Source organism: Cinclus cinclus, chromosome 12 (assembly GCF_963662255.1).
Source record: "Cinclus cinclus chromosome 12, bCinCin1.1, whole genome shotgun sequence".
NCBI lineage: Eukaryota > Metazoa > Chordata > Aves > Passeriformes > Cinclidae > Cinclus > Cinclus cinclus.
In genome coordinates, this window is record NC_085057.1 from 13,994,764 (window position 1) to 14,122,040 (window position 127,277).

The following is a 127,277-nucleotide window of genomic DNA, read 5'->3' on the forward strand; positions in this document are numbered from 1 at the left end:
GGGCAGAGCAGGAGCCCAGGGAAGGCGTGGAGTCTCCCTCCGTGCAAACATTCCAAACCCACCCTGAGCCGCCCCTGTGTCAGCGGCTCTGGGTGACCGTGCCTCGGCAGGGGGGGTGGACGGGGTGATCTCCAGAGCTCCTTTCCAGCCCTGCCGCCGCTGTGATTTCCCGAGCGGAGGCGAGAGAAAAGCGCGGCTGCCTCGCCCTCAGCGCGCTCCACGGAAATGGCGCCCGCGGGAGGAGCCGGGGCCGCCGCGGGGCCCGCGCAGCGCCCAGAGCGGGCCCGGCCCGGCCCGGCCCGCCCCGCCCGCGGGAGGGAGGACGGAGGATGGAGGACGGGAGGATGGAGGGAGCTGGCCGCTCCTCTCTCCGCCCCCTCGCCCCACTCCCCTCCCCCGCGCTCCTCTCTCCGCCCCAGCGCTCGGCCCCGGTGAGCCGCGCCGCCGCAGCCCTCCAAAGCCCATCCTCAGACCAGGTCCAGCCGCCGCCGCCCCAGACCCGCAGCCGCCGCGGCCCTCCCGCGTCGCCCACATGGAGGATTACCACAAGCCCGATCAGCAGACGCTGCAGGCGCTGAAGGACACGGCCAACAGGCTCCGCATCAGCTCCATCAAGGCCACGACCGCGGCCGGCTCCGGGTGAGCGAGGGAGGCGGGCGTGCAGCGACCCTGCCCCGGCCGCACACCGGAGCCACGCTCCCGCATCCCGGGGCTGCATCCGGCCTCGGGATGGTGCTGGGAGGGGCCGTGGCGGGCCCCCGGTGCCCGGAGACTCTCGGGTGCGCCGGGGGCAGAGCCCCCGGTCCCTCTGTCCGCTTCCCGCCCGAGGCGCGGGGATGCCGCGGGCCCGGGAGCGCCGGGGAGGCGTGCGCGGGGATGGGGAGCGGGCAGGGCAGGTCCCACCGGACCCCGGCACCGATGGATGCGGAGGTGGCACATGTGGAAATGGCGGCCGGGGGCTCCGCGGGCAGAGCCCGCCCGGGCCGGGACACGACGGTCGTCGGTGCCGGCGGGTGTTGTGACTGGGAGAGAGGCAGGGAATGCTAAGTTGGTGCAGGACTAGAAACCAAAGAATTTGTGCCCGAGGCGCAAGCGGCTTCTTTTTCATCGCGTGCCCGTCAGTTGGAACTAATTCTGCACAGAATTTCAAGTGAGCCCAAGTGGGATTATCTGTGCAATGCCCGCGGTCTCCAATGGGCAGTTTATTCAGGCCTCTGGACAGGATTTAGCGTGGGCTCTGATGTGTGCAGATTCCAGGGTTATCCTTTCTTTGATGGTGCTTTACCTATGGGAAAAAAAAATCTCAGCAAGCAATCCGCTTTTAGTCATGTAAAATTAAAGCCATTTTTTTGCTGCTTGAAAAATATATGAATGCTTCCATATTAAGTGCTTGGGTGTTTTGTTTTTTTGGGTTTTGGGTTTTTTTTACATATATCCTGTCTTGTTGCTATTTCCTCCTTTGGACCTCCTTGAAATTAGCTGCAGTGTTTAAAAAAAATCTGAAGGAATCCCTTGGATGCTGAGGTTCGTGTGAAGGAGGGTGATGTGTAAAATATTATAAAGCTTCTTTGAATTGCCTTACAGTCCCCACCCTGTGCCTGGCATGGGCTGCCTCACATGGCTCTCGAAGCTGAACTTTACTCGTTCTGTTTGCCGACAGCAAATGAAAGCGCTGCTGTGGTTCTTTCTGTGAAATGGGGTGTCGGACGCGGGAAACCTCTCAGCAAGTCAGAGCAGTGCTTTTTTACAAATCTGTGTCTTATTTGGTCCAGTCTGGAGAGAGAAGTATGGGATACCCAACAACTGCCCTTTTTGTTCTTCATTTGTTTTCAGAGCTGCAGTGTACAGTATTACACAAGTCCGTGTAAAAGTGTAAATTGAAAATTTGGGCTTTGTAGAGCTTGGGCTTCTTTGCTCAGTTTCCAGTATGCATTTTAAGCAGGCCACAGGGATGTATGTTATCAGTTGTCTTATTAACAGATAAAATAATTTCTCTGTTTTGTCTGATGAGCTGTTAAAGAATAAGGATCATAGTACAGCCTCTTTCTCTTCTGCAGTCCATGAAACTCAGCAGTAAAACCATGCTCACCATACTAATGAAAAAACAGTAAAAGCAGTTTTACTCAAGCTTTTTATTCCCTGGTTCATGTGTGCTACCATACTGAGTCCTCCTAGCACAAAGGCATTTCATTAATCCCTCTGGTTTATTCTGCCACTGGAGTTGTGTAGTCTGAAATTATTACACAACCTGATAACAAGCAGATTATGAAAGATGGGCTCTTGAGGGAAGATTCTGTTGACAAGTAATATATTTTCTTTATAGGATTTGGTTGCCAAGGTGATGGTGTAGTAATGTGCCCAAAAGACATTCAGTCTGTTGTGGAGTTAGGCAAAGCATGTACATTTTCAAAGAGGCTGTGCATTGTGAATATGTTTTTCAAAAACTGAGTCAGTGTGCTTTGCTTAAATTGCTGGTGTTCACTGAGGATAGGAAAAGTTGTCTGAAAGCAAGTTAAGTTTTAGAGAGAAGCTTATAGTTAATTAAAAATGTGAATTGTCATGGTGGTTTTGACTTTGTTAAGGAAATACCTGTTTGTTAAAGGTGTAGTTTATAAAAACTGAAGAAAATACTTGCAATAAAAGCACTTCAGAGAAAACAGGACCTGCCTACTACTTTCAAGGAAGTAATTTTGTGAACTGTGGCATGTATTGCAATACAAGTGGTAGTGTGGTAGATATGTCACACCAGTTCTTGCAGTCCTTACTTTTTTTACCTTCTGCTAAAGAAAGTACAGCCTTTGCCTGGACAAAAGCTAAGTCAGTCTGATCCTGAAGTTGCTCAAACACATCACTGAGTATTTCATCAGCTGGAGTGGAAAAATTCAGTGAACTGGAAGAAAAAAAGTTGTGTTCAAAATGGCTTACGTGGGGAAAAAATTGAATAAGTTAGTTGTAAAGATTGAACATACTTGCTTTGGGGTGTGGAAGAGCTTTTTCTTTTAGATAAGTAGTACACACATTTCTGTTGATATGGGTAGAGTCTCTGCTGCAGCTGATAAATTTCTGCAGTTTTGAAACAGCGTCTTGGCTTCCTTGAGAAGGATGGATACATTCTTAAAAGTGGAAGTTGCAAGAGTTTCTTAAGAGGCAGTTAAGTTTCATAATATGTGGTGTGATCACTTGTTGCAGATTACTTTTTCTTCAGTGTGTTTGGTTTGGACTCAGTGTTTCATTTTAGCTTTCTACCACTATCCTTTGTAGTTGAAACGTGTGGATACATGTAGATGGAACAAATATCAATTGATGCACAGCAATAAAAAATCCCCACAAAACTGACTAGGAGCAATCATTTTACCCTTGTTTTGTGTGGATCCAGGATCTTGGTGTTCTAGTGCACTTTGGTTTGGTTTCCTACTGAAGGACTGTATTTCAAACTTAAGGGGTTTTTGTTATTTCTGATAGTAGAAATTTATTTAATTAACCTTTAGTTTTATCAAGACTTTTTTCCAATTTTCAGGTAATTTATTAAATTTTTCTACTCTTTTTATTTCCACATGCTACCATTTCAGGTGGTTTAAAACTTTTTTAATCAAGACCAGGAGTTCATAGAAGTATGGTTAAGTATAAAGTTAATAAAATTAAAGGAATGAAAGCTTTAAACAAGCATGTAAGGCTTATTGATTAACTCAAATACATAAATATTTACTAATATGTTTGAACCATGGTTTAAAGCTAATTCTCTTGGTTCCCTGTGTGTGAGTACTTACTAAGGGATGGACACTAACCATATTTTGTATTTTGCTAGTGTTTTGCATGTTATTCTCTTGTTGCAGTTATGTTGGGTGGGAAGGTTTATTGCTATCAAAAGAAAATATTCTGACTAAAGTTCTAATGAAAGTGTTGTCTAATGCTAACGTGCATGGTAAATGTACATGTAGGAAACAAAAGTGACACTTTCATAGTCATTTTGTCCTGTTTTACAAGTAGGATCAAATATTTGAAGAATAGCCTGCTAAAGATGAAAAGTAAATGTTGATAGAAGAGGAAGTGAGATGAAACTGCATTTTCAACCTCCTTACTATTCATCATCCACTTTCCTGTACTTCAGTAGCAATGGCTGATGTCAAGAATGATGCTATTTACACCAGTAAAATCTGAAAAATGCTAGTTTTCACACTCAATAAAGGCTTGTAAAGGGCCTCCTTATGCCTTTTAAGCTTATGGCAAGTGAAAAGCCAAGGCTGGTACTCCCAAGTGGTCCCGTAATGCCACCCATTCCAGGTGCAAAAGAACTACAGTGATCATTATATAAATTACAGTAATGTAGAAAAATGAAAGTAATTCTGTGCCCTCCTATTGCACTTTGAATTAAATATATACCTTGTCATGGAATAACTCTGTATTTGCTACTTGCATAACCTCTTCACATAACTTCATATTCACTTGTTGGAACTTTATGGCACTGTTGCCTGTGAAATGGGCCCATGTATTCCTAAGGCAAGTTATAGATGAAGTATGAATTCATGCTGCTATTATCCCAGAAAGTTCCATGGGGGAAACTATACCAGATGTTTAAAGATGTTCGACAAAACAACTCGTACAATATTTCATACTTATAAAAATGTAGATGTAGAAAATGTTAGTTCCCCTCTTAACTAAAGATTAAGCAATTTAGTGTATAATAATGTGTATCTGGGTGTTTACTGGAGACAGGAAATTTCCATATCCATTTTTAGTAGAAGATGAAAACCAGAATTGCATTATTTAATGTCCTCTTTAGAAATCAGAATTATTATTCTGTCAGCTCTAATGTGGTACAATGAAATGGTTCCTAGGTTATACAATTATAAATGTTCCAGAACTTTCTGCAGAAGTTAATCTTGCATTACTGATGCCTGCATGTGCATCAGAGCCTGAACAAGTCCTGATGCCATGCTTTTAATTTCTCCACTCAGTGAGTGGCTCCAGTTCTGTGGAAAACTGTCCTTGTTTCCTCTGCATTGGTGTGAATTTCTGAGACCAGATAAATCAGTGGAGTCTGATTTCAGGCCCAGGCTGATACAGCCTTTATCTGACTGCCCTGTACTTCAGCCACCCCTTCAGGTGGTGGTCCTTGAAGAAGGGAGAGCTCTAAAAGACAAATCCTTGAGCTGTCAGCAGGGTCTAGATTGAACATCCACTTCAACCAAATCAGAGGCTCCCTTTGTCTCAAGGTACAACTGATTGGCTTTGGGGGAACAGCACGGGGTGGGTTATCAAACACTTCAGATTTGTTTATTTTATTGCTGAGGAGTTGGGGTCTGATAAAGTGATATTTAAAAGATGCAGTCCTGAGCAAACAATAACACAAGTGGTAATCTTGGGTCTTCTTGACTTGTAGCCACCCTACATCATGTTGCAGTGCAGCAGAGATTATGTCTGTGCTGTTCTTCCATACCATGAGGTACAAAGTTCAAGACCCCAGAAACGCCAGCAATGACCGCTTTGTTCTTTCAAAGGTAATTAAATAATTACTGGTTTGCTGTTCTGTTGCAGTCTGCTTGCAAAGGGCTGTCTGTCTGTAGATTAAATTGATTTGTCTTCTTGGACTTGTGCTTACATACATCTACATCTGCACAGAAGTCTGTTAGAAATATTTGAGGGCCTGGAATTTGTCTGCTTCAGAAAGAAAGAAGCGGGCTGAATTAAGTTGCAGCATAACTTAAAAAACATTTTAAAAGGGTCTTTGTAATGTGTCTTGATAAGTCTTAACTCCACTGTGTTAAGTTGTTCTCATGTTAAATTATAAATATTATATTGTCCATATAATCTAGCAGGATGCAATAAGGTCTGTTTTGTTTTTCTAATGAGGCAGTTTTGTGCTGTCTTGTTAAATGCAGCCCTGCTGTTCTGCCTGCAGCCACGTCACAGTGGGCACTAATTCCTGCCAGCTTCTCAGGGAGCATTACACAAAACAGGGCAGGTTAGTGAGTAGTTTGTAGTTTGCATTCCAACTATGCCAGTATGGTAGTAAAGTCACTGTTACATCTGACCCATCTGAAGTGGGTCAGAAAACACATAAACCCCAAACTGTGCTGGCTGTTAGTGTTTCTGTCCCCTTTTACATTGTGCCCTTGCAAATCACGGGGATATATTGTTCATATGACGTAAAGGCAGGTGAGGGGCCTTCAGAAAACATAAAACATGGCAAATGATGTAAAAAATGGCAGATGAAGTGCTCCAGTGATGCACATTCCATCTTTGAGTCAGAATTCCTCAAGTGGTGGCACACAGTAGTGCTGTGTAGCCCATGGTGAATGTCCTTGTGCTGGATGTAACTGTTGCCATTTCTGGTGGCCGCTCTGAAAGGAGTTAAGTGAGAAGCAAGCAGTTGGTGCTGAGGTGAAGCACTGAGAGAGTCACCTCCTCGTTTTCACTTTACCTCTCTCATTAATCAGTGTTTCTGTCCAGAGTGATAAATGGCTTCAAACCTCCGCGTGCTCTTTTGACTCCTGATGACTCCAGGAGTGGAAGATGACTGCTCCACTAAGGTCTGAGTGTACAAAGCTTAGAACGTTGCCTGTTGTCACTCATTGCATTCAACCCTGAGTACATTCGTATTGAAGAAGTTCTAGTGAGATAACACTGCTCATCCTGCTGGGGTGCTGTAAGCAGGGGCATGGGGAACTTGTAAACAAGCTTCAGTGTGGAATTGTGCATTGTAAAACTGTTTAATAACTCTCTGCCTTCCTAATGGGCACAAGAACCTGATTTCAGGGTTTGTCAGCTTTGTACAGTTTTGTCTTGATAGTCGGGAATTGTGAAACTTGCGTTTTGTTTACAATTTCTCTTTCTCTCTAGGGTCATGCAGCACCAATTTTATATTCTGTTTGGGCAGAGGCTGGCTTTCTACAAGAAGCAGAATTATTGAACTTGAGGAAAATTGATTCTGTCCTAGAAGGACACCCAGTGCCAGTGAGTGCTCATAATTTTTGATAAAAAACTATGTTTGCTGTAAAACAACAAGTGCATGTATTTCAGAAGAATTTTGGTTGCCAGATACAGGAAAGACAAAGACTTCTAGGAAGGATGGTGGCATTTATGGGTTCAATACTGAATTTGAATTTGAGCTGTGTTTGAATGAGCATGTAAAAATTACCTTTATTGTTAAAGTTCCCCTACACCCCTGCATGGCAGTATTTTCCATTGTATAAACGTTTAGGTAAGTTCCATCCAGGCTTCACTTGTCCTTTAAGCAGTTTTGAGGTATTTCAATAGTTTACAGTCATTCTGGCCACCTAATTAGTCCTTCCATTCCCAGCCAGTTCTTTCAATTGATTTTTTTTTTTTATACAAAATGATCAATTCTTAACTGTTGTCATCTGAAGCATAGCTGAGAAATTCCATTCCCTCTCAGAGAGCCCAGTTAGCTTGTGACAGTAATCATAAAGGAAACCTGCATAGCAGGGAAATCAGGGGTTCAAGGCAAGATTTAGAGGGACTTGCACATTGTTATGGCTGAGAAGCTGCATTTGATGTATGTTGAACCATCTTCTAGCACTGGAAATTACTTCGATTTCATAACTGTAAAATAATTGCTGTCTTTTTTATTCTCAGAGACAGGCCTTCACTGATGTGGCTACTGGATCCCTTGGGCAGGGTCTTGGTGCTGCTTGTGGAATGGCATACACTGGCAAATTCTTTGACAGAGCCAGGTAATTCCATTTTCATGCTTCATGATTATAGGCATATAATGGGAAAATGTTTTTAAAATAAATTAGATAGATTCATTCTCCTTTATTCCATACACCATGCCCAGATCTGATTTCAAATTCAGTTTTTAAATGATAGATAATTACAAAGCTGTTGCCAGTGAAACTACCAAGTGTTTAAAGATTAGCAACAATTAGTGCATTTGTGTGTTTCTTTTGTAATCTGACAGCATTGCAAGCTGATGTTCCTGAACAGGGAAAACAGGGAGTTGTTGGAAGAGCCTCTAACTTCTAGAGAGTAACTGATACCCATTTTGAGACTGGATGTGTCCCTTTAGAAGGAAAGTGCAAGCTAGAGATGTCTGTTCCAAGTCAAATAATGGAGAACGTTGGCTAAGGAACTGTTATGGTAAATAATAGCATAATTGAATCATAAAATAGGGCTCCAAAATGTTATCAGAAAGGTACTCAACTCCACAGAGGCAAAAATGACTGCTCCTGCCATTTGTTTTGTGCACAAGAAAAAAAGATGTCTAAAGGCAAATCTGTATGAGGAGGAAAATAGCCTCATGTGGTTGATATATTTTATTTGACAGTTCTAGTACATCTGAGCATAGGCTGCCCAGTTAATGTGTCCTACACTTCACTAGCTTGAAATCATTTCTATGAAAGATGACTTGCTGATTTTAATTGAGTTTAGCAGATGCTACGTGTGGAAAAAATCTAACTAGTGCTTACATGACAAAAGGAAAAGGTGGTCTTGTGTGCAGCACTGGGAAGCAGCTTAAGTGCAAGGAGTTCACATTTAGCTGAAGGCAGGTAGGAATCAGATCAAAAGTCTGTTATAGCTTCATTTTGAGTAAAAAAATAAAAACACTGACAGCCATCTTAATTATTTTGTTTTAAATATATATATTTGAAGGCTAATCTACTATTCCTTTTAAAATTTTAGTGGGTAATAAACATTTACAAAAGTTTTGTCATCCAGAAGAGTGACAGTAAAAGACAAATGCTGTGGCTGAATTTGGTAGAGATGAGGCAGTATTCCTGCTGAGTTTTACCTAAATAAAAGGCTTCAATGCTTGGAGAAATAATCTACAAAGTCATATCATGTTAGTTATCTTTTTCCTGAGCTCTGAATTTGTTATGCAGCATGCTTTAATCCATAGCTGAGCTCACCCACAATTTAGAGTTTCCTGAAATTAATTCCTGTTGGTTGTCCTTCCAGAGGGTATATAGGAGGAAGCAGAGGTACTGTCCCTGAATTGTTCAGGATCTTGCTGAGTCACAGTGACAGTGTTCAATGGGCCTGTCCAGTCAAGCCTTGCAGTGGGAGGCTTAAGACTTGATTTTTTTGAGACAAAGGTTTGGAAAGGAGTGCAGTATTTCTCATCTTATTTTTCTAACATGTAGCAGCTCAGAACTATTTTAATTTGATTTGTCTACGGTTACGTAACTTTAGCTGAGGTGAATGCAATGAACAATGGGAATTTAATTCAGGGTAGAAAAATGAAATTAATTACTATCAATTATTGGAGGAGTTTTGATTTAATAGTGCTAACACATCAAACCTAATTTATTTTCATTTTTAATTTCTCCTAGCTATCGAGTGTACTGTCTGCTTGGAGATGGAGAGTTATCTGAAGGCTCTGTTTGGGAGGCAATGGCCTTTGCTGGCTTTTACAAGCTTGATAATCTTGTTGCTATATTTGATATTAATCGTCTTGGACAAAGTGACCCTGCTCCTCTGCAGCATCACGTTGAAATCTACCAGAAACGCTGCGAGGCATTTGGGTATGTGAGTGGGAGAAGCTCAGGATCATCTCTCCTTTGAAAATGTGAATTTCATTTGCTTCTCAGAATTGTTCAAATGAGCTTTCAGCTCTAAAGGATTCCAGCAGCAAGGAAGATGGTCTTTCATAATGTCCAGTATTGCTGATTTTATGACTGCAGCAGGAGTATTAAAAGTGGCGGAATTTGTTGGTTTTGAGGAAAAATAAGGACTACTTGCATAGATAAATCTGTTAGGGGTCTTAAATTCATTAAATTCAGATTTTATAACTGTGACCTCATGTCCAATCATAGCAAGTAGCTCAGAAAAAAACAGGATGGAAAATAAGAGAATTTTTTGTGTATTGGCTTTCATTTAGTTTTGTATTTCTATGCAGATGCAAAGTCCATGCTAAAAATTGCCAGATACAATAGAAACCAAATTATGCCAGAGTGTTCTGGGGTTGTTTAATCAACATCTCTTTTCAGTGTTCATCTTATTTCTAGATATTTGATTTGTTCTTGTGATTAAAAATGGCCATTATGTCTGAAGAGAACTAGGATAACTTAGTTATCTGTGGGCTGTGAATTTTGCTCATAGCTGTTGAACCTCTTGTGACTCATTTTGCATTATAAAAAAGCAGCTGTGCTATTTTTTATGGTCTCAAATAGATGCTGGTTCATGTTTCTGGCATACTTTGGGTCTCTTAAAAAGACACTGCACTGGAATTAAGTTAGTATTTGTTATTGTTATTGCTGACTACCAGAGAGTGTCACATGCTAAAACCCTTTAGAAACAGTTGATCTGTTTGTGTTCTTAGCTGGCATGCCATCATCGTGGATGGACACAGTGTGGAGGAGCTTTGCAAAGCCTTTGGCCAGGCCAAACATCAGCCAACAGCCATCATTGCAAAGACTTTTAAAGGCAAAGGCATATCAGGTAATAAAACAATCATTGCTTTGCATACACACGTGGATATGATGTGTGGCTAGTGCTGCAGTAAAGGTAGCTGCACATCTGAGCACCAGCATGCAGAAGGTCTTTCACCCCCTGTTCCTCTCAGCAACATTATTGCTGAGAAAATTGGTTTGGTCCTATCTAGTGAGACATGCTAGGTATGGAGTGTTCTCTCCATGGGATGGAGCAAATGCACACTCACTGTGTCAAGGGTTGCCATGATTCCCTTTAGCCACAGCTTTTAGCAGCACTCAGTGATCTTGCCTTTCTGACCAGATAAATATTAATAACAGCAGTGAATATCTTCATTCCTTTTCACTGAGTAAGCAAGCAAAGTTCATTATTTGTAGTGACTGAGGGAAAAGCAGTCTATCAGCCAGAGAGGTGATTTGGCTGTTAGTTCCGGGTGCACAGATAAGTCATCAGAAGCTATTAAAATAAAGCTGTAAAACATCAGATCTTGTTTGAATTGGACACCTTGGTTAACTGTTGTTTCAAACTTTACTGAGCTTGTTTACATAGAACTAACTGTTGAAATTTCATGGGAAATGTTCACACTGATTTACTGGTTGCTTCCTGCCACAATTCCGTCTGTTAGGTGCAAATTTACAAATAATTTCAGTAGAAAATGCTAGGATTTTGTCACCAGTTTGGAATATATGTAATTTGATTATGTAAAATTCCTGCTATTTGTTTAAATATGTCTGTCTTAATGCAGTCGAATACTACTGTAATTGCTCAAGGAATTTCTTTCTTGGAAGACAATACTGGACTGTCATACTCCACTGCACTTTTATCTGGGTAAAATCTGCAGCTAAAAACCTAAATTGTTTTCACACTTTACTTACTTGTGATTTTAATGTGATTTTAAAAATACAGGTGTTGAAGATAAGGAAAGCTGGCATGGAAAGCCCCTTCCAAAAAATATGGCTGAGCAGGTCATTCAGGAAATAGATGACAGAATCCAAAACAAGAAAAAACTTTCTCCAGCCCTTCCTGAAGAAGATGCACCTATAGTAAATATTAGAAACATTAAGATGCCATCTCCACCAACTTACAAAGTGGGAGAAAAGGTATTCCCTTCTTTTTCACTGATGTCAGATATTTCAAAGAGTGAGACTGTTTAACTGGATGGCAGGAGGTTTTGTGTTATCTCTTGCCACAATAGCAACTACCCACCTCTTCTCAGTAGGCAGACACCTATTTCTGTGGTGTGGCACAGACAATCAACTTGCTGAGTATCAAAAGCATATATAAATATATTAAAATATGGAGATTCAAATCACTCTTCCTCATTTAATGATCATTATCAATTTTCTAAACTACTTTATGTGCCTTTGAAATTGAAGAAACTCCTTGAGGTTCCATGTGAACCATGTGAATCTCCATGATTGGAAACAAGGTTTTAAACATTTCCTAGCAGGATTGGTGGGGACTTGCCAATTTCAGCTCAGATGTATTTTCTAATGCTCTTTTGTGGGTTTGTTTACTCTTCTGTGTGTCACCATTCTCATACGTACTTTTGATACTGCTGTCATTTGGAAACAATAAAATAGGAACAACAACAACAAAAAAAAGCCTCTAGAAAGCAGCAAGTTACAGCAGCCCTGGTGTGTTTTTCTTTTGCAGTGGGCCACCCGCAAGGCTTACGGGGTTGCACTTGCAAAACTGGGCCACGCCAACGATCGAGTGATTGCTCTGGACGGTGACACAAAGAACTCCACCTTCTCAGAGCTCTTCAAGAAGGAACATCCCAGTCGCTACATTGAGTGCTACATTGCTGAGCAGAACATGGTAACAACTGCTCCCTCGGGTTTATTGAAAGATCAGTATGACCATTCAGTGTCAGTCCCCTTAGAGCAGGGGTCTAATACCTGCTTTTCAAATAAAAGTGAGGTAATTCCAGCAAAAACCTATTTAGGAATCTAGTTCTAAATTCTGTTTTGCTAAAGGGTCCTTTTAGTAAATACCAGTCCAAATAACACAGGCAAATCCATTCCCTTTTTGTAATGATGATTTTTGTCTGCTGGAGACAGCAAGACCGTGTCCATTGGACTGAGAACATAAGCCTTGGATCCAGGAGAAGAAAAAGGGGGATAAGTCTTAAAAATCTTCGAATGGCTGCTTTAAGCAGATAAAGAAGAGAAGCTGCCAGTAAAAGTCAACAATAACAGCTGGCAGTTGAAGCGTAGAGCAGAGGAGATGCAAGAGAAAAAATATTGGGAGGGTGAGTTGCCTCCTTTCCTTTCTGGAAACACCAGCAATTAGAAGCAGGACTAAATAGATTCTAAATCTGCGTTGAGAGCTTCTTGCTAAATTTTTAGGGCAAAAAGTCCCACAGATGATGTCCTGGAAACCACTGATAAACGAGGAATGCACTGTTCTTGTCCAATGTCCCTCTTTCAGGTGAGCATTGCAGTTGGTTGTGCCACTCGTGACAGGACCGTTGCTTTTGCCAGCACTTTTGCCACCTTCTTCACGCGGGCGTTCGACCAGATCCGCATGGCTGCCATCTCCGACAGCAACATCAACCTCTGCGGCTCCCACTGCGGGGTTTCCATCGGTAAGGGCACCCACGGCGTCCCACAGCAGTCCCCAGCACTCAGTGACAAGTGTCTGGCAGTCAGATGGATCCTAGCTGTATATAGCTGGGGTAGTGTAACAGTGGCAGCAGTGATAGGAGGAAGTTGTACTTGCAAATCCACTTCTGTTGTATTTAGAAAGAATGAGAAAAATTTTAAGCTGTCCTCGGCTTGTTTTTCCTCTTCGGCCCGATGAAAATAGGACTTTTCCCTACAAGCTTTTCTACCGTACAAGTAAAGACTGATATAAAGGGATTGTACTGAAACTGAGGAGTTTAAGCTCCATTTCATCTTTTCAGTTGATGTCTTCTGTGGAGAGAATAGTCGGGTGATTACTGTACCTTTGTTTGCCAGTGTCCTAAATGAGAAACTAATCATACTGTTCTTGCACAGATGCTCTTGTCCATCAATCTCAAAAACACTTTAGAGATCACACATTTGAAATAACTACTTCAACGTATCCCTGTACTTTTTACTACTGAAAATTTTAATATGGTGATTTAAAAAAAACCAAAACCTCTTACATAGTGATGAAACATGAACCATGAAGCTATTACATAACTGAAAATTGAATCATAAAAAAATTTGGGTTGGGAAGGATCTTAAAGGTCATCTTCCAACATCTCCCTAGAGATCTCACTAGACCAGCTTGCTCAAAGTCAGGCAGGACTTACCCTTGGCTGTCTTGAATCACCTCCCTCTCCCCATGTGCCTTAGTACAGCTTCTGGGAGGATCTGTTCCAGGATCTTCCCAGGCACAGAGTGGTAGTTGGAAGTTTCCAGGATTCTCTCTTCCCCTTTTTAAAACTGGGTGCACTGTTTCTCTTTTTCCAGTCACTGGGGACTCGACCTGGTACTGCTGTGACTTTTCATGGGGGGTGTGTTGGCAGCTACATTAGCCAATTCCCTTGAGACTCTGGGATGCATCTGGTCAGCTCCCATGGACTCCTGTATGTTGAGATTGCTCAGGAGGTCATGTGCCTGATGTGTGTCTGGTTCTTGTTGCTGGACACCAGATACCACCCAGCCATTCACACACACCCTGCCCCTTCAGAGAGACTGGGAGGAGAATCAGAGAAAAACTTGTGAGTTAAGGACAGTTTAATAAATTAAATTAAGTAAAACATACTACTACTAATAATTGTAATTATAAAAATAAACACAAAAAACAAGCACAATACAATTTCTCATTACCTCCTGACCAATGCCCAGCCTGCCACAGAGCTGTGATCAGCCCCTTCCAGCCCAACTCCCCCCCAGTTTATATGCTGAGCATGGTATTCTGTGGTATGGAATGTCCCTGTGGCCAGCTTGGGTCAGCTGTCTGGGCCATGGTCCCTCCCAGCTTTTTGTCCATCTCCTCACTAGCAGAACATGAGGACACTGAAAAGTCCTTGATTTAGGATAACACCACACAGCAACAACCAAAACATTGGTGTGTTATCAACAGCATTTTCATCCTAAATCCAAAACACACCACTGTACCAGCTAAGACAAAAACTAACTATCCCAGCCAAACCCAGGATATCTTACAGCAGAAAGAACTTTGCTCGCTCAGGCCCTGCCCTGCAGAACTTGCACCTGAGGTGTGGGGAATAGGGTTAGCCAGTGGAAACCAAGGCAGCAGAGCCAGCACTTCTCAGACCAGCTGGCTGAAGGCCCTCACCCAGCAGAGCCTTCTCTGGTCTTGGCTTCTCACCATAACTGTTTGAAACACATCAGATCATATTGGGGTTGACTTTGGTTTGAAGGAGGAAGAGTTGTTTTGTTTTTTTTTTATCTGAAATGCACAGACATGACCCATGAAAACAGGAACAGACTTGCATACCAAGAAGAAAAATACAAGTAGACATTCATGCTTAAAAAACTAGTAGGTATTTCTAGGGAAAGCAAAAGAGCTGACAGGGATATTAAATTAAGGCTCTCTGCATACATCAGTTTTTCAGTTGATTTAATAGCTTTGACTGGCAATAAGTTTTGAAGGAGAGTTGGATTTTTTTTTCCGTTTAAAACAAAATTAGTAAATTTGGTCTGTAATATTGGTAAAGATTTAAAGATTCTTCAGAAACACATGTAATCTCATCCCAAACCTCAAACTTAACTTGTAGCAGTATAGTTCTCTGGAGCAGAGACTGTATGTAGTGTGTATCAGATTATGGCTTCTGTGTGTAATTAAGGGAGAGATTTTATTACAAGCCTCTTACTAAAATCATTCCTTCCACCTTCAGTTTTTTAGCAAGCAGGGTGTTGGTACAAAAGCCAATTAGGTTTAGTCTTTGCTGATTTCAGAAGATAAAACTTCTTTGGGTTACCTGAATTGTCTCATAGAACTACACTTCCAGGTTTCAATTTTCAGCACATGAAATGTTCTGCTGGGAGCTGTGACTGTGAAGTGCAGACTTGGATTTATGAGGTTTGAGGTACAAATCCATTCAAGCCTCAACTTGGTTTTCAAAAAAGAATTTCAACCCAAAGTTTTGCAACTTCATATAAAGAGTTATATGATGTTAATGTAAGTTTTGCATAAAAGTTTTGCAACTTTTATGAAGAGTTACAAAGTTTTTCAGAGAAATGCTTTAGCAGTAAAAAAATTCAATTTTAAATGAAAGGGTATGAATGAAGCATAATTCGTATTAAAACTTTGGTCCTGCATGGAATTCAGAATCCCATCTGGATCTGTGGTGAAAATTGAAGTTTTATGTATTCAGCTCTAGGTAGACCTAGGCTTCTACTGCACTGAAATTCAAACCCATTACATTTATGAGAAATAGTTATCACAATGACCTGCTGTGAACTTGTACTAAGTTCACTTCTAGACCAATAGTTGCTGATGGACCGAAACATTAAATAAGTTTTAAGGTCATAAGAGAATAATGGAGTAATCTGTGTTTATCAAACTGAACATATAGGAAAATAAATCACAGTGTACATCTGTCAGAAACAGAAGTATCAGTTGTTTAGACTGTTTTATATCCTGGATATTTGCTATTGTTAATATTAAGCACTTCTTTTATTAAGCTCTAAATGTAAGTTTTGCACATGTAATTGAAAATTATATTCTCATTTGATCATTTGATCTGTGGTATTCCAAAACCATACAAATTGGGACTTTGATATAGACTTGGGTCAGACTCAACTCAGTGCTAGTCTGCAAGTTCCTTTGAATTGAATTGAGGAGCTTTGAATGTTGGTGGTATTGGCACCACCATAGCAAAAGCAGGACAAGTATGAGTAACTCTCTACCTTGGATAAGATTCAGATTCAGGATATTAAAATTATCCCCTGATATTTTTATTCTTCGTAACTTCATTTTCCTTCTATGTCTTCATTGTGTGGGTGTATTTTAGGAAAAGAAAATGCCCACTGGATCCCTCTCATTCAGAGTACACACATTTAGAAACTGTGATGTTGAGAGGGCTTTTTCATGTCCTTGAAAGCCGAGACACTTCCTTTTCCTGGTCTGTGCTTACTTTATTAGTAATGTGCAGTGACAGAGTTCAATGATTGATCTCTTTAACGTGTTTAAAGTTCTTCAGAATTTTGTGCTGCTCTTAGGAAAATATTCTCCTCCTTCCTCGTGAACTCGTCCTTCTTGAACAACAGGTAGCGGGTGCATGTGGGAAGGCTCTTTGCCCTGCTGCTGCAGGCTGTGACATGAGTGGATTCAGAGCTCTGTGCATGGCTGGTTTGGAGCAGTGCCATTCCCAAAGCTCTGTTACATAAGGTCACAGGGGGTGGGGGGTGTTGTGGTGGTTGTTTCTTTAACCATGGAAAATCATGGCACCCAGCACGGGCCCTGGCTAACGATCCTTTTTCATCGAGCTGCAGTTTATGCCATGAGGTGCTTAAGTTGTTAAATTAACAACACAGATGCCCTATTGCTCCTTAAAAGACCTTTTTACAATATTAAGAAATACAAACATACATACATACGTACATACCCTTCATTTAATTTTGAACTCAGCCTAAGAATTTGAGAATTAGTTGTACCAATTGCACTCTCAATTTCTGATGGGACACATACAATTCTCCTTTTACATTTCTAGCAGTTTAAATCTGGATGAACTCTTATGGAAAAGTATAAATTTTGCCTCAGCACATGTAAATCTGAAGATGTTGAGATATCCTGTGACCCTCTTTCTGTATCTGTACCCTTCCTATTTGGTTGCATTCCTTTTGTTTTGTTTTATTGTTGTACTTTATTTCCTATTTTTTCTTTTTAATCCCAGTTCTCTTTCTTTTTAGTCTCTTTCTATCCTTATTTACTGTTTAGATGGTTCCAAGTTTAAGGAGAAGATGATTCTTTTCTCAAGCAGGTAGACTTGCATGTCGTGTGTGTGCCTGATTTTATCCTTTTCTCCTTTTTTGCCTGGTTTACGTTGAACCTCACTTCTATATTGAGTGATTGTCAAAAGTGTGCACTTGCTCTTTTGTAACCCTGCTTTAATTCTTTCAGGTGAGGATGGACCATCTCAGATGGGACTGGAGGATCTGTGCATGTTCCGGGCCATTCCCAACTCCACTGTGTTTTACCCCAGTGATGCTGTAGCCACTGAAAAAGCAGTGGAAATATCTGCCAACACCAAGGTTTGCATCACAGTATTTCAGAGCCAGAGAATACTTCTGTCTTTTGTACCACTCTTGTTGCTTCTGGCATGTTTCTTGAATGTCTCTACCCACGTAAATTCTTCCGAGGCTCCAGTGGGGGAGTGGGATGTTTTCTTTTCAAGGAAAGGTTGCAGACATTCTGTACAGGCTAGTGTAGAATGAACAGTCTGGAATGCTGTGGGCCAGATTTGGGGAGATGTAAATGATTACATAACTGCAGTATGAATCTATATTGAATTAGAGTAAGTGTAACTCCCTTAGGTCCTTAGCAAACCTAAAAATGCTCTCCTAGTACCTTACTTCTCGGGTCAAACTTGAAGCTGGATATGGAAAGATAAATTTCTGAATTGAGGATTTTGATCATCTCCATGATCGGTATTTTTCTTGAGAAAGGAGAAAATGATCTGAAAGAATCCAATCTTGCTACTACAGGTTTTCAGTGGAGGAGTGTGGATATGTGGTGTGTAACAATTGTGATGAGTGGTTTGTGGGGAAAAAAGATGGGAGATGTGGAAAGGAGTGGGAAGAAGAGATTGAAGGACAAGTTTGCTGCTTCTTCTGGAACTTTAACTGATGGAAAACCTTTTTCCTTGCTTTCAACCCAGCATTCTTCTCTAATTTAAAACTGACTGTGTAAAAGTTGCACATGTATGGTAATTCAAGTGGGATTCTCCACTTCCAAAAGAGAACAAAAGAGAAATAGGTATCTTGGAATCAGAAAGGAAATTACAAGTTATCAGTGTGCTTTAAGAGAAGGTGAAATGTTTTGTAGAGAACCAGAGGCAACAAAGAAGGGTGAACATCAGACAAATAGAAAAAGTCGTCCTGCTGTATTTTTTTCAGAGGATTTATCAATTACAATGTCAATACTTTCCTGTTTTCCTAACTTCTAACATGTTTACCTCCAAAACAGGGCATTTGTTTCATCAGAACCAGTCGTCCTGAAAACCCTGTCATTTACAACAACAATGAGGACTTCCATATTGGACAGGCAAAGGTAAATACTGCACAGATAAATAGAATCAGAAAAAATATGCAGTGTTCCTTTTGTAAAAGCCCTTTTCCCTCTAAAGTATTGCAAAGATTAGATCTTTTCATTAAAATCTCTAGAAATGTTTAAAAAGCCCAGTAAGATTAAGTCTTTAAAACACATGGACACATTTTCTTGCAGGTCATTTTGAAGAGTAAGGATGACCAAGTGACTGTGATTGGAGCAGGAGTCACTCTGCATGAAGCACTGGCTGCAGCAGAGCAGCTGAGAAAAGGTGGGGCTTTTTTCCTTCTTGTCATGTAACACAGGAAAAAAATCAATACCAGTCAGCCTAACTGCTCACCCTTTGTACTGGTAAACATTAATTACACTGTTCAGACAGCTAGTCAGGCACCTGTTAGCTGATACAGTACAACACAGCATGCAGCTGCCAGTCTTCCCTAGTGGAAGCTTTAGTTGGCTTAGCAGCATTAGTAGCCATGAAAATTGACAACAGACCATATCCAGGTCTCTTTAGAACTGCTGATCTGCTGCCCTATGGGCAGAGGGACACTGTGTGAGAAGTAGGAGTGGCACCTGGTCTGCCTGGGTCAGGTACAGCACAGTTGACTGCAAACAGGCTGGGGCCAGGTCCCAGAGCACAGTTTGTCACCTGTGTGTGCCTGTGGGCACCTGGCCCTGGGCTGGGCTCACTGCTGGTCTGGGTTCCTTTGAATGCAGCTGCTCTGAACTAGTGTGGGAGGGGCAGTGGTCAAGTCACTGACATCTCCCGGCAATGGTAATCCTTCAGTGAAATATGAGAAGGGAACCATCAAAAACCCATCTGAGTCAGAGGTCTCTGCCCAGGAAGAGATTACAAATAGCAGGAGATAATACAGTAATGCTGCTTGTGGCTTATGGGGAGCTTTGTGTGCAGCATCTCAGTGGACTGATACTTTGTCATGACCTTGAGTCACCAGGCTTAGGACATCTTGAAAGTTGTATTTTCAGAACCATTGTTATTTTTCTACATTTACCATGCTTTGAATTTCACTGCTGATCTTGAAGTCTGAGTAATCACCTCTGGAGAGATGATCCCACAGTGCAGAGGCAGGGTCTAATACCCAAAATGTATTGGCCACTAAAGAGCCTTCAGTCACAACAGTGACAATAGGGCCTCTTCATGTTTAGGAGTCAGGCCAGTGTTCAGCCAGCCAGGATTAGAGACAACCTCACATAATTGCTATTCTTTATAAACAATTGCCATTTGTGTGCAATTTCAATGAGCCATTTGGGCCTGCCTTATGAGGGCAGGGCAGATCTGGGTTTGGTGCCAACCAACCTTAAGGGTGCCCTGGTAGGCCTGGGCAGCTCAGACAGGCACACCTGAGAGATGGCAGCCTGCAGTGAAGAAAGAACTCAGAATGCCTACATACCAAAGAATCAGGTGGAAATTGTACTTGGCTTGACAATAAAGGTAAAATAAAGGTCTGAGGAAAAAATTAGAATTGACAGTCTGAGTAAGGAGGATTTTCTGGTGACTGGATTCTCTCTTACCTGGGGAAAGCCCATTAGATGACTGTTTTGCTGATGGGTGTTCCTGGTAACCTTGAGTCACTCATCCAAGCCTCCTCCATCATGCCTGTGAATAACTGGATATCACTGTTCCACAAGGTGCATGGAGAAAGAATATATATAAAAATTAGGGTTGACTGGGTCCTGTGGTAGATGAGCCATAGGTACAGATACCTGGGAGTTCATTTGGGCAGTTCTCCTAATGGTCTAGGAGATCACAGCCATTGCCCGTACCACTGGCATTGTCTTGCATGTTGAAATTAATTGTTGCAAATTATTGTCATTTATTTATGCAGAAAAAATCTACATCCGTGTGATTGATCCCTTCACTATAAAGCCCCTGGATAAGAAGACAATACTTGAAAGTGCAAGAGCAACCAAGGGCAGAATCATCACTGTTGAGGACCACTACCACGAAGGTGAGCAGGGTCTGGGAGGTCATAGCCCTCAGAGGCTGGAAGCTCCCAGCTTCTGACCTGACAGAGGAGTATGGAACCTGATAATGTCATCCCATTAAAACAGAAGAGAGATTTCAGGTTTTTTTTAGTGCTGTTAAGATTATAAAGTGACACTGAGGGTTGAAAGGCTCCTAAGATATAAGGGGTTGTCAGGGCTGCCTTTCTGATTAATTTGGCCTTGTGTACCCTTTGTGTGATTGGTCTGAGTGAAGCCTGGATTCATTTGTGCCCAGTGAAATTGTTAATTCTTGCTGTGCTGCAGGGATTCTGCTCAGAGTGTTCTCTGAAAGGCTGTACAGCAGCTGCTCTGCAGGTGTGAAATTGCAAGAGAAACCATTGCTGTGAAGGCCTAAGTATTCCACGTATCCAAAAGCTTGGCTCCAGGTTGTTTGAAATCAGATGGTTTGGGCAGTTTCCACAGTTAATCTGGGATAAAATCCTCCCTTTTTCTTCTCCACCATCATAGATATCTAGAAATTAGTAGGTATAGTTATGGGAATATTATCCTAATTTAAGGTGAGCATCATTCTTACCAGGTACCTGAAATGAGCTGGTTCCACTGTAAATGTTGGATACACCATGATTTTGTCCCAGATTATGGATGGTAATGGATCACTGAACCTCATAATTTTCTATCTTAGTGTTCAGCTCTGGACAAATATTTTACTGCAGGTTTGCAAGACAGCAGAGTCTTAACTGTGAGGTGCTGAACAGGGGCTTAGTGCTGGCACAGCGCTCTGTGGTGCAGGCAGGGCAGGTGTCTGTGCATCAGAACCCTGAGTGCATTGCAGGCCCCATCACACTGATCTCACCAGCTGCAGCCACAGAGGTACCTTTGGCTGCAGACTCAGTTTAAATCCCACCATGCCTGGAGCTGTGGGCAGCCCTGTGATGTTGGATACATTGTGGCTGAAGGGTAGCGCTAAGGTGCCTCTTCTACCAGGTTTCACAACACGTTTTTGACACAAGTCCTGTTTTCTTCTTCCCTAGTACTTCTGTTTGCAGTCTCTCCTGCCTCCCTGCAGTTCCCGTTGTGTCCTTTGTCCCCGTGACTGATAGTGAGTCAGAGCTGAGCTCTGAGCAAAGGTTGTGAATGCATTACATAACCCAGAGAGGTGCCCAGCAGCACGTACAGGCACTGTGAAAAGATGGAGCTCTCAAGTGCTGCTGAGATTGGTTGGAATTTCAGCACGTTAAGTACGCTTGTAAATGCTCTTCGGTCAAAGTGTATTTTTAAATCTGTGGCTGGTGCCGAGGTGGTGAGAGCTTGCTGACGGTCCTGTGCCCTTGAGAGGCAGGTGTGTCTTGCTGCTGATGGCTGAGTACTCATGAAATGGCAACCTGCTTGTCCCCAGAACACCTTTGATACAGGACAGGGTTTTCATTTTGCAGTTGGCCCACTCAGACACGTGTGATTGGTGTTTTCCTGAGGCTGGGAGTGGAGGCTGTAAGTTGCTGGCCCCTGCGCTCAGACACACACCCAGTGTGGATGTCCCTGCTCGGATGCTCCATCGGTGCCGTGTCTGCCCTCTCTCCACAGGTGGCATTGGCGAAGCCGTGTGTGCCGCCGTCATGGGCGAGCCCAGTGTCACCGTCACTCGCCTGGCTGTGTCCCACGTGCCCCGCAGCGGGAAGCCAGCTGAGCTGCTGAGGATGTTTGGCATTGACAAGGATGCCATCATGCAGGCGGTGAGGGCAGCCGTGTCCAAATCCAGGAACGCCGAGTAGTGCAAAGCATCTCGTGCTGTGTAACGGAAGAGCTGCGTTCGGAGAGGTTAAGGCAGGCAAAGGTGCTTTATGTAGAGAGTTCTAATAAAAATACCAGCTTAAAAAACCTTCTGAGGTTTAATCCCTTCTTTTCTCTGGGGTTTGGTGCTGTGGGGCAATACCTGCATGTTGAGAGTCCCTCCTCTTTGCATTGCCCCCAGTCATTTAAAAACAAAGGCAAGGATGGAGTACCCAGTGTGCTGGTGATGCTCAAGTGGAATGAGATGTTCCAGATCCTGCGGAACCAATGGGAAGGTGAGGCCCCACAGAGCCCTGGGCTCAGGTAGAACATACTGAATGGTAGTGCAGACAGCACAAGTGAAGGAAGCTGAAATTCTTCACAGGAACGTGTAGTTTTGAGTGCTTGGCTGATGCTGCAGCAAGGGTGATGCTGAGGACTAAAGGATCTGGAAGAAGAGCAGGAAATTCCCAGGTACGCAAGAGGATGCAGCTCAATGTGTAAGTTGCTTAATTTTTTTTTTTTTTTTTTTGAGAACTGACTTTTCTCATGAGACCTGCTCTAAGTGGCTGAGCTGTTCATCTTGCATGGTGGGATGCACGTAGTGACTTTTTAAATGGTTTGCTGTTTTTAAATGCTTTGCTTATTTTACCCTTAAGCAGTTTCTGTTAAAATTAAAAATTTATGTTTACTTCAGAGTACCAAATTTACAACATTAAGTATTGAAATGTGTTTCTCATTTTGACTGTTCCACAAATAGCCTTTTGGAAAGACATTAGACGGCAGAGGACACTAAAAAAGCCCATTTCATCAGAGCAGAGTGACTCTGCGTAGTTTTCAGTTCACCCCAAAAGCCATTTGCCACCATGGCTACAGTGGTCTGAGTAAGAAGACTTTATTTGCAGACTAACACAGTAGTAGTTTGGGATGGTGGAATATTTCTACAGATGTATGTACATGAGAATATAAATACTACTAAATAACTTGTATTCATCCTCCTTGCACAATTTAGTCCTTGAGGCATTGGGTGGAAGCTGTGCTGCGTTGGTGCAGGCCTGAGTGCAACTGTTGGTGTTTCTGGCAGTGCAGCTGGAACTGCAGGCAAGAGGGACTGACACTGGTGCTTCAAATTACATACAACAAAAAGTAGCCTTTCTATTTTCCTGAGCAAGGCTTGAAATTGTTCCTGTCAAACTCAGCTGTTTGGGTTTACAGCTTTCAGATTTACATTTCCTTAAAAGTCCATGTTTAAGACTTTTTCTGTTCAGCTGGTTACCTTCATCATTCTGTGGGTATGAAGACTTTACATTTTTACTGAAAATTTAAAGATACCCCCTTTTGTTGCAGTCTTCCTATGATTGCAGTAGCCCTACATTCTCACACTGCGTAACATATCCTATAAAATGAAACCCATGTCAAAGTTCCATGTTTATTTTACTCAAAGAAAGAGAAAGGTTGGGGGATGCGTCAAATCAAGCACTTTGTTTTTCCCCTGAGAAAAGATGAAATCTGCTGTTGTTAATAATCTCATTACTGTTGCACTCTGTCAGTGCCTGTAACATCTCCCCGTCTCTCCTCGCGTGAAACCACTGCCCGCCCCCTGCTCTGAGTTCTGCCACAATCAATTCATCAGCCCCAGTGCCGGCACTGCCGGGGCTCAGCCGGGAGAGCAGCGCCGGCCTCTGCCTGCTCTGGGCAGCACCCGGGGGGAGGAGGAGGCCAAAATTCCTACAGAAACAGCCAGAGCTTAAGCCATAACCAGCACAGGATATTAGTGTGTTGATTTTGGTACACCACAGGCAGAGTGGTGTGATTTGTTAGGAATGAGAGATGCACCACCACATGGCTGCCTGCGGGAGGGAAGGTGAATGTGTTTATATTTAAATGGGATTGAACACAAAGCTACATCTCCATTGTCTTCCAAGCTCTGCAGAGCCCCAAACCGCTTGGGAATACAGACTGGGGCCCTGTACCCCAGTTTCAGGTTTATTTTGGAGGGAAAGAAGTGATGTTTTTCAGAGGTTTCACTATTTCACATTGGCCGTTTGGTTGTTAGGTTCACCTCATAAAGCAGTTCCTTTAGTACTGGAAATCTGGACAGCCAGGTTTTGGGAACTCTGCTGAAACACTCCTCCTAGGCAGCTTTTCTAATGCCTGTGGGATGAAGAAAAAGACAGCTGTCAGGACTGCTGTGTTCAGATTGTGCTGCATCCATGCAGCTTTTCAGTATTCGTTGTGTTTTGTGTCCATAAACATGGATCAACATGAACCAGGAGTCTGAAGACCCAACAAGTGAAGCCTCCTTCCACCCTCTGAGTTTTTATTTAAACTACAGAGTTCTTACGCAGATACTGCCAGGAAATAGTACCCTATACAGATTGGAGTATTAAAAATGTGAAAAAGTTCTGCCACAGGGAAAGAGTCAAGACTAATTCACTTTCAAACCCAAGCAGCTGTAATGAACTGTAGAAAATATTCCTTGTTTTCTAAGGCAGTAAGCTTGGAAATTGTTATTTAAACGAGTTTGTCTTAATTCTTGACCAAGGTACAGGGAAGACAGATGCTGTCAGTAAAAAGAGCAATATTACCTCTCAGCCTGAATCTGTCAATCAGAGGAACAAAGCTGTCAAGGACACTCCGAATTCGGTACACTGGGTGTGAAACAAGCATATAAGATAAGCAGCACAAAACATAAAAAATGGCAAAACCCAAACACTGACACTTGTTTAAACAAGCACATCTGCAATATCATTAATAACAAAGATCAGGCTGAGTCATGAGAAAACCATCCACAACCTCCCACCATGTTAATGAGATCACAGAGGAGACAAGCTCTTGGTTGGGGAACCATAACATGCTGTTGGTGGCAGCTCTCCTATACCATCCCAGGGATTGCCAAAATGCCCAGGTTTTAATATTTCCAGTAGCTGCTGCCATCCAAGTTCTGCCCCAAGCTCATCCCCTGTCCCAGGGGAATACATGGCAGCTGGGATGCATAGCATCTTTTGCAGTGGATCTGGGAAGACAGGCCCTGCTGCTAAAATTACACGTTGTCATGGCAATGCAGTATTCGGCCATTGCTGCAGAAAGAGGTGACTCAGGGTCTTGTGATCACTGAGAAGGAAAAATGAGTCAACCTCTCCCTTCAGTAGCATTAAGGCTGCTTGCTTGCAGCCGCTCTCTAACTGGGAGATGTCAGGAGTTAAGTGGTGGGTTTTGGAATCTTGGCCTCAGCAGGTTTATGGGCTTGTGGCAACAGTGTGACCTTGTCCTTAGTGCAGGGACACAGCTGCTGCTGTAGGGACACTTACCTAGACCAAAGTATATCCCAGTGGTTTCCAGGGAAGCAAAGGTGATTAAACCAATCCCAAGAGAAATAGTCCAATCTAAGGCAACAAAATAAAGGTTAGCTTTGTTCATTTTTCTACAGTGCAACAATATATCCTTCTATTGAATCTTGCCTTACCTTTGTGGTAGTAGTAGCAAACTAGTAAAGCTCCAATTGCAAAGCAAAGAATGACAAAATGAAAGAATTCATCTGAAATTGAGAGGGAAGATTAGGTCACAACTGCAGCCACTGACTCCAAATCCACCTTTAGGTACAGAGTATCACTCACAGAATTAAATCAATTTCCCTGAGATTTCTCAGGCACTAGGCTCAATATAATGACAAGCCTCTATGATTTTCATCATGAAGCCTTGATGCACTTCAACAAAGCACTCATGTTGGAAAAATAAAGGTTTTTTTGAACCAGAGATTTTATTCTTAGACTAAGGTTCAATAGGTTTGACATTAGTTTGATGTAATAAATCAATTACCATCTTTCCGTATGCCCATCCACCGTACTGTCCACTGAGGGGGGTGAGTGCTCTCCTTCTCATATGCTACAAAAAAAAGAAGACTTTTATTGCCATGGAACTGTGAAATTAAGGAGTTTAAAGTTTATTTCCATTTTTTCTATCTGAAATAGATTGTCAGAACAGAATATATGTAAAACTGTTTGTTGGTCTGTGAGCCTTTCAGAAAGATCAAATTAGCAATTTTAAAATCACTCCAAAGAGCATGGTTTTAAAAATGAATTGTAAAAAGTATAACCAGATGGCTGCACTAACAATACTGAATTGTTTTAAAGCACTCTGGGTCTTTTCTGCCTCTTCTGGGACAAGCCAGAGTCTCAGAATGACAGCAGGGGAGTAAAAGCATAGTACAAGGGAGCTTCAGTTTAATTCCTGGGTGCTTTGCAGAACCACAACTACAGTAAAAAGATCCCCTTCCTTACTGAGGCTGTGAGAACCATCCCTCTACTGACAGCTGACCTCAGGTACTTCTGCACCTACCAAAAGAAGACCTGCTGCTGAAATGAGTCTTCTGCAGCCACACTGGCATAGAGAAAAGACAACTAAGAACAAATGAGGTATTTCAGAGGTTTAAACACAGAGCAGTTTGCTCTTTGTCATGAGAAGAGTTGCCAAATTCTCTTTTTTCTCCAACTGTATTGCCAGAAAGAGCTGAGTATTTTGCCATCTCTCCAGTGGGTTCAAAGCAGCAGCTTTTTCCTTTTCTCTTTGTTGGTGGTTTGAGCAGCCCCTGAGGCACCTGCTGCACCCAAGCCTTTGGGAGTTGATTCAGCACAAGTTTCAGATGCTGACTTCCCCTACATTGGGCAACCCCTGCCTGGCAGTGAATTTTCTCTAAAAATGTAACAGCTGAGTACTGGAAGGGTCCTCTACATGAGCTGTAGAGTTTTGCTGTGGTGCTTTTGAACCACAGAGCAACTAAACCTTGCCAAGGAATTCTGTTTTGGGTCATTTGACGCAGGCATCACACTTTTACCTCTTTGAGCAGTCTGCATTGATCACATTCTGGTTTGGGAGCAACCTACGTTATTTTCTTATTAATAACATAGCATTACATTATTCTGACTCGCAGATACAACTCTGCAGTTGTATGAATGATCTATAGATAAAGAATTTAGCAGAACATCTATTCACACTTGGCAAGTGTCTGACCTGTATTACTCTAGTTCCTAAACGAAACAGTCCCACTGTAACTTGGCATCATGGAATGACTTGAACAGTATTTCTTCTGTTAAAGCATTCCATGTTATTACCTGTTTTCAACCTTCTACTTTTTGATTAGACAATCCCTAAAGCATCAAGAAGCTAGTATTGCCCTCAACACTAAGCAAAACTCAGTCCTGAAAGAGCATTCACAAAATAAACTTGTTTGGATGCTTGTACTCACCATCTGCATCTGAATCTTCTCTTCTGGCAATCTCTGAAAAGTAATATAGTTTTGTTACTTCTGATGGAAAAAGTACAAATATAGAGCTGCCCATAATAGTCAGCACCAAAAAGCACAGTGAGTAATCACCTATCTGCAACAAAACTGGGGTGAGTGGTAGAGAGGCCAGACCAAGTAGAAAAGTACTGTGACCCCTTCTGTACCTGGCAGTGTGGGGAGAACATGGCACTGCAATGAATCCCTCTGCCCTGGTGTTCTGTGTGCTTCCTTGGGGATAGGTAACTCAAAAACCTCCCCAAAGGATTATGCTGCAATTTATAACTTCTCTACTGCACAGAACAGAAATGGAGCAGATCCTCTCCAAAAGCTGCTCCACTGGGCTGTTTGACTCTCTTAACTCATCCTGTGGCCTTGGCCTGGGTGCAGCAGGGATGAGCTCAGTAAGGCAATTAAGCCACTGGCAATTTCCTGCTATTTACAGGACTTTCTACAAACATTCTGGGGCTGTGCAGCAGTGTCTTGTGGGAGGAAGTCTGCCTTCAGACTGCCTGTGCAAGCCTCTTGGTTGGCACTGTTGCTCCATTGCCTGACTTTCACCTGGCACCTCCTGCTGGGAATGCTGTGAGCTAAGGCGGGAATGCCTTTGGAGCCAAGCATCATTGCTTGCAGAAACCAGGTTCCAGGTCCCTCTCAGCCTTGCAGCCCTGTTCAGCAGGAGATAGAGGGCTTCAGGAAATGCTAAAAACTGCCTCCAGCGTTTTTGGCTAAGACTGAACAGCTGCCCAACAGAACTGCTGGATTTTCCCTCAAAGAATGACTGCTATGATCTGATCTTTTGAGAACCTGGCAGGCCTACAAAAACAGGTTGATCTGCCAGAACACCTTGTACAAATCACTCGCTGTCACTACCACAGCCTTGCAGCACAACATCTGCACCATGCCCAGGTCCAACACCAGGCTAACTGGAAACAAAGGGATTTCCAGCCTGAGAGTTATTTTTTAATGTCTCAGCAGGTCAGAAAGAAGACACTGCAGTTACAGCCATTCCAGCAGGATGAGGTGACCTGGGAGCACTTACCTGAATCTCTGTAGGGAACCACCTCTGCTGGTATTCCTAAAACATGACAGAGATGAGGTAGATGAATACCTGCAGCGTCTGCTGCCAGTGGCAGCCCATCAGCTGGGTGAAATCAGTGTGGGTGTGTTAACAGATAAGGAAGAGACCAACTCTTAACTCCTTAAAGAGGTTGGCTCTGCTGGGGGTTATGCAGTTAAAAAGTGGAAAATTATTGAATTCTTAACACACCCTCCCCTTCCCCCGTACTCCATCTCTCCAAGTATCTGGAGTCAGGTAGAATCAGACTCCTGTAAAACAGATTAGATCTCCTAATGCCAATTTAAATGAGCTGCTCTTACATTTGTGCTGAGCTCAGTTTAAGACCTTAATTAATTAAAATATTAATGCTTTACATTTTTATATCCACAGTTCTATAGATATTTCTGTGTATTGACACAATACATTTTCTTCATCTACATTGTACTTATTTTCCATTTTTCCTTTGGTAGGAAAGGAAAAGCCTCAGGAACGAGGTGGTCCTTGCTGATGATCTCCAGTCAGTGCTGTGGGCTGACTGCAGCCCCTGTAAGTAGTGGCTGTGACAGATGTTTTCAGAACCCTCTTGCTGCATTTCAGTGGCAGCTGTGCAGACCCAGGCAGCAGGATTCCTCCCACAACAGCAGATTTTGCTGCTTTTCTGGTTCAACTCTGAGCACAGGGCATGGCTGAGTGTCAGCATTAGTTAAGCCTCATCTTGTAGGAAATGTCTTTCCTACAGCCAAAATCTGACTTGTCTTTTTTTTTTTTTTTATATTTACACGTTAACATACCTTTGCTCAACAGCAAAATCAAAGAGTGCAAAAAATAATCATTTTTTTGGTTTATACTGGTTGCCTCTAGTAAAAGCCAATACTGTTGTCACTTTGTCCTACCTCCAAGTGACTGGCCTTCAGTCTTCTGTCTTCCTAAATCTTCTTCATCACTGTCTGGATAAGAGAAACTGTTTGTTCATCAGAGTGAAGAAAAATCTGCTAGCAGCATCAGAAACAACAGCACTGTAATTGTTTGCTCATAATATAACCATATGAAGGTAAAATTCAAGGCTTTGAAATGCAAAGATCACTATTGGCTGCTTTTGCCTCACAGCTCCCTTCAAAGCTGCCTGAATAGGTGAAACTCAGCAAAACCTGAAGTTGGATTATCCTGTATAAAGGGTTGTAGAGAAAAGTTAGGATCTTTTATTTGGTGAAGGACTCCTGCAGCAGATTTCAATTTTTCTGAAACCAACTTTCACAAGAGTGGGTGGCAGCCATTATTTTGCTGATCATGAATCAGGTACTGATGTTTTTCTGTGTTCTCTCTTTTGCATAATTTCTCACTTAATTCAGAGCTCTACGTAATTACCACATCCACATCTCTAATGTTAATCCTTACAAACATGCAGACAGGCTAAGTTATGTATCAGGGAAAATAAAATAAATCCTCTTTACCTTGTGTATCTTCATCCATGGACACATGGGATGAGTTTTCAGACTTTTTATCCTCTTCTGAATATACAAAATCCTTTTCCAATCTCTTCAGGAGTTTGAATTTTTCATCTTTTTTAATAAGGAGAGAAAAAAACATTATCAGCGATTAAATTTTCTATTTTACAATTACAGATCTCACAATGCTTTATTAGAAGTTGCCTGACAGGAAATCAGACCCTTTGTCTAATTTCAGCCCTGTTTTTAGCACACAAAGGGTAGTACAATGCATCAAATGAAAGCATCATACACACCACAGTTTAGGCTTTCTTAAATGGTTGTGGTAGACACCTAAAGTTTCATATTCTGGCGTTTAATCATTCATAATGCTACCTCTGTGCCAAATCCCACTCCCTGAAGCAGCAGCAGCTGAAGGATGCTTCAGCAGGAGAGGAGCTGCTCACCCTGCCCTAGGCTACTCCTGCCAGGGTTCCTTGTGCGGACTCCGCGGTTCCAGCTCCCTCTCGTGGCACACAGGCACAAGCCCTCCCAGCCAGGCCACCCCAGGACCCAACTGGTCCCGGCTCCTGTGGCCAGGGCTGACTCTGAACAGCTTCATACCCAGCTCTGTGCTCAGAGCCGAGGCTCTGAGCATCTCTTCATCAGGAGGTGCAGGATTTTGGCACAGACAGGTAGATGGGATTCCTTCTCCTCCAGCTCCTCGAGGCTGCTCACAGCCCAAGGGTCTTGTTACCAACATTCCTGCTCTGAGAGATGACCAAAGCTGGGCTGTGCTCCAGGCTGGGAAGTCTCTCGCCTTCGGGAACAAGTTTAATCAAGGCAGAAGCAGGAACAGGATGTCAATGAGGGTCTACAGTTAAATTTTGGGTCATCTTAAGTGAGTGGTCCTCTGTCATCTATTAAAGACAATTAATACTATGGACCCTGTGAAACTGCCCTTAGTTTCTTACAGCACAACCAGGCAAATAAGGCTCGTTTATTTTGTTGCCAGGTTCAGCACCCTGTGTGCCATCCCCTGTCCATTCCTTTTTGTTTTAAATATGCTGCTAAGGAATTATTTGTAAAAATATTTTCACTGGCTCATCTCTGGTTTCTTACCACCACTGTGAATGCTCAGAGGGGTCCTGGCTGGCTGGGTAAGAGTCTGTGCAAAAAAGTCAGGGAAAACTTTCTCAAGTCAGAGAAACTTCTTTGGAAGCATCATCCCAGGATGCGCTCTCTCCCTAAACACAGGGTTTTTTTTTTTCCCAGAAGAAGCCAAGTCTAACTGCAGTAAAATTCTAATTTTGGCTCCCATTACCACTACACCTAATTGCATTTCCTGAGCAGTACTTCCAGACAAATCAGTTGTTTACTAATAATCACTTTCAAGCACACAACAGTGTGTTCAAGTTGCCGCCAAGTGCCACTGGCCCTGCAGTAATTTTAACAAAAACAGTTGACAAGAAGACAGGTAGGACTCACCCTTTCCCTTGGAGCTGGGCAGCTGCTTGTACCCAGATGGGTTGGAAGTCTTCAGCAAAAGGTAAAGAAGAGCCATTGCCCTGACTCCTTTTTTTTCTATGGCTTTCAGGCAGGCAGCACAGCCTCCAGGAAGGACATCACAGCTGTTAAGGAGCTGAAAAGAAGTTAAGTAAATAGCAAATAGTCCTTCCAATAAAACACAGCCTGTAGAAGCACATGCTGATGGGCAAATGAGTGTATTTCACTCTGTGGGAAAGGTACCCCTTGCTCCTACTAAAAAGGGGAAACTGGGGACAAAGAGTAAGGTCAAAGATGGGAAGAGAATGTAAACTCCATTCAGTAACTCTGAGCAGAGCCTTCAGCTGGGAAAAACAGCATGGTGGGCAATAGTTAACTATTCAGAGAGCTAGAGAAATACAGCTATAGGGTCTGAAAATGACTGAGGAATTTCTGCAATATCTTACAGCAGAATGTCACTAACGATGGTCCTGCTTAGAGCACAGTGAGCTGAACTGATCCTGAGGAATTTATACAGAGCCAGTTATTTCTGCACATGGAGAGCAGTGAAGTAAAAAGCAGTTGCCTGAACCTCATCTAAGTGCCCTGTTATACCTTTTAATATATTTCAGCATATCAGATAGTGGGACTTCATGTTTGCTCTCCCCAGAGTATAGCAGAAAAGTAGTAGAATAAGGGTAACGGTTTCTTTGGTAGCTTACATTGTTCTTTTCTTCAGTATTCAGGATAGGTGGGTCAGTAGTGGCCAAGCATTTTACAAGTGATTCCCAGAAGGATTGGTTCATCTTCTCATGATTCTCCAAGTACTTAGCATCAGCAGCAAATACTCTCTGAAAAATGTCTGCAAAGAAGACAAACCTGTCACTGTGCAGGAGTAGAGGGGGTTTGCATGGCAGTGTTCTTGTGGTGCTCAGTGCAGGTGTGGAGAGAGACACCAAGCTCTAACACATTGCCCAAAATCAGCACACAGCAAAGAAAGTGGTGCTGTATTGTATAAAACATCTCAGTCTGCTACAAAACAGTGGACAAATGTCAGGAGTCCATTCAAATGACTGATGTCTCTGGGATGCTGTAGTCTCAGTTAGAGAAGCATGGCAAATGTTCCCCAAGCATTCCTAGCTATTTAACAAGTGTTATTCTGACCATGCTGTTTTACAGACAGGCACAAAGACCCCAAGGACTGGATACCAAGGTACTGAGGTTGCTCATCAGGCATTTAATGCACAGTAAAGTGTCCTTCCTGTATCTAAATTCTCACTTGCATGTGCACAAAACCTAACAGGAGCCTGTGGAAGAGCGGGGAATTGACTGCTGGTGTCTCTTTTAAAAGCAAGGAGAGGGATAGGGTGTGTTTTCAGAGGAAACAGATTCCATTAACTCATGCCCACCCTGGCAAACACTGCTGTGCAGTGTGCATGTGCCAAAGCTCTGATCTTTGTGTGCTTCCCTCACCTCGCTGTTCTTCAGTAAGATCTGAGATCAGGACATCCAAATTCTCCATTGCTGTGCCTGTTTGAAAGGGGAGAAAAATCACATATAGAATCAGGTCACTGACCTTCCTGGTTTTCTGTCTTTGATTTTCTGCAAACACAGTGTCTCTCTCTGGGCCTTTCAGTTTTGAAATCACTTCTCTGTTTCACATCATGATTCACTTACCCTCCTGGGACCCAGTTCTTGACTCCTCTGAGTGAGAGCCCTACCAGGCTTTGGTTATTAGGAAAGAACAAAAGTCTGATCATCATGAGTAAAACAAAAAGAAGTCAGACTTGATCATTCACATTGTTGTTTTGTAAAGCTACCGAGGTGTCTAATTAAATATTTACCACAGATGTGAGTAACCTAATAGGCCGGGTTCCATTCCTGAAACAGAACATTATCCTGTACCTTTGACATTCTAATACTTAAAACGTATCAGCCGGGAAAAAAATAGCAGAAATAGTTCCTAGGAAAGTCCAGCAAGGCTTTGAATTCTTGTCTCTCAGAAGACTTTGATGCTTCAACATCTGTTCTTCCCAAGTTGTCATGAAAAGGAAATTTCCATTAATTTTAGCTTTATGAATTACAAATTTTTAGGTGTTGATGCCAGATTAAATACTGGTATTTGCCACAGAAACAAACGTACCGACATCCCCAAAATTCAACATTTCCTTTGTTTAGATAAACTTGCCACGAAAGTTTTAGGCTGAGGCTGGAATATTCTGATGGTGCGCATTTTGTGGTGGCTGTGGTTGTGAACTGTTGCCTATTCCTAGTGCAGTCCAGGCATTCTGCACTGATGCATCTCCCGTCACACAACACTGCAACTAACCCACAGTTGTACTGAGAGATGGAAAAGGAGATTTTTTTTAGGAGCCTGAAGCACAGTTTCCACTATGCAGGATGCAAGAGGAAAACAGTTTGTATGTCCACACTTTTTCTTACAATATGACTTTTGGATCCATTCAACAAAACGCTTCCAATCAAGCAGTTTGAAAACTAAGTATATCCTTCAAATTTTAAAGAGAAAAACACACTTCTTTTCCTACTGGCACTTTCAGTTCTCTAAAGACCATCATATCAGTCCAAAAAATATTCTAATACAAAACCCAAAACAGGTCAGTTAATATCTTCAGAAGGATGATGTACCACATAAGCAAACACTCAAACAGAACAACTTTCTAGGGTGTCTGTTCTCAGACGGAGGAAATTAGACACAAATAGACTCCAAAAGACTTCTGGGAAAATTACAAGGCCACTTTCAAAGGTTCAGCTCAGAAAACCTGGCTTACCTGCCTCCAAAGTGTATTGTAAGAAAACAATATTTTAACAGCATTTTGGAATTATTTCCATTGATGAATCTATGCAAAAGATCTGCAGATATTCCCCTTTTCCCTGACTTACATCCAGCCTATGCTGCTGTAGCTGTGGCAGCAGGCCTGTGGGAGCTATGAGCCTGTGAGCACCCGATAGGGAATGCAGGAAATGCATCTGTCCCCTCTGTGGGTAAGCACCAACTGATGTGGAAATGCAGAAACCCAGCACACCACACCCTGGACAGACTTGCTCTTGGCCACTCTATCAAGAATGTTAGTTCATAGGCACTTGTATATCTCCAGGTATGGTTTTCTGCCTTTTCCAGTCTCTTTCTTGCCTTCCTATTTGCTCAACTTAGACCTTGCAACAGCTGCTTGTTTAAGCTAAATCCTTTAGGCCTCTATCTGGACTTCACAGTCAAAATACCAGAGCTAAAGGAACAAAAGTACTTTAAATATAAATTTTGTTTCTTCCAACTGATTTAAAAAAACAATTTGTAAGTATACTGATATTTTACTGTTGAGTGAAACTCAGGAGGTTTATCTTTGGGGTTTCTAATACCCTAGTGAAGGACACCTCCAATGGCATTTTAAGGCAGGTTGCTGTTCCCTGAGAGAAACCTGTCACAGCAGCTACCCTATCCCAGCTTTGCATCATCCCAAAGGCAAAGTGAGCAGGTGAGCACTACCTGACCTGTCCTGCCACGCACACAGAAGAGCAGATTCAACACTGAAGGCAGAGCAGACACTGTCAACATCATCTTCTGCTATCAGACTGATTTACTTCAAATTTGCTCATTTGCTGGTCCAAATGAGCTGACTGCTCAGCTGTTCCAGCAACAGAAACACAGTTGCCTAATGCACTTTTGCATCCTGCTGTGGTAAGACCTGGACACCACAAGAGGATCCAGGAGCAACCAGCATCTGCTCCCATCTCCCTTTCTGGGCCTCCAGTACAGCTCAGCCCAGACAGTCACCAAGATTTACACTAACCAAGGAAGTTGGGTACCTAATTTGTCTTAGGCTATGCACAATTAATTCCCTTGTGGCTCTTCTGGAAAGAAAATCAGATCTAAACAAAGGATAAGTATACGTGCTTAATTATTGTATGTTTTAAAAGTGACTTACTTGATTATACCTCATAATGAGAGAAGAATGATGATATACAGGCATTTCAGCCTGGCCATGAGCTCACTGGGGAATGACATGAACAACAAACTTCACCCTGCTTTCCTTGCAGTAAATCAGAACTTAATTGCAGTGAGGTCTTTTTAACATGTTAGAATAAAATTTGCGTGCAGAGTCAGATTTAGAAAGTGAGGTTAACAACTTCCATACACAAGGTTTTGCTTAGCTGATTAAATATATCTGAGAGAAATTGCTCAATAAGACAACAAAAAAAATTGCAAATAAAATAAAATAAGGTTGTTTTAATTTCAAGACAAAAATCAGACAATCCCAAACCTTTTCCCTTTGAAACTACTTTTACCTTTCATTTTAAGTTATATGCTGATGCCTAAACTCACTAAATTTTATTTTAAATAAAAAGTCCCTCAGTGCCCTGCTCTCAAGCCAAACCAAACCAACTTCTTAAAGCACACCTGCAAGTCTTAGGTTGGTCCTAGCAGTTGGTTCTACAGGAAGATATCCTGGCAGGCTGGGGCCGTGGTGAAAGCTGAGTTTCTTCCTGTGAGACAACAAAAACTGATCCACGCCAGCGGAGTTTGAAACCCTTCCTGCTCCAGTCTTCTCTGGCTGTGGTAATAATTCTGCTACCCTTCCTGTTGTCAAATGTAGCTGAAATGTGACACAGAAGTAGCAAAATTCAGACTTTTCATTCTCCTTGAATATAGGCATGTAAAGAGACCCAGCAAGTGCATGTCACTGCAGCAAGGGCAACTCCCAGGCTCACTCTGACCAGCTCCATGGGGTGAGCAAGGAGCAGGCACAGCCCATTCACTCCTTGCAGCTCCAGCATTTCCTTCCTCCCCTGGCTTTCACAGCAAGCCCAGACACGGTGGCTGCACTGCTGCCAGCCCCACACCTGTAAACCCTGCGGGGTTTGCTGCCCGTTCTCCAGCTCTGCCTTCAGGACCGACGTGCAACATTTGAAATTACCTGCTTTGTGTTTCTCCTTCACGCCGTGTGCCTCTCCGTGGTTGCTGCAAAGCTCTGAAGGAAGAGTTTAATTCATCAGAAGCCAGGAATGTTCACGCTTGTAATCTCAGTAAAATTAAGGCAAACAATTTTTTCTTTGCATAAAGTGTTGGGCTTGCTGTGAGGATTTTAGAGAAAAAAAGAACTATTTAAAAGACAGGGAAGTTGAGTCAAGAGAGTTTATAGGGAAGTCCTGCAATCCCCACAGCACCAGAATCCTTTTCCTGTACAGTGGCTTGATGCCTCAAGCAGCAACCAACAACCAGCAGCACAGCAAGAACCAGCAGACACCCTCAGGCTTGACCCCAAGACGCTGCTGAGCCCCTCCCCGGCGCTCACCTGCAAGGCTGCGCGGCGGCTCTGGATCCTGGGCCGGTTCTGTATCCTGGGCCGGCTCCCAGCCCGGCCCTGCCTTGTGCCGGTGCCGGGGGAAGGCCCCAGGGCCGGGCCCTCACGTGCCCTCCCCTGACTCACGGGGGGAAGGAGCGGCGGCTCCGGCACCTCTGGCTGCAGAGGTGACGCTCCAGGGGTGTGCTGCCTGTCCCTGAGCTCTGGGGAAGGAGGCCAAGGGCCATCCCTGCTGGCACGGAGAGAGGAGCTGTGCAGCTCCCAGCCTGCCTCAGGCACTAATGGCCTTCAGTAGCCCTGAGCAGCCAGGAGCCCTCAGCCCTGCCCACGGCCGCTCCAGCACAGCCCCTGCTCAGGCTGGAGTCTCAGGCCCACTTGTTTGGCCTCCCTGGCACATCAGGGCACGTAGAATCTGCTCTGCGGGGAGAAGCCCTGGGTTCTGGTAAAGCTAAGCAGGGACACCATGGTGGAGGTTTGGAAGCCCAGGCAAGCTGCCCTCCTGCTCAGGGCATCCCAGAGGCACAGGCGGAATGTCTGTGCGGCTGAGCCAGTGACAGCAAAGGGAAACGTGCCCTCCACCCCACTTGTCCCCAGCAGCCACAGAGGGTGCTGACAACACAAAGCCTCTGGCTCTGCTCATCCCATACCTGCTGTAAGGCCATTGGTGCTCCCCTCCAGCCCTTCTCAGGCACCTCTGACACCCATCTCTTCAGCACAAGTTACCTGGAGCTACCCCAGGGCTGCTTGCTATTCTGGGCAGCTGCTCCCTCACTGGCAGCTGATGCTTTCTGAGCCAGCCAGCCTTTTCCACAAGGAAACAAGAGGACAGGAGAGGTCAGATTCCTCCACAGCTGAAGGTGGCAGATGTTTGTTTGGTCATCTGAAGAGTGACAGCCAGTGTCAAAGCATACTCCTTGGGACACTCCAGTAGCACAGTAGCTATTGATTACACAAAGTGGGTCATGTAAGTCATTTGCCAAATTCAGCTAATGGCTTGACCCTGGTGCAGTTGGTACCCCAGGAAGGATTTTACTCCCTCCCTCTGCTCTCCTCACTTCTTCATCTCCTGATGCTTCTGGAGAGACTGAGACACAGGTAAATTAAGTTATACTTCCTGTAGCAGGTGTGCATTTATTTTTCTTTTCCAAGTTTGTTTGGCTGTTTGATGTAGTTTTCTAGAATGTCTGTAGAGGGGAAAAGGATTGGGGTTTGTGTTTGTTTAAGCAAGGTATTCCACTACTTTTCTACAGGTACCTATTCAAGTGCCTTGCCTCACCCCCCCAACATTTCTAATCACCTGTAACATTGAACACTTAAAGCAGCTAATACACTGCATCTACTGCTAGGAAGATTATCTAATGCATTAGAATGCTTTATCATGTACTACATGTGTTTATTTGGCCCTTATTAGGGAACTGTCCTCTGAGAGATTTAGAATGGTGATTTATTCTTTGTACACTGGGAAAATTGCTTCCAGGAGGGGTTTAGAGAGGTGACACAGGCAGAACAGCTCTTATGCTTGACACTAATTGGGTGCAGTGTGTGTGTGTAGATTTGTCACAGAGGCAGGTTGCATAAGAAACGCAGAAATACTCCTAAGTGAGTGTAGGAGAGGCCCAGAGATGGTACACAAGAGTAGTTATTGCTCATTAAGTCATCGCATTTCTGACAGATTTCAACATTCCCATGACTCCCTCTTGCCCTACCCTGACTTTCATCCAACGAATTGGTTACATTACTCCTTCCTGTACATTTACTGAGTTTGCTACTTATTTTCCTTTAAAGTCTTTTTCAATAATTGGTGTGAGCCTGTGAAGCACAGGTAAGTGCAGGGGGATTATGCCTCACTGCCAGCTGCATGCACTTTGCAGGCTACAGATAGTTTACAGCTACCTTTCTGCTTTTTCAACTATGAGACTGAGAGAGAAGAAAAAAAGCAACAAGCAGAGTGAATACACCCCTCTTCGTAACCTTCCTTCTAGACCATCACTGAACCAGTAACATCCTGTTATGCTGAAATAATATGCAAGTTATTTGCTTTTTTTGGCTGGGACAAAGCCTGGGGTTTAGCCATGAAAGCTTTTGTGGAATCATATGGGAGTAGATCATATAGTACCTTACTATGATATTTTGGAAGTTTTTTTCTCTTTCTGTACCCTTCTGTGGCTTTACTTGCCATAATAAATAATTCATTGTATTAGTATTTTAAATTAACACAGTAAAATTTTTCAGAAAGCCCATTAAATTTAAAAATTAGGCCTATTTGAGCAGGCTAAATCAAAGGCCAGGATGTATCACTCACTTCCTGGAGGATTAGTGACCTCCTCAGGTGCTCCTATCAACAGCTCATGAGGCAGAAGAGTGATTCCAGTACTGACAATCACAAGATCCTCCCCTTAGTGGCTACAGGTAATGATGGAAACTTTCCCTCATTGTGGGAGCTCCCCTTTATTATGATCAACACATTACAGGCTCACAAACGGGCTGAAGGATGTGGGGGAGAGGGTGTCTGGCCTCTGGGCCAATTAGCTACAAGGGCAGTTTTCCAATTACAGTCTGGAAGCCCAGGCCCATCAGTAGGATGGACAGTGCGGCCCCAACACGAAGCACAAATCCATAAAGGGCAGGCTGCTGGCTGAGACACAGGGAACAGTGAACTGCTCCCAGCCCCTGGCCTGGCTGAGCCAAGTGCTGCAGCAAGCACAGGGAAAAACACTGGGTCTGAGGATACTCTCCCCACCCACTGCCCTAACTGGAGGACTGCTTCCATGAGTGACCTGCAAAAAAATTTGCTCCAGTATCTGCTCCTCTCCTCTTCCTTGTTCTCCCAGTTCACTGGACTCCCCTTCCATCCTGTCTTCTGGTCTAGCAATAGGGCTGGAAGTGCCTCATGGAAGGAAAGCCAAAGGCAGGGTTGCACAGATGCTCCCTGGGAAGCACCAGGACCCCAAGGAATAATTCCCAGCTTCAGCTGACCCTCTCTCTTGATAAAGCTGTTTTCCTCACCACTTTCAAGCACACAGGCAACACCAAGGATTTTGATATTTAATCCTGATGTTTTATGGAATGGGTTTGGCCCTGGAATCCATTTTTTAACCCTGTCAGCAAGGCAGGTTGAGACCTGCCCCCCACTGCTTTGTCAGCAATGCACCTGCCAGGAGATGGCAAGGCCAGGAAGCAGAACAGCCTACAAAGGTAAGGAGGCGCGGGTTGGTTACCTGGTGGGGCTACCTGTTGGCACAGGGGCAGCACAGAGAGTCACAGCTGGGATGGGGCTGGGCCAGCAGCTCCGTGCAGCACTGACCAAACTGGCTGGGGCATCCCCCAGCCAAGGTGTACCTCGGACCTCCCACAGGCCCAACTCTGAAGTCAGCAGGATTTGAGAGTTTGATCTATCTATTATTTCCCCAGGATATTATTCTCAAAACTTCTGCTTCAGGATATACTCAACAATAATCTTCTCCTCCTCCAAAGAGAGGGCTCTGTCAACTACTGGCTTCACACTTCTGTGATATAAAGTGAAAAAACACAGGCTGTGTCAGACCGCACAGGGAAAGAGGGATGGGGAAGGTGAGTGGAAAGGTGAGTTCATGGTACAGCCACCCTAAACCTTTTATGTACTCTAAAGCCAAGTTCCCAGGTACCAGGACCTGCAGAGCTCAGAGCAGCACTGCTGGCAGCTTTTGGAAATTGGACACAAAATCTCAGTGAATCTGGAGACCTCCCATACTCCTGTGACCTTCCCGTCTCACTGACCTGGGGAGCAGCAGCAATCCCAGGCTGGCAGGGCCAATCTTCTCTTTGTGAGACTACTCCAGTGACATCCACTGCTGTTGGTGCCTTGGCACCAGGATGCAAATAGACACCATCTTCTGGGATCTTTGAAATTCAACCTTGCAGCCTCTTAGGACCAAAGTGCAGCTCTCCCTCAACAACTCAGCTGTGTCCTAAAACATTCCTCTCTTGAGATCACCTCAGCTCACTGAATTATGAGGTTCATTCACCTGCAACATAAAGGGGATGAAGGTACACTTGACTTTAAAAGTGTTTCCTAAAATCAAGGGTCTGCTTGCAGCAGGCACTGAGAGAGTCCCAAGGGTATTTACTAAAAGCTAGAACTATTTAAGAATAGTTCTGGTCCAATCCATTAATCTTAAAAGATGTACTCTGGATCAGAGACTACAACTTTTTTGGGCTATGCAATGCTTGAATCAAGCTCTAGATCCCTCTTCTGCTGACACCATGCAATGGGTGATGCCAATACACCTTGTCTTCCACCCAGATCAAAACATTACAGCTCATTCCCAACCCTCAGAGCCTCTAATGAGGACTGCTGGACTGGTGCAATCACTTCATGAGGCCTGGCTGCCTGTGCAGCAGGCAGCGAGTACCACAAACCCACTGTCTGTCATCTGAGAGTGCAAACCTTTCTCAAGCTGCAGATTGGCTCAGGCCCTCTAGATCAATTCTGTCACCTTCATAACAGGCTTCAAACCAGCTTCTCTGCAGTTCAGGCTCTGGGAGAAGGTCTCAGACCACCAACAAGTCTCTGTTGATCATAAGTAGAGTACCCAGCCCTCTCAGGAGCTGAGGACAGCATGATGTGAGCATACAGCCATCTCCTGCTACATTAATGTGTGGTGGGAGAAACAGCACCACTAACACGCCATGTAAATCAGTCATCTAAATTAGAATACACAAATCCACTCCAGAAAAGTTTAATATAGGTTCCTGGGGCATCATATTCTGAAAAAAAAAAAACCAACCAAAAACAACAAAAGAAAACAAAAAAAACCTCAAACCAAAGACCCCAAAATACAGTACAAAGAAAAAAGGCAAACAGAATTCCCCAGTATTTAAAATAATGAAATTTATCAAAGCTCCATCTATTACAAGGCTGCTGGAGGAAGCAGTATCAGCCTGAGGACCCCTAGGCTTCACCTCCCAGAGACAGCCTGGAATAAGCAGCACCCAACCAGAAAACCTGGTTCCTTAGGGAGCTAGTAAGACTCCTTTAAAGGAAAAGGGTAGAACTCTCTACTGCAGTGAGCTGCCCAGCATCCCTGCTGGGAGATGAACCAGACAGGCTGATCCCACAGTGCTGAAGCTCCATGAGAGCACATATCCTGGGAGGAGTGGTACCTTCCAGCAGATCCCACTAATTGTGTGGCAAAACCTACTCCTTTGAGAAATCCTGGTATCAGAGGAAAAGGAGCCATTACAACAGCCAGTCAGACCAGGAAGAGGTCTAAGACACACCATGCTACTATCTGGAACAGAAACAATCAATGGATCTTGAGTTAAGAGGTCAGCCCAGCACAGATCCAGTCCCAGGGATGTCTGTGGTACCATGTGTCTCTCATTCAGTCTTTGGATTGAAGAATCTTAGCATAATTTAGGCAAGAACTTCCATTGGTCTCTGCCTCAACCCCATCCCATTCAAAGCAGAGCCAACTTCCAACATCCAGTTAGTTCAGGGCCTTCTCCAGATAGTTATCTCCTGTGATGGAGATCTCAGGACTCCAGCACATCCACACCAAGCAATGCATGGGCCATGGCAGTACTTCTGATGTACTTCGGCTACGGAGCAGCCACCCTGGAGTCAAGAGCAAAGCCTGGAGTCAAAGCAGCCACCCTGCTTTCCTTCCATCTATCAATCTTCATATGACAACAGTCTAATTTGATCTAGCCCCTACACCTAAGGGCAGTGACCCATGGCTGTTCCACTCCACTGCAGGGCTGCTACAAAACATTCATTTGCAGATGTACTATGCTGAAAAAGCAGCCAAGCCTCCCTGATGTGCAGCCCAACCTGACAGTGACCGTGAGAGCTCAGGGAAAAGCTGGAGGAGCACTTATTCAAACAATGGAAAACAGAGATTCCCATTGAGAACAAAACTGTGAGCTCAGAGGCAACAAGGAACCAGCTGATGTCAGACAGCCTCATAAATATAACAAACATTAAGTAACCCAGGTACTCAGTAAACACTGCAGGTATGACAGTGCCATCATGAAAAAGCTAAGATTACAGCTGGAGAATACACCAAGACATTTAAAGCCTGCTGGGAAGCAATAAAACCTTTGCTGACACAAATTCCATGGACTCCCCAACAAACACTAAATATGAGCAGTGAATCTGCAGGTCTAGAAGCCCACTGAAAAACTGAGATAAACAGAGGAGTGGAGGGAAGGGCTGAGAGACTTCCTTCTCCTTGCCACTTGCCTCGCGGAGAGGAGAAACACCTCTTCCCGTGTGCTGGCAAAGGGCCCTCTCCTGTGGCACGTGCACTACGCCAGGTGAGCCTGTTGTCCCCACACTGCCCTGACATTTGCACACGTGAAGGCTGAGACACCCTCCAGACCACAGGGATGACCAGATTTTCTGCTGCGATCCCAGTAGGAGCACAGAGCACCCTAAAAGCAGGTCAGGTGCCTACAGGAACTGGCAACAGCCTGGCCCGCGGACCATGCGGCACAGCCCCCACGCGTGGGGAGGGATGTTTGCCCAAACCCCGTGGGTCAGGTGGATAGGAGGGCAGGCTCTGGACATCCAGGAGGTGGCAGGGAGCCGGGCATCCCGCGGCCCGGCCCCAGGCAGGCACGCAGAGAGCAGGCAGGGCAGGAGCACAGCGGTTTATTGGCAACACGAGCAGAGGCGGCGGCGGTGGTGGTGGCGGCGAGCCCCGAGCAGGGTGCGGGGCGGCGGTGCTCCGGCGGCGGGGGCCCGGGCCGCCCCGGGCCTATGTCAGCGTCTCCCCCTTGGTGACCTACGGGAAAAGGAAAAGCCTCAACCAGGGCCGGCCCGGGCCCGGCCCGCAGCCGGCCCACCGCCCCGCTGCTCACCCGGGCCTCGATGTACTCGATCCTCCGCTCCAGCGCCGTCAGCTTCTCGTTCAGGGTCGCCAGCCGGGACCGGCACGACATGTCTGCGGGGAGGCGGCAGTGAGACACCGCGGGCCGCACGGCCCGGCCCGGCCCGCCCCGGCCCGCCCGCAGCCCCCGCCCCGCGCCCTCACCGAAGGAGTTGAGGAAGTCCGCGATCTTCTTGATGGAGCTGGTGATCACCTCGATGTACTCCCGGTTGGCCCAGTCCTGGTGGATCTCCCGCTGCACCGGATCCTCCTGCACCGACATGGCCGCCGCCGCCGCGCCTGCGCGGGAGCCGCGCCCCGCCCGCTCCTCGCCGCCCTCAGGGCCTCGCTGCCGAGGGGCCCGGCCCGGCCCCGCCGCGCTCCTCGCTGCCGTCCGTGTCGCTGCCGCTCGGCTCCTGCGGGACGAGCCGCCGTCAGCGCCGGGGCTGCGCCCCCTCCCTCCCCCGCCTTGGAAAGGCACAGCCCGGCGGCCCCTGAAGTACCTCCTCAGCCGGGCCCTCTGCCGAGTCCTCCGAGTCCTCATCCGAGCCCCTCTCCTCCGAGGCCTGAGTCAAAATTTCTTCTCCCTAAATTGAACACAAGATCTGTACTGAGTGTATGTGAAGCGGCCAAAGTGTGCCAGGGTGGGATTGGAGAAAAGGGCACTTTGTTGCCTTCTTAAATAAAAAAGCATTAGAGCTAAAAAAAATCCAGTTTTGTTTAAATGTCCTGCTTCTACAGTGAAAGATGAAAAGCCGTTAAGTGGCTTCTTTTAAAGCCACGCATGAAAGTGTGTGAAGGTGTTCAGGTGACCTTTATCTCTTCCATCTCGTGCATGTAGTTCTTGCCACAGAACAGCCAAAAAATCCCTGTACCTGTTCATTACAATCAAATCTGACCCCTCAGTTCAAGAGCCCAGAGATGCAGACTCTGGATCTTGAAATAAAATGCTTCTTTCTCCTGCACTAGACATGACCATACTATAGTCATGCTGAATTTGGCCTTTTAGCTGTACCCACACACAGGGGGAAGTGAGAGTTGTCCTCTCCCAGATTTTAATTGCCCCAGGCAGGGCAGTGATTCTTACCTGAAGATCCCGATTTTTGAGGATCCCAACCCAGAAGGCCTCTTGGCAGTGGTTGAATGCCAGCATTGCCTTCACTCTGTACACAAATTGTTCCAGGGACTTCTTTAGCAAAGGCACATGGTTGGTTAGTCCAATGTCCTGGTGAATCTACACAACAGTAAAACGTGATGAGGATTGATTCTTGCCTAAATGTTCTGGCTGTTTAAAAGCCATTGGTTATCAGGTGGGATGGACATGACCCCCCACAAAGCTTTGCCCAGATGACATCACTTCTTGGCCAAATTATAGCTATTGTTAAAAAATAAAGCTTAGATCAGTATTTTGTGTAAAATGATCCCTTACAACAATCCAAATATCCACATTCACCTGGATTAAGATAAAAGAAGCCTGTTTTAGTCATAAATTCTAGAGAGAAGTTAGTAACTCCTATGCTGAATTTCCAAGCTCAGAAAAGCAAAAACAAGAAAGGTGTTAAATACACCACTTCTATCATAACCTTTTCTTGCTAGGTGCCTCATGCAATTCCTTTACATGGAATGTGTGTGCACTATAATCTCCAAAGCCAGCTTCTCTGGAGCAAAGAAGCACTGGCTTTTGGAGAACTAGGACAGGAGGAACAGATGGAGTTGTTTGAGTAAAAACCACCAGAGGAAGGGCAGCTATGCCAGGTATCCTATTAGATTCAGCTCTGGGGGAGCATCTCCTCCTGCTAGGCTTCAATCTACAGTATAGTCATTGCTAAACCAGAAAGCCTGTAACCTGCCAAAACCTGCACAATTATTTTGTACATAAGTATTTTCCTCTTTCATGAGAATACTTTGTAATCTTCTGGGATTAAGATGCCCTCATTAGCTGTACTCTGAATTCAGGTCACTTGCATTTCTTGGAAGAGTTCAACATGCCTGGGCAGAGTGACACTGCTTTGCTTCAAGTTCTGCCAACAGGGTATGGGTAACTGATTACCAACAGCAAGCTGTCTTCTAGCCTACGTAACAGGCAGGAGCTAGCAATCATCAGCACTAATCAGAACCAAATCAGCAGAACCCTTGCTAATGACACAATCAACACAGTGCTCCCTGGGCCCTGGAACCTGCCCAACTGTGTGCAGGCAGTTTGGAGACTCAACAAAGTACAGCACTGGTAAAAGTCTGTCTCCAGAAACTGTCCACTGTGCCCAGGGTTAGATATGTAAACAGAAAAGTGGCTTGGTGTGAAAGGGCAAATGACAAATACTTAGGAAATGACAGGTGAAACTGCAGCTGATTGCTACTGCCTGCTGTGTAATGCTCTTTAAAGACACATGTATTGACGGAGAGTGACAAATCTTAGGTTACCATGGGTTAGCAAGCATCCCTGAGGTTTGTACAGAAGTGAAATTAAGATTAATTTAACAAATGTTGGTGTCAACTCCTCTTCAAACAAGTATGGAGCATTCATTGCATACATTTACTTGCCCCAGATTCGGTTTTTGCCTTCTCATTCTTGCAAAATTATTTGGCACACAGACCTGTACCAGAGAAGTGGTAGAACACAGGTGTTCATTAATTGCAACTCTGTGCTAACAGGGACCATGAGACACAGCACTTGAAAAGTGCAAAGACAAACATAACCTGGAAAACTACAGGGCTGTTATCCTGCTTACAAGGTGAATGGTGACTTTAAAGCAGGAATTTCACTTTCAACGTGAGAAGGACTTTTTAGCATTGTCAGGGTTTGTGCCAGCTTCCAATTCTCACCCTGTGCTGAGAGCTGCAACAGCACGTTCTGATCTTCAGCTAAATATCTATGCTCCTGATGCCAGCTCTGGCCTAAATGGGTAGCAAGTCTGGCTTGGGAGCCATGCTGGTAGCTGGCTTTCTCCTTTCAACTACTTTGGCCAAGCTCCCTTCTTGGACAAGTGTTCATGAACCTTTTAGGAGTCAGGAACAAAGCACCACACAATAAAAGTTCTTTCTGTCTCCTCCTGTCTCATGCAACAAAAGCTGACTCTCCACACTGTAAGCAAAGTTCTAATCCTCTCCTTCCCTCCTTCCCCAAGTCTCCCACAGAGACAGACAGACTGTTACCACCATCCTTCTTCTCCCTTTGCCCTTACCAACATAACAACATAAAAGTCATCTCAAGAGGACTTTGAGCAGGGCTTTTCCTCATTCACCTCTTGATTCTTCTGACTCACAAGGCTGTTCATCTTTGGCAAAGCTTCTCTCCTATATTATCAATCTAGTATCTGTACTTTGTTCAAAGTCTTCAAGGTCCTAGTTTTTGTCCTCAGAAACAACCCCTTACAGATGCCAACAACCAAAAATGTCCAGAACCTCTGTGCTAAAAAATATTATGCCAAGATGACCTAACATCCAAGTCAGCCACTTCCAGAATAAATGCTTCAACTTTTGGGCCATTAAACAAGGCTATTTCACCTTCTCTCTGAGTTTTTGCTTGCACAGACACTGCTGGAAGCATGCAAATAGAACCTGCCAATGCTCTGGAAAAGCAGTGGAAGGGAAATAATACCATCCTTAGGAAAGGAGTTTGTGCTGCAGTTAGAACTTATCTTACCTTGGAGTGGCCACACATGTGATGAAGTTGTCTGGTACTCAGCTGTAAGGTTTTCAGCAAACTCTGCACATCGTCCTGCAATAAATAAGCAGACCAGAAAATAATTCTCAAAGGATTTTTCCATGGGGAAACAAGAATATTGAAACAGCCTTAGTCCTAGCAATCCTTTCAAAGGGTTATGGGATAGAGGTAAGATGCATGTATGCAGCAAGTATCAGTCATAATTCCCAACTGGTTGCAGCCAGTTCTGCCCCAGGATTACCGTGTGCTTTTTAAAGCTGTGGTCCAGGAGAGGCATGGCAAGCTTCAGAAATGCTTCTACAAAGAGGCGGCCATACTGTAAAAGACAGATAAATATATCAGAAAGCAAATTTAAACCTTCTCAAAGAACCATCACAAAGTCAGATATGATAATGATACAATCTTCCAAGCTAGCCCAGAGACCGTTCTTGCTTAGAAAGAGATTATATTAATGTGAAGGCTGTACTGGAATATACAGGATCAGTATAAGGGTCCCACTTTGATCACTACAAAGACAGGCTACAACTCATCATTGTACACATCCCTGGTTTTATCCACCAGGCATCTGGGAATAAAACTGAACTAAATGCAAAATGTTAGAATCACTGTACATACATATATATACACACACACACACATATATATATATCAAAGTGTAAGGAACACAGTATCTGCTTCTTCCAGAGAATCCAGTACCCACTCTACTACACTAGAGGCAATGATTCAAGAAAGCGGGTACTTAAACTGCTCTCTTCAGTTATTTTGAACTTTTGCTTACCTTCAGGCAGATGTTGAGTACAGGCCTGCTGTCAAATACCTACAAGGACAAGAGGAAAAAAAGAGTCACATCAGTCCACACATCTAAAGAAAACTATGTAAGCACAGGACCCAATTAAAAACGACTTCGTGTGGCTCACCCCTGTGAATGTGTGAACCCTGGTCTAAGGCAACATCCATTCTCAAGTTTCAGCAGGAACACGACATAAGCACGTGAACTGTAGCGGCTCTCAGGTGGAAGCCCTTGGCAGCCCTTGGCTGTTCAGTGATCTAAGGTGCACCTTTTGCAGATGGCACAAAATTATTTCAGCTAGTCTGAAGTTCTTAACAGTTTGGGGCCCAAGAGACCCAAGCCCAGACAATGGGTAAATAATCACATAATAGACAAAACAAAATTGAGATGGGAAAAATAATGTGAAGGTAACCCTGGTGCTGCTATGGACCAAAATGAACTATGGACAAAACTGAACTAACTGGTCCAGCTCTAGCCTTTATGCTCTCCAGAGGCATCTGGAGCTCAGGTAAGGTTCCAGTGAATGCTGCTGTATAGAAAAATCTGGGCTTGAAAAACCTGGGCTTGCCAATTACCACTTTATATATGTAAAAATAAACAGCAATGATCAACCTAAGCAAAGAGAAAAGTGGAGCTGTACCTATCACCTTCTAGCCCAAACAGCATCACACTCAGATATTGAATGAACCAGCTCCAAAACTGATGGAAGGGGATATTTCATCCAGTGGGACTGGGCACAGATTGTAACTGGCTTTAATTATCACCTCCAGGTTGTTCCACTAGTCAGTCACACTTCATGTTTTCCCCCAGGGCTCATGAGCCTGGGAACACCAGGCCTTACTGGGAATTTGGAGGTAAAGGCAGAAAAACGACCAGAACCTCACCTTGACCAAGTTAATGAGGATGTGAAAATTCCGCACAGTGATGTTCCAGCGAAGCAGCTTCTCCAGCTGCACCTATGGGAGGTAAGGGGACAATAACCTAAGAAGGTGCATTTCTTCTCACCTTCTTGGTTGTGCTTTTAGCATTTGCTGAACCCAAAGCACTGTAGTTGCTGAAGACAGAGGAACAAAGCTTCACCACAAGCGTATTTATTATAGCAGAAACACTCCATGGCAATTCCAGCCTGATCAGTGGCTTTAAGTGCTAGAAGTTAACTCACTTCCTTGCTCTCAGAGCAGCTCTTGGTTGTAAAATAACGTTGTGCTCCCACACAGGTGTGCAGACCACCTGCACAGTTCAGTATTTTGCTGATTAATGCCTATTTTCTGGTTGCAGCTTCTGCTGGATTTACTAGATTTCTGACATGGTGCAAATCAGGAAAAAAGGATGCTACTTATATATTACATATCAATGTTGAGATACACTGATGAATGAAGGTGTCTGACTGCATTTCCTTGACAAAGTTCAGAAGTAAATTCCTTTCCAATTTATGCATCTTTATTGTACTGTCCATTTTAGTTTAAGTTTTCTTCCCCTTAGAGAGTCCAGTGTATCCATTTTCCTACCTCACTTGAGTCTGATGGTTTCCCAGCTGGGATGCTTTTCGCTGAACTCTCCAGCTGAGCCATCATTACTCTGAAGAAAACAGGGAATGTCTGCCTATGGAGAAAATTAAAAAACTGAAAGTCAGTTCTGAGCGTTTTGATGGGCTGTTTGTCACCAAAAATAATGCAGAAAACTCAAAGGTTGCCCAGCTGGGCATCCTTCTCAGCAGGAAATCACAGGAGATTGGCCCTAGAACTCATAAACAGGTCTAGTCCAGCCCAATTGCCCAGACAGATGAAGAACCCCGGGAAGTCACTAGAACTTCCCCAGTGTGAATGACACTTAGACACCACCATTTCTTTGTAGCTGTAGTGATGCCTGGAAAGGCTGACCTGGAACAGAGACTAGATAGAACAAAAGGAATAAAATAGGTATTTATAGAAAGGATACACCTTGGGCAGTGCAAGAGCCCAGCCAGGGCTACACCCAAATCAAATCCAAGATGGATCCCGGTCACGAGTCTACACTTCCGTAAGTTTTGTTTCATAAACATTGTCAATTGTAGACAAGTGGGTCAATTGTCTAACCACAGCCCCAGATTACGAAGTCTCAACCCTCTGGCTTGCCCCCTTCCCTTCGACATTGTTTATGCTTTTTGGGTACCAGTTGTCCTTGATTCTCTAGCTGGGAAGGGTCTGTTTTGTCTAACTATCCTGTGAAGAGAACTTACTAACACCTAATATGAAGTTCCAGAGAGTTACACACTAAGCAACATAGAATCTGAAAAATATAAAAGCTAAAACACAAGGCATCAGTAGGGGTGCACAGTGAAAGGCTTGCAGCTCTCAGCATAAGATGATTTTGCAAGTTTCAGAGTGCAGGAACTTTCTTCATCCCTGCTTCCAAATTCCTATGCCAGGGCAGAAACACCCTGATACCAGCCCAGATTACCTACAGCCACCCCAGGCCTCTGAGGCTGACTTTAGGAGTGCTTTATACCACCACAGGGACAACACACCTGATGACAGACAGCAGTTCATTCTCCAGTTATAATGACTCACAGCAACAAACTCAACATCATGTTAAGCACAGGGCATTCCACTTTGGCATAAAACTACCACATGCTCCCTGTTGCATAGTACCAAAACAATGTTTATAAGTGTCCAGAGTAGCCACCACACTACCAACATGAAATCACAACAGACCGCAAAATAAGAAAACAAAATATTTAAAAGCAGAAATTATCATTGTGCATATCATAAAATTCAAAGTTTCGATTGCTACAATTACCTGCTTAGGGTAGGATAAGTAGAAGAACATCCATCTTTGGCAGAGTTCATCAGTTCAGGAACACCAACACTGGAGATTTCCTCTATGGCTTTCAGGATGTTATCTGTGTGCTCCAGGTAGACACTAAATCCAAAACCAACAGAGCTGATCAGTAGATACTATGCAGAATGACACAGCAAGGCCTTGAACACTGCCTTACCTTAAACACGTGGCCTAAAACTGTCAAGCTCTTCCTTGCCAAAGGCAATCACAGGTAGGAAACTCAAAGCACTTCTTAGAACTGCATAATGATGCCATTAAAAGCTACCATGATCTGAAACATGGATTCAGTATTTCCTCATTCTGGTATTTAGGAAGGACAGGCTGGGAAGAGGGCAAGATGGAACTGGCCTTTATGGGAGAGAGCACCCAATCAGGATGGGTGACACTGAAATGGCTGTCTGCTGTAGGCCACCTGGAACAGAACAAGCCAACAAAGCCTTCTACAGACAACCAAGAGTAGCTCCATGTTGCAGGCCCTGATCCTCATGGCAGACTAACCAGTGTGACACCTACTGGAAGGACAGCCAAGCAAGGCATAAGCAATCCAGGAGTCCCCTGGAGGGCACTGATGAGACCTTCCTGACATAAGTGACAGAGGACCTGATGAGGAAAGGTGGTCAAGCTGGACCTCACACTTCAAACCAAGAAAGAAACTGTGCTTTAGAAACAGTGTAGAAACAGGGCTTTAGGCCAAGCTGTGCAAGCATGAGGGTTATGATTCAGAGGGGCCATTCCTCTGCAGCAACACCAAACATTTAAAAAAAAAAAAAAAAAAAAAAAAAAAAAAAAAAAAAAAAAGAGTATCTTGGTGTGCCTAAGGGACTAGCTTGAGCCTTACCAGAGCAGGGTGTGCAGGGAACTGTTGAACTGGCTGCCCTTCTCTCGATCTCCACTGGGCTTCACCCAGGACTGGCAGAGGAACTGCTTTGCTAGAGAAGCTGGGAAACATAAGGGATAACTTAGTGAAATAAGAATTAAAAAAGATCACAACATCACTACCCCTCACGTGCCTGAACTTTCCAAGTCAGAATGTATCTTCCCTAAAAAGCTGCAAGGCCACAAGGACATATATCATGATAACAAAGTATTTGCACATCCAGCGTGTTCCTGGTGTGGAATACCTGTTCACATAAGAACCATGATCCACCTCTGGCCACTTCTGACAATTTTAAGTTAAACCTTATTTGTTTGGTAGCTCCTACTGTGTGCCATCATTTGCCATAATTTGCTTTTAATGAGGCCATATGCAACCCTTAGGATACTCATTTCTAGAAATGGAATTCCAATAACAAGTGACTTGGCCTTTTGGCCACAGCACTATAATAATAAATGTGAACAGACAAATTGGAAGTCTACAGATCTCTGAAATCAAAACTGCTAACAAACCTCCTTGTCTCTTGTAGAAATGTTTAAAACCAGGAAATGATTAGTTAAAATAGGTTACTGCCTGCCACATTCAGACAGTCATTCTCCCAACATGGGTCTGTTTAAAATAGTAAAATTGTCTTTAAGGAGGGAACCTACAATTCTGTGTGGCTATGGGGATTGAAGAGGGATAAATTCTAGAGCTGTACAACAAGGAATGGCTGAGAGAGAGAGCAGTCTGGAGTCTTTATTTCAGTGTGTGCTGAAGTGGAGATCAAGTAGTTTTCTTGTGTATTCCCTGCAACCTATCCTTTATCTGCTGTTGATCTTATTTATCTTAATGGGTCCTAATCCACAAGAGAAGCTTTCTTAACTGAAAACATTTGTTGCATGGGGTTAAGAATTTACAGGTTCTCCTCTCTCTGCCCTGGAGTAACAGCTGTATTTGCAGCTCATTTCCATAAATTTTGGAAACAAGCTGTCACATACGTCTGTACTTAGAGTAGGAAGTTACATCAGATCAAGTCTATGATCACTCACCTCCATAACCAGTGATTAAACTGGTACCAACACTGAACAGCAGGCTCATGCTTAGAACTCCTAACAGCTGTGAAGCTCTGATTTTTAAAAACACCAGCTGTAAGAGCTGGAGTCTGCCTGTCTGCATGTGACTGAGGCACAGCAGAACAAATACCAAAGACGGTCCAATATATTTATTGCTGTTCCCTTTATTAATGACTAGGACTGTTCTCCCAGTAAGATTGTTAGGATGTGAAAGGAAAATCTCTCCCTTGAAAGGCAAAAGACCACACAAAAACTCATCTGAGATAAGTGACTCTTCACACATTACCCATTTTCTCCTTCTTCCAGCCAGACATGGGTTTCTCAGCAATGGCAATCAGGAGCTGAGTGAGGATATAGGCACAGTGGAAACTGGGAACACTCTGCTGGAAATTCAGGAGGTACTGAAAACTCTCACTGGGGATGACAGGAAAGGGAAAAGGTAAAAACAGTGTGGACAGGGTTGTGTCCCAGACAAATAAAAAGGAAGCATTAGACCATCTCAGATCCAAGGTTTACCATGTCCCAGTGTTTTGTCTCTGGCAGGGATTCTTCTGAAGAAGGGGTGATAAACCACTAATACATAGGAATTCAGTCACTGAGAAAATTCTCTCAAGCCCCAGCCACTCTGAGTCTAGCAACAGCTTTATATACTGTTTTTTTCCTGGAGTACCTGTAAGCATTTTAACTCTGCAGAATACAGTCATTCCTTCTGTGACTCCTACTAATCTCCTTGTCTCAAATAGCATACAAACAAATTAGATCCACATATTCATGCAGATTTTACATTTTTTACTCTTTCAATGAGGTTTGACTACACTGCCATTTAATTAAGTACAAAGCTCTGTTTGGAGTGAGTGTAGCTTCTGTAAGAGCTCCCAAACACACATTTACCCATAATGCCCACACAGAACAGGGAAAGATCCCTGAAATTTCTTAATTTCAAACCTTGTGAAATGTAGATTCTACCTTATCAGTTCCTCAAGAAGAAGAAACTCTGTCTCTCCTGGCTTTAGCCTGTCTGCAAGCACCTGGAGAGCTGACCTCAGCAAGTCAGTATTTTCATGCTGAGAAAAACCATTCCTGAGGGGGAAAAATCCAATTCATCATCAGATTAGAAGAGGTATCAGATGCAAAACATATCTAAGACTATTTGGCAAGATGAGAAATACAGAAGCTGGATACTCAAGACAAGTTCTGCAATATCAAAGTTATAAAGGGACACAAAAAATTGAAAACTCAGCAGGATGGAAAGTGTTTGGCACAAACTTTTCAGTTAGACTGCAGATCTAGCTTGGTGAGGAGAGAACATTTCCCATAAGTGGAGGTCCATATATACTAAGCCAATTCTATGTAGACCTAAAACAAAGGATGTATAATGACAGATGCTATGAAAATGCAGTGATCATGGGTGGTCACCTCCTGAACAACAGGTAGGAGCCTAACAGGGGGGAAAACTCTAGAGATCTTCATTATTTCTCTGAACTCCCAGGGTCTGTGAGGATACGTATGCTAGAAATAATCAAATACATCCACATTCCAATTCTATAGACTGAACATTCTATAGGTGGTCTTGATAATGGTAATGCTCAAGGGCACCTCTACCACACAAGTTAATTAACTTGTAATTAAAGTAATCTAAGAGGCCTTGACTAAACAAATGTAAAAAGCTGTAATTTGGTTGTTGAATTTTAGTGGCTGGACAGCTCACCCCAATATATGACTGTATGACCTACAGCAAAATGGATTTTACACTGGACAGAACAACCGATCTTGAGGGGTCTGGTACAAAACTGGCCAGGTTCTTTGATTTACAAGATAGGTGGACTCAGGAACAACCAACATTCACACTGGTTAAAGAGGAAATGACAAATCTGGGAATAGTCAGGAGCTGATCAGGGGACCTGAGGCTCCAGTAGAGGTCAACAAGTGGCAGATCTTGGACCTCCCTTTTTATGCAGTTACTACTATTTATGAAGTACAACAAAGGTAACATGCTTTCCACATGCAAATCTAAATTAGGGTTTAGAAATAAACTTTTATGATACTATCCTGGATTATATTAGCAGATGCAGAAGTCTGCAGGCTGCACAAGCATTTCCAAGTTGGACATTTATGAATCCAGCTTGAATGCATCTACAGCATTGGCTTTTTGACAGTGAAATACACATTCATTCTTTCCCACTGGCAAAATAAATTCTTCCAATATTTAAGATTCAGGCAATGACAATTTAGCAAAGGATGAGGGGAAGGAAATGGGAAAGGATGGGTAAGAAATTCCAAGATCCCTAGGCAGATTGAAAATTGCACAGGTAGGTGTGCCAGGATGCCTCTTATGCTGATCTTGACCCAAAAGCCCATTGATTGAATTCTACCTACTCAGTTCAGTGCTTCATCACCTACAGCTTTAGCACAGCTCAGAATCAGGTAATGAAACCTGGCTTAACTAAGTGCTTAGAAGCCTCCACCCACTGCAGTGGGTTGTTTTTCATGGCTGACAGGCCTTTGGTAGGGTGCAAGGATTTTAAAGAAAATAAACAAGAAGAAGAAGCAATAAATGGGCACTTCTATGGACCTTTCTTTTAAACTCACCAAGCAAATAAGGAGCGAAAAGTCAGTAAGAGCAGTTGGTAGCAAGAGGACATCAGCTGGTGCTCCTGGATGTTCACTCCTGGTTGATCTTCTGCACCCTGATTTTGTACAGCTGCCTTTAATACAGAACAAATAATTCATTAAACATTATTCCAAACAAAGTGACACAAGAAGACCCGAGGAAAACAAAGTGACTTTTTCCCCCCAAACAAAATGAAAAGTATATTTTCAGGAGACAAAATTTGAGGGTTTTTTTGGTCAAAATTGCTGTCCACTGACCTGAAAGTAGTTATGCATGTTCTCCATGTGCTTACACAATGGCTTGAGTAAATCAATCACATACATAGCAACTTCCTTGGGAGATCTCTGACACAGATGGGAGAAGCCAATATCCTTGTTGCCTCTTTCCTACAGCAAACCCAAAACATTAAAGTTGCTTCATTAGCCTTTCTTGAAAATAACTTAAATTGCTACATCTTAATCTTAGACTGTTGCCAAGCAGTGGCCCTGATGCTATGCAGGGTCAGGAAGGGTCACAGGGTAGGAAAATTTGCTTCTACTGAACAAACACCACCAACTCAGACAAGTGGATAAAATTTAACTCTTAGGATAAAACGACACACAGCTCTCTTATAGAACCATTTATGTTGGAAAAAGCCTTTAAGATCAGAGAATCCAACAATTCACTCAAACAGTAAGAGAAGACAGTTTCTGCATGTGAGGATTAGGATAGGCAGAAAGACAAGGAGACATAACAATGAATATAAGAAGCCCATCCAGTTGCAGTGCATTTCTCAGTTTAATGCAGTGAGACATGCATTTACTTTCCTCCTGAAGGCACAGCAAGGAGTCCCTGCACTCCTTGAAAAAGCAGAAACATGGATGCAGCAGCTTCTGCTGGCTGCTGCAACCATCTGGCCTGGCTAACTTTGAAGAGCACAGCCTGTCTCCCCATGGGAGGGTAGGAAAAGGGCCACTAGAGTTTTGAGGCTGCAAGACTCCCTAAGCTAAATACCATTTCCTGAGACGTGCAGAGAAACAGATGCTGCAAACACTTCAGCAAGAGCAGTGCACACACGTCTTTTGAAAGAGCAAGTGCTGCTCTGGCACACAGCTGGGTGTCACACTTCCATGTAACTAACAAGTGAAAATAATCCTGAAAAACATTTCTTAGGAAAGGCCTGGAAGCCCCTGATGTGCCTCGGCCCAGGCTTGGACCCATCTCCTGCTGCTGTTCTTGCCTTTGGAAAGGGCACCCTCCTGGTGGAACCTGAGGGCAGCACATGTTCCAGCTTCCAGCACAGGTCATCCAGAAGGAAGCAAAGCTCAGCAGGCCCCAGCTGCACAACTTCACAAGCCTGCAATTAAAAAAACAGTCAATCCCAGGAACCAGATGTAGCTGTAGGGCCTTGAAGCCCAAGTTTACTCTCTCTCTGTTTCCAGTTAGGATTCCTGGACTAGTTAACCTCAGGAGGGACTTATTTGGTAGATGGTTTTATGCTCCCCAATGGCAAGTATGGGTCACTGGTTCTGGTTACTCAAAGCATGAAACCATCCTGATGCTCTAAACAGCTAAGGTGATGTCAGTACAACTTAACAACTGAGAAAGAACAGATTTATATACATTAACATTGAAAATAAGCTCCTAAAGATAAAAATATGTTTAAGCCCAGAGAGTCGCAAAATTCACTGAGTAACAGTCAAGAAGTATTTTGAAATAATGCCACACAACCCAAGAGACTTGTCAAACAGTTTTTCAGGTGGCCTGTGACCTGCATGCACAGAGACAGCTGTCTGCAAGGGCAGACCAGGCTGTGTTCCAGCCTGCCATGGCCTTTTCACATTTACTGTAGCCTGACAAAATGAGACTCCAGATGGAGTCAGCCTGCCCAGATAGAGGGCAACAAAATGAAGCAGTTCTGTTTTCCACAGCTAGAGCAATGCAGTTTTAACAAGCTCCCAGATGATGCACAGCACCCTGCTCACTGAGAGCACCTCCATGACCCCAGTCCCACATCTGTGCTGTTTATGATCTCCTGATGCCTTGAGACACTTGAGTTTTTGCAATACAGGCTTTACTTTATGTCATAGGCTCTTTCTGACAGGCAATACTTAGTGTATTTGCCATCCTGTATCTTACCTGTACTCAATATTAAAGCCCCTTCCTTTCCATTTGGTCTATACATGTTATACAGTATCTTTCATCTTTTGTGCAATATTTACATTAGTTTGTTTTTAACATTACTGTATGACATGTCTGCTCTTCTCAGGAAAGTCCCCTTTTGCTCAGTGCCTTGAATGCTTTCCTGAGACAAATGTTCCCCTGGTCCCCAGCTCACAGCCCTGGACCAACACATCTCAACACCAACCTGTTGTGCACTTCAGTGGAACAGAAAGGGCCAAGACCTCTGAGAGAGGCCATTACATAATCAGTGTGGGTTCAGGCTGTTCCCCTCACCTCTGTGTGCATCTCTGTGTTCAGGACAGACTTCGTGAGCAGCCCACAGTGCAGCACAGTGAACGCCTCGAGGTCCAGCTCTCGGAAGTAGAGGCGATAGCTCTGCAGCTGTGCCAGAGGATTTCCTGCCTCTCTCTCAGCAGCAGTCTGAAAAGGAAATTGCAGAAGAGTGCCCTCTGCAGGGACAATGTACAAAATTCCAATGGGAGGCAGGTGAAAGAAAGCAGAACTGAACCACTAATTGTGATTAACTTTGGAATGAACAACCCCTCTCTCAAAGCTTTTGTTTGTGCTTCTATGGCAGCTTCCCTGCTCTGTCTTACTTGCAATTCCCCAGGGCTGTACACCTACCTTGTCCAGCTCAGAGAACTCAGTATCAGGCTGGTTTCCCTCAGAACTGTCATCTGCTTGAGAACGACCTACAGAGCCAACTTTGCTGCCATCAGCCTTCTTTTTCCTTCCTTAAACAGAAAAGCAACTTCAGAATTAAAGGCTATGCACTGTGCTCAGCACTAGGCAGCACTTGCAGCCCGCACAGGCTGGACTTTCATCAGCACTAAGAAAGCATGGAAAACAGATTAAGTGCTCCTTCAAAATACAGTATCTAAAGTGATGGATTCTCCTCTTTTCTGCAGAACACAGTCAAAACTTTCCTTCTGTCTCCAACCCACTCCTACATGATAAGCCCAGACGCTGCACAATGAGTTTGGCACAGGAGGGAAAGGCATTCTGATCTGTGGCCTCCTCCAGTTGTTCTCATTGAATGGAATGTGAATTTTTGTGTATTTGGCTCAAGACAGACATGCTCGCAGGAAATGCTAATCTAAACTAGAAATACATCTAAGCTAGAAACAGAACCAGAGACAGGAGGAGCAAGGCAAATCTGATTCAGCTTGAAGACTGACAGGCAAGTTCTGTGTCTTCTCTGTGGGAGCTAGCAATGGGAAAAAAATGAAGGAAAGATTTCCTTGTGCAGCAGAGCCATGACAAGGTTCCCAGGACATTGGTTAGGTATAACTTAAAACTCAGGGGTTTGCAAGACAGCTCAAGCCACGGATTCAGTACTAGATGCCACAAACCCATCAAAGACAGAAGTTACAGCTGCAGGAAGGACTTTGTCAGGTGAAAGCAACCAATGAAAGCCTTGCATTCTCACTGTTACATGCTATGCATCAGCTTTCCCAAGGAGACAGACTATCCAACACCTGTTTGGAGTAGGATATTTTTCCATCTCCACTTCAGCTACAACGGAGTTGATGAGGTAAAATTTCCCACTAGAAAGACTTCGCCAAGAATTTAGTGCTTTAGGCACATACAAGTGCAAAGGCTGCAGTGCAATCTGCCAGTCAACCCCCATCACATCTGTTTGCTTAAACATTTTAAATTTTCTTTACCACTCCTTTTTCTGGCTGGACCAGCAGCATTAATGGATGGTATGACCTCCGGGGCCTCAGAGTCAAAAGTAGCTGGTGGTGGGACATAGCCAGGGGTTGCTGAAAGAGCCAAAATGTAAAAATTGGGTTAATTCAGCTCCTAAATGACAACATATAGCCCAGATATATATCTAAAGGAAGTAACATAATTTTCCTGATGAAAGTGTGAAGTCTGTGAGGTAAGTGTCAGAGTGTGTGTATCTGCTAACGAGCAATGAGCTGGAATAGCAGTGAGTAGGGGAGCAGTGGAGCAGATTAGAGTCTCTGGGATCCGGGCAGGCTACTGGGAGACTGACAAGGTGTGTCAGTACTTGGGGGATCTGCAAAAGTTTGTGTGCTTGTGACTCTAGAGTGTGTAATTTTTGTGCTCCTCACTGAGGAAGTGATTAAGAAGAGCAGTTTGGATTTGGACAAACTGAAAGTTATAGCTGTCCATGCACAAACTTTTAAAACTGTTAAACTGCCCACTGTAAAACTGCAGTGTGAGTTACCATTTGCTTCTTCCACTGATGTCTAAGGCAACCCTTTTCACTTGACAGCTGGCGCAGGCCCAGAATGTACAAATGTTTCATACTCACCTGCCAAGCATTTTCCCAGCACATTCTGTAGCTCTGTGATGTTCTGTAATCGAGTTAAAACTTTCCCTTTCATCTCAGCATCCTGCTGCTGGCAGAAGGCATTTACAACCTAGAGATACAAACCAAGCCCAGTGAATTAAGAGACATTTGTACCCACTTCGCTAGTTTTTCTCTTCTGAGTAACATTCTCAAATCCTGAATAAATACACAACACAGCACAAGTGGCCTGTGTGACCAGGTTCAGACTGCATGAACAAAGCTCTTCAGAAATCCGTAAGAACATGGATACAATTGGTGCAATCTATAAAAAGCAACAGGACAACACCTATAGATAAAATATTAATTGAACAAGAGGAATTAGCAGACAGCACATTGTCAGGTTCTGTCACACCTTTGGCTCTGAAGACCCCTTGGCACTTCCCAGGTCTGCCAGGAAAGGCAGTCCTGGGAGAAGAGCAGAAGGACTAGGAGGGAATGTGGAATTGCACCGAATCTGCCATTCTCATGTTATCAGAATAACCCCAGCAGGAAAACACCCCACAGACAATTGATGTTAGCCAATACATTTTCCAAATCTGCTTGAAGGCAATGCATTTTACTCCTGTGTTAGCTCACAGAGGTATGGAATAGAAAGTACAGAGCATCCCCAAGAAAGGAAATTCTATAACCTCTCTGGAAGTGGAGCACAATCTTTCTGTTAGGTAACAAAGACCACAGTAAAAGACCACAATATTTCCTCCCCTCCAGCTTCCCCTCTCCTGGCTAACCAACCTCTACTCTCCTAGGCTTCCCTCATCCCTCCACTCCAGAACCTGCAGACAAGGCTCTACTCACTTCACGAAACCAGTTGAGAGCATAGAACAGGAGTGAGCACAGAAATTCACGCTCCTGCTTGGATAGAGACTCCAGCTTCCCTTCAACCTCCAGGTCAGTCAGGTACAGGGGACAACCTGGCACAGAGCAAGGAAAGTGTAGGTTGGACTGTGTGCTACCTATGCTTTGGTCTTTGCATAGACGAAGTCTCTTACCAAAGCCTGCATCAATTCCAGTGGCTGTTTGGACTAAAGCCCATCAGCCACTCCATCCCCACACAGAGTAACTGTCTTCCTGGCCAACCTTTCACCTTGTGGGCACACAGCATCTCAGCCTCCTCACAAAATGCACAACTCCTCCTGCAGCTGGAGGAAATCTGTGCAGATATGGCACAGGAACGAGGCAGGCAGCCAGGCTCTATAAAAAGTCCATTTCCCATACCTAGTAAGGCATCAATCTCCTCCAAGCTTCCACTGTTTTGCTCTGCAGTGTAGAGCCTCAGCAACCGGAAACAGGGTGACAGACACATGGGTGACACTGCCCTGGGGAAAAAAAGAAACTGAGTTGCTCTTATGTATCTCCAGAATGCTCATCACTTTTCCATTATATCCTGTGCCTTTCCCAGGCCACCTTGCCTATGCCTTCTGTTTTGCTTCTTGCAAGACTCAGCAACAAAAAGCTAGAGCTAGAAAAAAGGGTTAGGAAAAAACCTCCCACAAATTAATAACTGGTGATTACCAGTTTTCTGGAAAAGCATGTAAGGGCAGAAAAATGGCTGCAATGAACAAATAATGAGGTCAAATTTACTTCTGGTGGAAACTGAAGTTGAGTAATTCATAAGGAACTGTAAGAAACTGTGCACAACACAGTTATAAACAGTGGAGAAACCTCCTCCAATGTTTCACAGTGTGCCACTGCTCCAATTCTGAATGACTAAAATTTACACTTTTCCACAGATGCATGCAAAGTAGCTATATTTTCTCTCATTTTAAAATGATTGTGTCTTTTTTAAAGAACAACTAAAATCTCAACAAAATCTTATGATAATAAATTACAAACGATGTGAAGGTGCAAATAAAAAAAAATAGAGCCTTTTATAACCTTAACCAGTCTATGACTCTTATGATTCTTTTAACTTCGGTGTCCTCCTGTTTACTTACACTTTTATATATCTTACAGGCTTCCTGTTCCATTTGCCAAAGACAACGTCCTGATTTTTCAGCTGAATTTCATTTTTGGCTGCATGTTTGTGCATTTAGTACTATCTACCATTATGACTCACCCAAGATCACCTAAACAGATCACCTTTACCTTTGCAGCTATCCCACAGATAAATGTCAAATACCTTTTACTTTGGTTACTCGCTCCAGCGGTGACCCTGCCAAGCTCACTCTGTGACACCAATGGCAGGAGGTTAATGGCAATTGCTTCCTGGCTTTGATCTTCATCCAGATTGTACAAGGACTTCACTGGGAACAAGAATGAACTGCAAGGAAAGACAGACAAGGTCTTGTTGGCAACCTTAGTTCTCAGTGACAGAAACACTGCTAATGCTTTACTTGTGGTTAGAATACCCATTCACTGTGGGGCTGAGATCCACCACGAAGTCACTGGGAAAATCCTCCACCAAACTCTTCCCAAACCTGTCCTATAAAGAGAAAAAAAAGTTGCTCAGCAAAGGGGCTCAATGAAGAAAGCTCCAGCAGCAGCAGTGGAAGATGCAGAAGATAAGGCCAAGCAAAAGTATTCTGAAACAGTAATGAAGACCCATGATCTGCAAGGAGAGCCAAGGGCTGCCTTTAGAGACAGAGCCCAGAAACATTGCTAAGCGTGCACAACCAATTTCTTCCCTGCTCTTTGGATGTGGACAAGACTATAAGTTCCAGAGAGATGCAGAGCAGCTATCTGGAAGAAGAAAGCAGCCCACAGGTAAAAAGAGTTCCCACCAGGAAGAAAGAGCTGTCCAGGGGCCTTCACAAACCTCTTCCTATCACCATAAATACCATTTATTTATTTATTACCATTTATGACCGCGGCTCTTCCAAGATCTTAGGGATCAGACAGTCTTAATAGTCTGACCCAGAAACCAATTTCAGTACTAAGTTTAAAGTTCTTTCAGATTCTACTTTTGTCGATGAATAGGAACAGCATGCTCTGAAATGTCACTCAATTCCCTTTAAAAGGCTTCCCTGATGTCATGTAAAATTCAAAAAAAAAAAGAAGCTGTTAAAGCACAAAGAGGAATCTGCCACAATCAAAAAAAGCCAAGAGAGCTGAAGGGGGATTTTATATCTGACCAATCTCTCACAGAACAAAGCAGTTCCCAGACTGGAGTGAAATCCTCACATTTACTCTATCTTGCCAATATTTGAAAAAGACTATTTTTTTCTGAAGAATTCGTGTAAATGATTAAGTTCAAATTGCTCTGCAACATACCAGGAGCTGCAAGTCCAAATTGCCCTTCTGTTTCTCAATCAAACTGGCAAATTCATCGTAGTACAGAGCCAACACCTCTGGTGTTTGCTCACAGCAAAAGCCCACAAGGTCCAGAAGAGTAGACAGCTGAAAGAGAGAAAACAGTGCACACATGGGTAAGGTAAATAGATTCAATTCAAGCTTTTACCTTCAGTCCTTTTTTCATTAATTTATTGTGAGGCATATTGAAAGCTTCATCTCTAGAGAAACAGCCCATAGTGAATATTCTTGAGTAGACACAGATTTAAGAAGGAACATGGACCTTTTAGTGTCCTCTGCCATGAAATAATACAAAGAGTCTGCCCAGGATCACCCTTAAATAGAATGCCAGAGAAGAATGCTAACAGAAACTAAGGAAAAAGGCTGCCAGGCCAATCCTGTGCAGCAGAAATACTTTGGATGGCCTGAAAGGCACAGCTACCAAAGGTGAGAGGATGGCCACGGTCACCTTTGGCTCACTGAAGCAGATTGTCCTGCTTCTTTCCATTGTATCTGAAATAACAACTGGACAGAAGACTTTAATTTAATGGCTGTAGTGCTGCTTGTTCTGGTGTAGCAGAGGCAACACCAGCAGGCACGTTTGTTTCCTAGGCTCAGGAAAGCCAACTCCCAGACTCACAGAGTACTTCAGTTAAGACTGCATTTCCAGTCACCCCTCCTTGCTGACCATATCCTCCCTGTGTCCTGCATTGCTCTGTTCTTGGTACTTACCTGCCCATCAGACTCACTGTTCAGCTCTGGTCTCTCCAGTGAAGCAGCATCTCCTTCATTCCTGGAAGCAATTGATAACCTTGTTGTTGTGGCACAAGACTGAAGAGACAGCAAAACCCATCACACACATGAAGTTCTCTCTCCAGAAATCAGGGAATTACAGATGAAAAAGATTTATTTAGAACACATTAGGAAAAGACCTGGTGCTGTTCTGGACCTCTTCTCTTTTAGACTTCCCTGGATTCAAACACAGAGCACTTCAGGTTACTCAGCCTAGAGTCAGAAGCTGATCTGTGGTGTGTTCAAGGGATCAACAAACAGGCATTGACAAGGAATTTGGGATGCCTTTGAGATCAGCAACAGGTGAGCAGCACTGCACAGGCTGAAATACCAAACACCGCAGTATGTAGAAGAGAAGTTTAAGTTCCTGGATTTGCCTAAGATGTGTATGAACTCAAAGGCAATGAATGCCCTCCTGTCTTTTGTTTCACTCCAGGCCTGAACTGAAAACCATGTTAAATTCATCTTTGCTACATTTTCTCTCACCTTTTTAATGCCACGCTGCCTATCATGGAAACAGCACCAATAATCCCCATTTGTTTGTGGTTGGGAACCGTGCTGGAGAGCCATTTCCTGATCACCATGTGCATATCATCCTGAAAAGAGACAGACCATGTCACTACAGAGGTACTTGTGTGCATCACTCACAGTTCTATTTGCATCTTCACTTAATGTCATCTCCAAGGGCTACAGAGGGATGATTTATTAGGATTACAGTTTTGCTTATGGAATGTACATTCTGATGTTTCATTTATTATGAAAATACTGGCCCAAACTCCAAGAAAGGTTGTAAACAGCACTGAAAGTGCTTTGGTTTGACTTTGCTCTAACTACTATACAGAACACATAGTTAGTCCAGGTTTCAGCTATGATTAATAGAAGAATATGTTAAAAACACAGCAGATGGTCTTGGAGTCTGTCACACCCAAACAGCAGCTGCAGAGCTGCACTTCAAAACACTGTCAACTTCAGGAGGCTGAGGGATGGAGCAGTCCGTGGTGAAGGTCCAAAGACAAACTGTGTAAGGAAAAATGCATAATCTACCTAAAGAGTTCTTCATGTCTAAGAAGCATCAACTTAGAAGAACATTTAGAGAAGGCAAAGAGGAAGTTGGCTCTCAGGATACTGATTTCTTTGCTGACCTAGTCTTGGAGTCCTCAGTATCACTGAGGATAAAAGTCAAATTGCCAACCTTGGATCTCCACCATTACAAACTCTCAGCTCAAAATAAATTCTAGACACTCCTCCCCTTCTTTTCTCAACTTCTGAGGGTGACAGGCAGAACATACTGATGGCAAATCCTCCTGGGCTGCAAAGTCCCACTGTGTGTTGCCAAGGCAATTTTCACAAGTCACACGTAAGACTTAAGGTGGGAGGTGGGGAAATCACTGAGGAAACTAGCTCAGAAAGGAGGTAAACCTGCCATACAACTGGGAATTTTGGCAGTGAAGAGTTCCAATTTAACACAGTGAGTGGGAAGGACAAAATGACTATAGACATGCCACAGACCAATCAGAAGGAGAGGAAAAGCAGTTTTCCTTGATAGTCTCAAGTTAGCATGTGCAAACATATCTATAACTACAAACTACATGGGGACTCAAAAAAAGACACAGTCCTAATTTCTAAGAGCTGAACTTTATGAATGGGAAGATTTTAAACCCTGATGTCTCTGCTGTGAAATAAATATATTTGAATTATTTCTTTATCTGCTACGCTCAAGGATTCAGAAATCCAGAGAAAGGTAACCAATGCCACTACTGTCATGCTGCAACTGAGTCACACAAGGTATCCTGTGCAAGATGAAGGTGGATTTAGACAGACCAGGTTTGACAGCTTCTGGTTTAAACCAGAGGCACAAGATGTATGAAATCTACCACTCCACAGCAGAGTACTCTGCTCTGTGAAGTTCAGTTCTTCTAACAAGAGAGTCTTTGATGTTTCTGGTGTGCAGAATTTAAGTGGCTGAATCAATACAAACATCTCAGGGAAGAAGCTGAATTGTACTTTCTGAAGGCTTCCAAATGATGGAGAAACAGAGCTGCTCAAGGAGGCTGCTGAATTTACACTTTTGCAAGTCTTCAAGGCTCAGCTAGACAAAGTAACAATCAACATGACACCATGCTGGTGACAGTCCCACTTTGACTAGGAGGTTAGATTAGGGACTACCATCAGTACCCTTCCAACAACATGTCTAACAACTCTGCCTTTCTTCGATGTGCAAGAGAAGGGGACCTTTCTGGGAAAGATGAGAGGCAGAGTCACTGTGATAACCCCTTGATATCAGGGTGGAAAGTCTAGAGTCACAAGCTGGTTTGCAGACACTTGGGGAGAAGAGAATTTTAAGCTCAAGAATATCCTGACATCAAACACTGTTCATAGATCACACCAGTATTTAGTTAACCTAGCAGAACCAAAGCACAGCCTAAACAACTTTCTGTTGTGTCTCTGCTTACCTGGATGTAGCTCCCTTCTTGCTTCTGGCTGAATGCTAAAGTGCTGAGGATGTAGAAAAGCTTCCGGATCTGGCATGGATTCAGTTTCTGTGTAGAGTCTAAAATGGTCTGTAAGAGAAGCCACAAACTAGCTCAGAATACCAAGAATCCCTTTCCACAGTCTCAAAAACACGTTCATCGTCAACCTCAGGGAAGACAATTAACTTTACCTTTTTAGTACACACATGAAAAAGCTACACTCAAATTAAACTAACACAAATGCCAGACTATTGCTGTGGCCTCAGTTATGGGAGTTCATTTTATCAGAGGCTGAACAGGAAGAATAATTTAGCTATCATAAGCATTTTGGGAGTACTCAGGACAAGTGACAGCTGTCTATTTTCTATCACAGGTTTGGTCACAGGATTCAAAGTATTTGACAAGCAAATAATTAAGCAAGTAATTTTAATTTAACAATCAACCAACTAAACAGCAAAAAGTATAGAGCTTTCCCACAACATATGATTAAATCACAGGGAGCACCAAAATATCAGAGAGGTGGGGGAATACCCACACCCACCCTCTTCAAGGGCTCTTAAATACAAGCTGCCCTTAAGCTACAAACCACCACAAATGGGGAAGTGTTCAAGGAAAGCACTGTTACATGTTTGCTCTGCTGTTTAGCTCTTCCCTCAGTCTCCACCTTTACTACTTTCAGAAACAGGCAACTGGGCAGGTCTGACCCTGCTTATCATTCTTAGAACTCAGCAGTCCCTTTTTTTTCTCCCCACTGAGTGCTTTCTTCTTTTAAATACTAGGATATGTCTTCTTCCATCTCTGCAAGCAATTTTGTTTTAGGATTCAAATACTGACTAAAGTACTGTCAGTCTTTCAATAGACAGAATGCCCAGTCTACAAAAGGGGCAGGTTTTTGCCAAGTTTTGAAATAGCTCATGTAAATAAAGACAGCATTTTCCTTCCATTATAGGCCTTCCATTCCATGCCTGCAATTTAAGCATTTTCCATCTAAAGGGAATTGTCTATCTCAAGTTCTCCTGTCTAAAAACAATACAGTTCTACCTTACAGCTCACACTTTGACAAGCAGACACCATTCACTTCTGACCACTGCCTTTCTCCAGACAGAAAAACTTTACAGGTACAAGTTTTTCCAATACCTCTATTTTGAAGAGGTACTGGCTTATTCTTGATCTGAGGCAAAGTGGTATAAGGGACCCAAAATCAAGTATAAACCCAGAAATGCACATACCTTCACAAAGGTGGCGTAGCGCATCAGCAGGGACGTGTGCAGCACCACCAAATCCGTCAGCACATCCAGAGAAATGTCCACTTCTGCCTCACTTCCACTGCACACATGAGTCACCAAAGCAGTCACAACCTCCTAAGGAAAAAGCCACCAAAAGAACCACAGTGAAATATCAAGAGAAAATATGCTCTGCTCATATGAACTATGTTGATCAAGTACAGGATAATCACAGCAGTCTTTGTGCTTGAAGTCACTAGCTACCAGTCTTGCTGTGGTTGTTTCCCATCTTCTCCTTGGCCCGCTCTGGCACAGAACTCTCTCCAAAGGCTTCCAACTGCCTGAAACTGTGTAACTGTGTCCCCTAAAGGATCATTACCTACAATCTAGAACAAAGTGCAAACCCAAATAAAACAGGAGCCATCCATCACTGTACCTGCTGGCAGTAGGAGTCGAAGGCTGCAAAAGCTTGTTTGTACATGCAGCTGCCAAAGGAGATGACGGCTGGATGTGCTGAGTGCAGAAATGTCTGAGCAAGGGCTAGGATTGAAGGGAAGAAGTCTTTGATAACCTGAAATACAGACACCATGAAAGAGGAGATTATTGTTGCTTTTCTTCAACATATCCTATGCTGAGGAAAGCTCAGCTCCAAAAAACCACACAACAGTTACAACAGAGGACTTGTGCCTTGGGACACCGATCTGGACTAAAAATTATACAAGAAAAGCACATGAACATTTCTGGAAAGGTATAAATAATGCAGCACAGCTCGAAATCATCATCTGACAAGATTTTTGAGAGATAAAATAGAGTCCTAAAGCAGGATCAGCACTGACCGTTGAATGGTTTTGGAAGGCATTCTGTGTCAGCTGTTCTGGCATGCAGCCCAATCGGATTTTGCTCCTCAAGACCTTCTCAGTTTGTTTCCTGTTCCTGGTATTTGTAGAATGGATTAGCAGCAAAACTATCAGATCCAGAACCTTTTAGAGGAAATAGCCATGACTCATTATGCTGAAATATTAAACTCTCCAGATAACTCCAAGTCAAAACTTGAAGTCTAAACTGAGAAGAAAAAAAGAATTCGAGAAGTCCCAAGAGTCACAAACTAAATAAAACCTTATGAGCCGAACAGGACAGAATTAAAGCAGGATAACTCTGTCCCTTAACATTAGGAAGGGATGAACCAAGAGTTACAAAGAAGATGAATGGTTGTTATACTTGGAACAAGTCCAATACCAAAAAGAACCACCCATGAAACATCACTGGTAAGTTTCTGCTCCAACTACAAAAATCTCTTAATCTACAACCATGAAGAAAGCCCTTGAGAAACCAGGAGAAGAGGACAAGTACAGAGCAGAACTATTACCTTATGGTCAGATACAGATGTGCTGCTCTCAATAGCCTGAGAGGAAAAAAGAAAAAAAAAAAAAAGCTATTAGGATACAGTACAATACTATATTCCAAAACCAAATCAAAAAAGGTAGACACCGAAAGTCTGTGACACCCTGCTCACAGATTTCTCTCCTCTACAGCAGGATACCTATCAAAGTCAGCAAACAGGATCTTGCCAACAACACAGAATCCAGAAGGCATTCAAAAAAATAGCTGAAAACTGCTTTTGAACAAGGATGTTCTCAACCATCAGGCTGGAGAAAGGAACTGGGGTACTGAGTAATGAGGACAAGAAGCAGCCTCATGGTTTACACTGTAAATTTAAAATTAGATTTAGCCTAATACCAGCTGATACTGATTTCCAGCAGACATTTTCAAGCACCTTAAGGCTACACATAGCTCAGTCTCAATATATGGGTATGTATTTTTCCTCCCTTGCAGAAGGAAATCTGTATCAGTAAAATGAAGGGCTAACATTTGTCTTTTAATACCATATTTGATTATAAGAAAGGCTCAGGCTCAATCAAGGAGCCAAAATAAGTAAGGAAACCAGGACTGAAGCACGTATCTTACCTTAATCCATGCTTCAGAGACATCTTTCTGAAATCTCACAGCTAACTTGATCACATCAAAAAGTAGCTTCACACAATTCTGGCTGGTGCTTACTTGGCTCAGGGAAGAACTGCAAATCATCAGAAAGGAGGAGACTCAGGCCCTGCATATAATGTCACAGAAGCAGCAAGGCAGCCCAGCAGTCACAGCAGTTACTTAAAGCAGCCATTGTCCAGAAGGAATGCTCTGGCAAGGACAGAGTTTCACAAGAGGGTGGAAACAGACCTGGCAGAATCAATGGAAAACATACTGGAGGGAACTTAAAACAGAAAAACTGGTAGCAACATTACTGTAAGTGAAGTTGCTTATCCCCATGCAGACATGGAGGCAGATGGCCCAAAAGGAACTACATCCATGACAGGGGAAGCTGGCTCAGCAAGGAGTGACAAATGTACTGCATTAGTACCAAGCAGGAAGGAATAAAGGTGCCCGTGCCTTTCCACAGATAAATCAGGCTCATGTATGTAGCCAGTTGTGCCAGAGAGACCAGAAGAGGAACAGTTTAAGTTCTCTTGTCTCATCCTACCCTTGGAGAATCAGGTAAACCTGTTTAAGTACCTGGCCTGGACTTGGCTTTTAATCTTCTTCTGGGAACTGTGAATCTGCAGGGGCAGAACACACGATGACAGATCCAAGCTCTTACGAAGATCAGAAATCACCTGTAAAGCACAAACCCATGCACAAATCACTGTGACAAACGAGGGAAGAACAGAAAAAGCTGAGGAAAATAGAACAATTTCGCATAACAACCCTAAAATTACAAATTAAAACTCATATATTTGTAAAAATTCACAAGTATTTAATCTTGTCCAAATTTAATTTTTTAAACTTAGATAAAGAACTAGCAAAACTTTTCATCTGTATGTCAAAAGATAGAATTTTTTAAGATCTACTCTCTGAAATTTCCACCTATATCTGCTTTATGTTGCTATGAACTGTTTTTATTCTGTTGCAGCTGAGCAAGATACACGACAGCCTCAGGAATTCTGAGACATGCAAGTTCACCAACCTGACTGCTGTTCAAATGCAGTGTACCAGCACAAACTGGCTAACATGTCATAGGCACACTTTTTTTTACAGGGGTCTTCCTGAACAGTTTGGGCAGATCACAAACCTCATTTGGCTTAGGCTGAGGCTTCCTCAACATATCAAACAAAGTGTGTTTGATAGCTCAGCAAGGCTGGCTTTGATCCCTGGCAATATTAGAATTTTACTTGAAAACATTAAAAACATACAACTCTGTGTGCGAAGCAACTTCCTTCTTTTCCACACTAGTGTGCAAAACACACAATTCATTATGAAAAAATACTGTACCTCTACTGCATCTGCTGCCTTGACATTTTGGAGGATGAATTTTACTACTACAGGCAAATCTTCCAGTTTCACAGAGGGCACAATTGTCATGGCAGACTGTCGCACCTGAGGAGAGAGCAACACTCCATCAGCTGGAAGACAAAACTTCACAGAAACATAGCTATGCTAGTGGGAAGGAGTCCTTGGAGATTTTCAGCCCAGCCTTCTGCTCAGAGCACTAATATTGTCAGTGCCAAATCAGATTCACCTTGCCTTTGCTGAGTCTTGAATGATGGAAGAAACCTCCTATCCCTGCCACCTCTTTAATAATTTATATCAATGCTGCAGACCCTTGTTTTTCCAAATGTCCAACTTAAACCTCCTGTTGTGGCCAGTGCACCTTCAACAAGAAGAGCTTGGCTCCATCATTTTTAACTGGCTTTCAAAAAGGAAAAGCATGGAAGATGTGTAGATTGCTATGCAGCACCAGCAAAACACCATGGACTCAAATGAACCAATTTTATTTTATTCATAAGAAGCCCAACTCCAAAAAGTACAGCAATGCAACATATCCAAAAGGCACGAGGCACATCATCATCTCTTCTGCTTTATCAGCACTCCGCAAAGAAAATCTATTTAATTATTTAAACACCAATCTGCCTTTCCTTATAATATAACATTCTAGTCTGGTCACTGTACTTAAAGAAGATGAAATATTGACAATTTAAGACAGGCAGTAAAAAATTACTGCAGCAGGACAAAGTGCTTTAGCATCTGCTAAAACAGCTGTAATTGAAATTCCTGGCTGTTACAGTATGCATTCAGAAAACTTCTCTCTGCTCTTCACTGAACCCCTCACACATTTCAAAAATCAGCTTTAGGTTCTGACCACTGCCCAACTTCAGGAGCTCAGGACTTTTGAAGGCCTACAGGAGCCAGACTTAGCAAAAATTCCAGCTCCTGTACTGCTAAGCAGGGGTTGGGGTTTGCTGAAGTGCTCAGTAAAACTCTCACCTCAGCCACAAGCTCTGCATCAAGATCCAGACGAGAAAGGGCATCCAGGATTGGCACTGTCAGCCGTCTGCCCTGCTTCAGCAAGCAGCTGATACACAGGGAAAAGAAAACAAATGGTCCTCTTAACAAAAACAAGAATGCATCTTTAGTGTATTGTATGATTCTAGGAGTTATTGTGGCTACTGCAAAAAAAAACCAAAAAAACTCTGAAACTCAGAACAACATATACCACTGGCATTATGGAAAACTTGTTCCCTAAATTATTACTCCTCATGTAAGAGCTGCACCTGTCTTTAACAGCCTCATGGACTTTCTCAATACTCATGTAATCATTCTTGGCTGACATCCTAGTTTCTTACAATCTTTCTCTAGCAAGAAGATGTATTTAAATTTTGGTAGTTGAAAAACACCTCATCTGCAGCACCCTGGTAATTCTGTCTATGCTCCCTAATTCATTTGAAGTAATGAGTTGTTTTCTGCTTCAGAAGTGGGTAGAGGCTATTGAGAATATGGAAATAACTATGCCTTGCTGGTACTGTTTGGATCTCAGCTTTCAAAATATACAAACAGAGAAAAGAGAAGTCCAAGGAGTTTGATTAGCATAGGAAAAATGTGTGGAGCTCTTTTTGTCTAGAAGCTGAGGCAATAAACTGAGAATGAAAACAAAGTCACAATTTGAGAGGGTACAAGGAACAGGATGCACTGCTTGCAGTAATAATCTGCAACAGTGATCACAGATTTGGAAAGGTAATTAACACCAGCATAAATATAAGTGACCTGTGCAATAACAAGAATTAGAAACAATTAGACTACTCAAATTATTGTGTAAAATGAATACAATATTAACAAAGACAGATGTTAAGACTAGCCAATGGCAGTGCTCCCTGGGAGGATAACTCTTGGCATTAGGTCTCCCAGTTGTTTGGATCAGTAAATATGCCTGAGAAAAGTATATAAAATAGCCAGAAAGTTCCGTTTCATGCACACATTTACTGTGTTGTGGGTCTGGTTTTTTTGTTACTAATAAAAACCATGTTGATCCTTACCACAACAGAATCCAAGACAAGTCAGAAGTTGTCAGTAGCAATACCCAAGTGACTGCTCATAAATTATCCAGCACAAGTAGTGAGTACTTAACTGGATGCTACCTGTACTGTATCTGGGTAGTCAAGTTTAGTAATAATTTAGAAGAAAGCAGTTTTGGAGCATTGTCTAAATGCAATGTCGTTTGCTGGATTGCCTGTGCTCTCTTTAAGAGCATAACAGTACAAATGGAATGTCCTAAGAGAGTGGTAGGTGTCCCCAAATGTTGCAGCTAACAGGAAAAATAGTACTGTCCTAATACTTCAGTCAGCCCCAGAACAATCTGCATTAATGCTTCTTGTCCTTTTCTGCTAAGTGCAAGGGAAAAAAACAAAACAAAACAAAACAAACCCTCTGAACCAAATCATCCATACCTGAGCTCTCTGGCAACCTCACTTTGCTGGGAATCCTCCAGGATCTCAGGTAAACTGGTAATAATATCATGCTGGATTGGTACTGGAGAGACACTGACCATCTGCATTAACTTCTTGACCAGATCCTGCAGACAAGAGGAGCACTGGTGAAATGCACAAATCTCTCAGCATAACAATAATATTATGCATCTAAGGTCCCTCAGTCCAACATCTGGCTGAGTTTATGCCAACTGTCCCTTAACTCATTGTCCTGCTGATGTCATGAAGCAGAGCACAGACTTTTGTGGAACAATGGTATTTTCCAGCTAGGATATAATGATCTTGGTGAGCAGAGGAAACTGGAAAACACAAGCTTCCCAGTGTTTAGTACTCCAGTAGAGAGTAACCCACAGAGACCAAATGACTTAGGGGAAAAAAGGAAAAGAGCAGGAACAGAGAATTCATCCCCACACACTTGCAAGTATCCAGTACCTTGTTAAAATTAAAAAAGAGGGGATTGTAACTTCCTGCCAGCAACATCTTTAAAATGGAGTCATCTGTCTGAATACATGTGCACAGACATAAATTTATGTAAAAGAAGACTTAGAGCAAGGAATGAAGAAAAATAGTAAGAGATGTTCAGAAGTCACTCAAGGCAATCATAATGAAACAGAAAAAAAATCTCTCCTTCAGCATGTGAATACAAAAACAGTATCAGTTCTCATCAGCACAAGAATTCAATTTAATCCCACCTGACAGGCATTCCAGAAGTTGTTTGGAAAAAGCATCCATGTGATTGCACCTCTGCTACCCACCTGGCTGTCAATGAGCTTGTCAAGCCACTTAAACTGACTGACGATGAGCCGGGGGAAATTTGTTCCAAATGTGCCCACACTGAAACAGCAGAAAAGGACACACAGGTTAGTCAGACCTGCAGGCTCAAAAGCTCTGCTGCTGGTCAGCAAGACTAACTAATCCCATTATTAACTGGTCATTAAAACATAGAAAGTACTTCACTCTTCTCACAGTTTGATAGGAGACAAGTGTAACAACATCCATTTTTCAGAATTCCCAAAGGATTCACAGCACAATTAACAGCTTATCACTTTTACATCCTAGATCCTTTAGAATTCTTGGGTGAAAACAGTTCAGACCTTGTGACTGTCTAAGTCAAACCCTCCTCAAACAAGACTTCAGTCTGAGACAATTTCTTGGACTCCAACTCTGTGCAGCATTTGCATCCTGTACTTCAGCAATGGAACAAAAACTGCAGCAGGAACAGCCTCAGCTTCTTTCTGCCCCTTGGCCTGACCCACTAACTCTGTAGTGAGCACCCAGGGCACAGGAATAACAGATGAAGTGGTCAAGTCTTGCCTGTGTTACACCTGAAGACCTTTCACTCCACTGTGGTGTTCTATGCTCAAAAACCAAGAGATGCTCATTCAATCTCCCTTGTTTGAACACAACTTGCAATTTTAAAAGGAGATCTGTTTGCATCTCTCAGCCTCCTAAAACTCTGCCAGCAGACACTTCCATCTTTTTTTTTTTTTATGATGAGACACTCTGTAGTCCCTCTGCTGAAATAATTCCTAAGTTTGTGTCAGCAGCTGCAAAAAGCACAATCAATCAATGCACAGTGTCTGCATTTCACCTTCTAGAAATCTATCTTCTGCTTTATGGACTCACAAATTTAAGGTCATGGTACCTCACAGATTATTTTACGTATTTATTTTATGTTTTGCACATCAGTCCAAACTGCCAGTCAGGTAAACTTGAAGTAACAGCTAAAGTCAAACAGCTGGTGGTTGTCCAGAAGAAATTCCATTTCAAGGCAGAGAGAAGCCAGTTTATACTCACATGTCAAAAAAGAACTCAGGGATCTTTTCCAACAACAGTGTTATGACAGCAGGCTTTAAAAAAAGGAAAAAGACAGTGTTAGGGCTACTGCTTGTGCTGTGGTACTGCCACCAAAACTGACCTTTCAGAAAAGATTAAATATACACAGAGAATAAAATACTTGATTCAATAGAAGTATTTTCTGCATAAGAAATCTCTTGCCTGGTGCCAGAAATGAGGCACACAGCCTAAGAAGTGAAAAACACTTTTCAGAGGGTGGTATAAACTACCCACATAATCCAACAGAATCAGAGCATATGGGCAGGATGTACAATTCCTCTGGTCCAATGAACCTTCCTCAGACCCTGAACTGCTCTTCACCACACAGAAAACCACAGCATCAGTTCTAGATAAGTTTGAAAACAGTGACCAGCTCTTGCACTTAAAAAAACATTCTCCACAGTGGAAATGATTATATCTTATCAGAATTTCCCATGGCTGACCAGAGTTATCATCTCTCATTCCGCCCCTGTTCACATCAGAAGAGTCTGGCTCTGTGTTCCATATGCCTTACTACCAGGTATTTGAAGACCATGAAATTTCCCTTAATCTTATTTTAAAACTGAACAAACCCAGTCCCCTCTGTCTCTGCTTGTCTGCCATGTGTCTCAGGTCCTAAGCATCTGTGTCCCTACAACAATAAACTGGACACTATTTCAGATGCAGCCTCACCTTCCTCAAAACCACTTCTATTAATCCTTTACTTAAGAAAGCAAAATGTTCCCTACAATCAAAACCATTGTAAAGAGCAAGCTAAGGTGCCCATACCTGTAAGATCCTAATCCCAAGAAGAAGTTTAACAAGGCTTTCACAATATGAGTGCACCAGATTCCTGCAAGATGAAAGATTCCAACACAGCTGTGTCAAAAACATGCTGGGAGAACAGGCTGTAGCTCTTCCCATGAGTGTTTTTTTCTCAAAAAGCTACGTACAATGACTTAATGTAACATATGGTAATCACAGAGACGTACAGTAAGATTTAAAAATGCACTTCAGCTCTGAACCAGCTCATTCTCTACAAGACTGGAAATGTGAAAGTCTGTGGTAAAGCTGTATCTCCTCGGAAAAAAAAAACCAAACTAACTAAAAAAGGAATTTACCTTCACAGCCTTGCCAAACTTTTTTTCACAGTATTTGGCTGTTGCCATAAAACACCATAGAATACAATGTGTGCCATGGGCAGACAGTAAATTCTGTGACTTAACACTCTAAACTCCCTGTTTTAAACAACAATGGACTACACCAGCCATCCTGCCTTGGTGTTCACCAGTCAGAGCCTTTAGCTGCAATCTGGTCAATGTTCCAGGACATAACAAGAGACTGGCTCTGACTGAAAGGCAAAATATATTTTCTCTACCTCGACCCCTCAGTCCGTACAGGAGTACAAGGCAAGAGGCAGTTCTTGAACTGGTTCCTGTCCTTGATGTGAGATTCCAAGCCACTGATGAACTCCTTCAAAACCTGTAAAGCAGAGAAAAGTTATTCACCCTGAAGGGACACCTCAGTCAACTGCTGTCCTTTAGGATGCATTTTGCAAGGATGAGAACCAGGGAACTGCAGACAGAAACTGTGATGGAAGGAACACTGCATAATAAATGAATACTAGTCTAGACTATTTCCAGAGGAAACACTGATTGTTCTGCAAAGTAACTCTAAAGCAAATGTCTCACATTTTACTTTGATTTAAAAAGGCTTTGCCTTTCTTCCTTTTCAGCTGAGATAACAAAATTTAATGTGACAAGGGCTGCACCCAAAAAACATTTGCAGTCAAGTCACTGGCCTCAGAACTTTCACCATTACTGGCTGGGGAGGAGCACCCCATCAAGGTAGTGTTAATGCTGACAGATCCCACCCAACACAAAACCAAACCCAGCTTCCACCAGAAAGCTATGCAAGTGATTTGTATGCTGTAAGAGTCTTTGTCTATCCAATAATATTGCCAATGAAAATTACTTTGAGGGTCAGAAAAAATGTGGGACTAAAAGGCTGGGAATCACAGTACTGAGAGAACTGGAAAATCTGAACCAGAGAAATCCAAGAGAAGCTGCTGTGTTGCACACTTTTGTATGAGACTAGCAGGGAGTGGCAGCTGCATTTGCCTATTTTCCTACACAAGAAACAGCTTTAAAGGTGGCTCCTGCCAAAGTTACTTACAGCTGGGTAGGTAGGGTGCTTCTCCAGGGCCAGGCAGAGCTTCTTCTGAAAAGTTATTTGATCAACAGCTAAGGAGATAGTTTAGAAGGGAAATAAAGAATGAGACACAGTCTGTCCATACATCACAACAGCTACACCAAGTACAAGCTCTCAAGCCCATCCACCATTTCTGCATTTTTACTATGGAGAAGTCCAGTTGGGAAAAGCCTGACTGGAATTAGCACTTGTCCTTTCTCGAGTCAGGGCTGAGAGTAGCATTGAAGACATTGAATACAGGACTTCCTGAAGGCCTTGTCTGAAATGAAAGGCAACAATGTCATGTTTGTTTCCCCATTTCAGAGCTCCTGCCTCTGCAATTCAGTACTGTAATCATAGGTACAGTCTAATATTTTTCCATATACCTCCAATAATCTTTCAGAAATCTTTAGCCTTAACAGGTATATACCCAAAGAGGTGGTATAAAGAGTTTAGGTGATGCAATGAATTCAGCAGGAGCTATATAACAAATAAGAGGCCAAATGAAGGTTTGCTTGCATTTTGAAACAAGCTAGCTCAAGAGCTTTTGTGCTGCAAGTAAAACACATCATTACTTTGTACTAGCTATCCTTGCAGGTTTTGATCTAAATCAGAAAGAGCAAATGTTAAATTCATACCTATTTCATTCTGTCCCTCCCCAGCTTTCAGCACAATTCCTGATGTCCTGAGAAGCTCTTCAAAGACTCCCTCATTCTCCAGTTCACAGAAGGCAGAGGCATTTTCCTTATCAGGAATCCGTGACTTCTTAGTTTCTGAGAAAACAAGACATGCTGCATAAACATATAAAAAAATCAAGTGTCATTAACAATCAGCAGAGGCTGTTGCCTCTACTCATGAGTGTCCACCCCACTAAGATGATACCCAAGCACCTACTTGGCAAGTCTGTCTTGCAGCGCTCTTCAGAAGCATCAACTTTCCACGATTTCCTTTTTGAAACCATGGTAACAAAACCTTTGTTGTTGCCTAAAAAGTGCAGGAAAAAGATAAGTGTTTAATTCATCTCTTTTTTTAAGCAGATCTGGAATGTACTAGTGAATAGCAAAAGGGAACGTGACAGAAATTGAGAGTGCTCAAAGACAGACTGACTGGGTAACCAGTATCACACCACACTTTTCTGCTGTGCAGGTTGAAATTTCAGAGCTTGTCATATTAAACAGCACAATACATCACTTTTTCTAAACTTCAGCTCCTCATAAAATAAGACTTGGCCTTTCATTCAGACACCAGACAAATTAAATGGCAAATTAAAGTGAGCATCTACAAGAACTCAGATTGCACCCACTGAACTAAACTCCAGACCCTCTCCACATGCCTGGACAAAGCAACACAGGATTCATAGATGAGTGTGAACCCCACATGAGCCCAACCACATTAAGGGACCCTGTTCATGTCCCTAACCACAAATCATAGCCAGTGAACTGTCAGCACAGACCTCCATCTAACCAATCTTTTTTTTTTTTTTTTTTTTTTTTGGGGGGGGCAGTCAAAACAATTAGAAAGGAAAAAAAAATACTCACTTTTAAAACTTAAAGGTTATTAAAAAAAGATGCATGTGCACCTCATACTAAGTTTCAACTGCTTTATAGAGGCTAATAAAATGACTTACTTAAAATACCAGCATGGAAGTAGAACAGTTAAAAAACAAAAGTGCAATGAGCCTTTCACAGCTGTTTCAGGTATATAAATATCTGAAAAACAGGTGCCAAGAGGATGGTGAAGGACTCCGTTCAGTGCTGCCCAGAAATAAGAGCAATGGCCAAAACTAAAATACAGGAAGTTTCACTTCGACAAGAGCAAAATCTTCTTTACGTTGAAGGGGCAGAGCAGGAGCCCAGGGAAGGCGTGGAGTCTCCCTCCGTGCAAACATTCCAAACCTATCCGGAGCCGTCCCTGTGTCAGCGGCTCTGGGTGACCGTGCCTCGGCAGGGGGGGTGGACGGGGTGATCTCCAAAGTTCCCTTCCAGCCCTGCCGCTGCTGATTCTGTTCTAGGGGCGAGGTGCAGCCCGACAGCCCAGCCAGGCGTCAGGCCGGCACCTCTCCATCGCACCTGCTGCCGAAGGCTGGGCGCTGCTGAGGCGGCCGTTTCACCTCAGCTCAGCTCAGCCCACCTCACCTGAGCCAAGCCGAGCCGAGCTCACGTCCCGTCCTCTCCCGTTCCCTCTGGACAGACAGGACAGGAACAGGACACCTCCCTGTCCCCTCACGCCGTTCCCGCCACACGACACCTCCCTGTCCCCTCACACCGTTCCGGCCCCTCGCGCTCGAGTTTCCCGCCAGCGGCGCGCGCTGACGCCATTCCGCCGCCGGCGGAAGAGCCGGTCCCGGAAGCGGAAGCGGGGCGTGCGGCGGCCGCCCGGTGTCGGCCGCAGCCGGGCCCGAGGCGGCACCGCCGCGATGAGCGAGCCCGAGCTGCTGCTGGACTCCAACATCCGGCTATGGGTGGTGCTGCCTATCGTCTTCATCACCTTCTTCGTGGGCATGATCCGGCACTACGTGTCCATCCTGCTCCAGAGCGACAAGCGCCTCACGCAGGAGCAGGTGTCCGACAGGTCAGGACCCGCCTCGCCCCTGCCCGCTCCCCCCGGCCCGGCCCGCTAACGCCGCCTGTCTCTTTTCCAGCCAAGTCCTGATCCGGAGCAGAGTCCTTCGGGAAAATGGAAAATACATTCCAAAGCAGGTACGGAGCTGCGCGGTCGGGCTTTCCAAAGAGGATGGCTGGGAGAGGAGCACAAAGCGCGGGGCTCTGTCCGGGCAGTGCCCACAAGGGCTGCCGGGTCACTCCTGCGCCAGGGCTGTGTCCGGGAGTGCAGATTTTTAGGAATCTTGGACACAGCACCGCTATAAATGTCTTTTCCTTGACGTGTATGTTAGCTGTCACTGCTCGATGTTTTAACTGCCTGCTGGCATGAGATCTGCCTCCAGACTGTCGTGTTTAATATCTGCCAGCAAGCACACAGGGATGTAATGCAAACTTGGGATAACGAGGTGGTCATACAATGTCAGCTGAAATGTTTGCTAAACTAAAAATGCATCGCTCATGTTGGCTCTGTTGGTACCAAATGTGTATTTTGTGAAATCCAGGGGTCAGTTGGGCAAGTGAAAATGTTCCATGTATCAGTATTGGTGCTCCACCAGCACAAAGAATTTGCACAAAACACCGAAAGCTTTTTAATTAACAAGGGTTTCTCTTCAGAGAATTCTTATAATTACATTAAGAATTTTAAAAAGCCAGAGATCTGGTATACTAGATGCAGAAAAATGTGAGGAGCTTTAGAACACATGGGCAGTAAGGCACCTATCCCAGGAAGGTGTGTTGTGAAAGAACTCATGAGGTGTCTGAATGCCTATGTGAGAACTAATGCTTCTGTTATTTTACTTCTTATGGTGTTGGCATTGTCTTTCTTTGTTTTCAGTCTTTCTTGTCCCGGAAATATTTTTTTAATAACCCCGAGGATGGATTTTTTAAGAAAACAAAAAGAAAGGTAGTGCCTCCTTCACCAATGACAGGTATGTTAAGGTACCCTAATTGCAGCCACATAGAAAAACTTATCAGTTCTGCTGAGGGTGGAAGGTAAATCAGCTTCGCAGGGAGCTCAGGCAGTGTAAGGGAGGGGGTGGGAGTGACATCCCTCTCTTGGATCACAAAAATAGTAGATTGCTTCATGTTGCTTAACTTCAGCCTCAAGCTGCTTGCAGCATCTCAGGAGACATGACCTCAGTGTAGCCAGAAGTGGGTCCTGCTCTTGTCTCCTTTTGCCAGTGTTTTGCTCCAGCTGCTGCAGGGTCTTCTCTAAAGTGATTTAATTTCATTAATGAATACAGCAAAATAGGAGCTTGTTGTCCTTCTTCTACAGGTTAGCTCACAGTGGGGTCAGGCAAGTTCAGAGATCTGGGGTGAGGGATGGGGTCAGACACAGCAGAGAACACACCACCTCTGTGGCAGCAGCCACCACGGCACTGGCTGCTCATCTCATTTTGCAAGGTATTGTCAGTAATGGAAAATTGTAGATACTGGGATAGGACTGGTGTCTTATGCAGTTTCTTCATTAAATAAGCTGGCATGTAATGACTTGTTCCTTTTTATTGTGATGTGCTGCTACTTCACATCCCATCTGTGATTTGCAGATCCTACCATGCTGACAGATATGATGAAAGGGAATGTAACCAATGTTCTGCCTATGATCCTCATTGGTGGTTGGATCAACATGACATTTTCAGGATTTGTCACAAGTAAGTGTCTGGAATAACATGGGTTTGCCTGTGTTTATGAAGATGACCTTGGGGGTCTGAGCTGCATCAGAGATTTGCTCCTTGACCTGAAAGCAGTCAGTTAGAAGCAGCATCAATTTGTCTTGTGGCACTGCTGTTCTTCACTCCATGACCTGCACAGATTTGCTTGTCCCATTGCAAAGGGTGGAAATTGTTTTCTGAATATTTGCCATGGTCTCAAACTAAGTAATTCATGTACTTGGGAACAACTGTAGTGACAAAACCAGTATTTTATTAAAACTGCCTAAACTTCAGGTTGATACAGTCAATTTTCCTCTGAATCTGTCCAAGGAATTGGTTACTGTGTGGAGTGTATACATCAAAATACTTAAATTCATAATTCTGGGGTTTTTTTCTTATTCTGTTAATGTGATAACTGTTTCTTTAACAAGGGACATTACCTTTCACAGTCACTGAAGTAATACCTGTGAGGGCTTGGTCATCTCATTAAGTTTCAGAAGGTCTTTTCATATTAAAATGCATACAGAACTTCTTCAAAAATCCCAGTTAACTTCTTATTGTCTATGTTGCACTCAGACTATGTTAGATGTAATAAAAGAATGACTTTCCCTGTGCTTTGCAATCGTGCAGTGTCACTTTGTGAAACTGGGCTTTTTTTCTTCCTTTGTTCTGCAGCAAAGGTCCCATTTCCTCTGACGCTGCGTTTTAAGCCAATGCTGCAGCAGGGAATTGAGCTGCTCACTTTAGATGCATCCTGGTAAGCCCCTGTCCTCAGCAAGCAAGGTCCAATTTCCACTTGGAAAATGTTGAATGTGTTAATAGCCCTTGGATGGTCTGTGTGTGCTGCTGGAATGAGATCATGAGCCAGCTTCGAACTGACAACAACTGTGCTTGTTCTGATTTGTCAGGGTGAGCTCTGCTTCCTGGTACTTCTTGAATGTGTTTGGACTTAGAAGCATTTATACTCTCATCCTGGGCCAAGATAATGGTAAGGCACTTGTCATTTCTGGGAACTGGCTGCCCCTTCCATGGGTTGTTGTCTGAAGGAGGGGGAAAAGATTTCTAAGTTTCCAGCCAAAAAGCTCTTGACTTCCTCTCGTTTCTGTGAGGTTTCCTACTGTCCATGGGTCAGGTTTGACATCATCTGCAGCAAGTACCCAAATCTCCTGAACCAGCCACTGGCTCATAAAGTTCTGTGGTTGTTAGCCCAGGCTTTCTTTCCCACCAACTCAGTATGCAAAAGTTTTGTGCTCAGGTTTGTTTTATTTCTAGCAAGTATTGGTTTTAAGGAAAACTGCAAAGATTTCTTCATGTTAGATGTGGGGCAGGAGAGCTGTGCATTGGAAACATGGAAAACTATTTTCCTCAATTTTTCTGCATATTTGGTGTAAATTTGGCTAAGATGGAGCAGGTGGGAGCAAGATGTCTTGTGAGGACTCCTGGCACAGCAGTATTGCGTTCTGGCTGTTGCTGCAATGTTGTCACTGATGGATAAAAACCTCCCCCCTGGCACCATGCTCCAGGGAATGCTGTTTAATAACACAAAAATCAACTTCTCATTTCTCATTTGTAGCTGCAGATCAGTCCAGGGTGATGCAAGAACAAATGACAGGAGCAGCAATGGCCATGCCAGCAGATACTAACAAAGCATTTAAGGTACAGTATTCCCACCTGCATTTCTGCTTGTGTGAGCTTGCAGAGTCATAGGCTGCATGTAACCCATTGTCTTCCTGTGTGGCATGAGGGAATTGCTTTGGATTCCTGTTCCTAAAATTAGAGCTGGCAGCTTAGGAAGGCTGTGGGAGTTGCTCTGGGTCTGGCAGAGCCCAAATACCCTGAAGTAAACCTGACAGATCTGTCCTTGCTGGTAGAGAAGTTGAATTTATGTCTCCCACCCTCTGCTTTTGCTAAGGAAGGGTTGTTCTGGGTTTTTTTTGTTGTTTTTTTTTTTTTTTTTTTTACCTTGAGGTACAGCTCCAAAGCAGAAACTGGCTCTGCGAAAGTTGTGTTAATAGTGCAGCTGAGCATGAGTCTAGCATGCATCTGTGGAACTTGGGTAAGAAAATTAGTGAGCAGTCAGTTCAGGGGAAGATCCATCAGGATTCTACCATCTTGAAGTTCTCCTAAAGCACTTTGCATAGGCACTTGTTGTTAAGACTTGCCTCTGCCTTTCACAGCCCAGGTTTATGCACGAAGGACAGACCTGGTTTCTGGTTTCGTGTACTGTAGAAGAGGTTTAGACACACACAACCTGCTGCCTGGGAAGTTGGGATGGTCTGCTCCTGCAGTTTGTTTTCAGTAACCTTCCTGGTTAAAAAATCCCACACCACCCAGGCAGAGGCTCAGCCAGTGAAGAGGATGGCTGCAGTTGGCAGCAGTGCTGGAGCAGTGGCTGTTCTGTCACACTCAGCACTGAGGTGCAATTCCAGCCAGTACTGACTCCACTTCCACCCAGTAGTGGCTCTCCACAGCATTTCTGCCAATTCAGCCTTGCAGGGACCAAAACCCACTACAGATTCCAGCAGAAACAAAAGGGGAAAAGCCCATATTTGGGCTCTCCCATATTGCAGGAGAAGGGTTCTGGCCAAGAAATACAAATCTCTTACTGGGCATCATGTAACATGTTTTTCTGCAGGCTTTGTGCACAAGCCTGTGATCAGGTGTAAAATTTTTGGTCTCTTACCTGTTATGAAGTAACTCTGAACTAAATTACAAGCGCTTGACCCACCAGAACAGAACTGGCTGTTACAGAACCAGTAGACTGTTGCAGAAGGTTAGAGGGTTGGCAGAAAGTAGATAATAGTGTTTTTCTAATTTCCTGTGATGTAATTTCTATTGACCAATGTCTAATTAAGCATAAACCACTGATTTCAGAGAGTTGACAGGATTGCCAGGTTTTTAATAGAAATCAGCATTTGTTGCAGATTTTAAAGCAAGCATTGCTTTTTGGAGTTCTTGTTTAAGTAAGCCTGTGTTGCTTTTCCTTCTCTACTTCTGTTCACTGCCAATGCAGACGGAATGGGAAGCCTTAGAATTGACAGATCATCAGTGGGCCTTAGAAGATGTAGAAGAAGAGCTCATGGCAAAAGACCTCCATTTTGAAGGCATGTTTAAGGAAGAACTTCAGACCTCCATCTTCTGAATTTGAGAGTATGCTTTTGTCTCTTCTTGTAAAAGTTATTTGAAAATAAATCTTATCTAAAACTATATAATGTATTTTAGCAAGGCTGAGAATAAAAGAAAAACATCATGTTCAGAACTGCAGTGCCCTGACTTTGATTTGAGCCTAAGGACACACATACACACTATTTCCCCATTAATTTAATCCTTAAGTGCATTTGTAAGCACTTGAGTGCCCACACAGCCCCTCCTGCCTGCTGGTGTTGTCAAAGACTGCTTGGCTGTTATTTACTAGGCCAGGTGGGTATAGTAAATGCTTTAAGCTGCCCACCTTGCACTGTAGAGAACAGGGAGTAACTGTTCCTGGCTTATCCCTTTGAAGGAACTTCTCAGACCTCTTCCCCAGGGAGAACAGTCCCAACCTGGAAAAATGCTTTGTAAAAAGAAGCTCTTCATACTCCAGCTGGTTTTTTTTTTCTCCCCCTTCTTTATTATGAGCACCTTTTTCTCCGGGTGAAACTGTAAATCCTTTTCAAAGCAGGAGCTGAGCCAGGACTGTAACACTGATTTTCTGTTCTCACCATATCTTACCAGTGAACAGGGAAGCTGCTCCGTTGCTTTCCCTTCTTCCCACTGTGGGTTTCACACCGTGTTTTGGGGGTCAGCCCTTCACAGCAAAGCTCAGCAGCTTTATTAATAATGAGCCTTTATTAAGGCTCATTGAGCTCCAGCTGAGATCAAGCTTCTCTGCTCTTACACTGTAATTTTGGCATGAAGACTTCAAACCTCACAGGGGTTTCACAGCTGACCTTGACCTGCAGGACTGGGACAATCCCACACACAAGCCCATTGCACTTCCTCAGCTTTTTCCAGCCTGCTCTTACAAGTGTGTTCAGGTTGCCTTGAGGAGGAAATTACAGAGACTGCAGGACAACTACCTCAGTGGTACAGTCACAGGCAGCCCTGATACCCCTGGAGAAAACGGAAAGAAGGAAGACCAGGACCATTCAGGGATCTGCAGAGGAAGAGGAAGGATGAAACCACACCTGAGGCTGCCCAGTGCCACAAAAAGCAAGGACAGTTGTGCTAGAGCACCAGGTATCAGCAACCCAGCACTGCAGGAGAAAAGGCAACCCTGGAGCAAAGTGAACCCTCAGCTCTGCAGAGCTGTGCTCTCCTCTCCACAGCTGGTTTTCTCCCAAATCCCTACTGGCTCAGCAGGACTTACTCTCCCCCAGCCCAAATTACTCCTAGAGCACCAGGCATCCCTACAACCAGCACTCTTAGGTCACATCATAAAAGCTGAAAATACAACAGAACCCAGTTTCAGTGCAAACCACTCTTTAATTTTCCTCTTTGTACAACAGAGCCAGCCACTTACAAAGTGCTAGTCTAAAAAAAGTCTGGTATTACAGCACATACACACACACCAGCCAAAGCCCAGCACTCAGAGGCAGAGAAAGCAGAGATAGGCCCCTTGTTCTGCAGTACAGAGTCTGTTCAGCATCTGAGATTGAGCTCTACAGATGCATTTCTCAGTGTCAGCACAGGTAAGGAGGCTAAGAGGAGAACAAAGGCTATTTCAGATTGATTTCTCTATTAAAAAGGTATTTTACTGTCCTCTCTTTCCTCTATTCCCCATTTTGGAATGCCCACATGACTTACTTTCAGAGTAAAACAAACAAATGCTGATTAATTTCAGTGCAGTGCTACAGCTTAAAAATTTCTTTTTTTTGCATGCTCCCCTCAGTAATAAGGAAAAAAATACAATACTGAGTAGCAAAAATAAAAATAAAATGAAACAGCAGAAGCAATTAAGCAATTGTGATCTCAAAATTCAAATTTTAATGCTTTAAAAGCAAAATTCCACAAAGGAAAATCACATCAGTAGCATGCTGGCTAGAGACAATGCCCCTTCCTCCTCCCCATCACTTTCCAGTGCCCTGGCAAAGGGCTGCCTGGTGCTGCCCTCCCAGGGTGCGGGGACAGGCACACTGCCATTTCCTACAGGGCCTGTTGCCCAGATCTGCAGAAAGGTGGGGCTGAGCTGGCAAGTTTGGAGTTAAATGGATGAGCACTGCTGACCAGCACAACAGAAGGTGATGGCCAGCACTGAAGCCATACCAGCTGCAAGCACATATTCTTGGGGGAACAAAAAGCACACAGATAGCCAGTCTCAGCCTTTCATTCTGACAACACACTTGGATCCAAGGAGGAAAAACCCTCCTGTTTGGTTCACTACCTTGAGCTAGATCTTTCCCTAAAAACCACAGGCTAAGGCTCTGGAATTTTTTCCCATTTTCCACATGGAAGACCATTTCTCCACTGAGACTCACAGGGGTCTCTTTTCAAGAAAGCTGGACTTGAGTCCTAAAAAGCAACACACAGTAAAGTAGGCCAGAGGGAAGAGCATTTGGCAGTTGTGACAAAAGGGTGGAGAAGAACCACTGAACAGCAGAGGCAAACAGGACCTGGGACAGGGCTATCACACCTGCAGCCCCAGAGGGTGATCAGGTGAGGATATAAAAGGCAGCACTTAAGGGTGGAGGAGGGCTGAAAGAGAAGCCCAAAAAAACCAAAGTTGCAAGAAAAAAGGCTGAAAACTCATGCAGTCCATTGCATTGGGCTGGCACCTATACAGGTGACAGTTCTGGGGACACAGTGCTGAGCTTGGCTGGAGACATAAATGAGCAAAAAAGGTAAAAATGCTGTCACTGCACAAACCATAGGAGAAATGCTGGCAGCAGAAAAGTGCTTACAGAGCAGCCTGGAAGGGAGGTGTCTAGGAGATGGAAAAGACAAGAAATCATCAATATTATGGATGGTATTTTCTCAGCAGAACAGGAGCCAGAGCAGCTGTATCCTGCATCTCCATGGGGATCAGCCTGCACACATGCCTCACCACAGGCAGGTATGATTCACTTCTGGCCAAGATTCTTGCATCACTGGATTTAGTATTCACATGAAAAATGTGAACTGCCAAAACTGCCCAGGAGAGCCTCAGCTGCATCAGTGAAAAGATGCAAGCAAGAGAAATGTTTGTTGCTTTGCCGGGGGACCTAGGTACAATGACAGAGACTGTAATGGACCAGATGTACAAAGATCTCAACTGAGCTCCAGAAAGGGTGCAGGAGGCCTCCCTGACACAGGCAGGGCCCAACAATAACACCAGAGAGCTGGCAGGAAGCCCCAGTGCCGATTCACAGAATCGTACCCACCATTCTCCTCCATGGGCCCCTGCAAGGCTCAGCTGTGCCTGGCCTCCAGCTCATGACATCCTCTCCCAATCCCAGCTACAACCCTCAGCCCAAGAACCACAGCCCCAACCCCTACCTCTAGCCACACAGCTCAGCCAGATTTTAAAAAGAACTTTATTGAAGCTCCAATATATATTATTTTTGGCCTCTAAATACCCAAGTGTCAGCACCTATTCCTGGCTCTTCAGTGCTATTCTGCAACCCCTAGCACTGAATCTTTCAGTGCTTGATTTTCTGCTTGACCCTATAGAAGGAAGAAAAAGCGCCTCAGGCATTGCTTTACAAGAGCAACCACTACCATGGTGGCTGAGTGCTGGAGGTGGTGCTCAGTTGGTGTCCATGCCATCACACTCTTCCTGGGGAGCAGAGGGGGCAGAATGTTCCTCGCTGTTTCGGCGCTGATAGAATAGCACATATGCAGCTTTTGTCTACCAAACAAAAAACAAAACCCATCTGAAACCATCCACACGGCTTGGCTGCAATGTCATACCCAAAGCAGGGAATCATACTCTCAGCACAGACCTGGAACAGCTTCAAGCCAAATACTCACCACTATTTGGTCTTCTGAAGCCACCGAGACGCTGCTGTCATCAAAGTAGTACCACTTGTCGTTGACCTTGTTCTTTGCATAGGCAGTGTCTGTCAGGGTGAGAAACTGCAGCTCAGCATTCTGGGGAAGGCTGGCAGGGAATGCACACCTGGGACACTGGGACTCCAACCACATGTGCATGGGAGGCCAGGAGCCAGCTTTGGCACTGCCTACCCCTAGACTAGTTAACCAACATAAACACCTTCTACAACATGCCAGCTGGCCCAGCTAGTCTAGGACCAGGTTCCACACACCAGGCTTATCCCTGCCAGGTGAAAAACAGGGAAAAGAAACTTTTGGAAAAAACACTGCTCTTTAGTCAGAGCTTTCCCAAACACACACAGTTTTAAGACTCTGCATTTTCACTTGAAAGAAACGTTTTCTGGTGTTAATGAATCCGATTATGGTTTTTGCATGAATTCTCACTCAAGAATGAATTCAGAAGTCCCTCAACGTCTCTTCCAGCCAAGACTTCTGTGGCTGTGATCTCTAACCTCAGAACATGTGCCCCTTCAGCTACGGAGCTCATCATCCTCTCATGGTAAATTGCTTCTGGGTGGTTTTACAAGTATCACCTACAGCACAGATCTTCATGGACACCTGATACAGCTAACTCATCTACAGACTTCTCATCTAAGCTGCAGCAAAACCAGTGACAGAAAACACAGGCTCATCATGTACCAAACTTGTATATAAGTGGGTTTTTCTTCCGATGAAACGACATTTTACTGTGTCAGTCCTTATCAGTGCAAAAATGGAGACATTCTACTGTCAGCCAGCATCACAATTTCAGGTTCAGCACTGAAAAATTTTGACTCTGCTCATAAACTCGGGAACACCATCACACAAACTAATGACAACTAACCAGGGTCCCACAGGCTTCAGTCAGACCTCAGGCCAAAGTGCTGCTACCCATCTGCCCTCCATATCCTAACAGGATCCCAATACGACACTTGCCTGCATGCAGAACACAGGTTAGTTTTGGACCAGACACATTAGGTGAGGGCTACTGCAGATGTCTCACTGTAGAGCCCTCCCATGTCCCCTCTGCTCATGCTTCCTTGCACACAAAGGACACAGCAGCAGTTACTCACAGTGGCCCACTCCCATGGCTCCATAGTGATTGGAAACTGCAATGAGGTCATACACGTATGAGCCTGCTCTTGGGTCGCAAACAAACTCGGACATGTTCAAACCCCTGGAAGGAAACACAAAACTATCAGTACACCACTAACCATCACTTTTTAAGGAACTGAAGCATGGCACCAGTGCTGCTCTGCTGCTCAGGGGCCAGGTGTTTTTAGTGTGAAGACCAGACTTGTTACCCCTCCCACACAAGGCAGGTCCTGACAAACACACCAAGCACTGCCAGAAGGTTTAGAGGGAGGTGTTGAATAAAACACAGTTTGAAGTGTCCCTCTGTATGCATGAAGAGTGAGATGGAAATAGTAAGAGATATGCTTCACCCCACAGCAGGATGTTAGCAAGCAGAAGCAGAGGGACAAGGCAGGCTTTCATCTTGTAATTGTGCAATACTCAGTACTACAAGTGCAAGCACTGCCCAAAAAATTTCCTAAAACTGCTACAGAAGTTCTCTTGGTAGAATCACATGGGCTAACTGAATTTCAGAAGAAACAGTACCTGCTAGTAACTAATGCTCTTTGAGATGTATAAAGCTGAATAGTATTAACGAAAACCACCCCTCAAAAAACTCTCTCAACTCATGCCTGCTCTCCAGCCATTCAAACCCAGAAAACACCTCCAGCCCAGTTAAAGCCTTTACAATGAGTCCACCCAACAGAAATATCAGAAGTACATCTTTCTTGACAAAGTTCTTCAAAGTTCTTCTATCAAGCTCTTCCTAGCTTGAGGGAAGAATCCTACCTGATGGGGAATTCCACAACAGTGTCAAGTTTATCTCTCCAGTATCTGCTGTATGAGAAGCGTTTTAAATGTACCACCAAAATCCTGGGCAAAGACCACAAGTCAAATTTCTTCGTGGCCTGTTGATGTTTCTTACAGTTAGGGCAGTACCTAAGGAAGGAGTAACAAACAAGGAAATAAATGACTGCATCGAAAGAAAAGCTTCTGGCCTTCCATTAAAGATGCCTCACTAGCACAAGCACAGTCCCTGCCTTACAGAAGGCACACTGCCTGTGGAATATGCAGGTGAACACACTACCTCAGAGAATTCCAAACTCCAACTTGCTTGCACTTTATAGTACTACGGCAAGTATGTTGACTACACATGGCAAAAAAATTAACTTTTAAAAATAGCCTGGTGTTGGAAGCTACATTCCCACTGACACTTCTTAAATATAGGCAGGAAACAAATACTTTTATTAACCCATGTCTACAGCCTACTGAGTCAATGACTTAATACAGATCTGACAGACTTCTCAAAGATGAGGACAAAAGGACAGACCTGGGAAATTACAAGAATCCCATGAAAAATCATGTGAACTCAAACAGTTATGGTATTTTATAGTAAATAAAGCAGGCAGGCAGAGATTCTTACCACGGGTCATGTTCACCAAGTGTTTCCATAGTAGTGAAGAGCTCTATGCAGTCTCTGAGGGCTACTACAGCCTTCTTCTTCTGTAGTTGTAGCATGCTTCCATGTTTTTCAAATGCCTAGTGAAAGAGATGAGTGCTTTATTCGATTCCATGTACTCTGTAATCCCTGACATCAAGAAATTACATGCTCACTTTCCCCACACTGCCTATTTCTGCAACTCCTTCCCCACCCAGACAATCATCTCCAGCTTCCAGGCACTCCCTTCTTATGCTAAACCGTCCCTAAGAGAAAATATATGTCCTCACTTAGGTTTAGAGCTTCATCAAGACAGTAAAAACTGTCTAATTCTGTTAGAAAAGATGACCCAGCAGAACACTGTTTATTGTCACCTTTTAAATACCATGCAAATTTACATAGATTACTTATGAAAAGAGCAAATTACAACCTGTGCCTCCTGTTCATCATAAAGTAGCCTCCGTGTCTCGGAATCCCAGTCAATGGCAACTGCAGAAAAAGCTATAAGAAAGAAGAAATATTTATTGCACAGGTGGAAAAAGAAGGGGGAGAAAATACAGCAAGAAAATAATTACCATTCAGTTTTAAGATTTTTCCTTCAACAATGGAGTTTATCTCCGAGGTCCCGGAGGAATTCACAAGGCTAAAAGTGAAATGCTGTTTCTTGCAAGGCTGCAGGTCTCTTGCTGACTCCACTTGCATACAGCCCTCAGAGTGGCAGGGATCAACGTCTGTCAGTTTTTCCTTGCCTTCCTCTCCGCCATCCTGATGCTCCATCTCTTCAATGTCACCTGGAAAAAAAATTTCAAACAAGAACAATATTACAGGGCTTCAGTCAAAGTTTAGTCTGACACCTCCCATGGACAGCTGCTTGCATCAGAATGTACAACACACACCAGTTATGTGAAAAGTAATGGAAAAGCATGCAGAAAAAGAAACCTCTGCTTGCTAACCATCCGAAGCTGTACTTTCTCCTTTAGCATCTGCCAGTTTGGGAGAGTGTTCAGTATGCAGGTTAACAATGACAGCACACCCTAAGAAGCATCCCCAAGAGAGAATCAGCAAGGCTGCAGCTGGGTGACTCCACAGAAAGGAATATGTAAGTCATCAGGAAAGTAATTTCCATTCTTTGGGGAAAATGGGCAGGTTTTTCCCCATTTAACTTATTCCAGCTGTTACTCTCAGGCCTACACTAGTGAATCAAACAGGGAAGGGAAACACCCATATGCCACCAGCAATAAAAGCTGCCTAATGAGCATGTGGCCTAGGAATGAGACTGTTGATTCTATGTCCTCCAACAGACAAATTTCTCCACAATCTTTGTGACCTAACAGGCCAGTTTTCATCATCAAAGGGCATATCAGGAAGGGTTGCCTCTGGAGGGAGGCATCTGGACACCTCAATTAAGCAAGGACTTCCACAACACTGGTCAGGATAAATGCATATCCACACCTTGTTCTGCAGCTGCTGTACATCTGATCTCCCTAGGAAGGAAATGGTCTACAAGATTCTCCCTGTACCAAGCAGATGTCCGGCACAACAGTGTGGTTTAATCATGGTGGAGAAAACAACTTGTAAGAGCTTAAGCCAAATACATACAGTACCAAACAAATGCTGGTAGAAAGCTTAGAGTCCTGAAAAGCTCCCAGCAGATTTTGAAAGGGCTTTACCTTCAACCACACCATTGGAGCCATTGCAGGTTCCTCTGTCTGGGCAGGGTGTGGAGTACTCTTCTGCCAGAGGGAGCTTCAAACAGCGGCTGAAGAGAAGGGATACATTTATTGCCCAAGCATACTGTAGCTGTACATCAGAACAGGAGCACCTCCCTCTATCATCAGCTCTTGCTGCTCAATTCCCTCCAGCAAACCAGAACCCACCCTGTACAGCACCACTTACATTTACATGACAGCACCAAGAGCCTTCAAAATGAGTTAGACAATTCCCTAAATCTCACTTCTTGTTCCAGGTTACACTGGCTGTATATTGAAAGGGCAAAAGTAAGTTATGCTGGCTCCATCTGTGAGCCCTGAAAACATGCCAAATTCTACTCCTGACTCCTTTTGCACGGCTGAGCCAGCAATACCTGTTACATAGCTCAAAAAAAACAGGACCTTGAAATGTCCCTGGGGCCTGCAGACACTAATGCAATGCAAATCCTGGTTTATACAACCCATACAAATCAAAGAAAAATCTCCCTGTTAACAAGGATTCAGTAATCCTATTACAATGTAATTGAATAGAGCTTGGCATAGGATTCAAAGGTACAGCCATGACTTACCTGATCTGCTCCAAAACCACACTGTATAGGTGATCCACAGTGAGCTTGTGTTTGGGCACAGATATTAACAGTGGTTGCCCAAAGAGCACAGTCCCTGAAGTATTGCTGGATTGCCTCATTGTCTTTTCCCGAAAATAAATGGAGAGAGTAACATACTCCGAGCCATCCTCACTTGGCTTGCACACTTCATACCTGTTCAAAAGATAGGTATTTCCATGGGTTATTTCCACTGTTGAGAAGCACAGCAGATAGGACCAATATGAACTCAGTTCAGCAAGTCTCTCCAACAGCACAAGAGGCTTGTGCTGTCCTCATGCTACAGAGCAGTTTCCTGAACGCTCCCCACGACTCACAGTGGCACAGGACACACACCTGCAAACAACTCAGCTGCCACCTTCCCTCTGTCTTTAATCCTAATTCAAACCCCTATTACCAATCACCTCCCAAGACACTACCCTGACAACTCCACAGTGCTTCAACCAGTAAAAAATACTAAATGTACTTTGAAATCCTTCTGATAATGTTTGTTCCCCCTGGAGAAAGAAGTCTTCTTGATACCTTGGGTCTTGCATTCTCCCAATCTCTCAATCAGTTTTATGGCCTGAGCTCACATCACTGAACAGCTCATGTTCCATAAAACCAAGAGTTTGGAAACATCTGCTTCATAGAAAAATCCAAGGACAGTAAACAAACAAGAAAAATTCTGGAGGACAACAAACAGCCTGGGAGAACAGTGAGGAGACTGTGACGCAGTTTGTGCCCTGGGTGAAACAGCAAATGAGGTATGTGCAGCTGTCAGAGGAAAGGCAAAAGTAACCACGCTGTTCAACACTACCACACTGTTTGCTTCAGGCCTGTTCATTACAAAAGATTCATTTTCAGGAATGCCAAGTCACACTGCTCTTTAATTAAATGAGTAACCTGTCCCAGATTTATCTTAAAACTGCAAGAAAGATTTCATTAAAGATGTCACTACACATAATGACAGAGACCAGACCACAATCACGTATCTGAAAGCCTCAAAATCCTAACAATTCTTTTAAATTAGACAAGCCACTTCCCTTCTGTCAAGAGCTGAGAAACGTTTTTTATTCCTGTGTTCAGAGCATAGAGAACAAATTTCAGAGCTGTAATTCTGCTTCATCCTACTGACAACAAAAAAATATCCCAGCCTGGGACTTGGACTGAGTTGGTAGAGTAAATGAAGGAAAACATCTTTCCAGGGAGTCCCAGCCTACCAAGAACACAAGAGCTCAGAATCAGCATAAGAGAGTCCAGTGCCATCAGCTGTTGAGGTTTTCTAGGCTGTCAATGCTATTCAGCTGGACACCAGCACTGCATACTGTCCACACCTCCTAAAGCTGCCTGATAAACAGCACCACAAAGAGGTGAATTTTTTCACTTAGTACTGTTTAAACCACAAAAGGCCATACTCAGTCCCAGAATATAATCTAGGATTAACACCAGATCTACGAGACCCTTAGACTGGACTCCTATAACATAGCTCAGTGCATGACACCCCTGTGACTCCTCTCACACAACCTACACCGTGCTCTGCAAGCAGCAATTAATGAAGCCACATTTACACTCCACCCTCATGTATCTGAATGAAGCCCAGCCCATGAGAAGGAAAAGACAGGACATAAATAAAAGACTATTCCCACAGGTAGGGGTCATCCATCACAGCCAGCATGCAGCACCCCACAGAACTCTGCAGAGAGCATCTCACACACTTCTCACCACAGCATAACAGATCTGGTTACTCAAGTGCCCCTCTACCTACTCCATCTCAGAACACCCTTTACATACCAGTACCAAAAGCAGATGTATCAGAATCAAGATCTGTCATTTTTATGATCTCCTGGGCAACAGCTATCCCTTGAAAAAAAAAGAACCAAAACCAAAGTACTTTATGTACAGTGTAAAGAAGGCTGTAGAGCTGATACTGGGAACTGTTGGACAATACCCCATAGTTCTGTCTGTTACAACTTAATTGAAATAATAGAACATGAAGGTGATGCTATCCCAGATGACACAACATGGTTTCAGAAGTCAGAAACATTAGCTCAGTTGCTACCACACTGCTAGATATTGGCTAATTGTCTCTACAATTCATGACAACACAGAAAAGTGTCTGAAAACTGCTAAGCAATGAGGTAGGACTTGACCAGTCTTCATCAGCATTATGGAGGTTCAGGTCTGTGGTTTCAATTCAAAAAGGAGGCAGGGAGCAATGAGGTAACTTCTGTTCCTTTAGACAATGAAGGTAAGCAAGTGCACAGAAGGATGGAAAGCTATGAAGGACCAGAGCTACATGAAAGGACACTGGAAGCAAAAAATACTCTGAGCTAAACAGCAGGCTAATATATATGTTGTACATTACTGAAACGTTCCCCCATAGGTGCTGGGATCTATGATATTAACTCCAGCTGCAAAACACTACGTGGACCACAAGTCAGTCTACAGCAATAACCAAGAAGTCTATTTTGAAAGAGAATGGAGAAGGGCAGGAAAAAATGCCATTGCAGAAGGTGCTGAACAGATCTGCCTGAAAGGGGTTCCTACTGCACACCAACCCAGAGATGCTTCTGAGAAGCCACAAGAGGGTCAAAATGTAAACAGTAAGAATAAACAAAGGATTAGAAAAAAACTGGGAGAAACTACTGCACATATTCTGATCTCTTCTAGGAAGTGGAGATACTCCCATTTACGTTCTTTTGTAATAGTGGAACACAAACAAGTAAACTAAGAGATCAAAGACTGAAAATGCAACCTTATACAAGGTTTATACAAGGCTTAAATAAGCACATTTTGGAAAGGATGCAAACCCCCATTTCAAACAAGAAAACCCCAATTCTAGCAAGTGTAAACAAACTTCACAGATCAGTCTGCTGTAAGATCCCACACATCCCAAATGTTTCATATAAAACTACTGGACCTGCTGGTCTGCTGATCTCCTTAACTCAGTTCAATAATTGCTGTAGCCTCAGTCACACTAACAAACCTGACATCTCTGCAGCCAGTGATGTTTGTTCAAGACCATGAACTTATCTAAATGAAATACCCAGCATGTTGTAAGAGAAGGCAGAAAACATGGCATGTATGGCAAACTGAATAGATCCTATTCAAATATGCACACTTCTATAGGTTAAAGGTGACCTGCAAATCAATTTGTGAAACTTTTATCAATAAACAGTGCATGTTACATAATATGCCTCATTAGCCAGGCTAAGAGAACAGCAGTATCTAGTTTATCCATCAGAACATTTTTCTTCTTAGTTCCTAAGAACTAAGAAGAAACACTAAGAGCAATACCACTGAAATGGGCTGTGGAGTTTGTTTTTATGTGGTACTTACCTGAGCCCTTGTAGGCCGGCTCCAAGCTCCAGCAGGATCCCTGGTGATGGGACATCACCAGCATGGTGCATGTGTGGGGGTTACATTGGAGCGGGAGCCGGGGGTCCTAGTGGGGCTGGGCTTCCCAGAACCTGAGGAAAAGAAATAGCAAGTGTTTGGGTTGTGTGCTGAATGCTGTGCTCTGCTTAGCCTGGGCAATGAGAGCATTCAGCACAAACACTGAACTACTGTCATCAAATTGATTTGCAGACCACCTTTACAGGAGTGATTTATGATCACTTGCCACAGACCTCCCTGTCCTTCCACAGAACAACATGCTTGGAGGGAACCATTTCCAACACTCGGAGAAGTGGGATACTCCCACCATTCTTTGGCTGCACTGCCCTGCATGTCAGGTCAGTGATCTTCTTTCAAAGCTTCTACCAATCCCCTCCACTTCTGCATCTTAGCTCTTCTCTGATATTAACATAACTTGCACCAGGACTACCTGACAGTTCCAAGCCTGTCAAGATGATGGAGAGATGAGTGCAAAGCCTTGTGAAAGAACAGGCTTGGAGAATTTCCAAAATTCCCAAATTCTCCTTCCCTTTCAGTACACTTGGAGAAGAAAGTGTATAGTTTCTTCCTCTTGTGTAAAAGGTGCCAGGTTCATTTCAGGATGCATTTCAAAGTTACTTAAAGTCACCTAAATATCAAGAAGCTCAGTGGTATTTGCATTCCTTCTTTCTGAGGTTTCACTATCAGAACTCAACAGGTAAGATAATACACCAGAAGAACTCATGAACCAGAAACTGAGCAGTTGAGAGGGAAAATGTATCTTAGAAATTCAGGGCACGTATTTTTTTTCTTTATTGCAATCCATTCAGCTTAAGTTCCAAACGGAGTCCGATTCCTGTCCCTTCCTCATTCCCCCAGATTCAGCACTCCCCACCACTTCAGCAGCACATTAAAATTCACAATACACATCTCAAGATGTCCAAGATGCCATGCAAAAACCAAAGGCTGAATACGTCTTCCCTCGTAACCCTATGGTGAAAACCAGGAAAAAACCCACAGCTTTTCCTGACACTGAAATAACCCATAAAAGGTGGCAGCTCAATATTCCACACAACCCACATACCACACATTTCCCAAGCTTCACCAACAGCACAGTCTGGACTACAATATCTATGTCTGCAGACCATGTCCTCTGTCAAGCAAATATTCAGAAAAGCCAAGGCCCATTCCAGCTGCTCTATTCTTGCTGCATTATGTTGTGAGAGTTCCTGCTCAGTGACATTAACAACACAAGCATTTCAGAGAAATCCATGATCTGCTCAGTAACAAACCAACACAGGCTCAAATCAAAAGCTGAGACTTAACAGACATCAGTGTCAAAAGCAAGACACCAGTAATAAAGTACTGACTTTAATTTTTTTAAGTCACTGCCCTGCTGGAGCACAGATCTCCTGCAGTGTTAAGTTTTTGAATTTTGAATTGAGATGTGTGTTGCCAGCTGCCCAGTGCACAATACAATAAAATCAGAGGTCTGGCAAACCACAGGGGTATTGTTGTCACAGGCAGACCTTGGCTACTGGTCTCAACAAAGCAAACATGCAGAAACACTGTAAGAGACTGACATTCATATTTAAATCTTTCAATCCTGAGACAACTTAATGTGATGCTAAGAAACATACAGAAAGCAAGAACTGCCAGTTTAAGTTACAAGCAAATCCTACAGCTTCAGAACCACTGAAACAACTGATTTCTGTTACAGGAGACAGCCACAAAGGTGATCTCAGGTGGGAAAATCTGCTAGACTCTCAGCAATGTCTTGTTTAGAGGAGGACAATAAGAGCAAGGAACAAAGGAACAATTGGATGGCATCTGTTCATGAACTCAGAGCCCTGGGGCCTTGTACTGCTCTATCATTACCCACTCATTCTTTGAATTCTCAGAGTCCAGTAAATAACCACAGATGATTACTGAAACAAGCTTGTTTTGCTTCTGCCAGTGGAAGGGAGCAGTGGTTTTCAGGTGAGGAAACTGTTACACCTTTAAAAAGATTGTTTAAACAGAAAGGTGTGGTCTTCAGTTTATCCCAGCTTCTCTCAGAATTCACTCAGTGTGGCCATCAGGAAGAACAAAAGAAAAGGCCCCAGAGCCCACCCCAATTCAAAGACTAGGCAACAAAATCCTTCAGGAATAGACCTCAAAAATCAATAGGACCCACTGAGCCACCCGTAATATCAAAATGTAAGTTTGGGGAATACACGTAAGTTTTGGGAAAATATACATGAGAAGTATCTGTTTCTTAATATACTGATGGAATGATGATGAATACATAAATGGGACAGGAGCAATAAAACATGAATTAGGAAAGAGTTCAAGCACGTGAGACAGGGACTATCACAAAGTGAGTATCATTTAAATACAAGAGATACTTTGATCCTAGAAAACATCTTTTACTTGAATAAAAAAGCTAACTAACGGCACCCAGTCACATCCCAGGTTGCATTATATGTCAGCTTGAAGCACATCTATGTTAATATTTAGTACCTAAGAACTAATATTCTGCAAAAGGTATCAGGACTACCAGATAATCTCTTTAGTTTGTTTTTCACACCTGATAGCTAACACAGTTCCCACTTGGCTTTGCTGCACTGAGCCCAACACCCTGAAATGATGCAGCTTCCCTATCTGATTTATAAATAAGTACTGCTATTAAAAAAACCCATCTTAAAAAACCCATCTGTTCTGTAACTTTTATCTTCCTAGACCTGAAGCTGGTATGTTTTAGTCTTATCACACAAAGCCATTAATTGATTAAGAAAAAATCTTAGGAAAAATTTATGTTTTCAAGACATGGTAGGCAAGCAGCTTCCAGAAGGATTCTTCCTTTCATAAAAAGAAACTGCTATCTTGTCAGCCCAACACTCTAGGAGGTGTTCTTAAGAGTTTCTTTTGTGGCAATATCCAGTAGCACAAACAAACATCTGACAAATTAGCATGGCTTATTGAGCCTTTTTTAGGTTACTTATTTCAATTGTGAATTTTGGGTGAAAGCACTGTGACTGTAGTCCCCTACACTGCTGTTCTTTCTAATAAAAGACATCTGTTCCCTTTCATTAAGTGATACAAAGACAGTTTTCTTTCAGGAACAGGAGAGAGAGATGCATCTCTCCATGTAACCAGTGATACACCCCACAGCTCCATCACCAGTACAGGAGCACCTTTTCCAAGCTGAACATTTCATGGACTGTGCAGACATACAGAGCATCCTTCAAGTCATAAGCAGCAAATCCCTTCCTGTCACTCCTCCAAAGAATCTGCCTTAATTTAAGAAGAAAAAAATTATTTTTTACTGAAAAAAAGATATTTTTTCTTCTTCGCTGACTTCGGGGAAATAAAATGTTTCTCAACACTTCAAGCATGTTCTTTAAAAGTGGAAGGTTCTGAAAGACCTAATTTTTAAAAATATTTTTCATTCCTCTTTTTAATAAACAGCAAGATATTAGCCAGTAATCTAAGAAGTTAAGTTGCTGAGATATCAGAAACTCCTGAATTTACTGGCAGCAGCAGTCTGAACAAACAACCACCAAATACCACATTCCCCAGCCACACATTACACATCACCTACAGGAGGGTAGAAACCTGATCTGACAAATCAATGTCCACTACTTCTGGCAGAAACACAACAGCTTGAGCAGCACTTGGCAAGTCCCTCTTGAACTGTAAAACCATCCTTTCTGGAAGAAGCAGAAGGCAGAGATGTACATCCATGATTACAAGTACATTCCCTAATGAAAAACAGGTTGTGAAGCTGGCAGGACAAAAAATAATAGATGGAAACAAACTGAAATTTAAGAACCTTCACACTACCCTAACCATTTATTGAATGATTTAATTAAATCTTTGAACACCTAACAGCAGACATTTTTAACCAGACAAGGCAGGCTGATTGTCTGCACTAGAAGTATGAATTATGAATTTGCCTTTAAAAAAACCCTTCCTTTTTATGAACAAGTGTTTCTCTGCTGTTTTTTTGAGACAAGACTTCCTTTCAATAAAAGAATGCTGGTTTTTAGCTGTAGCTAGAATATTACATCTTTTTCCTGGCAGCATTACCTATTAAAAGGACTTCCTATGAACAGCTTTTTCCTAATTCTTGCCCTGATGCCTGGCTGCTTGCTCTTGCCCCTCAGTGCTAAAAAGACCTTGGAGGGTGTACATGGAAAAACAGGATTTGCAGAACTTCCTCCTGCCACCTCTCCTCTTCCCTGGAAGGCTATTTCTAACTCAGGTCAGTTCAGTCACAGTGACTCACAGCAGCACCTCATTTACAGTTTCCCTGCACATAAAAAGAAGTGGCAATTGCAAAGGAAAATACACTTGGAGCTGCAGGTCAGCCAATACTTGCCCCACACCCCAGAGCAGGCTTGATTTAGACATAGTTGTTTTCTGTGGAGGGATTTACAACGTGTTATGCCTGTACGACAGCAGAGCTTTTTTGCAATTACCGCTGTAGCATCATGCTTCTTGTTTTTAAAATGTTTTCCTTACTACAGAGACAGACAGACTTAAAAACTAACACTCTCTAGAGATTTCACAGAAGCCAAACATCCTTCCCAGGGATCCTAACTGGTCACACAACTGAAGACAACTCTTCCAAAACTCCATTACATCTCAGCAATAAGGTCACAAGAGACAGCATGACAAAAGAGCACCAGTGTGCCACAGCATCCCACCCCATGAAAGGTTCACATGGTACCAGAGGATGTGAGCACATGCCTCCACACAGACCCAACAACTTAATGGCAGCAACAATCTTGCACTGGAATGTTCTCACATTTCAGCTTCAATAGAGGAACACGACCTTTGCTCTCCTCACCTCACCAGACATCAGAGGTGACTGGAAATATCTCACACACATGTAGAACATCAAGCACAACCAAATCCTCAGCTTTGCCCTGACAACCACAGTTCAGATACAGCGTTAAGCACCATTAAGAGTCTATAAAAAACACCCAGTCATGGTGCTCTAATAACTGTGATGGATTTTGGAAAGGCAGAGTACAACAGCTTAGACTTCATACTATCCTAGTAACAGCCCAAGGCTTTTGGCTGATTTGGAAAACACAAGAACAAGCCTGAGCAAAAACTAAAAATGTCATTGAGAGCATAATTGTAATCCAGATACAATTATGTCCTAAAGAGGCTTGTAGGAAGTTCTAAATTGCCTAACACAGACCAGACTAAAAGTTCATTATGACCCAAGGGCCATGACCTCCAGTGTTAGAAACATAACAGCTGAACTCTGCACATGTCAACCTGCTGGTAGGAGCAGGGCTGCATTACTGCTAAGTCATGCAAAAGGTCTCCAAGAAGGCTTATGTACTTGTGAGGGGACAGGAGTCAGGTTTTAGAATGTGAAACTAAAATGAATGTTTTGCAGTATTTTTCACACGTGGCATTTTCCCAGTTACTCACACAAAGATGTCGTCTTTTGGCAAGATATGATTCAAACCTTCATCCATTTGGAAGATTTTGTGGAATCGGTGATTATACACGTCTGTCACCACCATCTAGGACAGCAAGTGAGATGTGCAAAGTGACTATAGTCAAAGTTTACATAAATTTATGCAAACTACCTTTAAATTCAAGCAACAATTTATTCAAATTCTCTGTCACAAGTGTCAGCACACCAGCATCAGTTGAACTTTACCTTTCTGTCCCTTCTCTTAAACCTCCCTACTACAATGGAACAATCAGAATAAACAAAAACTGTTTCATACATCTTTTTAATCTTACAAGCAATGAATAGCATTTTAACTTGCTTCAGTTTTGCCACTAGCCCATCAAGTTCAGTTTATCACCCATATAAAAGGTAGGCCACCAAAATGCTTCAAGAACAAACATTTATCAAAATTACTGTCTGCATTTATCCTTACATTTTCTGCAGGAACACCAGAGAGCTTGGAAAGTGATTCACACAGATCTGAGATGGCCCCCATCATTGGCACCACAACTCGGTACTAGAAACAAAGATAATGTTATGTTTACACCAGGTAAAACAAACCCATGCAAGGCAGAGAGACAGAAAATGAAAATAAAATCTTAAAACTCTTAAATCTTTAATTTACAGGAGTTCTGTTGAAGTTAAGGTCATAACCACACACTTCAACGTCTTCTTGATCTCAGCTTTACCTTACAAAGCAGGGACTTGGAGGGAATGAAAGCCATGAACAGCTGGCCTTCTGCTGTGATCAGGCTCAGCAGCAGTAAAAACCAGGAACAAAATAACCACCAGACACAGCAGCTTACTCAGAACATAAAATTGCTGTTTGTTTCTGTAATAAAAAGCATCTTAGAGCCATTCTTTTCAATGCTGCTAAAGGTCAAGGCAAAAATCTTGACAGACATGGAAATATTGCCAATTAGTTCCTCCAAAACTGCATCCAGTCACTCTGCTTGGGTGCCCCAGCTTGTGCTTCTGTGACATGTATCAAGCACAAGGCTACTTTAGGGATGTGTGTGTCCATTTGAAAATAAAGTGGGGGGCAAATTTAAAACAAATCTATTGAGGAGGCTGAAAAAGCTAACACGTCATTTTTCTTTTCTTTTTCCCCCAAGAGGAACTGGTTTTCAATTCTGTTTGAAATTCAGAGGCCTTACCCACTTAGAATCACAGAACCATAGAATATGCTGAGTTGGAAGGGATCCACAAGGATCATCAAGCCCAACTCCTGGCCCTGCACAGGACACCCCAAGGATCCCATCAAGCACCTGAGAGCATTGTCCAAACATTCTCTGAACTGACAGGCTTGGCTGGGACCACTCACCTGGGGCATGTGCTCCCGGGCTCAACCACCCTCTGGGTGAAAATCCTTTTCTGATATCCAACCTAACCCCCTCGAGTCAACTTCAGGCCCTTCCCTCACATCCTGTCACTGGTCACAAAAGTGAACAGGTCATTACCTGCCCCTTTGCTTCCCTTTGTGAGAATGCTGAAGACCACAGCGAGGTCTCTCCCCTCAGTCTCCTCTTCCCAGGCTGAACAAACCCAGTGACATCATAAGGCTTCCCCTCCAGACCTTTCACAATCCTCATGGCTCTCTTTGGACAGTCTCTGATAGATTCATGTCTTTTTTGTATTGTGATAACCTAAACTGCCCCCAGCATTTGAGGGACAGTATCGTCCTTTGACAGGCTGGTGCTGCTGTGCACCCCAAGGCACAATGCAAGTTACATTTTTACATTTTCCAAGGTAACACGAGGGAAACAGGACAGTGCAAGCACATTGCAGCTTTCAGGGAGCAGGACATCACACAGGTCATCTCACCACAGGAAGCTACCTCCAGCTGAACATGACCTTAGTTTCACAAGCCAGGATATTACAAAGTCACTTGTCACATCCCAGACTTTTCATTAGAAAACACATACTACCTCACTCAAAGGTGGACATCAATACCCTTTATATTACTTTAAGAGTCTCAACTTTGAAAGAACTTAGATGACTTAAATAAATTTGTGTCTTCAGCATGCCTCACCTGGACAGGTCTGCGCTGTGGGTCTGCATATACCAAGGTAACTTCCATGAGACGATCCCTCCTCAAGGGCAGTGGGAGAGTTAGGTAACAGAAGGGATCAAAGGTCACAGAAACTTTAGAGCATTTGGGACAAACAAGGGTAGACTTGAAAAGACCATGAAAAATATCCACAATGATGGAATCATTCCTCAGCCTATGATTCTCCCATGCCTCTTTTGCCACCTCCTATTAAAAAAATTAAAAATATATTAGAAGTTATTTCTTGAAAAGTTTTCTACAGTGGGGTGAGCACCAGGACCAAAGAAAACTGGGAAAATTCACACTGATAGATCCATCTCATAGGGAAGGGGTTCTACCAGTATGTGTATGACCAGCGTAACACACTGGGATTTCTTCTCAGTGAAAGTAAGGCCTAGCATCAAGACAAAATTAATCTGTTTCAGCTGAGTTTGATCAGGTATTCCTCGGCGCACACAATGCCAGAAGCATGAATAGAGCTGAGGGGACAGTGACAGAGTCACATGCTGCTCTTCAGGACAACCAGATAAGCTCCACTCCCCAGAAGGAATGGAGTGCTGCCTCTTGCTTTGGAAAGGCAACTGAAGTTACAGCTTTCAAGAAAAAAAAAGAGGTTTTTCTTCTTTTAAAAATGATGACCATGTTTCACAAAGACAGTCTAAAAGGAGACAAATTACAATTCCTTCACATGACAACTTATGAACTCCTCACCAAAAGGCATCTGGCATTTGTCTATTCAGGGCAATGAGAGGCTGCTCTTAGCATGAGACTTTTAGTGTCAGGAAGAAAACTGAAAACAATAAACTTACTAGGCAGCCTCTATCAGGTAAACCTCATAAGATAATTACTTTTCTGTATTTATGCAGAGTGCCACAAGGCATGACAAGGTTGTCTTGTCGTGTGCCAGGGACACTGCTCTGTAGGAAGGATGTCTGTGTGGCCTGTGAGCAGGAAGTGTCCCAGAACCCAACTAAAATGCCCTGGCAAGCACCACCTGCCCTACCCTTAAGTAAAGGGCACTTTACACACCGAATCAGGTCTGCCATTGGCATCCTTCAGCTCCAAGTAGGGCTTCTTCTTCACTCTGTTCAAATCCTCATGCAAGCCATCTAGTAGAAAAGCCAAGAGCTCCTGGGAATCCTGCTGCTGGTATCCTGAAAACTGAGGAGCAAATCGCCCAACCTGTGTCTGAAACACAAAGGCAAGAGTGAGGGGATATAAAACTCTCAGGTTGTGGCTTCTGCAGAGGTCAGCTCACCACTACCTTCTGTTGGCAGTAGGCCATGGTAAACTGGATGCTAATGCAGGAAAAGGTTCCAGAACACTTTCCCCAGCTATTTTCAGTATTTCAGCAGAAAGCAGCTCTTCACACTGAAGCAATGAGAGCATTACATCAATAAATAGAGTTATAGACAAGGGGATGTGTTTTGATCTTCACTTTATAAATTTTTAGATTTGTAACTTGCACATCTCTTCTCACTGACCCAAGTTCACAGCTGGCAACTCATATGACCTTGCCTAGTTTGGCAGCAAAGATCATTCTGATTCATCTGTAAACAGCTCTCAGGCTGGGAGGTCATTTACTAAGTAACATTAAAGAGCAGTAGCCAACTCTGAGGAATGACACTACTCACTGCAAGTTCCTCCCTGTACCCCAAATAGAATTCACAAACCATGAAACACTGGAGCAATTCTGTCCTTAACGCCTTCAGAACATCAAAATATGTGGAAGGCACATTGGCTTTCACTGATTCTTCTGTCCCAGAGCTGTGCTACAGGAACATGACACTTACTTTAAACATACGTGGGGCCACGTGGGACTGTCTCCCAGACCACATCTGTTTAATGAGATCTGCATAGGCTTCTGCAATTTCTCCCCTCATCCCCAGTGGGTTGCTCTGATTTATTTCAGCTTCATATTTATCTTCCAGGAAGTAGTCAGTCAGAGGAGGAGTATTGCTCAGGCACTGAAAAAGTATTAAGAAAACTAATTTACCGCACAGGACAACAGGTATGTGTGACAATTAAACAACAAAACTAACTTTCACATCAAAACGTGTACCAAGTTAACTGGTGAGACTCAAGAACTTGATTAGTAAAACAAAAGAAGAGAAAAAATTAAGGCAGAAATCTGCATTTGAAAGACTGATACCTAGAAAATTAAAGCATAATGGTAAATGCAATAAAGAAGTAATTGGTCCTTAACATGACTAGTTTGCATGATAAATTAAGACTGAAGTATGTTGGAATTAAGTCACTTTGACAATAAAAAAATTTAAAGTTGTCTCTTAGCTAAGTCCAAGAAAACAGGGTGGCTTAAGCCATGACACAGCTGAAAATAAAGTCATGTTGAACAAAAAGCAGGGCAGCCCAAGTTTATTCTGGTGTCCTGAATACCACATGCATAATGCACTACAGTTATTTTAAGACCTGTTCCAGATTTCAATGCCATCACAGAGTGATTGAAGCAATTTCACAGCACTGGTACTGCACTAGAAGTTTGCCCATACCTTAAATCAAAGTTCATATAATTTGGCTCATATTCTGTTTTAACTTCTTAGCAAAAAACTATCCCTAGCAAGTTTTTGCATTCTTTAAAATGAAGAAAATAATCCTAAGAAATTAAGTTTAAAAGTAAAGAAATAATTAATAGCTTTGCATCACTGTCCCAACCTTAACCTTGCACAATGAACAACCTTAACACCTTGCACATTTTTGGCAGGGCACAGCACTAGGACCTTATGTTACAGTTATCTGTTTAATACAAGTTCCCCATGCCATTTCAGATGCCACATATTTCACTCAGTCCTTAATACTGTAATACGTTTTACAGTACTAATGAGCTAAACATAAGCCAAACTAAACATGATTTTTTGGTCTGTTTTTTTTTTTTTTTTTGTTTTTGGTTTTTTGGTTTTTTTTTGAGGTGTAGTCTCCTCAGAGACTCACATTAAATATTCTTTTCTTTTAACAGATCTTAAATCCACAATATATATGAGACTGATCTTTAATTCTAATGAGGGCTCTTTCTAATTCCTACCTGTAATGCAGAATTCATGAAGCAGGTGTTTCCAAGGTTACTGAGTCCACAGAGTCCAGGTTGTGACAGGGAAGCATTGTCCCTGCAATTGTAAGAGTTACAGACAAATCCAGAACCTCTGGAAAAAAAGACAAGACAGTGAACTCCACAATGAGCTTGCTGAGTCTCAATATTACTTAAAAGTAACATCAAATACAAATCAGAAAACTGTTCACTGAAATTTTTTAACCAAGCTACCTGTTTCTGCTGCATCATAGGGACTAACACTGAATACCAGGAACATGAAATGTATGTGCTAACTTTGGAAACATTAATCCTCACAAAGTCTATTATCAATTTATGGTTCATAACACATTCATTTCCCCTGTCTGTAAGTACACAGCACACTATCCTAATGCAACAAGAGTCTATATAATACACTTTGGGAAATAATAAGAAAATTGTCATCTGCACCTGGAAAGGTTTCTACCACAATGGCAGACAAACTAAGTAATATAATTCCTTCCCTCATGCTCTGAGTCACCTCAAAAAACAGGCAATGCTCTAGCAGTTAGTAAGCTCTGGAACATGCACTACTTTTGCAAGTGAGCAAGGAACAGCAGAAGGCAGTGGTTTCAAAAAGCAAAGTCTGATAAACAGGTACACAAGAGTAGAACTCCTCTAGCTCTAGGGCACCATCACACTCCTTTTCTGTACAGGCAAGGATGCATGGGATCACTCACATGAAGGGTGACGAAACGAAAAGAACATTCCTGCTCTTACCCCCTGCCCAGGTGGGAGCTGTTCAGTCCATAGGAGTTACTGCTATCACCATTAGTAATGACAGAAGTGGCAGACACTGAGGAATAAGAACTTGCTGATGATTTTGAAGAGGTAGTAAAGTTTCTGCTAGTTGCAGTGCTTGATCTGGGAGAAAGGAAAAAGAAGTAGAAACAGTGCTACTACCTTTTTATCCCCAGTCCCACCTCCCACAAAACTCCAAGGACTTGCTGAGCTATAGTTAGCTACCCCACAGAGAATTTACTGCTTTGATCTTTTTCTGATCACATTTCCAAACAATTGTCTGGAACAGAAACATCAGGGAAAAAAGTATCAGAAGTAGGAGCAACAATTATTGCTTAAAGGCAAATCTGGGTCCCAACCAGAAATAAGTAGCAATTCAGATTGTGTGAGTGAGAGGGAAGCAAGCTTTAATTTTAGGAGTAAACCACCTGGAAATATGCCAAGCAAAACCCCCCAAATCTTAAGACCACAAAACACTCTACCTGCATTAAAAAGTGACCAGGTCAGTCCTTCCCTACCTGAAACTCAGACCATCTATTCAAACACATTAATCAGGAAGAAGACAACCAATAAGGCACTAAAACTTAACAGTGTCCTGTCATGATCAGTTCCAAAAAAAAAAAAAAAATCAAAACCACAAGATAGTACTAATTTTGACACTAATTAATTTCTCTGTAGTAAGAGCTGACTGGGATTTGGTCTAATCTCTCCATCTCTGCCCAAATAAATACACAAAACCAAAAGCAAAAAGGTGCAGGACACTGACAGCCATGTAACAGTGGTTACTACCCCAGCAGACAGCCAGCAGAGGACAGGGATATCAAGTTTGTTTGTCCATTTGTTCTTTTTTATTGTAGCCCTCATTATAAAGTGATACAAACTAAAAGCAGATATTCATAGTTCAGATGGTACTAAAAAAATGTGCTGGAAAACTTCTGTGAGGAAAAAACTATACAACAATGAACAAGCCATAATGGCCATGACAATGCAGAACAGCTGGACAGCCTCAACAGTTTGGAAATATAATAGCAGTAAAACAAATACAGAAGTAAACAAGTAACAAAAGGAGCTTCCAGATGAAACGGGAAAACCCCAAACACAGTCCAAACCTGAAGCATGCTAAAAAACCTCACCAGCCAGCACAACAAAAAAGGTACAGTGGAAAGTATCCTAGAAAGAATGAGATCTACCAGAACAGCTGAGAGAACCATTTCTGGGACAATACACAACATTCTGCTGTTACATGTTGGAGGTGAATCTTCAAGATTACCTGGACACCACAGTGCTATCAATGGGAAAACAGAATGTCTAGACTATACAACAATCATCAGACTCATGCTCATACATGTGGGTTTCAAGGGTCAAGAATAAAACAATTTAGGTAACAACAGCATGTAAATCCAGCAAAAACACATTTTAAAATGAAGTAGTGAATTATCTAGAAGCATAGGGGAACAATCTAGAAAATGCAAGACTTGAGAACTGAGCATCTCTGCTTGATACATCTGATCTCCCAGAGAGAGAACAGAGAAACTCAGAAAATCACATGAAGAAAATCTATTGGTGAAATAGGAAGACAACCTCCTAAGGGATTTCAAGATTCCCATCAGAAGCATACAGACAGTGTTTCATCAAGAGCCACATGGCAACTAAAGAGTTTCAAGTACTTCAACAGCATCCTACACAAACAAATAAAAAGCTAAGAATTACAAAGGAAGATAAAAAACAGATCAGAAAGCAAAGGTAAGACACAAGTCAGAATGGAGAAAAGTCTACCCACAAAGTCATCCTGGATCTTGAGCAAATTCCAGCTAGAAAATTGGGACCGTTCATGTAAGTAGCAAAACAAGAAGAGCAGTTAACAGTTTTCCATGTGAGATTAAAAAGCAGAAATCAAATATATTTGGGAAGATAAAGAATTCTACATATTCCTATATTTTAGAAGTTACTCATCTATGTGTAACTACTGAAGAAAGGATTTCCTAAGGATGGCTGCTTCCCCTCATTTCACAAGATGTTCACAGAGGCAGCCATTGATTCCAGGGGAAGGGCACAGAGAACAGCTAAGAAAAACATTTTTCTCTGAAAGTTGCCCACTTTAAACCTGGAAAGCAATTGTTAATGACCCCACAGTACTGCAGGCTCTCAGGACAGCCTCGTTCACACACAGAGCTGACAACAGAAGACCTGGATGCCAAATATTTATCCCCAATGCCACAAAAAGGGTTTCTGTGAACATGCAGACTTTGACTGGTCAAAGGCATGTGCCCCCACTATTGCCATCTCTCTCACAGTATGTGACTGCTGCTCCCTCAGAAATGGAGGCCCCAAGACCTTGCTCAGAAGTAAGAGAAAAAAGTTATTTCATCTCTGAAATTTGTGACTTGGAACCTTCCAAAATGTTCTGGCCTACTTGGTAGGTTACCACTGAAACACAACTTCATCTTCACAATACTGAAGCACATTGTTCCCATCTGCAGGTAAAGACAGCTGCTTTAAGTCTTGCTACAAAACTTGTCAAAAACCCACACAAACGGCAAGTAAGGAGAAATTTGGAGACTTAAGAGGACAAAGAGGATAAAATCAAATCACTCTGAATTCATAGGATTGTTAAGTAAAAAAAAAGAAACTCCTAAACAACTTGAAAAAATATTGTAAAAGGCTCTCAAGCAGTTGAAAGACACAGAGAGAAAAAGTGTTTCAATTCAGCTGAGGCCACCTTCAGAGCACAGAGTAGAGTCAGTTCTCGTCCTTTACACAACCAATAGTAAAACAGGAATTTTGTGGCAAAAAGTTTTTGTCAGAAACAGATTAGTTGGGATTTTATTCAACTGACAAAGCAGAGGCCATAATGGATACTCATTTAGAAAGTTCTTATATGCAAAAGCCTCCATAACTTATGTTACATCCTCAGGGCTCCTCTGCAAGCCTGGCATCTGCTGCAAACTCAAGCACTTCCAAGCCATGGAATAAAGATCTGAACGCAAAATACTTAGCCCAGTTGCTGAAGGGGTCCTCTGAAATCACACAGTGTCAGCACACAGTGCCATGAGTAAACAACAGAGAAAATGGAAGAGGAAACAGCAGGAAAATTCTACCTTCAACCAAAGAACCAAAAGGTATTTTACTGCTGCATATTGTAAAGGGAGATGCTAAATATGACTTCACTCCAGTTTTCTAATACAATACCTGATGGAAAAGATATTGTTTTTAAAAGAACTAGCACAACTCCCTGTTTGCTTTTGCTAAGAAAATTATATCCAGGATTAAAAAAAAAAAATGCATGCTAGGGCTGAAATGGAATTCTGCTAGTTCAGGACTTTATTTTGGGAGTCTTGTAAGTAACAATTTAGGAGTACTAAATTCCACAGACTCATTGATATAATCTCGCTTCAGAAACAAAGTATGCCTCTCGTTTTGAAATTCCTAACATAAGTATAATCCATTCTCTTTTCTGAAACTTTGTCTAGAAGTAAAAGCAGTTTCAAACTACAGTAAGAAGAAAGCATTTTGCTCTTTAGAGAGCAGCAAACTAAGAAACAGCAGCAACCAAGCATAGTCTGAATATATCACCCAAGGACTGCTGTGGAGTTTAAGAGCATTTTTCCTGTCAGCCAGACTGATGGCTAGGGAAACATAAGGACAGCTGCCAAACCTGTGGAAAAGCTATTTCCTCTGTTAGGGAACCAGTGTCTCCAACAAGCAGCAAATGGTGGGGAAAAATCCTGACAACACAGAACCACCCACCCCATGGTCACTGCACACACACTCTGTGAGTAGGAAGGACATGAACCCCCCAGCTTTCCAGAACCTCTCCTGACACCTGGGCAGTGATGCAGGTGCTCACCATTTCTCTGTCAACAGCAGAGAGCTCCACATCCTGTTTGGATGTAGAGTCATCATAACTCTAAATTCGAGAAAAACTTCCTCATATGCTATCAGTAATAAACTGGTGCAGCCCAGAAAAAAAAAAACTCAAAATATTAAGTTCCCTATGTATTTTCTGGAGCTGAAGCAAAAGTTTGCCTGAGACAGGACGAAGCACAAGACAAAGTACAAAAGAACATATAATCCTTGTATCACCAAATACAACTCTTTCAGCCACCATTATCAGCATCAAGTCAGTCTCACAGGTTTCATGCTATAATAAGTAAATACTTTTATGTCATTAGAAAACATTAATCTACATACCAATAACCACTTTCATTTATCTGTTACTAGAGGTTAAATCAAAGCCTTTACATATCAGACCAGCTGCTGAAAAAGGACTGCTCTGAGGCCTGAGAATGCTACACAGCTCCTTTTTAGCTTTGCTTCAAGTGGAAACAAATGGTTATGACCTGGTTTTGCACAGCTGCCTCTCCCATCCTGACTGTCAACCAGGTACATGATATGAATGTTTAGCTGCTTTTCACATGATACTCCTACAGAAAGTTCACTGTAATCCCATGGCCATTCCCTCATCTTTTACACAGTATGATCTCTCCAAGTACTGTTTCAAAATAGGTTTCACTGACCTATCTGAAGAACTCTTCATATTTAATACTTGTGTATCTTGATTTCAAATGAGATCACTTGGCATCAAGTTCTGTAAGTTAACTGTATTGTACAGAAAAGTATTTTCTTTATCAATATCAAGGCTGATGGCCCCTGGGATGGAATCGAGTAGGCATCAGATGGGGAAAGTCATCAAATTCTATCTTCCATAGCAGGACTTAGTATAGGCAGTTCCTTTTCACTGCAAGCAACTTCCATTCTACACCATTCACTCTATACACATCATGTTTCACCAAGCCCTGCAATTACCCATCTCTTCTCTAAATAAGACAGCACTGAGAGAATCTGTGTCACATTAACAGGCTTCTGTAAATGTCTCTTGTGGCAGGGGTGTTGGTCAGCTATTTCTATACCGTTTTTAAGGAGGTACTACCAGAACTCTGAGCATTCACTACTAGCAGGTTTGGAAATACACTCCAAGATCCTTTCTGTTTACAACAGCAAAGGACAGATTGTTTCACTGCGCAGTGTGCAGAGGTGCTTTTTAAGCAGACTAGTTCAATGCAAATAGCACTTTTGTCTCCTAAGCACTATAGAAAACCTAAGTTATTTAATCCTCATACAACCTGTTTGAAACAGGTTTTAAAACACATCCTTCCTAAGAAAATAAACCAGCAGCAGAATCACTGAAGAATATTTATATTTGAGACTTTGTCTCCTTCAAAATAACCAAAACACAGAAAGCCACAACAGCCAATGATAATCAGGCTTTCACAGAGGTCGCTAAAGCCTAGCAAACAAGCTGCATGAAATAACAGAAACCTTTAGAACATGTTTGCTTACTTTGCCAGGCAATGCTGTCCAGGCCACTTGCCATCTTCATTTTTCACTTCTATTAAAACAATCTGAAAGAGAGTGCAGGTAATAAAGGTAACTGCAAGTCTGTTACACATTTTGCAAAAGCACTAGCAAATCCCATTGTCAATGTTTGCTCAAAGTACATAAAAGCAAGTGAGAAAAATACACATCAGCAAAAGCACTACATGAAACAAGAGAGAAAAAGTTATGCCCCTTACCTGACCCTGACAGAGCCCTGCATCTTGCACTGTGCTATCCAGCTTGCTGAGCTGCTCGTAAGTGTTACTCATATATCTGTTCCATAGCCTGGTTTCCTTCTCAGCTGGGATATTGAATAGTTTTCTCATTTCTTTCTCAATGGTAGCTATTCAGGAGAAAGAAAAAACACCAAAATTCCTAAAACATGAGTGCTTTTGAAAAAAACACTAAGACATTCAGTCAGCAAGGACATACATCACTTATCCTTCAAGATCTTTCAAGTAGAAAATATATTATGTAAGTTGTAATTGCTCATATAGTTTGTCTAAATTGAGTCTGAAAGAATGAAAAGCTTCTGTTTTTAGTCATGCATTTGCCTGTCAAGCCCTCAAACCAGTAATACACAGAATGAGAACTTTCTGGCCAAAGGCCAACTTCTCTTCATCTGAAAACAAATGTTGAAGTTTTCAGTTACTACTGTCAAGTTGCCCATGAAGATGGTATGTTAGTTTTGCATGGCCTGATCTTTGGTAGTGAGGGGGACACAGAGGTGGCTCCTGTGGGAAGCTGCTGGAAGCTTATACCCTGTCCAGCAGAGTCAAGCAATCCCTGATGGCTTTGAAGATGGACATGCTGCTGGCCAAGGCTGGGCCTCTTAGAGAGTGTGGTAACACCTCTGTGATGACATATTTAAGAAAAATGAACTGTTGATAGTTTACTTCTAGTCAGAGAAGAGGTGAGAACACGTGAGAGAAACTATACGGAGACATCAAGGTCAGTGAAAGAGGTGCAGGAGGTGCTCCAGGCATCAGACCTGAGATTCCTCTGCAGGCCATGGTAAAGCAGCTGTGCCCCTGCAGCCCATGGGGGATGCAGAGGTTCACCCACAGCTCATGGGGATCCATGGGGGATGCAGAGATCCACCCCCAGCCCATGGGGATCCATGGGGGATGCAGAGATCCACCCCCAGCCCATGGGGATCCATGGGGGATGCAGAGATCCACCCCCAGCCCATGGGGATCCATGGGGGATGCAGAGATCCACCCCCAGCCCATGGGGATCCATGGGGGATGCAGAGATCCACCCCCAGCCCATGGGGATCCATGGGGGATGCAGAGATCCACCCCCAGCCCATGGGGATCCATGGGGGATGCAGAGATCCACCCCCAGCCCATGGGGATCCATGGGGGATGCAGAGATCCACCCACAGCCCATGGGGATCCATGGGGGATGCAGAGATCCACCCACAGCCCATGGGGATCCATGGGGGATGCAGAGATCCACCCACAGACCATGGACCTATGCCAGAGTGCGTGGATGCCTGGAGGAGGCTGTGATCCAGTGGGAAACCCAGTGGGGAGAGAGAGCCCCTGCTTCCAGGCTGGAGCAGCCTGTCCTTGGAGGACTGCACCCTATGGAAGAGTGACCCCACATCACAGCAGTTTTGGGTGGACTGTGTGCCCATGGGAGGGGGCTCACGTTGCAGCAGTTTTGGATTGGACCCACACTGGAGAAGTTCACAGAGAACTGTCTCCCATGGGAGGGACCCCATGGTCTTACAGGGGAAGAACTCCTCTCCTGGAACAGCAGAAGTGATGAACTGACCAAAAACCCCCGTGCCCTGTTCCCCTGTGCTGTCAGTGGGAAGGAGGGAGGAGCAGGGGGAAGAAAAGGTGTTTTTAAGAGGTTACTTCACTTCTCATTATCCTCCTCTGATTCTGATAGTAATAAATTTACTTTGTACCTCTAACCTGAGCCTGTTTTGCCCTTGTCAGTGTATTCTCACGGTCCTTATCTCAACTCATGAACCCTTTGTTATTTTTTTTCTCTCCTCTGCCCAGCTGTGGCAGGGGAGGGTGAGTGAGCAGTTTTCATGGGTGCCTGGCGCTTGGCCAGTGTCAAACCACGACAGAAGCTTTCTTCAGTTTAGTGATGTAGACACAGGACAGCTGACATTCAGCATTTTTACATGTGAAAAATATAGCAATGAGAGAGAGAGAAAAAAAGGCAGATTTTCCTCCAATCTGGAGGTTCTGGAGAGGAAAGATTATCTCTTGAGACGGTCTCAGAGCACAGCTTCATCTATCAGAGAACTACTTACCAACAGTATCTGCCTTGCTGAAGTGGCAGCTGATGACATTGTCAGGATCACTGCTCTCACACAGCTTCAGCTCCAGGAGATAAACTTCAACCTTATAGTGCTTCACAAACAGCCCATACTCCACCACCTGCACACAGGGAGCAAAGCAACACAAAGCTGCAATACTGAGCAGTCCTCTAAAGTACACAGTTCTAAATACTGTGAGCCTTTTGCAGTATTGACAGTCAAGCCATAAACTGAACACTGACTCACTCCCAGATTCAGCCACCAACTTGTCCTGGGGTTTTGTTTGGTTTTTAAAATGGGAAATCCCAGTGCTTTCCTTCCACAGTGTAAAGTTCCAGAGGTTCATCATCACAGTTGAACTGACAATGTCAGCTAACTATTAATGAAAAATACTTGATAACACAAAGCATTCTATAAGAACATCACCTTTTACCTCTAGTCTTTGGCTAAGTTTTAAAAAAAAGAAATCAGGCTGGAACACTGGAGCAAAAACTTCTATCAGAAGACAGCAAACCAAAGTATTAACTATTTTTCTGCATGGTTCACAGAATCTGTCTCATTACTCTCTCCCATCAAGAACAGAAAAGTACCTCTGAAGTTGTTTTGATGACACTGCTTTATTTTAGAGTACTTTTCAAATCAATTTGGCATTTGAGAGAATATTCCAATAGGTACATTCACTCATGCCACTAGCTTCCAGCATATTTTTAAAAAAGCTTCCCTAGAACTGGACACCATTCTTCACCTACAGATCATAAACTACACTATGTCAGAAAGAAAAGCACATTTCACAGGCCAGTTATGAGACAACTGCAATGTAACAGGAGTAAGAAAAAAAAAAAAGAAAACTGCACACCTCAATTCTCTCCAGAGTGCTTGGCATCCACAAAGCCTCTGAAACTAAGATCATATTTCATTTAAAAAGCTGATATAATTTTTTAAGAGTAACGGTGAGAGGCATTTGGACAATGCCTTTTATTTGCTTTAACTTTCAGACAGAACTGAACTGGTCAGGCAGTTGGATCAGATCATTAAGTCCCTTCCAAATGAAATATTCCATTTGATTCATGTGACACCAGACTTGGTATGATCTACACCTAGCATCTTACAGTAAAAGCTACCCAACTTTGGAAAGAACCAAATAATTAAGACCTAGACTAATAGTGACAATTCCACTAAATTATGCTTTCATCTTCTGAGGATTGTTGCCTTTACAAGGTTGTATTAGATACGCAAGATGCTTTAAAGGTAAATAATTAACAAACACATTTGGAAATATCTTCAGTGCTTTGCTGTTACAACAGAAAGTAAAGCTTCCTGTTTAAATAGCTTCTTGACAGCCAGAGCAGACTTTTTCTAAGAAAGAAAATAAACCAAGTCAAAAGCTTTCCATTTATTTTTCAGAATAAATGTCACTAAACGTGACTTCCTGTTCTCCAGTATTCTGCAGTTAGAAACAAATAAGAGCAATATTCAGAAATGAAAGTAACTCTTTCCAAGAAGTTCCTGATCAGACCATTGTGTCTATTAAGATGGAGGAATAGTCTCTAATCACCTCCAGATGTCTTTTAAACTGCATCTCACCAGCTTCCTTGTTCTCTGCCAAACTACAACTCAGGTCATGCCACTGGACAGCAATCTCAGCACAACTCAGCCACTGAGTAAGCACATTAATACACCTTCCAGTGGGACTCTAAAGATGACCGCCCAAAAATATGGCTTGAGACTATCAAAAGAAATCTGAACCATAAATAAATCTAGCCTAATCCTCCTGTACTTGGCTCTGATCATCAAACACAGAGATGGAAAAATATATCTTTTATAAACCATAAAGATGCCTGAAAATAGTTTCCCAGATCCTACTTTTATGGATATTTTAATGTATGAATTACAGTTGATCCATCTTTAGGAGAAGTCTTAAAGCATTCAAGAACCACAAGTTTAAATGCCTGACTTTTAATGCTGTCTGGGGAATACTGTAACCAGATCCTGCCCATATTCTACTCACGTGCAGCACTGCAGCTTCTGTGTCTCACTGACCTACTGGATTTTTGTAAGAGGCTGTTAGATCCCACAAACCTACTATTCTGCTATATTTTAGCATCTTCTTAAAAATAAAAAACCCCTTCAGTTACCAGACTGACAACAGAGACTGACAGTTTCACAGCAATTCAAAACTTTAAAAATCTACTCCTAACTAGACCCAGAATAACCTGGCATGTTAGGTCTGTAAAACAGCACATGCTCTGAACTCTACCCCCTTGGTTATTGCACCACTGAAAGCAGCATCAGATACCACAACAAAAGAAGGCTCATGCAGTTAGGCCCAAGTGTTTCCCCAATAGCTCCCAAATTTCTTGTCAACCTTCAAACTTTTCAGCAAAGGGAATATGCAATAACATGCCTGGTTTGGTGAAAGCAATCAGCCAGTTCACAAAGGAAAGCTCCCTCACTTGGACACATTCTGATCAGTACCAGTTCTCCCTCTCAGCAGACTTGTAATTCCTCAAGATGTTACATGTTTCTCTAAAACCACATCTCCTTTACATGCTGTAATTATTTTCTCCTCTCCTATTTCTTGCTTCCATGGGAGTCCTGTCTATTCAGCTGAGTGAACCTGAGGACACCTGGGGTCCTGAAGACATCAGAATTTCTTACTACATGCAATTTCTAGCCCACACTGAATGACAACATTCCAGTACCACTGATCAGCACTTCCTGATCTTAGGTCCCTTCTGATGCCACGTTTTCCTAGGTCTGGCACACCTTGGAGTAACCCTTACTCACAACATAGTGCTGCTTAAGCATAAGTGGTGTTAATTCCATACATTATATCAACATTTGGTGTTGTGATTAGTCTTTTAATGAACCCCACAGACTGTCATTGTTCAATTTAGTCAGTACAACAGCCTACGACTAAAATAAAAACAAAAAACCTTTTACCTATACATATAAAAAACCCAAAGAAAACAACCAATCAAACAAAAACCACCAAAAACCAAAACAAAAACAACACTTGCCAATTTCACCTTCCAGAACAGGTTACATACTCAGAATGCATAAACGACTGCATCTGTCAACCAAAAATTACTTACAGGACAAAATGATATATCCACCTCTTCATAAAGATTTTAGAATCACACAATTTTGGAAGAGAAAAAAGAATCACCTTAGACTCCAGAGGAAGTCCCTAATCCATCTGTACTAAAAGACTCATTCTGTCCTGGAAGATAAACAAGTTTGACCAACAACATACACTTGTCCACAGAGTACAAACTATTCCATGCAATATAAAAACACTGTACTAGTCCAAAGAATCATAACCTGAACAAGGTTCAGGGTTTTTGCCCCAAATAAACCATCAACTCAGAACCCCTGAACATTCAGTCTTTTTGGTTGAAATACAGGCAAGTTGCTCCTTCTGACAAGGCAAAAAGACAACACATTACTGTCTCTAAACAGCTGCTGAAAATCCTGTCTTAACGGACATCTGGCAAAATAAACCGCTTAGGTTTGACAGAGATCAAAACATGAAACCAGGAGGAGGAGAAGTTGATTGAGCCATACTTACTTTTCTCACAATAGGCTGCTGCCCGTCTATGCAGCCATACCATGCTACTAGTTTGTTCCAGGCTTCGGTGGGTACCAGCACGTAATCCAGCTCATCAATGAGGTGTTCTTTTAGACTCTGAGTTTCTGGATCTAAAAGGGAGACAGACGACAAGAGAGTAGGGCATTAAACAGCACCTTTTCTTCTTCACACCTACTGCCAGGACACCAAGAAACACCAGCGCTCCCAAGGAGGCAGAGCCCGGTCCCCTCACGCACAGGGCGGTGCGGCCGCGTCCCCTTCCAGCACTCGGTTCGAAAGAGAAAGCAGCGCGGAGAAGTTCCCCGGCCGAGCCCGAGCCCGAGCCCGAGCCCGAGCCCGAGCCCGAGCCCGAGCCGCGGCCCCGCTGCCCGCAGCACTCACCGCTGAACAGGCCCGAGTTGTCGATGGGCCCCGGGAACAGGCCCGCGTTGTCGACGGGGCCCGGGAAGAGGTTGGGATCGCCGGCGCCGAACATGTCCCAGCTGTCAAAGCCCACATACTTCTTCCACTGTTTGAACCACCGGCTCTCCACCAGGTACCTGCAACATACGGCACCGCCCGGCGCGGCCCCTCAGCGGCGGCGGCGCGGCCCGGCCCGCAGGCCCCGCCGCCCGCAGGGGAGGGGGACGCGGAGGGAGAGGAGGCGCGGGTGTGCTCACCAGGACTCGCCGGGCCGGAGAGCCGTGGCCAGCAGCGGCCCCAGCTCCGCCCGCTGCTCCGCCGGGTCCGGCCGGGCCCGTTCCCCGCCGGCCGCGGCCGCCGCCATTTCCGTGCGCGAGACCCGGCGCGGGCGGAGGTCAGAGAGCGCGCGAGAGAGCGGGTGGGCACGCGCTGGGCGAGTGGGAGGGGCCGGCCCCACCCGCGCGCGCGCTCCGTGACGAGGGAGGCGGGGCCGCGCGCGCCATGGCGGTGGCCGCCATGTTGCAGTGGGGCAGTGAGGGCAGCTGTGGGTTGGGTTGCTGCCGCGCTGAGTGTCTGTACGGGGGGCTGCAGGGAGAGCTCGAGGAGCAGGAGCGCTCAGCCCCGCGGGGATTGACCTCGTCCCTGAGGGGGCCTTCGTGGTCGAGTGGGCTCCCGGACCTGCCTCTTTTAAGTCCTCAGATAAAAACACTTCTGCGAACACTCTGCGCTGTTCCGCCTCTGCGGCAGCCCCAGCCCAGGCTTCCCCAGACCTGCTCGGGGTGGGTGCTGCCAGCCCACTGCTCTGGGCTCCAGACACCGTGTGCTTCACTTTCTCACCAAGAATCTTCTCCCTCAATTATGGTTCAATGAAGATCGAACCTAAATTGAAACCTTAAGTTCTTCATAAAGATTTTATTTTTCTCAGGGCAGTCTCTGACAAAACAGGTGGCAGAACCATTCGGTTGGACTGGTTTCAGTTTTAGACGCTCCGTTTTCTCACGTGGAGCACACTGCTGAGGGCATTGGACTCCAAATTGTTACGGGAATAAACAGGAGAAGGGGTGAGTGTGACCGACCGGGAAGCGCTCAGGAGTATATGGGTGTTGTCTCAGGAAAGAACTGCTCGAGGAGATTTAGGCACTGATCCCTCGAGTAGCATGTCCTGTGCCGTTCAGGGAGCTTGTCCTTGAGACGGAGGCGTCTTGGGAAGAATTTTAAAAATCTGCCTTAAACCAAAAGGATGCACCAAAAAAAATCCCTCTACTTTATGTGAAGAAAAGGCAGGGGTGATGTGGGGGTGCTGTGAGTGCCTGTGCTGGAGCACCATGGGCAGGTGGGGTCTGCCAGCCTGGCACTGCTACAGCAACCGGGGTAACGTGATAAAAGCCTTTTATCTTCCTGACAGCAGGGAGAGTCCATTCAGTTAACATTGAAAGAACCATTTTCTCCTTCCAGTAAGAGCTGAGTGTTGTTCAGTTTTTCTCAGAGGGCAGGGCCCCTTCGGGCTCTAAACACTCCCTATTATGGCAAGGCTGGGTGTGTTTTTAAAATGAGTCAGCTATTCTGAGATAGTGCATGTGTGGCTGACCTCACTCTGCTAATGAATTACTGACTCCTCATAGAAAGTGTGGTAAACAATTAAATGGTTTATTTCAGGCCTTTCTGATTCAGTGCAAGAAAAATATGTTGTTACAGTTTCACTGTAGACTGAGGTGTCTGTATTCTACCGTCTCATCAAGCACTTTCCTTTCAGCCACTGACTTCTACCCTGATCTCCAGCTCATCCCAATGACTATGAAAGTGTCACTGACAGCAGCAAAGCCCCCCTAAGTACCACAGGACTGGAGGCAGGTGTTCCCAGCCTGCTTTATGATGGCAGTGGTCAAACACAGTGACCAAAAGCTGCTGAGGAAAAAGGGAATTTCAATAGCTGAAAGAACCTTGTACAGGCTGAATTACAAAGGTCTCAGACTCAGGCTGAGGGCACTTCTGTTGAGTAGACACTTCTGAACACCACATCTCACCAGCCAGGATTTCAGCAGATAGCCCAGGGGTTGGTGGGCACAACACTAGGGAATCTGGGAGAGGGAGAAAGGACCAGGAAGGATATTTTTTCTTGGAACTAGTTAACGCTCCTGACAGCTTCAAAGATTGGAACTTGTTTTAAGGATTTAAGAAGTTGGTGGTAACTATCAGGGGGGAAGCTAAAGGGGGGAAGAAATAAATCACTTGAAGGGGGGACAAGTAGGGGACAAGCACTTTCTAGGAAGGAGAGAATATATGAAACTGATGTGCAGAAGAATGGAAAAGCAGGAGCACTAAGAGTGTTTGCAATTAAAGTGTCGTGTAGGAGTGTGTATGTGACAGGAGATGTTGAAAGGACAACATTCTCAAGCCACAAAAGTAACCGACTGTGCTAAAGTAGTATTTATTTTAAGGTTTCCCTCTGAGTCAGTCAGTTTCTCTCTGGAATTACAGAAATTACAGAAATAGAACTGGGCTGGTTTATAATCCCTGAGGAATTGCCTGGGATTCTTCATGCCTTCCCTCAGCACAGAGCTGCTGCCTGTGGTGAAATGTTCACCTCCTCTCATCACGCCACCAGCCAAGGTTTGGGTGTGAGATCCTGTGTGGGGACCATGCTCCACTGTTCCTGTCACTGCCAGAGAGCTCCAGCTGGTGCCCTCTGTGCTGCAGCCCACTGGATCCCAGAGCCAGCTACTCCAGGGGATGCTGAAATGAGACCAGGAATAACAAGGCTGGGCATCTTTCAGCTGCACTGCAGAGTTCCTGCTGGTGTGCTTACATTGGGATTGTTCGTTTTCCTGATGGCATGGCTCATTTTTGTCCTGGAATCACGTCACTGCACTGCTTCTGGCATGGCTGGAGCTGTTCTGGAGCCGTTGCTTTGTTTTTCTGCTAGCACAGCCCCAGTGGTCAGAAGGTAAATAAATCCCTTGGCCATAGGCACAGAATAAACACAGTGCAAGGTGCCTTTCTCTACAAGCAGGCTCGGTGACAGACCCTTTTTGGCAGGATTGGAACTGCAGCAGGTGTTGGGGTCTGCTCCCTGTACTGTGGGCTTTGTCCAGACCCAGAGGCTGATTAGGAGCAAAGGAGGCCCCATACAAACAGCTGGGAGTTTGGTGAGTCAGGAATGAGGAAGTGCCACAGCTCACATTGAGAAAGATTTTTCAGTGCCCTGAGTTTCTACCGCTCATGACCCCCTGTACTGTCCACCTATTTCGACATCCTGAATTAATGAGGGAAGTAGAACTAACTGAAAAAATAATCCCCTACACCATGCATCATCTGCTGCAAAGCTTACATAGCTGCTGAAAACATCCTGGTTTTTTTCTATGAAGCTGTTCTTGGATTTAAGAAACAGCCCGGTGAGGATTGTGCAATCTGAGTTCAAAGCTCAATGACTCAGGGGTAGCAGCAAGCAGGGTGGTGCTGGTTGGAGGATTTATCCATGCTCTCCTCAACCTTGAGTGATTCTTGGATATAGGTAAAGTAACAAAGCAACTGTGAATTTGTGAAGTGAAAAGCTACAAACAAGAAAAAAACCCCACCAAACTCTCAAATCCTGGGTGTTTTTGTTATTAAAACAGTGCACTAATGCTTGAAAGTGTTATGCCTTCCCTTGGAGAGCCCGTTTCTAGTCTGGCTTAGGACTCCTCAGTCCCACACCAAGTTTATACTCAATGCTGCAAGGCCTTGTGACAAGTGGCTTGTAATGAAAATGTGCTCACAGAGCAGTTTAAGGAGTGAAAATATTCCTGTAGAAGGAGTTGAGCTACAGGGCAAAACGATGGTGAAATTTGGCACAGGCTCATGATTTTCCACAGGAAACCAATCATAATTCCAGGATTGCTGAGCAGGACTGGTATGTCAGAATTATTACTGAATCATAGAATCATTAAGATTGGGAAAGACCTTAAGATCATTGGGTACAACTGTAGCAACTTCTCATTAAGTACTTCTCAGCTCCCTGGTTAGCAGGAGTTAAAAAACTGTCAGGGAAGAAGTGAAAAGAAAAAGGATGTATTTCCTGGCATGTCTGCACTTGGGAGTGTCATATGCCCAAAGGGAAACAAGGACACTCTGAGGCAGGGCACAGTTTCCATGGGCCAAGTGGTTGAATGGGGTGGTACTGCACTGGGAACATGAACAAACTGGTTTGTCACATGATTCCCTGCATCGTGAGGTGCTGGGAATGCACAAAGGTGCTTCGGGTCTCATGGAAGACTGGGCCAGCATGTGAAGATCTGTGTTGGGCCACCACTGATGCAAAATGGGATAGAGCCAGTAAGGAGGCAGTGGCTCTGGGACAAGGGGAGGGACAGTGGGTGCTGCCCCTGGTCTAGGTCCCCCCAGGCTGCAGGATCGCTCATCTCCTTGCCCCAACAGTTATTAGCCTGTTGTGTCCTGTTGCTGGTAGCCACACTGGGAATTCATCAGCCGGTGTAAAATCACCCCCTGGTCATGTGTGCCAGTGTGTTCCCACTGCGGGGAAGCCTTAAGGGAGGTCAGTGAGCAGTGGGGAAAGGTCTGTGTGTTCCCTGCCACCCTCCCTCTCTGCCAGGCTTGTTACACATGGGGCAGGACCCGGTACTGACTGACAGCTTGCAAAGCTCATGCCCTAAGTTTAGTGCAGCCTGACTGCAGGGCCGTGCTCCAAGTCTGCCTCTGGGAGCACCCACATAGGCTAATAAACAGGTAACAGACCCACCACGTTTTACCCAACTCACCCAGATTGATCAAGCCACAGCCTTAAAGAAAGTACACAGTTTTTTATTCAGAGAATCACAGTAAACTACTGAGACTCACAGCTGCTTGCCCTGGCATACCTTCCCAAACATTCCTGTACAATTTTTGAAAACATCAAGCACTCTTCAAGGATTTGGAAGATGCACCATCATAAGCAAAACCTGCACAAGACATTGGGATTTCTACCAGAGCAGCAGCTCCCTGCAAAAAAAACACAGAGGTGCACAGCAAGGGGAAAGGGCAGGGAACTTTCTAGGCAATCTTCTGCAGAAGTAACTCAATGTCGTCCTGGATCTTGATGGTTTCGAATCTCCGGCTGTAGCGTTTGAAGGGCACGCCGTCGGGGCCAATGAGGAACTTCTCGAAGTTCCAGGCGATATCGTTGCGGCAGACCGGGGACCAGATGATGTACTGTGGGTTGGTCATCAGCGAGGAGGGGTCGTCGTGCGGGAAGGGCAGCGCCTCTTTCAGGAAGGTGAAGAGGGGGTGCGCGTTCTTCCCGTTCACCTCGCACTTCTCGAACAGGATGAAATTGGGCTTGTACCCGTTTCCAGGACGAACGTGCTCGAGCATGGGAAGGATCTCATCGTTGGTGCAGTTTTCCTAAAGAAACAAAGGTAAACCCGCCCCGAGCACGGCCCGTGAGAGTCCGGCCGGGACAGGCGGCTCCTCCCCGCTCCCCGGCCCCACCGCCCGCCCTACCTGGTGACCGAACTGGTTGCAGGGGAAGCCGAGGACCTGGAGCCCGCGGGGGCCATAGCGCTGCTGCAGCTCATTGAGCTGCAGGAAGTCGCGCGTGGTCGTGCCTCAGAGCGACGCCACATTGGCCACCAGCAGCACCTTGCCCCGCAGCGAACCCAGGGACAGCGGCTCCGCCGCGCCCAGGGGCCGCGCCGCCAGCCCCGCCAGTTCCGCCGCACGCCCGCCCGCCGCCGCCGCCGCCATGGTGCACACTGCCCGCAGAACGGCCCCGCTCCCGCCGCCGCCGCGCTCCGCCCGCCCCGTCCCGCCGGGAGCCGCCTCCGACCCCGCCCCGAGCCACCGCCCGCCGCCCAGGCATCGCCCCCCGGCCCGCGCGGCCTTCCCGGGCTTGGCGGGGCGCGGAGAACCGGCCCGGGCTAGCTCTGAATGGCTCGAGGGGCTTTGATCAGTAAAATGCGCAGAGCGGGGTGGTTTTAAAAGCCACGGCTAACAGAGAAGTATCGCCGATCCTCGGAAACGCTGTGGTAAAGCAGTAAAACATAGAGTGGTCCCAGCCTTCGAGAGGACACGGCCTTCCCCGTCCAGGGGTGGCACAGGGTGGCACCAAGGCTGCAGCATTCTCCGAGGACACCACTGCCACCGAGCATGGCTTAGGAGAGAGAAACACCTTCGGTGTGTGCATCAGGAAGAGGAACGGGAGGGTACAAGGAAGAGAGGCAACAAATTCCCTTCTTCAGACTCCTGTAATCTTTCCACATCTTTGAGGCTGGTGAAGTCTACACACAGGGTTACAGCTTGGTATATCTTACTAGATGAAGAGAAGTAGGCTCCTCCTTCAACTTCAGGGGCTTCTTTTCCCCATCCTTGACTTTTCCACTTCTTGCCTAACTGCTTCAGTCTGTTTGCAGGAGTGTTACATCATGCAATATTGACTGCTCTGTTGCCCACAGCTTCAAGGCAGCCCTAAGTGAACTGGGCTGTTTCTTGTGCTCACACCAAGCAAGTGGCCCCACTGTCCCCCCGCAGGTCTTTGTGAACCACTGCCCTCCCCCAGAGCACCCTGTGAAGAGGCAGGTCGGGGTCAGGTTTTGTGTCAATGTCCATGGGTTGGACCACCAGCGACTGTGGAGCAGCACATGCCGGCAGGAACAAAGAGACAGGGCCTCAGCTCCAGTGCAGCTCCCAGGGGGAAGTAGGGAGCCCGTGCTGAGGCTCCTGCCAGCATCTGCACCAAGTGAGCTCCGTTCACAACAGCCCAAGGTCAGACAGCTGCTTATCAGCCCTGGCCCCCAGCCAAGGCAGCCTGGGCCCCCGCCAGAGCAGGGGGATGCGCTCTGCCCCCCCCCCCCTTGCTGTCTGCTCTCTTTCATCCTTGGGAGCAGGGACTTGTCACAAAATGCCAGCTGTCACTAACAGGCACCACATAATGCTGCCTCTCTGCTCTGGATGCCCAGGTGACTGCAGGATCTGGGGGTTGCTTTGAAACACTCTTGGCACCTGCCGCAATGACTGAGAACTGGAATAGTTCCAGTTTCTCGGCTGTGGCAAGTTTTGGGGACTTTCCTAATTATCTTGCATCTTTGGGGACCTGCAGTGTGTTGCAGCAGTGATGGCAGGAGCCATGTCAAGTGTTCTGAGAAAGATCGGTGCTGGAAAATGGCTGATGACCAGAGGGCACATGATCCACATTTACTCTTGAATAAATTCATGGTTGCAGTTGACACAGACTCCTCCTCACCCACCTCTGGGCACAGTGAGACACAGTTCCTGAAGAAGAGGAATTTCCCTTCAGGGTGATCTCTGGGGTGG

The 127,277-nt window shown here is 43.8% G+C and overlaps 6 protein-coding genes across 10 annotated transcripts; 2 read left to right on the forward strand and 4 right to left on the reverse strand.

Moving 5' to 3' along the window:
• Positions 1-532: 532 nt before the first annotated feature.
• Positions 533-22,348, forward strand: TKT (transketolase). Of its 2 annotated transcripts, XM_062500918.1 has the most exons (14): positions 533-639; positions 5,381-5,498; positions 6,841-6,954; positions 7,597-7,694; positions 9,294-9,485; positions 10,283-10,401; positions 11,299-11,492; positions 12,049-12,213; positions 12,826-12,982; positions 17,458-17,588; positions 18,523-18,606; positions 18,781-18,874; positions 20,451-20,573; positions 22,153-22,348. In XM_062500918.1, exons 1-14 carry the CDS (start codon positions 533-535, stop codon positions 22,338-22,340), a joined length of 1,884 nt encoding a protein of 627 aa, XP_062356902.1. In that variant the 3' UTR covers positions 22,341-22,348. The 2 variants fall into 2 exon arrangements, with proteins under 2 accessions (XP_062356902.1, XP_062356903.1); XM_062500919.1 differs by lacking the exon at positions 6,841-6,954 and having other exon boundaries at positions 557-639.
• A 21-nt stretch (positions 22,349-22,369) lies between these two features.
• On the reverse strand, positions 22,370-37,898 carry TMEM40 (transmembrane protein 40). 3 transcript variants are annotated; one of them, XM_062500920.1, is made up of 15 exons: positions 36,898-37,898; positions 36,520-36,573; positions 36,003-36,198; positions 33,062-33,118; positions 32,311-32,450; positions 31,592-31,745; positions 30,131-30,238; positions 29,573-29,626; positions 28,662-28,697; positions 27,584-27,616; positions 26,158-26,223; positions 25,805-25,876; positions 25,650-25,724; positions 24,927-24,989; positions 22,372-24,492 (listed from the first exon to the last, which is right to left on the reverse strand). In XM_062500920.1, the coding sequence occupies exons 4-15, from the start codon at positions 33,108-33,110 to the stop codon at positions 24,473-24,475; spliced, it is 870 nt and encodes a 289-aa protein (XP_062356904.1). In that variant the 5' UTR covers positions 33,111-33,118; positions 36,003-36,198; positions 36,520-36,573; positions 36,898-37,898; the 3' UTR covers positions 22,372-24,472. The 3 variants fall into 3 exon arrangements, with proteins under 3 accessions (XP_062356906.1, XP_062356905.1, XP_062356904.1); XM_062500922.1 differs by lacking the exon at positions 28,662-28,697 and having other exon boundaries at positions 22,370-24,492; XM_062500921.1 differs by lacking the exon at positions 36,003-36,198 and having other exon boundaries at positions 22,371-24,492.
• Positions 37,899-43,989: 6,091 nt separating this feature from the next.
• FANCD2 (FA complementation group D2) lies at positions 43,990-78,544 on the reverse strand. The gene is made up of 43 exons (XM_062500917.1): positions 78,466-78,544; positions 78,222-78,356; positions 77,569-77,636; positions 76,772-76,875; positions 76,183-76,246; positions 75,376-75,428; positions 74,334-74,412; positions 73,540-73,664; positions 72,083-72,170; positions 71,090-71,194; positions 70,334-70,434; positions 69,737-69,845; positions 69,138-69,173; positions 68,608-68,751; positions 68,208-68,342; positions 67,778-67,909; positions 66,531-66,638; positions 64,564-64,673; positions 64,018-64,078; positions 63,268-63,393; positions 62,406-62,479; positions 62,177-62,317; positions 61,273-61,373; positions 60,853-60,968; positions 60,019-60,127; positions 59,402-59,500; positions 58,359-58,468; positions 58,008-58,154; positions 56,791-56,907; positions 55,829-55,957; positions 55,550-55,665; positions 53,927-54,040; positions 53,247-53,374; positions 51,870-51,969; positions 50,990-51,112; positions 49,720-49,813; positions 49,096-49,167; positions 48,200-48,238; positions 47,663-47,737; positions 47,401-47,475; positions 44,845-44,991; positions 44,261-44,344; positions 43,990-44,173 (listed from the first exon to the last, which is right to left on the reverse strand). Exons 1-43 carry the CDS (start codon positions 78,542-78,544, stop codon positions 44,096-44,098), a joined length of 4,350 nt encoding a protein of 1,449 aa, XP_062356901.1. The 3' UTR covers positions 43,990-44,095.
• A 1,408-nt stretch (positions 78,545-79,952) lies between these two features.
• Positions 79,953-85,094, forward strand: EMC3 (ER membrane protein complex subunit 3). Its single transcript, XM_062500534.1, has 8 exons — positions 79,953-80,154; positions 80,225-80,282; positions 81,019-81,112; positions 81,731-81,835; positions 82,511-82,592; positions 82,744-82,823; positions 83,409-83,491; positions 84,849-85,094. The coding sequence occupies exons 1-8, from the start codon at positions 80,000-80,002 to the stop codon at positions 84,975-84,977; spliced, it is 786 nt and encodes a 261-aa protein (XP_062356518.1). The 5' UTR covers positions 79,953-79,999; the 3' UTR covers positions 84,978-85,094.
• A 3,214-nt stretch (positions 85,095-88,308) lies between these two features.
• USP4 (ubiquitin specific peptidase 4) lies at positions 88,309-120,373 on the reverse strand. 2 transcript variants are annotated; one of them, XM_062500978.1, is made up of 22 exons: positions 120,251-120,373; positions 119,973-120,130; positions 119,571-119,701; positions 115,994-116,120; positions 113,913-114,058; positions 113,680-113,741; positions 108,319-108,462; positions 107,557-107,674; positions 106,310-106,483; positions 105,546-105,704; positions 104,499-104,723; positions 102,900-102,983; positions 102,439-102,533; positions 93,613-93,804; positions 93,005-93,093; positions 91,910-92,125; positions 91,765-91,835; positions 91,320-91,435; positions 90,686-90,835; positions 89,896-89,999; positions 88,763-88,851; positions 88,309-88,640 (listed from the first exon to the last, which is right to left on the reverse strand). In XM_062500978.1, the coding sequence occupies exons 1-22, from the start codon at positions 120,355-120,357 to the stop codon at positions 88,539-88,541; spliced, it is 2,859 nt and encodes a 952-aa protein (XP_062356962.1). In that variant the 5' UTR covers positions 120,358-120,373; the 3' UTR covers positions 88,309-88,538. The 2 variants fall into 2 exon arrangements, with proteins under 2 accessions (XP_062356962.1, XP_062356963.1); XM_062500979.1 differs by lacking the exon at positions 108,319-108,462.
• Positions 120,374-124,774: 4,401 nt separating this feature from the next.
• On the reverse strand, positions 124,775-125,726 carry GPX1 (glutathione peroxidase 1). Its single transcript, XM_062500980.1, has 2 exons — positions 125,469-125,726; positions 124,775-125,369 (listed from the first exon to the last, which is right to left on the reverse strand). The coding sequence occupies exons 1-2, from the start codon at positions 125,709-125,711 to the stop codon at positions 125,019-125,021; spliced, it is 594 nt and encodes a 197-aa protein (XP_062356964.1). The 5' UTR covers positions 125,712-125,726; the 3' UTR covers positions 124,775-125,018.
• Positions 125,727-127,277: the final 1,551 nt, after the last annotated feature.

What these genes read in the sequence shown, in the direction of transcription:
- TKT (XM_062500918.1), top strand. Translation starts at nt 533, where the DNA reads ATGGAGGATTACCACAAGCCCGATCAGCAGACGCTGCAGGCGCTGAAG. An exon ending in ACCGCTTTGTTCTTTCAAAG is followed by an intron (nt 5,499 to 6,840) that starts GTAATTAAATAA and finishes CTTTCTCTCTAG; the next exon opens with GGTCATGCAGCACCAATTTT. An exon ending in TGAGGACCACTACCACGAAG is followed by an intron (nt 20,574 to 22,152) that starts GTGAGCAGGGTC and finishes CTCTCTCCACAG; the next exon opens with GTGGCATTGGCGAAGCCGTG.
- TMEM40 (XM_062500921.1), bottom strand. Translation starts at nt 33,110, where the DNA reads ATGGAGAATTTGGATGTCCTGATCTCAGATCTTACTGAAGAACAGCGA. An exon ending in GCCCAGCTCCAAGGGAAAGG is followed by an intron (nt 30,239 to 31,591) that starts GTGAGTCCTACC and finishes TTATTAAAAAAG; the next exon opens with ATGAAAAATTCAAACTCCTG. An exon ending in GATGGGCATACGGAAAGATG is followed by an intron (nt 25,877 to 26,157) that starts GTAATTGATTTA and finishes TCTCAATTTCAG; the next exon opens with ATGAATTCTTTCATTTTGTC.
- FANCD2 (XM_062500917.1), bottom strand. Translation starts at nt 78,544, where the DNA reads ATGGTTTCAAAAAGGAAATCGTGGAAAGTTGATGCTTCTGAAGAGCGC. An exon ending in CTTGCCAAGTAGGTGCTTGG is followed by an intron (nt 78,357 to 78,465) that starts GTATCATCTTAG and finishes TTGTTTTCTCAG; the next exon opens with AAACTAAGAAGTCACGGATT. An exon ending in GTACGGACTGAGGGGTCGAG is followed by an intron (nt 76,247 to 76,771) that starts GTAGAGAAAATA and finishes TTCATCTTGCAG; the next exon opens with GAATCTGGTGCACTCATATT.
- EMC3 (XM_062500534.1), top strand. Translation starts at nt 80,000, where the DNA reads ATGAGCGAGCCCGAGCTGCTGCTGGACTCCAACATCCGGCTATGGGTG. An exon ending in CAGGAGCAGGTGTCCGACAG is followed by an intron (nt 80,155 to 80,224) that starts GTCAGGACCCGC and finishes TCTCTTTTCCAG; the next exon opens with CCAAGTCCTGATCCGGAGCA. An exon ending in CTCACTTTAGATGCATCCTG is followed by an intron (nt 82,593 to 82,743) that starts GTAAGCCCCTGT and finishes CTGATTTGTCAG; the next exon opens with GGTGAGCTCTGCTTCCTGGT.
- USP4 (XM_062500978.1), bottom strand. Translation starts at nt 120,357, where the DNA reads ATGGCGGCGGCCGCGGCCGGCGGGGAACGGGCCCGGCCGGACCCGGCG. An exon ending in AGCTCCCACCTGGGCAGGGG is followed by an intron (nt 107,675 to 108,318) that starts GTAAGAGCAGGA and finishes CTTTTTTTCCAG; the next exon opens with AGGTTCTGGATTTGTCTGTA. An exon ending in CCAAAAGACGACATCTTTGT is followed by an intron (nt 93,805 to 102,438) that starts GTGAGTAACTGG and finishes TCTTTTGAACAG; the next exon opens with GTATGAAGTGTGCAAGCCAA.